At 41.1% G+C, this 120,354-nt stretch overlaps 8 non-coding genes and 30 pseudogenes across 8 annotated transcripts; all 38 read right to left on the bottom strand.

Moving 5' to 3' along the window:
• Positions 1 to 49,558: 49,558 nt before the first annotated feature.
• Positions 49,559 to 49,677, bottom strand: LOC149582584 (5S ribosomal RNA; annotated as a pseudogene).
• Positions 49,678 to 50,034: 357 nt separating this feature from the next.
• LOC149582583 (5S ribosomal RNA) lies at positions 50,035 to 50,153 on the bottom strand (annotated as a pseudogene).
• A 123-nt stretch (positions 50,154 to 50,276) lies between these two features.
• LOC149582582 (5S ribosomal RNA) lies at positions 50,277 to 50,395 on the bottom strand (annotated as a pseudogene).
• Positions 50,396 to 50,532: 137 nt separating this feature from the next.
• Positions 50,533 to 50,651, bottom strand: LOC149582581 (5S ribosomal RNA; annotated as a pseudogene).
• A 360-nt stretch (positions 50,652 to 51,011) lies between these two features.
• On the bottom strand, positions 51,012 to 51,130 carry LOC149582580 (5S ribosomal RNA). The gene has a single exon (XR_016380611.1). It is a non-coding gene; the product is annotated as a 5S ribosomal RNA (ribosomal RNA).
• A 582-nt stretch (positions 51,131 to 51,712) lies between these two features.
• Positions 51,713 to 51,831, bottom strand: LOC149582579 (5S ribosomal RNA; annotated as a pseudogene).
• Positions 51,832 to 52,429: 598 nt separating this feature from the next.
• On the bottom strand, positions 52,430 to 52,548 carry LOC149582578 (5S ribosomal RNA; annotated as a pseudogene).
• A 123-nt stretch (positions 52,549 to 52,671) lies between these two features.
• Positions 52,672 to 52,790, bottom strand: LOC149582577 (5S ribosomal RNA; annotated as a pseudogene).
• Positions 52,791 to 52,927: 137 nt separating this feature from the next.
• Positions 52,928 to 53,046, bottom strand: LOC149582576 (5S ribosomal RNA; annotated as a pseudogene).
• Positions 53,047 to 53,425: 379 nt separating this feature from the next.
• LOC149582575 (5S ribosomal RNA) lies at positions 53,426 to 53,544 on the bottom strand (annotated as a pseudogene).
• Positions 53,545 to 53,904: 360 nt separating this feature from the next.
• Positions 53,905 to 54,023, bottom strand: LOC149582574 (5S ribosomal RNA). Its single transcript, XR_016380616.1, has one exon. It is a non-coding gene; the product is annotated as a 5S ribosomal RNA (ribosomal RNA).
• Positions 54,024 to 54,605: 582 nt separating this feature from the next.
• Positions 54,606 to 54,724, bottom strand: LOC149582573 (5S ribosomal RNA; annotated as a pseudogene).
• A 598-nt stretch (positions 54,725 to 55,322) lies between these two features.
• On the bottom strand, positions 55,323 to 55,441 carry LOC149582572 (5S ribosomal RNA; annotated as a pseudogene).
• A 123-nt stretch (positions 55,442 to 55,564) lies between these two features.
• LOC149582571 (5S ribosomal RNA) lies at positions 55,565 to 55,683 on the bottom strand (annotated as a pseudogene).
• A 137-nt stretch (positions 55,684 to 55,820) lies between these two features.
• On the bottom strand, positions 55,821 to 55,939 carry LOC149582570 (5S ribosomal RNA; annotated as a pseudogene).
• Positions 55,940 to 56,318: 379 nt separating this feature from the next.
• Positions 56,319 to 56,437, bottom strand: LOC149582569 (5S ribosomal RNA; annotated as a pseudogene).
• Positions 56,438 to 56,797: 360 nt separating this feature from the next.
• On the bottom strand, positions 56,798 to 56,916 carry LOC149582568 (5S ribosomal RNA). The gene has a single exon (XR_016380615.1). It is a non-coding gene; the product is annotated as a 5S ribosomal RNA (ribosomal RNA).
• A 582-nt stretch (positions 56,917 to 57,498) lies between these two features.
• LOC149582567 (5S ribosomal RNA) lies at positions 57,499 to 57,617 on the bottom strand (annotated as a pseudogene).
• A 598-nt stretch (positions 57,618 to 58,215) lies between these two features.
• LOC149582566 (5S ribosomal RNA) lies at positions 58,216 to 58,334 on the bottom strand (annotated as a pseudogene).
• Positions 58,335 to 58,457: 123 nt separating this feature from the next.
• LOC149582565 (5S ribosomal RNA) lies at positions 58,458 to 58,576 on the bottom strand (annotated as a pseudogene).
• Positions 58,577 to 58,713: 137 nt separating this feature from the next.
• Positions 58,714 to 58,832, bottom strand: LOC149582564 (5S ribosomal RNA; annotated as a pseudogene).
• Positions 58,833 to 59,211: 379 nt separating this feature from the next.
• LOC149582563 (5S ribosomal RNA) lies at positions 59,212 to 59,330 on the bottom strand (annotated as a pseudogene).
• Positions 59,331 to 59,709: 379 nt separating this feature from the next.
• Positions 59,710 to 59,815, bottom strand: LOC149582562 (5S ribosomal RNA; annotated as a pseudogene).
• A 338-nt stretch (positions 59,816 to 60,153) lies between these two features.
• LOC149582561 (5S ribosomal RNA) lies at positions 60,154 to 60,272 on the bottom strand. The gene has a single exon (XR_016380614.1). It is a non-coding gene; the product is annotated as a 5S ribosomal RNA (ribosomal RNA).
• A 582-nt stretch (positions 60,273 to 60,854) lies between these two features.
• On the bottom strand, positions 60,855 to 60,973 carry LOC149582560 (5S ribosomal RNA; annotated as a pseudogene).
• A 598-nt stretch (positions 60,974 to 61,571) lies between these two features.
• On the bottom strand, positions 61,572 to 61,690 carry LOC149582559 (5S ribosomal RNA; annotated as a pseudogene).
• Positions 61,691 to 61,813: 123 nt separating this feature from the next.
• On the bottom strand, positions 61,814 to 61,932 carry LOC149582558 (5S ribosomal RNA; annotated as a pseudogene).
• A 598-nt stretch (positions 61,933 to 62,530) lies between these two features.
• LOC149582557 (5S ribosomal RNA) lies at positions 62,531 to 62,649 on the bottom strand (annotated as a pseudogene).
• Positions 62,650 to 62,772: 123 nt separating this feature from the next.
• LOC149582556 (5S ribosomal RNA) lies at positions 62,773 to 62,891 on the bottom strand (annotated as a pseudogene).
• Positions 62,892 to 63,028: 137 nt separating this feature from the next.
• On the bottom strand, positions 63,029 to 63,147 carry LOC149582555 (5S ribosomal RNA; annotated as a pseudogene).
• A 379-nt stretch (positions 63,148 to 63,526) lies between these two features.
• On the bottom strand, positions 63,527 to 63,645 carry LOC149582554 (5S ribosomal RNA; annotated as a pseudogene).
• Positions 63,646 to 64,005: 360 nt separating this feature from the next.
• Positions 64,006 to 64,124, bottom strand: LOC149582553 (5S ribosomal RNA). Its single transcript, XR_016380613.1, has one exon. It is a non-coding gene; the product is annotated as a 5S ribosomal RNA (ribosomal RNA).
• Positions 64,125 to 64,703: 579 nt separating this feature from the next.
• LOC149582552 (5S ribosomal RNA) lies at positions 64,704 to 64,822 on the bottom strand (annotated as a pseudogene).
• A 123-nt stretch (positions 64,823 to 64,945) lies between these two features.
• Positions 64,946 to 65,064, bottom strand: LOC149582551 (5S ribosomal RNA; annotated as a pseudogene).
• A 137-nt stretch (positions 65,065 to 65,201) lies between these two features.
• Positions 65,202 to 65,320, bottom strand: LOC149582550 (5S ribosomal RNA; annotated as a pseudogene).
• Positions 65,321 to 93,565: 28,245 nt separating this feature from the next.
• TRNAH-AUG (transfer RNA histidin (anticodon AUG)) lies at positions 93,566 to 93,638 on the bottom strand. Its single transcript has one exon. It is a non-coding gene; the product is annotated as a tRNA-His (tRNA).
• A 1,632-nt stretch (positions 93,639 to 95,270) lies between these two features.
• On the bottom strand, positions 95,271 to 95,343 carry TRNAH-AUG (transfer RNA histidin (anticodon AUG)). Its single transcript has one exon. It is a non-coding gene; the product is annotated as a tRNA-His (tRNA).
• A 661-nt stretch (positions 95,344 to 96,004) lies between these two features.
• TRNAH-AUG (transfer RNA histidin (anticodon AUG)) lies at positions 96,005 to 96,077 on the bottom strand. Its single transcript has one exon. It is a non-coding gene; the product is annotated as a tRNA-His (tRNA).
• Between the last annotated feature and the right edge of the window lie 24,277 nt (positions 96,078 to 120,354).

Genomic DNA, 120,354 nt, shown 5'->3' with positions numbered 1-120,354 from the left:
ACATATCCTAAGGACATCCCCGTATCTCTAGTAAACACAGAGTTATGGGCGTGCAAAGCGTAGTCTAATGCATTTCCTTTGGACGGGTTGTTTGTTTACGTTTAGCTTAATTACTCGGCCCCTGTTTGTCGTAGCTCAATGTTTTTAGTATGGTTAGATGGGGGACAAATTGGACTATAAAATACTCAAAGGACATCCCCGTATCTCCAGTAGAAACAGAGTTACGAGCCTGCAAAGTATAGTCTAACTCATTTCCTATGGAGGGGGTTTGTTTCTTTACGTTTTGCTTAAGTACTCGGCCCCTGTTTGTCGTAGCCCAAAGTTTTTAGTATATTTAGATGAAGGACAAATTGGACTATAACATATCCTAAGGACATCCCGGTATCTCTAGTAGACACAGAGTTATGGGCCTGCAAAGTATAGTCTAATGCATTTTCTATGGAGGGGTTTGTTTGTTCACGTATTGCTTAAATACTTGACCCTGTTCTTTCGATTAAAAATAATAACTTATCTTTAGTGTAGCGGTTATCGCATCCGTCTCACTCCCGGAAGGCCACAGGTTCGAAACCGCGAAGTTTTTTTTTTTTGCTTGGAACATGCAAAGACCTTTATAATTATCCGAACATTTGTGTCAAGGTCACATTATTTACATCCCCGTATCTCTGGTAGAACCAGAGTTACGAGCCTGCAAACTTTATTTTCAAAAATCAAAAGTAACCTTCTAACAATAAGTGAGACAAAAAATAAGTTGACGACGATATTGAGGTAGCCTCAAGTTTAAAGTATCCTTGTATGGGAAGCTAAGAGTACTATAACATATCCAAAGGAGATCCCAGTATCTCTTGTAGAACAAGAGTTATGAGCCTCCAAAGTTTAGTGCAAAAATCATAAGTAACATAACAAAAATAAGTGAGACGATACCAAAGTTGACGAACATTTTGCTTAATATCTCGGCCCCTGTTTGTCGTAGCTCAATGTTTTTAGTATGGTTAGATGGGGGACAATTTGGACTATAACATATCCTAAGGACATCCCCGTATCTCTAGTAAACACAGAGTTATGGGCCTGCAAAGCATAGTCTAATGCATTTCCTTTGGACGGGTTGTTTGTTTACGTTTAGCTTAATTACTCGGCCCCTGTTTTTCGTAGCTCAATGATTTTAGTATGGTTAGATGGGGGACAAATTGGACTATAACATACTCAAAGGACATTCCCGTATCTCCAGTGGAAACAGAGTTACGAGCCTGCAAAGTATAGTCTAACTCATTTCCTATGGAGGGGGTTTGTTTCTTTACGTTTCGCTTAAGTACTCGGCCCCTGTTTGTCGTAGCCCAAAGTTTTTAGTATGGTTAGATGAATGACAAATTGGACTATAACATATCCTAAGGACATCCCGGTATGTCTAGTAGACACAGAGTTATGGGCCTTGCAAAGTATAGTCTAATGCATTTTCTATGGAGGGGTTTGTTTGTTCACGTATTGCTTAATTACTTGACCCTGTTCTTTCGATTAAAAATAATAACATATCTTTAGTGTAGCGGTTATCGCATCCGCCTCACTCCCGGAAGGCCACAGGTTTGAAACCGCGAAGCTTTTTTTTTTTTGCTTGGAACATGCAAAGACCTTTATAATTATCCGAACATTTGTGTCAAGGTCACATTATTTACATCCCCGTATCTCTGGTAGAACCAGAGTTACGAGCCTCCAGAATTTAGTCTAATGTATTTCCTATGGAGGGGTTTGTTTGCTTACGATTAGCTTAATTACTCGACTACTGTTTGTCGTAGCACTAATTCTTAGTATGGCTAGATGGGGGACAAATTGGTCTATAACATACTCAAAGGACATTCCCGTATCTCCAGTAGAAACAGAGTTACGAGCCTGCAAAGTATATTTTCAAAAATCAAAAGTAACCTTCTAACAATAAGTGAGACAAAAAGTAAGTTGACGACGATATTGAGGTAGCCTCAAGTTTAAAGTATCCTTGTATGGGGAGCAAAGAGTACTATAACATATCCAAAGGAGATCCCAGTACCTCTTGTAGAACAAGAGTTATGAGCCTCCAAAGTTTAGTGCAAAAATCATAAGTAACATAATAAAAATAAGTGAGACGATACCAAAGTTGACGAACATTTTGCTTAATATCTCGGCCCCTGTTTGTCTTAGCTCAATGTTTTTAGTATGGTTAGATGGGGGACAATTTGGACTATATTATATCCTAAGGACATCCCCGTATCTCTAGTAGACACAGAGTTATGGGCCTGCAAAGTATAGTCTAATGCATTTCCTATGGACAGGTTGTTTGTTTACGTTTAGCTTAATTACTCGGCCCCTGTTTGTCGTAGCTCAATGTTTTTAGTATGGTTAGATGAAGGACAAATTGGACTAAAACATATCCTAAGGACATCCCGGTATCTCTAGTAGACACAGAGTTATGGGCCTGCAAAGTATAGTCTAATGCATTTCCTATGGACGGGTTGTTTGTTTACGTTTAGCTTAATTACTCGGCCCCTGTTTGTCGTAGCTCAATGTTTTTAACATGGTTAGATGGGAGACAAATTGGACTATAATATACTCAAAGGACATCCCCGTATCTCCAGTGGAAACAGAGTTACGAGCCTGCAAAATATAGTCTAACTCATTTCCTATGGAGGGGGTTTGTTTCTTTACGTTTTGCTTAAGTACTCGGCCGCTGTTTGTCGTAGCCCAAAGTTTTTAGTATGGTTAGCTGAAGGACAATTTGGACTATAACATATCCTAAGGACATCCCCGTATCTCTAGTAGACACAGAGTTATGGGCCTGCAAAGCATAGTCTAATGCATTTCCTTTGGACGGGTTGCTTGTTTTAGTGTAGCGGTTATCGCATCCGCCTCACTCCCGGAAGGCCACAGGTTCGAAACCGCGAAGTTTTTTTTTTGCTTGGAACATGCAAAGACCTTTATAATTATCCGAACATTTGTGTCAAGGTCACATTATTTACATCCCCGTATCTCTGGTAGAACCAGAGATACGAGCCTGCAAAGTTTATTTTCAAAAATCAAAAGTAACCTTCTAACAATAAGTGAGACAAAAAGTAAGTTGACGACGATATTGAGGTAGCCTCAAGTTTAAAGTATCCTTGTATGGGGAGCAAAGAGTACTATAACATATCCAAAGGAGATCCCAGTACCTCTTGTAGAACAAGAGTTATGAGCCTCCAAAGTTTAGTGCAAAAATCATAAGTAACATAATAAAAATAAGTGAGACGATACCAAAGTTGACGAACATTTTGCTTAATATCTCGGCCCCTGTTTGTCTTAGCTCAATGTTTTTAGTATGGTTAGATGGGGGACAATTTGGACTATATTATATCCTAAGGACATCCCCGTATCTCTAGTAGACACAGAGTTATGGGCCTGCAAAGTATAGTCTAATGCATTTCCTATGGACAGGTTGTTTGTTTACGTTTAGCTTAATTACTCGGCCCCTGTTTGTCGTAGCTCAATGTTTTTAGTATGGTTAGATGAAGGACAAATTGGACTAAAACATATCCTAAGGACATCCCGGTATCTCTAGTAGACACAGAGTTATGGGCCTGCAAAGTATAGTCTAATGCATTTCCTATGGACGGGTTGTTTGTTTACGTTTAGCTTAATTACTCGGCCCCTGTTTGTCGTAGCTCAATGTTTTTAACATGGTTAGATGGGAGACAAATTGGACTATAACATACTCAAAGGACATCCCCGTATCTCCAGTGGAAACAGAGTTACGAGCCTGCAAAATATAGTCTAACTCATTTCCTATGGAGGGGGTTTGTTTCTTTACGTTTTGCTTAAGTACTCGGCCGCTGTTTGTCGTAGCCCAAAGTTTTTAGTATGGTTAGCTGAAGGACAATTTGGACTATAACATATCCTAAGGACATCCCCGTATCTCTAGTAGACACAGAGTTATGGGCCTGCAAAGCATAGTCTAATGCATTTCCTTTGGACGGGTTGCTTGTTTTAGTGTAGCGGTTATCGCATCCGCCTCACTCCCGGAAGGCCACAGGTTCGAAACCGCGAAGTTTTTTTTTTGCTTGGAACATGCAAAGACCTTTATAATTATCCGAACATTTGTGTCAAGGTCACATTATTTACATCCCCGTATCTCTGGTAGAACCAGAGATACGAGCCTGCAAAGTTTATTTTCAAAAATCAAAAGTAACCTTCTAACAATAAGTGAGACAAAAAATAAGTTGACGACGATATTGAGGTAGCCTCAAGTTTAAAGTATCCTTGTATGGGGAGCAAAGAGTACTATAACATATCCAAAGGAGATCCCAGTATCTCTTGTAGAACAAGAGTTATGAGCCTCCAAAATTTAGTGCAAAAATCAAAACTAACATAATAAAAATAAGTGAGACGATACCAAAGTTGACGAACATTTTGCTTAATATCTCGGTTCCTGTTTGTCGTAGCTCAATGTTTTTAGTATGGTTAGATGGGGGACAATTTGGACTATAACATATCCTAAGGACATCCCCGTATCTCTAGTAAACACAGAGTTATGGGCGTGCAAAGCGTAGTCTAATGCATTTCCTTTGGACGGGTTGTTTGTTTACGTTTAGCTTAATTACTCGGCCCCTGTTTGTCGTAGCTCAATGTTTTTAGTATGGTTAGATGGGTGACAAATTGGACTATAAAATACTCAAAGGACATCCCCGTATCTCCAGTAGAAACAGAGTTACGAGCCTGCAAAGTATAGTCTAACTCATTTCCTATGGAGGGGGTTTGTTTCTTTACGTTTTGCTTAAGTACTCGGCCCCTGTTTGTCGTAGCCCAAAGTTTTTAGTATATTTAGATGAAGGACAAATTGGACTATAACATATCCTAAGGACATCCCGGTATCTCTAGTAGACACAGAGTTATGGGCCTGCAAAGTATAGTCTAATGCATTTTCTATGGAGGGGTTTGTTTGTTCACGTATTGCTTAATTACTTGACCCTGTTCTTTCGATTAAAAATAATAACTTATCTTTAGTGTAGCGGTTATCGCATCCGTCTCACTCCCGGAAGGCCACAGGTTCGAAACCGCGAAGTTTTTTTTTTTTTGCTTGGAACATGCAAAGACCTTTATAATTATCCGAACATTTGTGTCAAGGTCACATTATTTACATCCCCGTATCTCTGGTAGAACCAGAGTTACGAGCCTGCAAACTTTATTTTCAAAAATCAAAAGTAACCTTCTAACAATAAGTGAGACAAAAAATAAGTTGACGACGATATTGAGGTAGCCTCAAGTTTAAAGTATCCTTGTATGGGAAGCAAAGAGTACTATAACATATCCAAAGGAGATCCTAGTATCTCTTGTAGAACAAGAGTTATGAGCCTCCAAAGTTTAGTGCAAAAATCATAAGTAACATAATAAAAATAAGTGAGACGATACCAAAGTTGACGAACATTTTGCTTAATATCTCGGCCCCTGTTTGTCGTAGCTCAATGTTTTTAGTATGGTTAGATGGGGGACAATTTGGACTATAACATATCCTAAGGACATCCCCGTATCTCTAGTAGACACAGAGTTATGGGCCTGCAAAGTATAGTCTAATGCATTTCCTATGGACAGGTTGTTTGTTTACGTTTAGCTTAATTACTCGGCCCCTGTTTGTCGTAGCTCAATGTTTTTAGTATGGTTAGATGAAGGACAAATTGGACTAAAACATATCCTAAGGACATCCCGGTATCTCTAGTAGACACAGAGTTATGGGCCTGCAAAGTATAGTCTAATGCATTTCCTATGGACGGGTTGTTTTTTTACGTTTAGCTTAATTACTCGGCCCCTGTTTGTCGTAGCTCAATGTTTTTAACATGGTTAGATGGGAGACAAATTGGACTATAACATACTCAAAGGACATCCCCGTATCTCCAGTGGAAACAGAGTTACGAGCCTGCAAAATATAGTCTAACTCATTTCCTATGGAGGGGGTTTGTTTCTTTACGTTTTGCTTAAGTACTCGGCCGCTGTTTGTCGTAGCCCAAAGTTTTTAGTATGGTTAGCTGAAGGACAATTTGGACTATAACATATCCTAAGGACATCCCCGTATCTCTAGTAGACACAGAGTTATGGGCCTGCAAAGCATAGTCTAATGCATTTCCTTTGGACGGGTTGCTTGTTTTAGTGTAGCGGTTATCGCATCCGCCTCACTCCCGGAAGGCCACAGGTTCGAAACCGCGAAGTTTTTTTTTTGCTTGGAACATGCAAAGACCTTTATAATTATCCGAACATTTGTGTCAAGGTCACATTATTTACATCCCCGTATCTCTGGTAGAACCAGAGATACGAGCCTGCAAAGTTTATTTTCAAAAATCAAAAGTAACCTTCTAACAATAAGTGAGACAAAAAATAAGTTGACGACGATATTGAGGTAGCCTTAAGTTTAAAGTATCCTTGTATGGGGAGCAAAGAGTACTATAACATATCCAAAGGAGATCCCAGTATCTCTTGTAGAACAAGAGTTATGAGCCTCCAAAATTTAGTGCAAAAATCAAAACTAACATAATAAAAATAAGTGAGACGATACCAAAGTTGACGAACATTTTGCTTAATATCTCGGCCCCTGTTTGTCGTAGCTCAATGTTTTTAGTATGGTTAGATGGGTGACAAATTGGACTATAAAATACTCAAAGGACATCCCCTTATCTCCAGTAGAAACAGAGTTACGAGCCTGCAAAGTATAGTCTAACTCATTTCCTATGGAGGGGGTTTGTTTCTTTACGTTTTGCTTAAGTACTCGGCCCCTGTTTGTCGTAGCCCAAAGTTTTTAGTATATTTAGATGAAGGACAAATTGGACTATAACATATCCTAAGGACATCCCGGTATCTCTAGTAGACACAGAGTTATGGGCCTGCAAAGTATAGTCTAATGCATTTTCTATGGAGGGGTTTGTTTGTTCACGTATTGCTTAATTACTTGACCCTGTTCTTTCGATTAAAAATAATAACTTATCTTTAGTGTAGCGGTTATCGCATCCGTCTCACTCCCGGAAGGCCACAGGTTCGAAACCGCGAAGTTTTTTTTTTTTTGCTTGGAACATGCAAAGACCTTTATAATTATCCGAACATTTGTGTTAAGGTCACATTATTTACATCCCCGTATCTCTGGTAGAACCAGAGTTACGAGCCTGCAAACTTTATTTTCAAAAATCAAAAGTAACCTTCTAACAATAAGTGAGACAAAAAATAAGTTGACGACGATATTGAGGTAGCCTCAAGTTTAAAGTATCCTTGTATGGGAAGCAAAGATTACTATAACATATCCAAAGGAGATCCTAGTATCTCTTGTAGAACAAGAGTTATGAGCCTCCAAAGTTTAGTGCAAAAATCATAAGTAACATAATAAAAATAAGTGAGACGATACCAAAGTTGACGAACATTTTGCTTAATATCTCGGCCCCTGTTTGTCGTAGCTCAATGTTTTTAGTATGGTTAGATGGGGGACAATTTGGACTATAACATATCCTAAGGACATCCCCGTATCTCTAGTAAACACAGAGTTATGGGCCTGCAAAGCATAGTCTAATGCATTTCCTAAGGACGGGTTGTTTGTTTACGTTTAGCTTAATTACTCGGCCCCTGTTTGTCGTAGCTCAATGTTTTTAAAATAGTTAGATGGGGGACAAATTGGACTATAACATACTCAAAGGACATCCCCGTATCTCCAGTGGAAACAGAGTTACGAGCCTGCAAAGTATAGTCTAACTCATTTCCTATGGAGGGGGTTTGTTTCTTTACGTTTCGCTTAAGTACTCGGCCCCTGTTTGTCGTAGCCCAAAGTTTTTAGTATGGTTAGATGAATGACAAATTGGACTATAACATATCCTAAGGACATCCCCGTATCTCCAGTAGATACAGAGTTACGAGCCTGCAAAGTATAGTCTAATGCATTTTCTATGGAGGGGTTTGTTTGTTCACGTATTGCTTAATTACTTGACCCTGTTCTTTCGATTAAAAATAATAACATATCTTTAGTGTAGCGGTTATCGCATCCGCCTCACTCCCGTAAGGCCACAGGTTCGAAACCGCGAAGTTTTTTTTTATAATTATCCGAACATTTGTGTCAAGGTCACATTATTTACATCCCCGTATCTCTGGTAGAACCAGAGTTACCAGCCTCCAGAATTTAGTCTAATGTATTTCCTATGGAGGGGTTTGTTTGTTTACGATTAGCTTAATTACTCGACTACTGTTTGTCGAAGCCCTAATTCTTAGTATGGCTAGACGGGGGACAAATTGGTCTATAACATACTCAAAGGACATCCCCGTATCTCCAGTAGAAACAGAGTTACGAGCCTGCAAAGTTTATTTTCAAAAATCAAAAGCAACCATCTAACAATAAGTGAGACAAAAAATAAGTTGACGACGATATTGAGGTAGCCTCAAGTTTAAAGTATCCTTGTATGGGGAGCAAAGAGTACTATAACATATCCAAAGGAGATCCCAGTATCTCTTGTAGAACAAGAGTTATGAGCCTCCAAAGTTTAGTGCAAAAATCATAAGTAACATAATAAAAATAAGTGAGACGATACCAAAGTTGACGAACATTTTGCTTAATATCTCGGCCCTTGTTTGTCGTAGCTCAATGTTTTTAATATAATTAGATGGGGGACAATTTGGACTATAACATATCCTAAGGACATCCCCGTATCTCTAGTAGACACAGAGTTATGGGCCTGCAAAGTATAGTCTAATGCATTTCCTAAGGACGGGTGTTTGTTTACGTTTGGCTTAATTATTCGCCCCTGTTTGTCGTAGCTCAATGTTTTTAGTATGGTTAGATGGGTGACAAATTGCACTATAACATACTCAAAGGACATCCCCGTATCTTCAGTGGAAACAGAGTTACGAGCCTGCAAAGTATAGTCTAACTCATTTCCTATGGAGGGGTTTGTTTCTTTACGTTTTGCTTAAGTACTCGGCCCCTGTTTGTCGTAGCCCAAAGTTTTTAGTATGGTTAGATGAAGGACAAATTGGACCATAACATATCCTAAGGACATCCCGGTATCTCTAGTAGACACAGAGTTATGGGCCTTGCAAAGTATAGTCTAATGCATTTTCTAAGGAGGGGTTTGTTTATTCACGTATTGCTTAATTACTTGACCCTGTTCTTTCGATTAGAAATAATAACATATCTTTAGTGTAGCGGTTATCGCATCCGCCTCACTCCCGGAAGGCCACAGGTTCGAAACCGCGAAGTTTTTTTTTTGCTTGGAACATGCAAAGACCTTTATAATTATCCGAACGTTTGTGTCAAGGTCACATTATTTACATCCCCGTATCTCTGGTAGAACCAGAGTTACGAGCCTGCAAAGTTTATTTTCAAAAATCAAAAGTAACCTTCTAACAATAAGTGAGACAAAAAATAAGTTGACGACGATATTGAGGTAGCCTCAAGTTTAAAGTATCCTTGTATGGGGAGCAAAGAGTACTATAACATATCCAAAGGAGATCCCAGTACCTCTTGTAGAACAAGAGTTATGAGCCTCCAAAGTTTAGTGCAAAAATCATAAGTAACATAATAAAAATAAGTGAGACGATACCAAAGTTGACGAACATTTTGCTTAATATCTCGGCCCCTGTTTGTCGTAGCTCAATGTTTTTAGTATGGTTAGATGGGGGACAATTTGGACTATATCATATCCTAAGGACATCCCCGTATCTCTAGTAGACACAGAGTTATGGGCCTGCAAAATATAGTCTAATGCATTTCCTATGGACGGGTTGTTTGTTTACGTTTAGCTTAATTACTCGGCCCCTGTTTGTCGTAGCTCAATATTTTTAGTATGGTTAGATGGGGGACAAATTGGACTATAACATACTCAAAGGACATCCCCGTATCTCCAGTAGAAACAGAGTTGCGAGCCTGCAAAGTATAGTCTAATGCATTTTCTATGGAGGGGGTTTGTTTCTTTACGTTTTGCTTAAGTACTCGGCCCCTGTTTGTCGTAGCCCAAAGTTTTTAGTATATTTAGATGAAGGACAAATTGGACTATAACATATCCTAAGGACATCCCGGTATCTCTAGTAGACACAGAGTTATGGGCCTGCAAAGTATAGTCTAATGCATTTTCTATGGAGGGGTTTGTTTGTTCACGTATTGCTTAATTACTTGACCCTGTTCTTTCGATTAAAAATAATAACTTATCTTTAGTGTAGCGGTTATCGCATCCGTCTCACTCCCGGAAGGCCACAGGTTCGAAACCGCGAAGTTTTTTTTATAATTATCCGAACATTTGTGTCAAGGTCACATTATTTACATCCCCGTATCTCTGGTAGAACCAGAGTTACCAGCCTCCAGAATTTAGTCTAATGTATTTCCTATGGAGGGGTTTGTTTGATTACGATTAGCTTAATTACTCGACTACTGTTTGTCGAAGCCCTAATTCTTAGTATGGCTAGATGGGGGACAAATTGGTCTATAACATACTCAAAGGACATCCCCGTATCTCCAGTAGAAACAGAGTTACGAGCCTGCAAAGTTTATTTTCAAAAATCAAAAGCAACCATCTAACAATAAGTGAGACAAAAAATAAGTTGACGACGATATTGAGGTAGCCTCAAGTTTAAAGTATCCTTGTATGGGGAGCAAAGAGTACTATAACATATCCAAAGGAGATCCCAGTATCTCTTGTAGAACAAGAGTTATGAGCCTCCAAAGTTTAGTGCAAAAATCATAAGTAACATAATAAAAATAAGTGAGACGATACCAAAGTTGACGAACATTTTGCTTAATATCTCGGCCCTTGTTTGTCGTAGCTCAATGTTTTTAATATGGTTAGATGGGGGACAATTTGGACTATAACATATCCTAAGGACATCCCCGTATCTCTAGTAGACACAGAGTTATGGGCCTGCAAAGTATAGTCTAATGCATTTCCTATGGACAGGTTGTTTGTTTACGTTTAGCTTAATTACTCGGCCCCTGTTTGTCGTAGCTCAATGTTTTTAGTATGGTTAGATGAAGGACAAATTGGACTAAAACATATCCTAAGGACATCCCGGTATCTCTAGTAGACAAAGAGTTATGGGCCTGCAAAGTATAGTCTAATGCATTTCCTATGGACGGGTTGTTTGTTTACGTTTAGCTTAATTACTCGGCCCCTGTTTGTCGTAGCTCAATGTTTTTAGTATGGTTAGATGGGGGACAAATTGGACTATAACATACTCAAAGGACATCCCCGTATCTCCAGTGGAAACAGAGTTACGAGCCTGCAAAATATAGTCTAACTCATTTCCTATGGAGGGGGTTTGTTTCTTTACGTTTTGCTTAAGTACTCGGCCGCTGTTTGTCGTAGCCCAAAGTTTTTAGTATGGTTAGCTGAAGGACAATTTGGACTATAACATATCCTAAGGACATCCCCGTATCTCTAGTAGACACAGAGTTATGGGCCTGCAAAGTATAGTCTAATGCATTTTCTATGGAGGGGTTTGTTTGTTCACGTATTGCTTAATTACTTGACCCTGTTCTTTCGATTAAAAATAATAACATATCTTTAGTGTAGCGGTTATCGCATCCGTCTCACTCCCGGAAGGCCACAGGTTCGAAACCGCGAAGTTTTTTTTTTTTGCTTGGAACATGCAAAGACCTTTATAATTATCCGAACATTTGTGTCAAGGTCACATTATTTACATCCCCGTATCTCTGGTAGAACCAGAGTTACGAGCCTGCAAACTTTATTTTCAAAAATCAAAAGTAACCTTCTAACATTAAGTGAGACAAAAAATAAGTTGACGACGATATTGAGGTAGCCTCAAGTTTAAAGTATCCTTGTATGGGAAGCAAAGAGTACTATAACATATCCAAAGGAGATCCCAGTATCTCTTGTAGAACAAGAGTTATGAGCCTCCAAAGTTTAGTGCAAAAATCATAAGTAACATAACAAAAATAAGTGAGACGATACCAAAGTTGACGAACATTTTGCTTAATATCTCGGCCCCTGTTTGTCGTAGCTCAATGTTTTTAGTATGGTTAGATGGGGGACAATTTGGACTATAACATATCCTAAGGACATCCCCGTATCTCTAGTAAACACAGAGTTATGGGCCTGCAAAGCATAGTCTAATGCATTTCCTTTGGACGGGTTGTTTGTTTACGTTTAGCTTAATTACTCGGCCCCTGTTTTTCGTAGCTCAATGATTTTAGTATGGTTAGATGGGGGACAAATTGGACTATAACATACTCAAAGGACATCCCCGTATCTCCAGTGGAAACAGAGTTACGAGCCTGCAAAGTATAGTCTAACTCATTTCCTATGGAGGGGGTTTGTTTCTTTACGTTTCGCTTAAGTACTCGGCCCCTGTTTGTCGTAGCCCAAAGTTTTTAGTATGGTTAGATGAATGACAAATTGGACTATAACATATCCTAAGGACATCCCGGTATGTCTAGTAGACACAGAGTTATGGGCCTTGCAAAGTATAGTCTAATGCATTTTCTATGGAGGGGTTTGTTTGTTCACGTATTGCTTAATTACTTGACCCTGTTCTTTCGATTAAAAATAATAACATATCTTTAGTGTAGCGGTTATCGCATCCGCCTCACTCCCGGAAGGCCACAGGTTTGAAACCGCGAAGCTTTTTTTTTTCGCTTGGAACATGCAAAGACCTTTATAATTATCCGAACATTTGTGTCAAGGTCACATTATTTACATCCCCGTATCTCTGGTAGAACCAGAGTTACGAGCCTCCAGAATTTAGTCTAATGTATTTCCTATGGAGGGGTTTGTTTGTTTACGATTAGCTTAATTACTCGACTACTGTTTGTCGTAGCCCTAATTCTTAGTATGGCTAGATGGGGGACAAATTGGTCTATAACATACTCAAAGGACATCCCCGTATCTCCAGTAGAAACAGAGTTACGAGCCTGCAAAGTATATTTTCAAAAATCAAAAGTAACCTTCTAACAATAAGTGAGACAAAAAGTAAGTTGACGACGATATTGAGGTAGCCTCAAGTTTAAAGTATCCTTGTATGGGGAGCAAAGAGTACTATAACATATCCAAAGGAGATCCCAGTACCTCTTGTAGAACAAGAGTTATGAGCCTCCAAAGTTTAGTGCAAAAATCATAAGTAACATAATAAAAATAAGTGAGACGATACCAAAGTTGACGAACATTTTGCTTAATATCTCGGCCCCTGTTTGTCTTAGCTCAATGTTTTTAGTATGGTTAGATGGGGGACAATTTGGACTATATTATATCCTAAGGACATCCCCGTATCTCTAGTAGACACAGAGTTATGGGCCTGCAAAGTATAGTCTAATGCATTTCCTATGGACAGGTTGTTTGTTTACGTTTAGCTTAATTACTCGGCCCCTGTTTGTCGTAGCTCAATGTTTTTAGTATGGTTAGATGAAGGACAAATTGGACTAAAACGTATCCTAAGGACATCCCGGTATCTCTAGTAGACACAGAGTTATGGGCCTGCAAAGTATAGTCTAATGCATTTCCTATGGACGGGTTGTTTGTTTACGTTTAGCTTAATTACTCGGCCCCTGTTTGTCGTAACTCAATGTTTTTAACATGGTTAGATGGGAGACAAATTGGACTATAACATACTCAAAGGACATCCCCGTATCTCCAGTGGAAACAGAGTTACGAGCCTGCAAAGTATAGTCTAACTCATTTCCTATGGAGGGGGTTTGTTTCTTTACGTTTTGCTTAAGTACTCGGCCCCTGTTTGTCGTAGCCCAAAGTTTTTAGTATATTTAGATGAAGGACAAATTGGACTATAACATATCCTAAGGACATCCCGGTATCTCTAGTAGACACAGAGTTATGGGCCTGCAAAGTATAGTCTAATATATTTTCTATGGAGGGGTTTGTTTGTTCACGTATTGCTTAATTACTTGACCCTGTTCTTTCGATTAAAAATAATAACTTATCTTTAGTGTAGCGGTTATCGCATCCGTCTCACTCCCGGAAGGCCACAGGTTCGAAACCGCGAAGTTTTTTTTTTGTGCTTGGAACATGCAAAGACCTTTATAATTATCCGAACATTTGTGTCAAGGTCACATTATTTACATCCCCGTATCTCTGGTAGAACCAGAGTTACGAGCCTGCAAACTTTATTTTCAAAAATCAAAAGTAACCTTCTAACAATAAGTGAGACAAAAAATAAGTTGACGACGATATTGAGGTAGCCTCAAGTTTAAAGTATCCTTGTATGGGAAGCAAAGAGTACTATAACATATCCAAAGGAGATCCTAGTATCTCTTGTAGAACAAGAGTTATGAGCCTCCAAAGTTTAGTGCAAAAATCATAAGTAACATAATAAAAATAAGTGAGACGATACCAAAGTTGACGAACATTTTGCTTAATATCTCGGCCCTTGTTTGTCGTAGCTCAATGTTTTTAATATAATTAGATGGGGGACAATTTGGACTATAACATATCCTAAGGACATCCCCGTATCTCTAGTAGACACAGAGTTATGGGCCTGCAAAGTATAGTCTAATGCATTTCCTAAGGACGGGTGTTTGTTTACGTTTGGCTTAATTATTCGCCCCTGTTTGTCGTAGCTCAATGTTTTTAGTATGGTTAGATGAGTGACAAATTGCACTATAACATACTCAAAGGACATCCCCGTATCTTCAGTGGAAACAGAGTTACGAGCCTGCAAAGTATAGTCTAACTCATTTCCTATGGAGGGGTTTGTTTCTTTACGTTTTGCTTAAGTACTCGGCCCCTGTTTGTCGTAGCCCAAAGTTTTTAGTATGGTTAGATGAAGGACAAATTGGACCATAACATATCCTAAGGACATCCCGGTATCTCTAGTAAACACAGAGTTATGGGCCTTGCAAAGTATAGTCTAATGCATTTTCTATGGAGGGGTTGTTTGTTTACGTTTAGCTTAATTTTTCGGCCCCTGTTTGTCTTAGCTCAATGTTTTTAGTATGGTTAGATGGGGGACAATTTGGACTATAACATATCCTAAGGACATCCCCGTATCTCTAGTAGACACAGAGTTATGGGCCTGCAAAGTATAGTCTAATGCATTTCCTATGGACAGGTTGTTTGTTTACGTTTAGCTTAATTACTCGGCCCCTGTTTGTCGTAGCTCAATGTTTTTAGTATGGTTAGATGAAGGACAAATTGGACTAAAACATATCCTAAGGACATCCCGGTATCTCTAGTAGACACAGAGTTATGGGCCTGCAAAGTATAGTCTAATGCATTTCCTATGGACGGGTTGTTTGTTTACGTTTAGCTTAATTACTCGGCCCCTGTTTGTCGTAGCTCAATGTTTTTAGTATGGTTAGATGGGGGACAAATTGGACTATAACATACTCAAAGGACATCCCCGTATCTCCAGTGGAAACAGAGTTACGAGCCTGCAAAATATAGTCTAACTCATTTCCTATGGAGGGGGTTTGTTTCTTTACGTTTTGCTTAAGTACTCGGCCGCTGTTTGTCGTAGCCCAAAGTTTTTAGTATGGTTAGCTGAAGGACAATTTGGACTATAACATATCCTAAGGACATCCCCGTATCTCTAGTAGACACAGAGTTATGGGCCTGCAAAGCATAGTCTAATGCATTTCCTTTGGACGGGTTGCTTGTTTTAGTGTAGCGGTTATCGCATCCGCCTCACTCCCGGAAGGCCACAGGTTCGAAACCGCGAAGTTTTTTTTTTGCTTGGAACATGCAAAGACCTTTATAATTATCCGAACATTTGTGTCAAGGTCACATTATTTACATCCCCGTATCTCTGGTAGAACCAGAGATACGAGCCTGCAAAGTTTATTTTCAAAAATCAAAAGTAACCTTCTAACAATAAGTGAGACAAAAAATAAGTTGACGACGATATTGAGGTAGCCTTAAGTTTAAAGTATCCTTGTATGGGGAGCAAAGAGTACTATAACATATCCAAAGGAGATCCCAGTATCTCTTGTAGAACAAGAGTTATGAGCCTCCAAAATTTAGTGCAAAAATCAAAACTAACATAATAAAAATAAGTGAGACGATACCAAAGTTGACGAACATTTTGCTTAATATCTCGGCCCCTGTTTGTCGTAGCTCAATGTTTTTAGTATGGTTAGATGGGTGACAAATTGGACTATAACATACTCAAAGGACATCCCCGTATCTCCAGTGGAAACAGAGTTACGAGCCTGCAAAGTATAGTCTAACTCATTTCCTATGGAGGGGGTTTGTTTCTTTACGTTTCGCTTAAGTACTCGGCCCCTGTTTGTCGTAGCCCAAAGTTTTTAGTATGGTTAGATGAATGACAAATTGGACTATAACATATCCTAAGGACATCCCGGTATGTCTAGTAGACACAGAGTTATGGGCCTTGCAAAGTATAGTCTAATGCATTTTCTATGGAGGGGTTTGTTTGTTCACGTATTGCTTAATTACTTGACCCTGTTCTTTCGATTAAAAATAATAGCATATCTTTAGTGTAGCGGTTATCGCATCCGCCTCACTCCCGGAAGGCCACAGGTTTGAAACCGCGAAGCTTTTTTTTTTGCTTGGAACATGCAAAGACCTTTATAATTATCCGAACATTTGTGTCAAGGTCACATTATTTACATCCCCGTATCTCTGGTAGAACCAGAGTTACGAGCCTGCAAACTTTATTTTCAAAAATCAAAAGTAACCTTCTAACAATAAGTGAGACAAAAAATAAGTTGACGACGATATTGAGGTAGCCTCAAGTTTAAAGTATCCTTGTATGGGGAGCAAAGAGTACTATAACATATCCAAAGGAGATCCCAGTATCTCTTGTAGAACAAGAGTTATGAGCCTCCAAAGTTTAGTGCAAAAATCATATGTAACATAATAAAAATAAGTGAGACGATACCAAAGTTGATGAACATTTTGCTTAATATCTCGGCCCCTGTTTGTCGTAGCTCAATGTTTTTAGTATGGTTAGATGGGGGACAATTTGGACTATAACATATCCTAAAGACATCCCCGTATCTCTAGTAAACACAGAGTTATGGGCCTGCAAAACATAGTCTAATGCATTTCCTTTGGACGGGTTGTTTGTTTACGTTTAGCTTAATTACTCGGCCCCTGTTTTTCGTAGCTCAATGTTTTTAGTATGGTTAGATGGGGGACAAATTGGAATATAACATACTCAAAGGACCTCGCCGTATCTACAGTAGAAACAGAGTTACGAGCCTGCAAAGTATAGTCTAATGCATTTTCTATGGAGGGGTTTGATTGTTCATGTATTGTTTAATTACTTGAACCTGTTCTTTCGATTAAAAATAATAACATATCTTTAGTGTAGCGGTTATCGCATCCGCCTCACTCCCGGAAGGCCACAGGTTCGAAACCGCGAAGTTTTTTTTTTTTGCTTGGAACATGCAAAGACCTTTATAATTATCCGAACATTTGTGTCAAGGTCACATTATTTACATCCCCGTATCTCTGGTTGAACCAGAGTTACGAGCCTGCAAACTTTATTTTCAAAAATCAAAAGTAACCTTCTAACAATAAGTGAGACAAAAAATAAGTTGACGACGATATTGAGGTAGCCTCAAGTTTAAAGTATCCTTGTATGGGGAGCAAAGAGTACTATAACATATCCAAAGGAGATCCCAGTATCTCTTGTAGAACAAGAGTTATGAGCCTCCAAAGTTTAGTGCAAAAATCATAAGTAACATAATAAAAATAAGTGAGACGATACCAAAGTTGACGAACATTTTGCTTAATATCTCGGCCCCTGTTTGTCGTAGCTCAATGTTTTTACTATGGTTAGATGGGGGACAATTTGGACTATAACATATCCTAAGGACATCCCCGTATCTCTAGTAAACACAGAGTTATGGGCCTGCAAAGCATAGTCTAATGCATTTCCTTTGGACGGGTTGTTTGTTTACGTTTAGCTTAATTACTCGGCCCCTGTTTTTCGTAGCTCAATGTTTTTAGTATGGTTAGATGGGGGACAAATTGGACTATAACATACTCAAAGGACATCCCCGTATCTCCAGTGGAAACAGAGTTACGAGCCTGCAAAGTATAGTCTAACTCATTTCCTATGGAGGGGGTTTGTTTCTTTACGTTTCGCTTAAGTACTCGGCCCCTGTTTGTCGTAGCCCAAAGTTTTTAGTATGGTTAGATGAATGACAAATTGGACTATAACATATCCTAAGGACATCCCGGTATGTCTAGTAGACACAGAGTTATGGGCCTTGCAAAGTATAGTCTAATGCATTTTCTATGGAGGGGTTTGTTTGTTCACGTATTGCTTAATTACTTGACCCTGTTCTTTCGATTAAAAATAATAACATATCTTTAGTGTAGCGGTTATCGCATCCGCCTCACTCCCGGAAGGCCACAGGTTCGAAACCGCGAAGCTTTTTTCTTTTGCTTGGAACATGCAAAGACCTTTATAATTATCCGAACATTTGTGTCAAGGTCACATTATTTACATCCCCGTATCTCTGGTAGAACCAGAGTTACGAGCCTGCAAACTTTATTTTCAAAAATCAAAAGTAACCTTCTAACAATAAGTGAGACAAAAAATAAGTTGACGACGATATTGAGGTAGCCTCAAGTTTAAAGTATCCTTGTATGGGGAGCAAAGAGTACTATAACATATCCAAAGGAGATCCCAGTATCTCTTGTAGAACAAGAGTTATGAGCCTCCAAAGTTTAGTGCAAAAATCATAAGTAACATAATAAAAATAAGTGAGACGATACCAAAGTTGACGAACATTTTGCTTAATATCTCGGCCCCTGTTTGTCGTAGCTCAATGTTTTTAGTATGGTTAGATGGGGGACAATTTGGACTATAACATATCCTAAGGACATCCCCGTATCTCTAGTAAACACAGAGTTATGGGCCTGCAAAGCATAGTCTAATGCATTTCCTTTGGACGGGTTGTTTGTTTACGTTTAGCTTAATTACTCGGCCGCTGTTTTTCGTAGCTCAATGTTTTTAGTATGGTTAGATGGGGGACAAATTGGAATATAACATACTCAAAGGACCTCGCCGTATCTACAGTAGAAACAGAGTTACGAGCCTGCAAAGTATAGTCTAATGCATTTTCTATGGAGGGGTTTGTTTGTTCATGTATTGCTTAATTACTTGAACCTGTTCTTTCGATTAAAAATAATAACATATCTTTAGTGTAGCGGTTATCGCATCCGCCTCACTCCCGGAAGGCCACAGGTTCGAAACCGCGAAGTTTTTTTTTTTTGCTTGGAACATGCAAAGACCTTTATAATTATCCGAACATTTGTGTCAAGGTCACATTATTTACATCCCCGTATCTCTGGTTGAACCAGAGTTACGAGCCTGCAAACTTTATTTTCAAAAATCAAAAGTAACCTTCTAACAATAAGTGAGACAAAAAATAAGTTGACGACGATATTGAGGTAGCCTCAAGTTTAAAGTATCCTTGTATGGGGAGCAAAGAGTACTATAACATATCCAAAGGAGATCCCAGTATCTCTTGTAGAACAAGAGTTATGAGCCTCCAAAGTTTAGTGCAAAAATCATAAGTAACATAATAAAAATAAGTGAGACGATACCAAAGTTGACGAACATTTTGCTTAATATCTCGGCCCCTGTTTGTCGTAGCTCAATGTTTTTACTATGGTTAGATGGGGGACAATTTGGACTATAACATATCCTAAGGACATCCCCGTATCTCTAGTAAACACAGAGTTATGGGCCTGCAAAGCATAGTCTAATGCATTTCCTTTGGACGGGTTGTTTGTTTACGTTTAGCTTAATTACTCGGCCCCTGTTTTTCGTAGCTCAATGTTTTTAGTATGGTTAGATGGGGGACAAATTGGACTATAACATACTCAAAGGACATCCCCGTATCTCCAGTGGAAACAGAGTTACGAGCCTGCAAAGTATAGTCTAACTCATTTCCTATGGAGGGGGTTTGTTTCTTTACGTTTCGCTTAAGTACTCGGCCCCTGTTTGTCGTAGCCCAAAGTTTTTAGTATGGTTAGATGAATGACAAATTGGACTTTAACATATCCTAAGGACATCCCGGTATGTCTAGTAGACACAGAGTTATGGGCCTTGCAAAGTATAGTCTAATGCATTTTCTATGGAGGGGTTTGTTTGTTCACGTATTGCTTAATTACTTGACCCTGTTCTTTCGATTAAAAATAATAACATATCTTTAGTGTAGCGGTTATCGCATCCGCCTCACTCCCGGAAGGCCACAGGTTTGAAACCGCGAAGCTTTTTTTTTTTGCTTGGAACATGCAAAGACCTTTATAATTATCCGAACATTTGTGTCAAGGTCACATTATTTACATCCCCGTATCTCTGGTAGAACCAGAGTTACGAGCCTGCAAACTTTATTTTCAAAAATCAAAAGTAACCTTCTAACAATAAGTGAGACAAAAAATAAGTTGACGACGATATTGAGGTAGCCTCAAGTTTAAAGTATCCTTGTATGGGGAGCAAAGAGTACTATAACATATCCAAAGGAGATCCCAGTATCTCTTGTAGAACAAGAGTTATGAGCCTCCAAAGTTTAGTGCAAAAATCATATGTAACATAATAAAAATAAGTGAGACGATACCAAAGTTGATGAACATTTTGCTTAATATCTCGGCCCCTGTTTGTCGTAGCTCAATGTTTTTAGTATGGTTAGATGGGGGACAATTTGGACTATAACATATCCTAAAGACATCCCCGTATCTCTAGTAAACACAGAGTTATGGGCCTGCAAAACATAGTCTAATGCATTTCCTTTGGACGGGTTGTTTGTTTACGTTTAGCTTAATTACTCGGCCCCTGTTTTTCGTAGCTCAATGTTTTTAGTATGGTTAGATGGGGGACAAATTGGAATATAACATACTCAAAGGACCTCGCCGTATCTACAGTAGAAACAGAGTTACGAGCCTGCAAAGTATAGTCTAATGCATTTTCTATGGAGGGGTTTGATTGTTCATGTATTGTTTAATTACTTGAACCTGTTCTTTCGATTAAAAATAATAACATATCTTTAGTGTAGCGGTTATCGCATCCGCCTCACTCCCGGAAGGCCACAGGTTCGAAACCGCGAAGTTTTTTTTTTTTGCTTGGAACATGCAAAGACCTTTATAATTATCCGAACATTTGTGTCAAGGTCACATTATTTACATCCCCGTATCTCTGGTTGAACCAGAGTTACGAGCCTGCAAACTTTATTTTCAAAAATCAAAAGTAACCTTCTAACAATAAGTGAGACAAAAAATAAGTTGACGACGATATTGAGGTAGCCTCAAGTTTAAAGTATCCTTGTATGGGGAGCAAAGAGTACTATAACATATCCAAAGGAGATCCCAGTATCTCTTGTAGAACAAGAGTTATGAGCCTCCAAAGTTTAGTGCAAAAATCATAAGTAACATAATAAAAATAAGTGAGACGATACCAAAGTTGACGAACATTTTGCTTAATATCTCGGCCCCTGTTTGTCGTAGCTCAATGTTTTTACTATGGTTAGATGGGGGACAATTTGGACTATAACATATCCTAAGGACATCCCCGTATCTCTAGTAAACACAGAGTTATGGGCCTGCAAAGCATAGTCTAATGCATTTCCTTTGGACGGGTTGTTTGTTTACGTTTAGCTTAATTACTCGGCCCCTGTTTTTCGTAGCTCAATGTTTTTAGTATGGTTAGATGGGGGACAAATTGGACTATAACATACTCAAAGGACATCCCCGTATCTCCAGTGGAAACAGAGTTACGAGCCTGCAAAGTATAGTCTAACTCATTTCCTATGGAGGGGGTTTGTTTCTTTACGTTTCGCTTAAGTACTCGGCCCCTGTTTGTCGTAGCCCAAAGTTTTTAGTATGGTTAGATGAATGACAAATTGGACTATAACATATCCTAAGGACATCCCGGTATGTCTAGTAGACACAGAGTTATGGGCCTTGCAAAGTATAGTCTAATGCATTTTCTATGGAGGGGTTTGTTTGTTCACGTATTGCTTAATTACTTGACCCTGTTCTTTCGATTAAAAATAATAACATATCTTTAGTGTAGCGGTTATCGCATCCGCCTCACTCCCGGAAGGCCACAGGTTCGAAACCGCGAAGCTTTTTTCTTTTGCTTGGAACATGCAAAGACCTTTATAATTATCCGAACATTTGTGTCAAGGTCACATTATTTACATCCCCGTATCTCTGGTAGAACCAGAGTTACGAGCCTGCAAACTTTATTTTCAAAAATCAAAAGTAACCTTCTAACAATAAGTGAGACAAAAAATAAGTTGACGACGATATTGAGGTAGCCTCAAGTTTAAAGTATCCTTGTATGGGGAGCAAAGAGTACTATAACATATCCAAAGGAGATCCCAGTATCTCTTGTAGAACAAGAGTTATGAGCCTCCAAAGTTTAGTGCAAAAATCATAAGTAACATAATAAAAATAAGTGAGACGATACCAAAGTTGACGAACATTTTGCTTAATATCTCGGCCCCTGTTTGTCGTAGCTCAATGTTTTTAGTATGGTTAGATGGGGGACAATTTGGACTATAACATATCCTAAGGACATCCCCGTATCTCTAGTAAACACAGAGTTATGGGCCTGCAAAGCATAGTCTAATCCATTTCCTTTGGACGGGTTGTTTGTTTACGTTTAGCTTAATTACTCGGCCGCTGTTTTTCGTAGCTCAATGTTTTTAGTATGGTTAGATGGGGGACAAATTGGAATATAACATACTCAAAGGACCTCGCCGTATCTACAGTAGAAACAGAGTTACGAGCCTGCAAAGTATAGTCTAATGCATTTTCTATGGAGGGGTTTGTTTGTTCATGTATAGCTTAATTACTTGAACCTGTTCTTTCGATTAAAAATAATAACATATCTTTAGTGTAGCGGTTATCGCATCCGCCTCACTCCCGGAAGGCCACAGGTTCGAAACCGCGAAGTTTTTTTTTTTGCTTGGAACATGCAAAGACCTTTATAATTATCCGAACATTTGTGTCAAGGTCACATTATTTACATCCCCGTATCTCTGGTTGAACCAGAGTTACGAGCCTGCAAACTTTATTTTCTAAAATCAAAAGTAACCTTCTAACAATAAGTGAGACAAAAAATAAGTTGACGACGATATTGAGGTAGCCTCAAGTTTAAAGTATCCTTGTATGGGGAGCAAAGAGTACTATAACATATCCAAAGGAGATCCCAGTATCTCTTGTAGAACAAGAGTTATGAGCCTCCAAAATTTAGTGCAAAAATCAAAACTAACATAATAAAAATAAGTGAGACGATACCAAAGTTGACGAACATTTTGCTTAATATCTCGGTTCCTGTTTGTCGTAGCTCAATGTTTTTAGTATGGTTAGATGGGGGACAATTTGGACTATAACATATCCTAAGGACATCCCCGTATCTCTAGTAAACACAGAGTTATGGGCGTGCAAAGCGTAGTCTAATGCATTTCCTTTGGACGGGTTGTTTGTTTACGTTTAGCTTAATTACTCGGCCCCTGTTTGTCGTAGCTCAATGTTTTTAGTATGGTTAGATGGGGGACAAATTGGACTATAAAATACTCAAAGGACATCCCCGTATCTCCAGTAGAAACAGAGTTACGAGCCTGCAAAGTATAGTCTAACTCATTTCCTATGGAGGGGGTTTGTTTCTTTACGTTTTGCTTAAGTACTCGGCCCCTGTTTGTCGTAGCCCAAAGTTTTTAGTATATTTAGATGAAGGACAAATTGGACTATAACATATCCTAAGGACATCCCGGTATCTCTAGTAGACACAGAGTTATGGGCCTGCAAAGTGTAGTCTAATGCATTTTCTATGGAGGGGTTTGTTTGTTTAATTACTTGACCCTGTTCTTTCGATTAAAAATAATAACATATCTTTAGTGTAGCGGTTATCGCATCCGCCTCACTCCCGGAAGGCCACAGGTTCGAAACCGCGAAGTTTTTTTTTTTTGCTTGGAACATGCAAAGACCTTTATAATTATCCGAACATTTGTGTCAAGGTCACATTATTTACATCCCCGTATCTCTGGTTGAACCAGAGTTACGAGCCTGCAAACTTTATTTTCAAAAATCAAAAGTAACCTTCTAACAATAAGTGAGACAAAAAATAAGTTGACGACGATATTGAGGTAGCCTCAAGTTTAAAGTATCCTTGTATGGGGAGCAAAGAGTACTATAACATATCCAAAGGAGATCCCAGTATCTCTTGTAGAACAAGAGTTATGAGCCTCCAAAGTTTAGTGCAAAAATCATAAGTAACATAATAAAAATAAGTGAGACGATACCAAAGTTGACGAACATTTTGCTTAATATCTCGGCCCCTGTTTGTCGTAGCTCAATGTTTTTACTATGGTTAGATGGGGGACAATTTGGACTATAACATATCCTAAGGACATCCCCGTATCTCTAGTAAACACAGAGTTATGGGCCTGCAAAGCATAGTCTAATGCATTTCCTTTGGACGGGTTGTTTGTTTACGTTTAGCTTAATTACTCGGCCCCTGTTTTTCGTAGCTCAATGTTTTTAGTATGGTTAGATGGGGGACAAATTGGACTATAACATACTCAAAGGACATCCCCGTATCTCCAGTGGAAACAGAGTTACGAGCCTGCAAAGTATAGTCTAACTCATTTCCTATGGAGGGGGTTTGTTTCTTTACGTTTCGCTTAAGTACTCGGCCCCTGTTTGTCGTAGCCCAAAGTTTTTAGTATGGTTAGATGAATGACAAATTGGACTATAACATATCCTAAGGACATCCCGGTATGTCTAGTAGACACAGAGTTATGGGCCTTGCAAAGTATAGTCTAATGCATTTTCTATGGAGGGGTTTGTTTGTTCACGTATTGCTTAATTACTTGACCCTGTTCTTTCGATTAAAAATAATAACATATCTTTAGTGTAGCGGTTATCGCATCCGCCTCACTCCCGGAAGGCCACAGGTTCGAAACCGCGAAGCTTTTTTCTTTTGCTTGGAACATGCAAAGACCTTTATAATTATCCGAACATTTGTGTCAAGGTCACATTATTTACATCCCCGTATCTCTGGTAGAACCAGAGTTACGAGCCTGCAAACTTTATTTTCAAAAATCAAAAGTAACCTTCTAACAATAAGTGAGACAAAAAATAAGTTGACGACGATATTGAGGTAGCCTCAAGTTTAAAGTATCCTTGTATGGGGAGCAAAGAGTACTATAACATATCCAAAGGAGATCCCAGTATCTCTTGTAGAACAAGAGTTATGAGCCTCCAAAGTTTAGTGCAAAAATCATAAGTAACATAATAAAAATAAGTGAGACGATACCAAAGTTGACGAACATTTTGCTTAATATCTCGGCCCCTGTTTGTCGTAGCTCAATGTTTTTAGTATGGTTAGATGGGGGACAATTTGGACTATAACATATCCTAAGGACATCCCCGTATCTCTAGTAAACACAGAGTTATGGGCCTGCAAAGCATAGTCTAATGCATTTCCTTTGGACGGGTTGTTTGTTTACGTTTAGCTTAATTACTCGGCCGCTGTTTTTCGTAGCTCAATGTTTTTAGTATGGTTAGATGGGGGACAAATTGGAATATAACATACTCAAAGGACCTCGCCGTATCTACAGTAGAAACAGAGTTACGAGCCTGCAAAGTATAGTCTAATGCATTTTCTATGGAGGGGTTTGTTTGTTCATGTATTGCTTAATTACTTGAACCTGTTCTTTCGATTAAAAATAATAACATATCTTTAGTGTAGCGGTTATCGCATCCGCCTCACTCCCGGAAGGCCACAGGTTCGAAACCGCGAAGTTTTTTTTTTTTGCTTGGAACATGCAAAGACCTTTATAATTATCCGAACATTTGTGTCAAGGTCACATTATTTACATCCCCGTATCTCTGGTTGAACCAGAGTTACGAGCCTGCAAACTTTATTTTCAAAAATCAAAAGTAACCTTCTAACAATAAGTGAGACAAAAAATAAGTTGACGACGATATTGAGGTAGCCTCAAGTTTAAAGTATCCTTGTATGGGGAGCAAAGAGTACTATAACATATCCAAAGGAGATCCCAGTATCTCTTGTAGAACAAGAGTTATGAGCCTCCAAAGTTTAGTGCAAAAATCATAAGTAACATAATAAAAATAAGTGAGACGATACCAAAGTTGACGAACATTTTGCTTAATATCTCGGCCCCTGTTTGTCGTAGCTCAATGTTTTTACTATGGTTAGATGGGGGACAATTTGGACTATAACATATCCTAAGGACATCCCCGTATCTCTAGTAAACACAGAGTTATGGGCCTGCAAAGCATAGTCTAATGCATTTCCTTTGGACGGGTTGTTTGTTTACGTTTAGCTTAATTACTCGGCCCCTGTTTTTCGTAGCTCAATGTTTTTAGTATGGTTAGATGGGGGACAAATTGGACTATAACATACTCAAAGGACATCCCCGTATCTCCAGTGGAAACAGAGTTACGAGCCTGCAAAGTATAGTCTAACTCATTTCCTATGGAGGGGGTTTGTTTCTTTACGTTTCGCTTAAGTACTCGGCCCCTGTTTGTCGTAGCCCAAAGTTTTTAGTATGGTTAGATGAATGACAAATTGGACTATAACATATCCTAAGGACATCCCGGTATGTCTAGTAGACACAGAGTTATGGGCCTTGCAAAGTATAGTCTAATGCATTTTCTATGGAGGGGTTTGTTTGTTCACGTATTGCTTAATTACTTGACCCTGTTCTTTCGATTAAAAATAATAACATATCTTTAGTGTAGCGGTTATCGCATCCGCCTCACTCCCGGAAGGCCACAGGTTCGAAACCGCGAAGCTTTTTTCTTTTGCTTGGAACATGCAAAGACCTTTATAATTATCCGAACATTTGTGTCAAGGTCACATTATTTACATCCCCGTATCTCTGGTAGAACCAGAGTTACGAGCCTGCAAACTTTATTTTCAAAAATCAAAAGTAACCTTCTAACAATAAGTGAGACAAAAAATAAGTTGACGACGATATTGAGGTAGCCTCAAGTTTAAAGTATCCTTGTATGGGGAGCAAAGAGTACTATAACATATCCAAAGGAGATCCCAGTATCTCTTGTAGAACAAGAGTTATGAGCCTCCAAAGTTTAGTGCAAAAATCATAAGTAACATAATAAAAATAAGTGAGACGATACCAAAGTTGACGAACATTTTGCTTAATATCTCGGCCCCTGTTTGTCGTAGCTCAATGTTTTTAGTATGGTTTGATGGGGGACAATTTGGACTATAACATATCCTAAGGACATCCCCGTATCTCTAGTAAACACAGAGTTATGGGCCTGCAAAGCATAGTCTAATGCATTTCCTTTGGACGGGTTGTTTGTTTACGTTTAGCTTAATTACTCGGCCGCTGTTTTTCGTAGCTCAATGTTTTTAGTATGATTAGATGGGGGACAAATTGGAATATAACATACTCAAAGGACCTCGCCGTATCTACAGTAGAAACAGAGTTACGAGCCTGCAAAGTATAGTCTAATGCATTTTCTATGGAGGGGTTTGTTTGTTCATGTATTGCTTAATTACTTGAACCTGTTCTTTCGATTAAAAATAATAACATATCTTTAGTGTAGCGGTTATCGCATCCGCCTCACTCCCGGAAGGCCACAGGTTCGAAACCGCGAAGTTTTTTTTTTTTGCTTGGAACATGCAAAGACCTTTATAATTATCCGAACATTTGTGTCAAGGTCACATTATTTACATCCCCGTATCTCTGGTTGAACCAGAGTTACGAGCCTGCAAACTTTATTTTCTAAAATCAAAAGTAACCTTCTAACAATAAGTGAGACAAAAAATAAGTTGACGACGATATTGAGGTAGCCTCAAGTTTAAAGTATCCTTGTATGGGGAGCAAAGAGTACTATAACATATCCAAAGGAGATCCCAGTATCTCTTGTAGAACAAGAGTTATGAGCCTCCAAAATTTAGTGCAAAAATCAAAACTAACATAATAAAAATAAGTGAGACGATACCAAAGTTGACGAACATTTTGCTTAATATCTCGGTTCCTGTTTGTCGTAGCTCAATGTTTTTAGTATGGTTAGATGGGGGACAATTTGGACTATAACATATCCTAAGGACATCCCCGTATCTCTAGTAAACACAGAGTTATGGGCGTGCAAAGCGTAGTCTAATGCATTTCCTTTGGACGGGTTGTTTGTTTACGTTTAGCTTAATTACTCGGCCCCTGTTTGTCGTAGCTCAATGTTTTTAGTATGGTTAGATGGGGGACAAATTGGACTATAAAATACTCAAAGGACATCCCCGTATCTCCAGTAGAAACAGAGTTACGAGCCTGCAAAGTATAGTCTAACTCATTTCCTATGGAGGGGGTTTGTTTCTTTACGTTTTGCTTAAGTACTCGGCCCCTGTTTGTCGTAGCCCAAAGTTTTTAGTATATTTAGATGAAGGACAAATTGGACTATAACATATCCTAAGGACATCCCGGTATCTCTAGTAGACACAGAGTTATGGGCCTGCAAAGTATAGTCTAATGCATTTTCTATGGAGGGGTTTGTTTGTTTAATTACTTGACCCTGTTCTTTCGATTAAAAATAATAACTTATCTTTAGTGTAGCGGTTATCGCATCCGTCTCACTCCCGGAAGGCCACAGGTTCGAAACCGCGAAGTTTTTTTTTTTTGCTTGGAACATGCAAAGACCTTTATAATTATCCGAACATTTGTGTCAAGGTCACATTATTTACATCCCCGTATCTCTGGTAGAACCAGAGTTACGAGCCTGCAAACTTTATTTTCAAAAATCAAAAGTAACCTTCTAACAATAAGTGAGACAAAAAATAAGTTGACGACGATATTGAGGTAGCCTCAAGTTTAAAGTATCCTTGTATGGGAAGCAAAGAGTACTATAACATATCCAAAGGAGATCCCAGTATCTCTTGTAGAACAAGAGTTATGAGCCTCCAAAGTTTAGTGCAAAAATCATAAGTAACATAACAAAAATAAGTGAGACGATACCAAAGTTGACGAACATTTTGCTTAATATCTCGGCCCCTGTTTGTCGTAGCTCAATGTTTTTAGTATGGTTAGATGGGGGACAATTTGGACTATAACATATCCTAAGGACATCCTCGTATCTCTAGTAAACACAGAGTTATGGGCCTGCAAAACATAGTCTAATGCATTTCCTTTGGACGGGTTGTTTGTTTACGTTTAGCTTAATTACTCGGCCCCTCTTTTTCGTAGCTCAATGTTTTTAGTATGGTTAGATGGGGGACAAATTGGACTATAACATACTCAAAGGACATCCCCGTATCTCCAGTGGAAACAGAGTTACGAGCCTGCAAAGTATAGTCTAACTCATTTCCTATGGAGGGGGTTTGTTTCTTTACGTTTCGCTTAAGTACTCGGCCCCTGTTTGTCGTAGCCCAAAGTTTTTAGTATGGTTAGATGATTGACAAATTGGACTATAACATATCCTAAGGACATCCCGGTATGTCTAGTAGACACAGAGTTATGGGCCTTGCAAAGTATAGTCTAATGCATTTTCTATGGAGGGGTTTGTTTGTTCACGTATTGCTTAATTACTTGACCCTGTTCTTTCGATTAAAAATAATAACATATCTTTAGTGTAGCGGTTATCGCATCCGCCTCACTCCCGGAAGGCCACAGGTTCGAAACCGCGAAGCTTTTTTTTTTTGCTTGGAACATGCAAAGACCTTTATAATTATCCGAACATTTGTGTCAAGGTCACATTATTTACATCCCCGTATCTCTGGTAGAACCAGAGTTACGAGCCTGCAAAGTTTATTTTCAAAAATCAAAAGTAACCTTCTAACAATAAGTGAGACAAAAAATAAGTTGACGACGATATTGAAGTAGCCTCAAGTTTAAAGTATCCTTGTATGGGGAGCAAAGAGTACTATAACATATCCAAAGGAGATCCCAGTACCTCTTGTAGAACAAGAGTTATGAGCCTCCAAAGTTTAGTGCAAAAATCATAAGTAACATAATAAAAATAAGTGAGACGATACCAAAGTTGACGAACATTTTGCTTAATATCTCGGCCCCTGTTTGTCGTAGCTCAATGTTTTTAGTATGGTTAGATGGGGGACAATTTGGACTATAACATATCCTAAGGACATCCCCGTATCTCTAGTAAACACAGAGTTATGGGCCTGCAAAGCATAGTCTAATGCATTTCCTTTGGACGGGTTGTTTGTTTACGTTTAGCTTAATTACTCGGCCCCTCTTTTTCGTAGCTCAATGTTTTTAGTATGGTTAGATGGGGGACAAATTGGACTATAACATACTCAAAGGACATCCCCGTATCTCCAGTGGAAACAGAGTTACGAGCCTGCAAAGTATAGTCTAACTCATTTCCTATGGAGGGGGTTTGTTTCTTTACGTTTCGATTAAGTACTCGGCCCCTGTTTGTCGTAGCCCAAAGTTTTTAGTATGGTTAGATGAATGACAAATTGGACTATAACATATCCTAAGGACATCCCGGTATGTCTAGTAGACACAGAGTTATGGGCCTTGCAAAGTATAGTCTAATGCATTTTCTATGGAGGGGTTTGTTTGTTCACGTATTGCTTAATTACTTGACCCTGTTCTTTCGATTAAAAATAATAACATATCTTTAGTGTAGCGGTTATCGCATCCGCCTCACTCCCGGAAGGCCACAGGTTCGAAACCGCGAAGCTTTTTTTTTTTGCTTGGAACATGCAAAGACCTTTATAATTATCCGAACATTTGTGTCAAGGTCACATTATTTACATCCCCGTATCTCTGGTAGAACCAGAGTTACGAGCCTGCAAAGTTTATTTTCAAAAATCAAAAGTAACCTTCTAACAATAAGTGAGACAAAAAATAAGTTGACGACGATATTGAAGTAGCCTCAAGTTTAAAGTATCCTTGTATGGGGAGCAAAGAGTACTATAACATATCCAAAGGAGATCCCAGTACCTCTTGTAGAACAAGAGTTATGAGCCTCCAAAGTTTAGTGCAAAAATCATAAGTAACATAATAAAAATAAGTGAGACGATACCAAAGTTGACGAACATTTTGCTTAATATCTCGGCCCCTGTTTGTCGTAGCTCAATGTTTTTAGAATGGTTAGATGGGGGACAACTTGGACTATATCATATCCTAAGGACATCTCCGTATCTCTAGTAGACACAGAGTTATGGGCCTGCAAAATATAGTCTAATGCATTTCCTATGGACGGGTTGTTTGTTTACGTTTAGCTTAATTACTCGGCCCCTGTTTGTTGTAGCTCAATATTTTTAGTATGGTTAGATGGGGGACAAATTGGACTATAACATACTCAAAGGACATCCCCGTATCTCCAGTAGAAACAGAGTTACGAGCCTGCAAAGTATAGTCTAATGCATTTCCTAAGGAGGGGGTTTGTTTCGTTACGTTTTGCTTAAGTACTCGGCCCCTGTTTGTCGTAGCCCAAAGTTTTTAGTATGGTTAGATGGGGGACAATTTGGACTATAACATATCCTAACGACATCCCCGTATCTCTAGTAGACACAGAGTTATGGGCCTGCAAAGTATAGTCTAATGCATTTCCTATGGAGGGGTTTGTTTGTTTACGATTAGCTTAATTACTCGACTACTGTTTGTCGTAGCTCAATGTTTTTAGTATGGTTAGATGGGGGACAAATTGGACTATAACATACTCAAAGGACATCCCCGTATCTCCAGTAGAAACAGACTTACGAGCCTGCAAAGTATAGTCTAATGCATTTCCTATGGAGGGGTTGTTTGTTTACGTTTAGCTTAATTACTCGGCCCCTGTTTGTCGTAGCCCAAAGTTTTTAGTATGGTTAGATGGGGGACAATTTGTACTATATCATATCCTAAGGACATCCCCGTATCTCTAATAGACACAGAGTTATGGGCCTGCAAAGTATAGTCTAATGCATTTCCTATGGACGGGTTGTTTGTTTACGTTTAGCTTAATTACTTGGCCCCTGTTTGTCGTAGCTCAATGTTTTTAGTATGGTTAGATGGGGGACAAATTAGACTGTAACATACTCAAAGGACATCCCCGTATCTACAGTAGAAACAGAGTTACGAGCCTGCAAAGTATAGTCTAATGCATTTTCTATGGAGGGGTTTGTTTGTTCACGTATTGCTTAATTATTTGACCCTGTTCTTTCGATTAAAAATAATAACATATCTTTAGTGTGGCGGTTATCGCATCCGCCTCACTCCCGGAAGGCCACAGGTTCGAAACCGCGAAGTTTTTTTTATAATTATCCGAACATTTGTGTCAAGGTCACATTATTTACATCCCCGTATCTCTGGTAGAACCAGAGTTACCAGCCTCCAGAATTTAGTCTAATGTATTTCCTATGGAGGGGTTTGTTTGTTTACAATTAGCTTAATTACTCGACTACTGTTTGTCGAAGCCCTAATTCTTAGTATGGCTAGATGGGGGACAAATTGGTCTATAACAAACTCAAAGGACATCCCCGTATCTCCAGTAGAAACAGAGTTACGAGCCTGCAAAGTTTATTTTCAAAAATCAAAAGTAACCATCTAACAATGAGTGAGACAAAAAATAAGTTGACGACGATATTGAGGTAGCCTCAAGTTTAAAGTATCCTTGTATGGGGAGCAAAGAGTACTATAACATATCCAAAGGAGATCCCAGTATGTCTAGTAGACACAGAGTTATGGGCCTTGCAAAGTATAGTCTAATGCATTTTCTAAGGAGGGGTTTGTTTGTTCACGTATTGCTTAATTACTTGACCCTGTTCTTTCGATTAAAAATAATAACATATCTTTAGTGTAGCGGTTATCGCATCCGCCTCACTCCCGGAAGGCCACAGGTTCGAAACCGCGAAGCTTTTTTTTTTTTTGCTTGGAACATGCAAAGACCTTTATAATTATCCGAACATTTGTGTCAAGGTCACATTATTTACATCCCCGTATCTCTGGTAGAACCAGAGTTACGAGCCTGCAAAGCATAGTCTAATGCATTTCCTTTGGACGGGTTGTTTGTTTACGTTTAGCTTAATTACTCGGCCCCTGTTTTTCGTAGCTCAATGTTTTTAGTATGGTTAGATGGGGGACAAATTGGACTATAACATACTCAAAGGACATCCCCCTATCTCCAGTGGAAACAGAGTTACGAGCCTGCAAAGTATAGTCTAACTCATTTCCTATGGAGGGGGTTTGTTTCTTTACGTTTCGCTTAAGTACTCGGCCCCTGTTTGTCGTAGCCCAAAGTTTTTAGTATGGTTAGATGAATGACAAATTGGACTATAACATATCCTAAGGACATCCCGGTATGTCTAGTAGACACAGAGTTATGGGCCTTGCAAAGTATAGTCTAATGCATTTTCTATGGAGGGGTTTGTTTGTTCACGTATTGCTTAATTACTTGACCCTGTTCTTTCGATTAAAAATAATAACATATCTTTAGTGTAGCGGTTATCGCATCCGCCTCACTCCCGGAAGGCCACAGGTTCGAAACCCCGAAGTTTTTTTTTATAATTATCCGAACATTTGTGTCAAGGTCACATTATTTACATCCCCGTATCTCTGGTAGAACCAGAGTTACCAGCCTCCAGAATTTAGACTAATGTATTTCCTATGGAGGGGTTTGTTTGTTTATGATTAGCTTAATTACTCGACTACTGTTTGTCGAAGCCCTAATTCTTAGTATGGCTAGATGGGGGACAAATTGGTCTATAACAAACTCAAAGGACATCCCCGTATCTCCAGTAGAAACAGAGTTACGAGCCTGCAAAGTTTATTTTCAAAAATCAAAAGTAACCATCTAACAATAAGTGAGACAAAAAATAAGTTGACGACGATATTGAGGTAGCCTCAAGTTTAAAGTATGCTTGTATGGGGAGCAAAGAGTACTATAACATATCCAAAGGAGATCCCAGTATGTCTAGTAGACACAGAGTTATGGGCCTTGCAAAGTATAGTCTAATGCATTTTCTATGGAGGGGTTTGTTTGTTCACGTATTGCTTAATTACTTGACCCTGTTCTTTCGATTAAAAATAATAACATATCTTTAGTGTAGCGGTTATCGCATCCGCCTCACTCCCGGAAGGCCACAGGTTCGAAACCGCGAAGCTTTTTTTTTTTGCTTGGAACATGGAAAGACCTTTATAATTATCCGAACATTTTTGTCAAGGTCACATTATTTACATCCCCGTATCTCTGGTAGAACCAGAGTTACGAGCCTGCAAAGTTTATTTTCAAAAATCAAAAGTAACCTTCTAACAATAAGTAAGACAAAAAGTAAGTTGGCGACGATATTGAGGTAGCCTCAAGTTTAAAGTATCCTTGTATGGGGAGCAAAGAGTACTATAACATATCCAAAGGAGAACCCAGTACCTCTTGTAGAACAAGAGTTATGAGCCTCCAAAGTTTAGTGCAAAAATCATAAGTAACATAATAAAAATAAGTGAGACGATACCAAAGTTGACGAACATTTTGCTTAATTACTCGGCCCCTGTTTGTCGTAGCTCAATATTTTTAGTATGGTTAGATGGGGGACAAATTGGACTATAACATACTCAAAGGACATCCCCGTATCTCCAGTAGAAACAGAGTTACGAGCCTGCAAAGTATAGTCTAATGCATTTCCTATGGAGGGGGTTTGTTTCGTTACGTTTTGCTTAAGTACTCGGCCCCTGTTTGTCGTAGCCCAAAGTTTTTAGTATGGTTAGATGGGGGACAATTTGGACTATATCATATCCTAAGGACATCCCCGTATCTCTAATAGACACAGAGTTATGGGCCTGCAAAGTATAGTCTAATGCATTTCCTATGGACGGGTTGTTTGTTTACGTTTAGCTTAATTACTCGGCCCCTGTTTGTCGTAGCTCAATGTTTTTAGTATGGTTAGATGGGGGACAAATTGGACTGTAACATACTCAAAGGACATCCCCGTATCTACAGTAGAAACAGAGTTACGAGCCTGCAAAGTATAGTCTAATGCATTTTCTATGGAGGGGTTTGTTTGTTCACGTATTGCTTAATTACTTGACCCTGTTCTTTCGATTAAAAATAATAACATATCTTTAGTGTAGCGGTTATCGCATCCGCCTCACTCCCGGAAGGCCACAGGTTCGAAACCGCGAAGTTTTTTTTTATAATTATCCGAACATTTGTGTCAAGGTCACATTATTTACATCCCCGTATCTCTGGTAGAACCAGAGTTACGAGCCTCCAGAATTTAGTCTAATGTATTTCCTATGGAGGGGTTTGTTTGTTTACGATTAGCTTAATTACTCGACTACTGTTTGTCGTAGCCCTAATTCTTAGTATGGCTAGATGGGGGACAAATTGGTCTATAACATACTCAAAGGACATCCCCGTATCTCCAGTAGAAACAGAGTTACGAGCCTGCAAAGTTTATTTTCAAAAATCAAAAGTAACCTTCTAACAATAAGTGAGACAAAAAGTAAGTTGACGACGATATTGAGGTAGCCTCAAGTTTAAAGTATCCTTGTATGGGGAGCAAAGAGTACTATAACATATCCAAAGGAGATCCCAGCATCTCTTGTAGAACAAGAGTTATGAGCCTCCAAAGTTTAGTGCAAAAATCATAAGTAACATAATAAAATAAGTGAGACGATACCAAAGTTGACGAACATTTTGCTTAATATCTCGGCCCCTGTTTGTCGTAGCTCAATGTTTTCAGTATGGTTAGATGGGGGACAATTTGGACTATAACATATCCTAAGGACATCCCCGTATCTCTAGTAGACACAGAGTTATGGGCCTGCAAAATATAGTCTACTGCAATTCCTATGGACGGGTTGTTTGTTTACGTTTAGCTTAATTACTCGGCCCCTGTTTTTCGTAGCTCAATGTTTTTAGTATGGTTAGATGGGGGACAAATTGGAATATAACATACTCAAAGGACATCGCCGTATCTACAGTAGAAACAGAGTTACGAGCCTGCAAAGTATAGTCTAATGCATTTTCTATGGAGGGGTTTGTTTGTTCATGTATTGCTTAATTACTTGACCCTGTTCTTTCGATTAAAAATAATAACATATCTTTAGTGTAGCGGTTATCGCATCCGCCTCACTCCCGGAAGGCCACAGGTTCGAAACCGCGAGGTTTTTTTTTTTTTGCTTGGAACATGCAAAGACCTTTGTAATTATCCGAACATTTGTGTCAAGGTCACATTATTTACATCCCCGTATCTCTGGTAGAACCAGAGTTACGAGCCTCCAGAATTTAGTCTAATGTATTTCCTATGGAGGGGTTTGTTTGTTTACGATTAGCTTAATTACTCGACTACTGTTTGTCGTAGCCCTAATTCTTAGTATGGCTAGATGGGGGACAAATTGGTCTATAACATACTCAAAGGACATCCCCGTATCTCCAGTAGAAACAGAGTTACGAGCCTGCAAGTTTATTTTCAAAAATCAAAAGTAACCTTCTAACAATAAGTGAGACAAAAAGTAAGTTGACGACGATATTGAGGTAGCCTCAAGTTTAAAGTATCCTTGTATGGGGAGCAAAGAGTACTATAACATATCCAAAGGAGATCCCAGTATCTCTTGTAGAACAAGAGTTATGAGCCTCCAAAGTTTAGTGCAAAAATCATAAGTAACATAATAAAAATAAGTGAGACGATACCAAGTTGACGAACATTTTGCTTAATATCTCGGCCCCTGTTTGTCCTAGCTCAATGTTTTTAGTATGGTTAGATGGGGGACAATTTGGACTATAACATATCATAAGGACATCCCCGTATCTCTAGTAAACACAGAGTTATGGGCCTGCAAAGCATAGTCTAAGGCATTTCCTTTGGACGGGTTGTTTGTTTACGTTTAGCTTAATTACTCGGCCCTTTTTTTCGTAGCTCAATGTTTTTAGTATGGTTAGATGGGGGACAAATTGGAATATAACATACTCAAAGGACATCGCCGTATCTACAGTAGAAACAGAGTTACGAGCCTGCAAAGTATACTCTAATGCATTTTCTATGGAGGGGTTTGTTTGTTCATGTATTGCTTAATTACTTGACCCTGTTCTTTCGATTAAAAATAATAACATATCTTTAGTGTAGCGGTTATCGCATCCGCCTCACTCCCGGAAGGCCACAGGTTCGAAACCGCGAAGTTTTTTTTTATAATTATCCGAACATTTGTGTCAAGGTCACATTATTTACATCCCCGTATCTCTGGTAGAACCAGAGTTACGAGCCTCCAGAATTTAGTCTAATGTATTTCCTATGGACGGGTTGTTTGTTTACGTTTAGCTTAATTACTCGGCCCCTGCTGTTCGTAGCTCAATGTTTTTAGGATGGTTAGATGGGGGACAAATTGGAATATAACATACTCAAAGGACATCGCCGTATCTACAGTAGAAACAGTGTTACGAGCCTGCAAAGTATAGTCTAATGCATTTTCTATGGAGGGGTTTGTTTCTTCATGTATTGCTTAATTACTTGACCCTGTTCTTTCGATTAAAAATAATAACATATCTTTAGTGTAGCGGTTATCGCATCCGCCTCACTCCCGGAAGGCCACAGGTTCGAAACCGCGAAGTTTTTTTTTATAATTATCCGAACATTTGTGTCAAGGTCACATTATTTACATCCCCGTATCTCTGGTAGAACCAGAGTTACGAGCCTCCAGAATTTAGTCTAATGTATTTCCTATGGAGGGGTTTGTTTGTTTACGATTAGCTTAATTACTCGACTACTGTTTGTCGTAGCCCTAATTCTTAGTATGGCTAGATGGGGGACAAATTGGTCTATAACATACTCAAAGGACATCCCCGTATCTCCAGTAGAAACAGAGTTACGAGCCTGCAAAGTTTATTTTCAAAAATCAAAAGTAACCTTCTAACAATAAGTGAGACAAAAAGTAAGTTGACGACGATATTGAGGTAGCCTCAAGTTTAAAGTATCCTTGTATGGGGAGCAAAGAGTACTATAGCATATCCAAAGGAGATCCCAGTATCTCTTGTAGAACAAGAGTTATGAGCCTCCAAAGTTTAGTGCAAAAATCATAAGTAACATAATAAAAATAAGTGAGACGATACCAAGTTGACGAACATTTTGCTTAATATCTCGGCCCCTGTTTGTCGTAGCTCAATGTTTTTAGTATGGTTAGATGGGGGACAATTTGGACTATAACATATACTAAGGACATCCCCGTATCTCTAGTAAACACAGAGTTATGGGCCTGCAAAGCATAGTCTAATGCATTTCCTTTGGACGGGTTGTTTGTTTACGTTTAGCTTAATTACTCGGCCCCTGTTTTTCGTAGCTCAATGTTTTTAGTATGGTTAGATGGGGGACAAATTGGAATATAACATACTCAAGGACATCGCCGTATCTACAGTATAGAAACAGAGTTACGAGCCTGCAAAGTATAGTCTAATGCATTTTCTATGGAGGGGTTTGTTTGTACATGTATTGCTTAATTACTTGACCCTGTTCTTTCGATTAAAAATAATAACATATCTTTAGTGTAGCGGTTATCGCATCCGCCTCACTCCCGGAAGGCCACAGGTTCGAAACCGCGAGGTTTTTTTTGCTTGGAACATGCAAAGACCTTTATAATTATCCGAACATTTGTGTCAAGGTCACATTATTTACAGTATCTCTGGTAGAACCAGAGTTACGAGCCTCCAGAATTTAGTCTAATGTATTTCCTATGGAGGGGTTTGTTTGTTTACGATTAGCTTAATTACTCGACTACTGTTTGTCGTAGCCCTAATTCTGAGTATGGCTAGATGGGGGACAAATTGGTCTATAACATACTCAAAGGACATCCCCGTATCTCCAGTAGAAACAGAGTTACGAGCCTGCAAAGTTTATTTTCAAAAATCAAAAGTAACCTTCTAACAATAAGTGAGACAAAAAGTAAGTTGACGACGATATTGAGGTAGCCTCAAGTTTAAAGTATCCTTGTATGGGGAGCAAAGAGTACTATAACATATCCAAAGGAGATCCCAGTATCTCTTGTAGAACAAGAGTTATGAGCCTCCAAAGTTTAGTGCAAAAATCATAAGTAACATAATAAAAATAAGTGAGACGATACCAAGTTGACGAACATTTTGCTTAATATCTCGGCCCCTGTTTGTCGTAGCTCAATGTTTTTAGTATGGTTAGATGGGGGACAATTTGGACTATAACATATACTAAGGACATCCCCGTATCTCTAGTAAACACAGAGTTATGGGCCTGCAAAGCATAGTCTAATGCATTTCCTTTGGACGGGTTGTTTGTTTACGTTTAGCTTAATTACTCGGCCCCTGTTTTTCGTAGCTCAATGTTTTTAGTATGGTTAGATGGGGGACAAATTGGAATATAACATACTCAAGGACATCGCCGTATCTACAGTAGAAACAGAGTTACGAGCCTGCAAAGTATAGTCTAATGCATTTTCTATGGAGGGGTTTGTTTGTACATGTATTGCTTAATTACTTGACCCTGTTCTTTCGATTAAAAATAATAACATATCTTTAGTGTAGCGGTTATCGCATCCGCCTCACTCCCGGAAGGCCACAGGTTCGAAACCGCGAGGTTTTTTTTTGCTTGGAACATGCAAAGACCTTTATAATTATCCGAACATTTGTGTCAAGGTCACATTATTTACATCCCCGTATCTCTGGTAGAACCAGAGTTACGAGCCTCCAGAATTTAGTCTAATGTATTTCCTATGGAGGGGTTTGTTTGTTTACGATTAGCTTAATTACTCGACTACTGTTTGTCGTAGCCCTAATTCTGAGTATGGCTAGATGGGGGACAAATTGGTCTATAACATACTCAAAGGACATCCCCGTATCTCCAGTAGAAACAGAGTTACGAGCCTGCAAAGTTTATTTTCTAAAATCAAAAGTAACCTTCTAACAATAAGTGAGACAAAAAGTAAGTTGACGACGATATTGAGGTAGCCTCAAGTTTAAAGTATCCTTGTATGGGGAGCAAAGAGTACTATAACATATTCAAAGGAGATCCCAGTATCTCTTGTAGAACAAGAGTTATGAGCCTCCAAAGTTTAGTGCAAAAATCATAAGTAACATAATAAAAATAAGTGAGACGATACCAAGTTGACGAACATTTTGCTTAATATCTCGGCCCCTGTTTGTCGTAGCTCAATGTTTTTAGTATGGTTAGATGGGGGACAATTTGGACTATAACATATGCTAAGGACATCCCCGTATCTCTAGTAAACACAGAGTTATGGCCCTGCAAAGCATAGTCTAATGCATTTCCTTTGGACGGGTTGTTTGTTTACGTTTAGCTTAATTACTCGGCCCCTGTTTTTCGTAGCTCAATGTTTTTAGTATGGTTAGATGGGGGACAAATTGGAATATAACATACTCAAGGACATCGCTGTATCTACAGTAGAAACAGAGTTACGAGCCTGCAAAGTATAGTCTAATGCATTTTCTATGGAGGGGTTTGTTTGTACATGTATTGCTTAATTACTTGACCCTGTTCTTTCGATTAAAAATAATAACATATCTTTAGTGTAGCGGTTATCGCATCCGCCTCACTCCCGGAAGGCCACAGGTTCGAAACCGCGAGGTTTTTTTTTGCTTGGAACATGCAAAGACCTTTATAATTATCCGAACATTTGTGTCAAGGTCACATTATTTACATCCCCGTATCTCTGGTAGAACCAGAGTTACGAGCCTCCAGAATTTAGTCTAATGTATTTCCTATGGAGGGGTTTGTTTGTTTACGATTAGCTTAATTACTCGACTACTGTTTGTCGTAGCCCTAATTCTGAGTATGGCTAGATGGGGGACAAATTGGTCTATAACATACTCAAAGGACATCCCCGTATCTCCAGTAGAAACAGAGTTACGAGCCTGCAAAGTTTACTTTCAAAAATCAAAAGTAACCTTCTAACAATAAGTGAGACAAAAAGTAAGTTGACGACGATATTGAGGTAGCCTCAAGTTTAAAGTATCCTTGTATGGGGAGCAAAGAGTACTATAACATATCCAAAGAAGATCCCAGTATCTCTTGTAGAACAAGAGTTATGAGCCTCCAAAGTTTAGTGCAAAAATCATAAGTAACATAATAAAAATAAGTGAGACGATACCAAGTTGACGAACATTTTGCTTAATATCTCGGCCCCTGTTTGTCGTAGCTCAATGTTTTTAGTATGGTTAGATGGGGGACAATTTGGACTATAACATATGCTAAGGACATCCCCGTATCTCTAGTAAACACAGAGTTATGGCCCTGCAAAGCATAGTCTAATGCATTTCCTTTGGACGGGTTGTTTGTTTACGTTTAGCTTAATTACTCGGCCCCTGTTTTTCGTAGCTCAATGTTTTTAGTATGGTTAGATGGGGGACAAATTGGAATATAACATACTCAAGGACATCGCTGTATCTACAGTAGAAACAGAGTTACGAGCCTGCAAAGTATAGTCTAATGCATTTTCTATGGAGGGGTTTGTTTGTACATGTATTGCTTAATTACTTGACCCTGTTCTTTCGATTAAAAATAATAACATATCTTTAGTGTAGCGGTTATCGCATCCGCCTCACTCCCGGAAGGCCACAGGTTCGAAACCGCGAGGTTTTTTTTTGCTTGGAACATGCAAAGACCTTTATAATTATCCGAACATTTGTGTCAAGGTCACATTATTTACATCCCCGTATCTCTGGTAGAACCAGAGTTACGAGCCTCCAGAATTTAGTCTAATGTATTTCCTATGGAGGGGTTTGTTTGTTTACGATTAGCTTAATTACTCGACTACTGTTTGTCGTAGCCCTAATTCTGAGTATGGCTAGATGGGGGACAAATTGGTCTATAACATACTCAAAGGACATCCCCGTATCTCCAGTAGAAACAGAGTTACGAGCCTGCAAAGTTTATTTTCAAAAATCAAAAGTAACCTTCTAACAATAAGTGAGACAAAAAGTAAGTTGACGACGATATTGAGGTAGCCTCAAGTTTAAAGTATCCTTGTATGGGGAGCAAAGAGTACTATAACATATCCAAAGAAGATCCCAGTATCTCTTGTAGAACAAGAGTTATGAGCCTCCAAAGTTTAGTGCAAAAATCATAAGTAACATAATAAAAATAAGTGAGACGATACCAAGTTGACGAACATTTTGCTTAATATCTCGGCCCCTGTTTGTCGTAGCTCAATGTTTTTAGTATGGTTAGATGGGGGACAATTTGGACTATAACATATGCTAAGGACATCCCCGTATCTCTAGTAAACACAGAGTTATGGCCCTGCAAAGCATAGTCTAATGCATTTCCTTTGGACGGGTTGTTTGTTTACGTTTATCTTAATTACTCGGCCCCTGTTTTTCGTAGCTCAATGTTTTTAGTATGGTTAGATGGGGGACAAATTGGAATATAACATACTCAAGGACATCGCTGTATCTACAGTAGAAACAGAGTTACGAGCCTGCAAAGTATAGTCTAATGCATTTTCTATGGAGGGGTTTGTTTGTACATGTATTGCTTAATTACTTGACCCTGTTCTTTCGATTAAAAATAATAACATATCTTTAGTGTAGCGGTTATCGCATCCGCCTCACTCCCGGAAGGCCACAGGTTCGAAACCGCGAGGTTTTTTTTTGCTTGGAACATGCAAAGACCTTTATAATTATCCGAACATTTGTGTCAAGGTCACATTATTTACATCCCCGTATCTCTGGTAGAACCAGAGTTACGAGCCTCCAGAATTTAGTCTAATGTATTTCCTATGGAGGGGTTTGTTTGTTTACGATTAGCTTAATTACTCGACTACTGTTTGTCGTAGCCCTAATTCTGAGTATGGCTAGATGGGGGACAAATTGGTCTATAACATACTCAAAGGACATCCCCGTATCTCCAGTAGAAACAGAGTTACGAGCCTGCAAAGTTTACTTTCAAAAATCAAAAGTAACCTTCTAACAATAAGTGAGACAAAAAGTAAGTTGACGACGATATTGAGGTAGCCTCAAGTTTAAAGTATCCTTGTATGGGGAGCAAAGAGTACTATAACATATCCAAAGAAGATCCCAGTATCTCTTGTAGAACAAGAGTTATGAGCCTCCAAAGTTTAGTGCAAAAATCATAAGTAACATAATAAAAATAAGTGAGACGATACCAAGTTGACGAACATTTTGCTTAATATCTCGGCCCCTGTTTGTCGTAGCTCAATGTTTTTAGTATGGTTAGATGGGGGACAATTTGGACTATAACATATGCTAAGGACATCCCCGTATCTCTAGTAAACACAGAGTTATGGCCCTGCAAAGCATAGTCTAATGCATTTCCTTTGGACGGGTTGTTTGTTTACGTTTAGCTTAATTACTCGGCCCCTGTTTTTCGTAGCTCAATGTTTTTAGTATGGTTAGATGGGGGACAAATTGGAATATAACATACTCAAGGACATCGCTGTATCTACAGTAGAAACAGAGTTACGAGCCTGCAAAGTATAGTCTAATGCATTTTCTATGGAGGGGTTTGTTTGTACATGTATTGCTTAATTACTTGACCCTGTTCTTTCGATTAAAAATAATAACATATCTTTAGTGTAGCGGTTATCGCATCCGCCTCACTCCCGGAAGGCCACAGGTTCGAAACCGCGAGGTTTTTTTTTGCTTGGAACATGCAAAGACCTTTATAATTATCCGAACATTTGTGTCAAGGTCACATTATTTACATCCCCGTATCTCTGGTAGAACCAGAGTTACGAGCCTCCAGAATTTAGTCTAATGTATTTCCTATGGAGGGGTTTGTTTGTTTACGATTAGCTTAATTACTCGACTACTGTTTGTCGTAGCCCTAATTCTGAGTATGGCTAGATGGGGGACAAATTGGTCTATAACATACTCAAAGGACATCCCCGTATCTCCAGTAGAAACAGAGTTACGAGCCTGCAAAGTTTACTTTCAAAAATCAAAAGTAACCTTCTAACAATAAGTGAGACAAAAAGTAAGTTGACGACGATATTGAGGTAGCCTCAAGTTTAAAGTATCCTTGTATGGGGAGCAAAGAGTACTATAACATATCCAAAGAAGATCCCAGTATCTCTTGTAGAACAAGAGTTATGAGCCTCCAAAGTTTAGTGCAAAAATCATAAGTAACATAATAAAAATAAGTGAGACGATACCAAGTTGACGAACATTTTGCTTAATATCTCGGCCCCTGTTTGTCGTAGCTCAATGTTTTTAGTATGGTTAGATGGGGGACAATTTGGACTATAACATATGCTAAGGACATCCCCGTATCTCTAGTAAACACAGAGTTATGGCCCTGCAAAGCATAGTCTAATGCATTTCCTTTGGACGGGTTGTTTGTTTACGTTTAGCTTAATTACTCGGCCCCTGTTTTTCGTAGCTCAATGTTTTTAGTATGGTTAGATGGGGGACAAATTGGAATATAACATACTCAAGGACATCGCTGTATCTACAGTAGAAACAGAGTTACGAGCCTGCAAAGTATAGTCTAATGCATTTTCTATGGAGGGGTTTGTTTGTACATGTATTGCTTAATTACTTGACCCTGTTCTTTCGATTAAAAATAATAACATATCTTTAGTGTAGCGGTTATCGCATCCGCCTCACTCCCGGAAGGCCACAGGTTCGAAACCGCGAGGTTTTTTTTTGCTTGGAACATGCAAAGACCTTTATAATTATCCGAACATTTGTGTCAAGGTCACATTATTTACATCCCCGTATCTCTGGTAGAACCAGAGTTACGAGCCTCCAGAATTTAGTCTAATGTATTTCCTATGGAGGGGTTTGTTTGTTTACGATTAGCTTAATTACTCGACTACTGTTTGTCGTAGCCCTAATTCTGAGTATGGCTAGATGGGGGACAAATTGGTCTATAACATACTCAAAGGACATCCCCGTATCTCCAGTAGAAACAGAGTTACGAGCCTGCAAAGTTTATTTTCAAAAATCAAAAGTAACCTTCTAACAATAAGTGAGACAAAAAGTAAGTTGACGACGATATTGAGGTAGCCTCAAGTTTAAAGTATCCTTGTATGGGGAGCAAAGAGTACTATAACATATCCAAAGAAGATCCCAGTATCTCTTGTAGAACAAGAGTTATGAGCCTCCAAAGTTTAGTGCAAAAATCATAAGTAACATAATAAAAATAAGTGAGACGATACCAAGTTGACGAACATTTTGCTTAATATCTCGGCCCCTGTTTGTCGTAGCTCAATGTTTTTAGTATGGTTAGATGGGGGACAATTTGGACTATAACATATGCTAAGGACATCCCCGTATCTCTAGTAAACACAGAGTTATGGCCCTGCAAAGCATAGTCTAATGCATTTCCTTTGGACGGGTTGTTTGTTTACGTTTATCTTAATTACTCGGCCCCTGTTTTTCGTAGCTCAATGTTTTTAGTATGGTTAGATGGGGGACAAATTGGAATATAACATACTCAAGGACATCGCTGTATCTACAGTAGAAACAGAGTTACGAGCCTGCAAAGTATAGTCTAATGCATTTTCTATGGAGGGGTTTGTTTGTACATGTATTGCTTAATTACTTGACCCTGTTCTTTCGATTAAAAATAATAACATATCTTTAGTGTAGCGGTTATCGCATCCGCCTCACTCCCGGAAGGCCACAGGTTCGAAACCGCGAGGTTTTTTTTTGCTTGGAACATGCAAAGACCTTTATAATTATCCGAACATTTGTGTCAAGGTCACATTATTTACATCCCCGTATCTCTGGTAGAACCAGAGTTACGAGCCTCCAGAATTTAGTCTAATGTATTTCCTATGGAGGGGTTTGTTTGTTTACGATTAGCTTAATTACTCGACTACTGTTTGTCGTAGCCCTAATTCTGAGTATGGCTAGATGGGGGACAAATTGGTCTATAACATACTCAAAGGACATCCCCGTATCTCCAGTAGAAACAGAGTTACGAGCCTGCAAAGTTTACTTTCAAAAATCAAAAGTAACCTTCTAACAATAAGTGAGACAAAAAGTAAGTTGACGACGATATTGAGGTAGCCTCAAGTTTAAAGTATCCTTGTATGGGGAGCAAAGAGTACTATAACATATCCAAAGAAGATCCCAGTATCTCTTGTAGAACAAGAGTTATGAGCCTCCAAAGTTTAGTGCAAAAATCATAAGTAACATAATAAAAATAAGTGAGACGATACCAAGTTGACGAACATTTTGCTTAATATCTCGGCCCCTGTTTGTCGTAGCTCAATGTTTTTAGTATGGTTAGATGGGGGACAATTTGGACTATAACATATGCTAAGGACATCCCCGTATCTCTAGTAAACACAGAGTTATGGCCCTGCAAAGCATAGTCTAATGCATTTCCTTTGGACGGGTTGTTTGTTTACGTTTAGCTTAATTACTCGGCCCCTGTTTTTCGTAGCTCAATGTTTTTAGTATGGTTAGATGGGGGACAAATTGGAATATAACATACTCAAGGACATCGCTGTATCTACAGTAGAAACAGAGTTACGAGCCTGCAAAGTATAGTCTAATGCATTTTCTATGGAGGGGTTTGTTTGTACATGTATTGCTTAATTACTTGACCCTGTTCTTTCGATTAAAAATAATAACATATCTTTAGTGTAGCGGTTATCGCATCCGCCTCACTCCCGGAAAGCCCCAGGTTCGAAACCGCGAGGTTTTTTTTTGCTTGGAACATGCAAAGACCTTTATAATTATCCGAACATTTGTGTCAAGGTCACATTATTTACATCCCCGTATCTCTGGTAGAACCAGAGTTACGAGCCTCCAGAATTTAGTCTAATGTATTTCCTATGGAGGGGTTTGTTTGTTTACGATTAGCTTAATTACTCGACTACTGTTTGTCGTAGCCCTAATTCTGAGTATGGCTAGATGGGGGACAAATTGGTCTATAACATACTCAAAGGACATCCCCGTATCTCCAGTAGAAACAGAGTTACGAGCCTGCAAAGTTTACTTTCAAAAATCAAAAGTAACCTTCTAACAATAAGTGAGACAAAAAGTAAGTTGACGACGATATTGAGGTAGCCTCAAGTTTAAAGTATCCTTGTATGGGGAGCAAAGAGTACTATAACATATCCAAAGAAGATCCCAGTATCTCTTGTAGAACAAGAGTTATGAGCCTCCAAAGTTTAGTGCAAAAATCATAAGTAACATAATAAAAATAAGTGAGACGATACCAAGTTGACGAACATTTTGCTTAATATCTCGGCCCCTGTTTGTCCTAGCTCAATGTTTTTAGTATGGTTAGATGGGGGACAATTTGGACTATAACATATCCTAAGGACATCCCCGTATCTCTAGTAAACACAGAGTTATGGGCCTGCAAAGCATAGTCTAAGGCATTTCCTTTGGACGGGTTGTTTGTTTACGTTTAGCTTAATTACTCGGCCCCTGTTTTTCGTAGCTCAATGTTTTTAGTATGGTTAGATGGGGGACAAATTGGAATATAACATACTCAAAGGACATCGCCGTATCTACAGTAGAAACAGAGTTACGAGCCTGCAAAGTATACTCTAATGCATTTTCTATGGAGGGGTTTGTTTGTTCATGTATTGCTTAATTACTTGACCCTGTTCTTTCGATTAAAAATAATAACATATCTTTAGTGTAGCGGTTATCGCATCCGCCTCACTCCCGGAAGGCCACAGGTTCGAAACCGCGAAGCTTTTTTTTTTTTGCTTGGAACATGCAAAGACCTTTATAATTATCCGAACATTTGTGTCAAGGTCACATTATTTACATCCCCGTATCTCTGGTAGAACCAGAGTTACGAGCCTCCAGAATTTAGTCTAATGTATTTCCTATGGAGGGGTTTGTTTGTTTACGATTAGCTTAATTACTCGACTACTGTTTGTCGTAGCTCAATGTTTTTAGCATGGTTAGATGGGGGACAAATTGGACTATATCATACTCAAAGGACATCCCCGTATCTCCAGTAGAAACAGAGTTACGAGCCTGCAAAGTATAGTCTAATGCATTTTCTATGGAGGGGTTTGTTTGTTCACGTATTGCTTAATTACTTGACCCTGTTCTTTCGATTAAAAATAATAACATATCTTTAGTGTAGCGGTTATCGCATCCGCCTCACTCCCTGAAGGCCACAGGTTCGAAACCGCGAAGTTTTTTTTTATAATTATCCGAACATTTGTGTCAAGGTCACATTATTTACATCCCCGTATCTCTGGTAGAACCAGAGTTACGAGCCTCCAGAATTTAGTCTAATGGATTTAATATGAGGGGTTTGTTTGTTTACGATTAGCTTAATTACTCGACTACTGTTTGTCGTAGCTCAATGTTTTTAGTACGGTTAGATGGGGGACAAATTGGATTATAGGAAATGCATTAGACTAAATTCTGGAGGCTCGTAACTCTGTTTCTACTGTAGATACGGCGATGTCCTTTGAGTATGTTATATTCCAATTTGTCCCCCATCTAACCATACTAAAAACATTGAGCTACGAAAAACAGGGGCCGAGTAATTAAGCTAAACGTAAACAAACAACCCGTCCAAAGGAAATGCATTAGACTATGCTTTGCAGGCCCATAACTCTGTGTTTACTAGAGATACGGGGATGTCCTTAGGATATGTTATAGTCCAAATTGTCCCCCATCTAACCATACTAAAACATTGAGCTACGACAAACAGGAGCCGAGATATTAAGCAAAATGTTCGTCAACTTTGGTATCGTCTCACTTATTTTTATTATGTTACTTATGATTTTTGCACTAAACTTTGGAGGCTCATAACTCTTGTTCTACAAGAGATACTGGGATCTCCTTTGGATATGTTATAGTACTCTTTGCTCCCCATACAAGGATACTTTAAACTTGAGGCTACCTCAATATCGTCGTCAACTTACTTTTTGTCTCACTTATTGTTAGAAGGTTACTTTTGATTTTTGAAAATAAACTTTGCAGGCTCGTAACTCTGTTTCTACTGGAGATACGGGGATGTCCTTTGAGTATGTTATAGACCAATTTGTCCCCCATCTAGCCATACTAAGAATTAGGGCTACGACAAACAGTAGTCGAGTAATTAAGCTAATCGTAAACAAACAAACCCCTCCATAGGAAATACATTAGACTAAATTCTGGAGGCTCGTAACTCTGGTTCTACCAGAGATACGGGGATGTAAATAATGTGACCTTGACACAAATGTTCGGATAATTATAAAGGTCTTTGCATGTTCCAAGCAAAAAAAAAAACCTCGCGGTTTCGAACCTGTGGCCTTCCGGGAGTGAGGCGGATGCGATAACCGCTACACTAAAGATATGTTATTATTTTTAATCGAAAGAACAGGGTCAAGTAATTAAGCAATACGCGAACAAACAAACCCCTCCATAGAAAATGCATTAGACTATATTTTGCAGGCTCGTAAATCTGTTTCTACTGTAGATACGGGGATGTCCTTTGAGTATGTTATAGTCCAATTTGTCCCCCATCTAACCATACTAAAAACATTGAGCTACGACAAACAGTAGTCGAGTAATTAAGCTAATCGTAAACAAACAAACCCCTCCATAGGAAATCCATTAGACTAAATTCTACGGTGATCGGACGAGAACCGCTGTATTCAGCGTGATATGGTCGTTGCCGAGAGTGCTAGTTAATAATTCGAATATAAATTAAGTGAGACAAATTAACCTTCATCATTTTAAAACAATAACAAAATGAAAACATGTTTGCTTTTTTCATATCTATTAAAATTTAAAAGAGGAAAAAAAAGTGAAAAAGCCAACGGCACGCAGTGTTCCTAAGTGGTCTCCCTCCCAAGTAGTGACTGCGCTCGACGCTGCTTAACTTCAGTAATCGGACGAGAACCGGTGTATTCAGCGTGATATGGCCGTTGCCGAGAGTGCAAGTTAATAATTTTAATTTAATTAACTTTCATCTTTATAAAACAATAACAAAAAGAAGATATCTGTGATTTTCAAATCGGGTGGAATTTAAAAGAGGAAACAAAAGTGAAAAACCAACGGCACGCAGTATTCCCAAGTACTGACTGCGCTCGACGCTGCTAACGTCGGCGATCGGACGAGAACCGGTGTTCTCAGCGTGATATGGCCGTTGCCGAGAGTGCTAGATAATAATTCGAATTTAAATTAAGTGAGGCAAATTAACCTTCATCTTTTTAAAACAATAACAAAAAGAAAATATGTTTGATTTTTTCATATCTATTGGAATTTAAAAGAGGAAAAAAAGTGAAAAAGCTAACGGCACGCAGTGTTCCTAAGTGGTCGCCCTCCCAAGTACTGACTGCGCTCGACGCTGCTTAACTTCGGTGATCGGACGAGAACGGGTGTATTCAGCGTGATATGGCCGTTGCCGAGAGTGCTAGTTAATAATTTGAATTTAATTAACTTTCATCTTTATAAAACAATAACAAAAAAGAAGATATGTTTGCTTTTTTCATATCTATTAAAATTTAAAAGAGGAAAAAAAAGTGAAAAAGCCAACGGCACGCAGTGTTCCTAAGTGGTCTCCATCCCAAGTACTGACTGCCCTCGACGCTGCTTAACTACGGTGATCGGACGAGAACCGCTGTATTCAGCGTGATATGGTCGTTGCCGAGAGTGCTAGTTAATAATTCGAATATAAATTAAGTGAGACAAATTAACCTTCATCATTTTAAAACAATAACAAAATGAAAACATGTTTGCTTTTTTCATATCTATTAAAATTTAAAAGAGGAAAAAAAAGTGAAAAAGCCAACGGCACGCAGTGTTCCTAAGTGGTCTCCCTCCCAAGTAGTGACTGCGCTCGACGCAGCTTAACTTCAGTTATCGGACGAGAACCGGTGTATTCAGCGTGATATGGCCGTTGCCGAGAGTGCTAGTTAATAATTTTAATTTAATTAACTTTCATCTTTATAAAACAATAACAAAAAGATGATATGTGTGCTTTTTCAAATCGGGTGGAATTTAAAAGAGGAAACAAAAGTGAAAAACCAACGGCACGCAGTATTCCCAAGTACTGACTGCGCTCGACGCTGCTAACGTCGGCGATCGGACGAGAACCGGTGTTCTCAGCGTGATATGGCCGTTGCCGAGAGTGCTAGATAATAATTCGAATTTAAATTAAGTGAGACAAATTAACCTTCATCTTTTTAAAACAATAAAAAAAAGAAAATATGTTTGCTTTTTTCATATCTATTGGAATTTAAAAGAGGAAAAAAAAAGTGAAAAAGCTAACGGCACGCAGTGTTCCTAAGTGGTCGCCCTCCCAAGTACTGACTGCGCTCGACGCTGCTTAACTTCGGTGATCGGACGAGAACCGGTGTATTCAGCGTGATATGGCCGTTGCCGAGAGTGCTAGTTAATAATTTGAACTTAATTAACCTTCATCTTTATAAAAAATAACAATAAGAAGATATGTTTGTTTTTTCATATCTGGTGGAATTTAAGAGGAAACAAAAGTGAAAAAGCCATCGGCATGCAGTGTTCCCAAGTACTGACTGCGCTCGACGCTGCTTAACTTCGGTTATCGGACGAGAACCGGTGTATTCAGCGTGATACGGCCGTTTCCGAGAGTGCTAGTTAATAATTTGAATTTAATTAACTTTCATCTTTATAAAACAATAACAAAAAGAAGATATGTTTGCTTCTTTCATATCGGGTGGAATTTAAAAGAGGAAACAAAAGTGAAAAACCAACGGAACGCAGTATTCCCAAGTACTGTATGCGCTCGACGCTGCTTAACTTCGGTGATCGGACGAAAACCGGTGTTTTCAGCGTGATATGGCCGTTGCCGAGAGTGCTTGTTAATAATTCGAATTTAAATTAAGTGAGACAAATTAACCATCATCTTTTTAAAACAATAACAAAAAGAAAATAAGTTTGCTCTTTTCAAATATATTGGAATTTAAAAGAGCAAAAAAAAGTGAAAAAGCCAACGGCACGCAGTGTACCTAAGTGGTCTCCCTCCCAAGTAGTGACTACGCTCGACGCTGCTTAACTTCGGTTTTCGGACGAACACCGGTGTATTCAGCGTGATATGGCCGTTGCCGAGAGTGCTAGTTAATAATTTGAATTTAATTAACTTTCATCTTTATAAAACAATAACAAAAAGAAGATATCTGTGCTTTTTCAAATCGGGTGGAATTTAAAAGAGGAAACAAAAGTGAAAAACCAACGGCACGCAGTATTCCCAAGTACTGACTGCGCTCGACGCTGCTAACGTCGGCGATCGGACGAGAACCGGTGTTCTCAGCGTCATATGGCCGTTGCCGAGAGTGCTAGTTAAAAATTCGAATTTAAATTAAGTGAGACAAATTAACCTTCATCTTTATAAAACAATAACAAAAAGAAGATATGTTTGCTTTTTTCATATCGGGTGGAATTTAAAAGAGGAAACAAAAGTGAAAAAGCCAACGGCACGCAGTATTCCCAAGTACTGACTGCGCTCGACGCTGCTAACGTCGGCGATCGGACGAGAACCGGTGTTCTCAGCGTGATATGGCCGTTGCCGAGAGTGCTAGATAATAATTCGAATTTAAATTAAGTGAGGCAAATTAACCTTCATCTTTTTAAAACAATAACAAAAAGAAAATATGTTTGATTTTTTCATATCTATTGGAATTTAAAAGAGGAAAAAAAAGTGAAAAAGCTAACGGCACGCAGTGTTCCTAAGTGGTCGCCCTCCCAAGTACTGACTGCGCTCGACGCTGCTTAACTTCGGTGATTGGACGAGAACGGGTGTATTCAGCGTGATATGGCCGTTGCCGAGAGTGCTAGTTAATAATTTGAATTTAATTAACTTTCATCTTTATAAAACAATAACAAAAAAGAAGATATGTTTGCTTTTTTCATATCTATTAAAATTTAAAAGAGGAAAAAAAAGTGAAAAAGCCAACGGCACGCAGTGTTCCTAAGTGGTCTCCATCCCAAGTACTGACTGCCCTCGACGCTGCTTAACTACGGTGATCGGACGAGAACCGCTGTATTCAGCGTGATATGGTCGTTGCCGAGAGTGCTAGTTAATAATTCGAATATAAATTAAGTGAGACAAATTAACCTTCATCATTTTAAAACAATAACAAAATGAAAACATGTTTGCTTTTTTCATATCTATTAAAATTTAAAAGAGGAAAAAAAAGTGAAAAAGCCAACGGCACGCAGTGTTCCTAAGTGGTCTCCCTCCCAAGTAGTGACTGCGCTCGACGCTGCTTAACTTCAGTTATCGGACGAGAACCGGTGTATTCAGCGTGATATGGCCGTTGCCGAGAGTGCTAGTTAATAATTTTAATTTAATTAACTTTCATCTTTATAAAACAATAACAAAAAAGAAGATATGTTTGCTTTTTTCATATCTATTAAAATTTAAAAGAGGAAAAAAAAGTGAAAAAGCCAACGGCACGCAGTGTTCCTAAGTGGTCTCCATCCCAAGTTCTGACTGCCCTCGACGCTGCTTAACTACGGTGATCGGACGAGAACCGCTGTATTCAGCGTGATATGGTCGTTGCCGAGAGTGCTAGTTAATAATTCGAATATAAATTAAGTGAGACAAATTAACCTTCATCATTTTAAAACAATAACAAAATGAAAACATGTTTGCTTTTTTCATATCTATTAAAATTTAAAAGAGGAAAAAAAAGTGAAAAAGCCAACGGCACGCAGTGTTCCTAAGTGGTCTCCCTCCCAAGTAGTGACTGCGCTCGACGCTGCTTAACTTCAGTTATCGGACGAGAACCGGTGTATTCAGCGTGATATGGCCGTTGCCGAGAGTGCTAGTTAATAATTTTAATTTAATTAACTTTCATCTTTATAAAACAATAACAAAAAGAAGATATGTGTGCTTTTTCAAATCGGGTGGAATTTAAAAGAGGAAACAAAAGTGAAAAACCAACGGCACGCAGTATTCCCAAGTACTGACTGCGCTCGACGCTGCTAACGTCGGCGATCGGACGAGAACCGGTGTTCTCAGCGTGATATGGCCGTTGCCGAGAGTGCTAGATAATAATTCGAATTTAAATTAAGTGAGACAAATTAACCTTCATCTTTTTAAAACAATAAAAAAAAGAAAATATGTTTGCTTTTTTCATATCTATTGGAATTTAAAAGAGGAAAAAAAAAGTGAAAAAGCTAACGGCACGCAGTGTTCCTAAGTGGTCGCCCTCCCAAGTACTGACTGCGCTCGACGCTGCTTAACTTCGGTGATCGGACGAGAACCGGTGTATTCAGCGTGATATGGCCGTTGCCGAGAGTGCTAGTTAATAATTTGAACTTAATTAACCTTCATCTTTATAAAAAATAACAATAAGAAGATATGTTTGTTTTTTCATATCTGGTGGAATTTAAGAGGAAACAAAAGTGAAAAAGCCATCGGCATGCAGTGTTCCCAAGTACTGACTGCGCTCGACGCTGCTTAACTTCGGTTATCGGACGAGAACCGGTGTATTCAGCGTGATACGGCCGTTTCCGAGAGTGCTAGTTAATAATTTGAATTTAATTAACTTTCATCTTTATAAAACAATAACAAAAAGAAGATATGTTTGCTTCTTTCATATCGGGTGGAATTTAAAAGAGGAAACAAAAGTGAAAAACCAACGGAACGCAGTATTCCCAAGTACTGTATGCGCTCGACGCTGCTTAACTTCGGTGATCGGACGAAAACCGGTGTTTTCAGCGTGATATGGCCGTTGCCGAGAGTGCTTGTTAATAATTCGAATTTAAATTAAGTGAGACAAATTAACCATCATCTTTTTAAAACAATAACAAAAAGAAAATAAGTTTGCTCTTTTCAAATATATTGGAATTTAAAAGAGCAAAAAAAAGTGAAAAAGCCAACGGCACGCAGTGTACCTAAGTGGTCTCCCTCCCAAGTAGTGACTACGCTCGACGCTGCTTAACTTCGGTTTTCGGACGAACACCGGTGTATTCAGCGTGATATGGCCGTTGCCGAGAGTGCTAGTTAATAATTTGAATTTAATTAACTTTCATCTTTATAAAACAATAACAAAAAGAAGATATCTGTGCTTTTTCAAATCGGGTGGAATTTAAAAGAGGAAACAAAAGTGAAAAACCAACGGCACGCAGTATTCCCAAGTACTGACTGCGCTCGACGCTGCTAACGTCGGCGATCGGACGAGAACCGGTGTTCTCAGCGTCATATGGCCGTTGCCGAGAGTGCTAGTTAAAAATTCGAATTTAAATTAAGTGAGACAAATTAACCTTCATCTTTATAAAACAATAACAAAAAGAAGATATGTTTGCTTTTTTCATATCGGGTGGAATTTAAAAGAGGAAACAAAAGTGAAAAAGCCAACGGCACGCAGTATTCCCAAGTACTGACTGCGCTCGACGCTGCTAACGTCGGCGATCGGACGAGAACCGGTGTTCTCAGCGTGATATGGCCGTTGCCGAGAGTGCTAGATAATAATTCGAATTTAAATTAAGTGAGGCAAATTAACCTTCATCTTTTTAAAACAATAACAAAAAGAAAATATGTTTGATTTTTTCATATCTATTGGAATTTAAAAGAGGAAAAAAAAGTGAAAAAGCTAACGGCACGCAGTGTTCCTAAGTGGTCGCCCTCCCAAGTACTGACTGCGCTCGACGCTGCTTAACTTCGGTGATTGGACGAGAACGGGTGTATTCAGCGTGATATGGCCGTTGCCGAGAGTGCTAGTTAATAATTTGAATTTAATTAACTTTCATCTTTATAAAACAATAACAAAAAAGAAGATATGTTTGCTTTTTTCATATCTATTAAAATTTAAAAGAGGAAAAAAAAGTGAAAAAGCCAACGGCACGCAGTGTTCCTAAGTGGTCTCCATCCCAAGTACTGACTGCCCTCGACGCTGCTTAACTACGGTGATCGGACGAGAACCGCTGTATTCAGCGTGATATGGTCGTTGCCGAGAGTGCTAGTTAATAATTCGAATATAAATTAAGTGAGACAAATTAACCTTCATCATTTTAAAACAATAACAAAATGAAAACATGTTTGCTTTTTTCATATCTATTAAAATTTAAAAGAGGAAAAAAAAGTGAAAAAGCCAACGGCACGCAGTGTTCCTAAGTGGTCTCCCTCCCAAGTAGTGACTGCGCTCGACGCTGCTTAACTTCAGTTATCGGACGAGAACCGGTGTATTCAGCGTGATATGGCCGTTGCCGAGAGTGCTAGTTAATAATTTTAATTTAATTAACTTTCATCTTTATAAAACAATAACAAAAAAGAAGATATGTTTGCTTTTTTCATATCTATTAAAATTTAAAAGAGGAAAAAAAAGTGAAAAAGCCAACGGCACGCAGTGTTCCTAAGTGGTCTCCATCCCAAGTTCTGACTGCCCTCGACGCTGCTTAACTACGGTGATCGGACGAGAACCGCTGTATTCAGCGTGATATGGTCGTTGCCGAGAGTGCTAGTTAATAATTCGAATATAAATTAAGTGAGACAAATTAACCTTCATCATTTTAAAACAATAACAAAATGAAAACATGTTTGCTTTTTTCATATCTATTAAAATTTAAAAGAGGAAAAAAAAGTGAAAAAGCCAACGGCACGCAGTGTTCCTAAGTGGTCTCCCTCCCAAGTAGTGACTGCGCTCGACGCTGCTTAACTTCAGTTATCGGACGAGAACCGGTGTATTCAGCGTGATATGGCCGTTGCCGAGAGTGCTAGTTAATAATTTTAATTTAATTAACTTTCATCTTTATAAAACAATAACAAAAAGAAGATATGTGTGCTTTTTCAAATCGGGTGGAATTTAAAAGAGGAAACAAAAGTGAAAAACCAACGGCACGCAGTATTCCCAAGTACTGACTGCGCTCGACGCTGCTAACGTCGGCGATCGGACGAGAACCGGTGTTCTCAGCGTGATATGGCCGTTGCCGAGAGTGCTAGATAATAATTCGAATTTAAATTAAGTGAGACAAATTAACCTTCATCTTTTTAAAACAATAAAAAAAAGAAAATATGTTTGCTTTTTTCATATCTATTGGAATTTAAAAGAGGAAAAAAAAAGTGAAAAAGCTAACGGCACGCAGTGTTCCTAAGTGGTCGCCCTCCCAAGTACTGACTGCGCTCGACGCTGCTTAACTTCGGTGATCGGACGAGAACCGGTGTATTCAGCGTGATATGGCCGTTGCCGAGAGTGCTAGTTAATAATTTGAACTTAATTAACCTTCATCTTTATAAAAAATAACAATAAGAAGATATGTTTGTTTTTTCATATCTGGTGGAATTTAAGAGGAAACAAAAGTGAAAAAGCCATCGGCATGCAGTGTTCCCAAGTACTGACTGCGCTCGACGCTGCTTAACTTCGGTTATCGGACGAGAACCGGTGTATTCAGCGTGATACGGCCGTTTCCGAGAGTGCTAGTTAATAATTTGAATTTAATTAACTTTCATCTTTATAAAACAATAACAAAAAGAAGATATGTTTGCTTCTTTCATATCGGGTGGAATTTAAAAGAGGAAACAAAAGTGAAAAACCAACGGAACGCAGTATTCCCAAGTACTGTATGCGCTCGACGCTGCTTAACTTCGGTGATCGGACGAAAACCGGTGTTTTCAGCGTGATATGGCCGTTGCCGAGAGTGCTTGTTAATAATTCGAATTTAAATTAAGTGAGACAAATTAACCATCATCTTTTTAAAACAATAACAAAAAGAAAATAAGTTTGCTCTTTTCAAATATATTGGAATTTAAAAGAGCAAAAAAAAGTGAAAAAGCCAACGGCACGCAGTGTACCTAAGTGGTCTCCCTCCCAAGTAGTGACTACGCTCGACGCTGCTTAACTTCGGCTTTCGGACGAACACCGGTGTATTCAGCGTGATATGGCCGTTGCCGAGAGTGCTAGTTAATAATTTGAATTTAATTAACTTTCATCTTTATAAAACAATAACAAAAAGAAGATATCTGTGCTTTTTCAAATCGGGTGGAATTTAAAAGAGGAAACAAAAGTGAAAAACCAACGGCACGCAGTATTCCCAAGTACTGACTGCGCTCGACGCTGCTAACGTCGGCGATCGGACGAGAACCGGTGTTCTCAGCGTCATATGGCCGTTGCCGAGAGTGCTAGTTAAAAATTCGAATTTAAATTAAGTGAGACAAATTAACCTTCATCTTTATAAAACAATAACAAAAAGAAGATATGTTTGCTTTTTTCATATCGGGTGGAATTTAAAAGAGGAAACAAAAGTGAAAAAGCCAACGGCACGCAGTATTCCCAAGTACTGACTGCGCTCGACGCTGCTAACGTCGGCGATCGGACGAGAACCGGTGTTCTCAGCGTGATATGGCCGTTGCCGAGAGTGCTAGATAATAATTCGAATTTAAATTAAGTGAGGCAAATTAACCTTCATCTTTTTAAAACAATAACAAAAAGAAAATATGTTTGATTTTTTCATATCTATTGGAATTTAAAAGAGGAAAAAAAAGTGAAAAAGCTAACGGCACGCAGTGTTCCTAAGTGGTCGCCCTCCCAAGTACTGACTGCGCTCGACGCTGCTTAACTTCGGTGATCGGACGAGAACGGGTGTATTCAGCGTGATATGGCCGTTGCCGAGAGTGCTAGTTAATAATTTGAATTTAATTAACTTTCATCTTTATAAAACAATAACAAAAAAGAAGATATGTTTGCTTTTTTCATATCTATTAAAATTTAAAAGAGGAAAAAAAAGTGAAAAAGCCAACGGCACGCAGTGTTCCTAAGTGGTCTCCATCCCAAGTACTGACTGCCCTCGACGCTGCTTAACTACGGTGATCGGACGAGAACCGCTGTATTCAGCGTGATATGGTCGTTGCCGAGAGTGCTAGTTAATAATTCGAATATAAATTAAGTGAGACAAATTAACCTTCATCATTTTAAAACAATAACAAAATGAAAACATGTTTGCTTTTTTCATATCTATTAAAATTTAAAAGAGGAAAAAAAAGTGAAAAAGCCAACGGCACGCAGTGTTCCTAAGTGGTCTCCCTCCCAAGTAGTGACTGCGCTCGACGCTGCTTAACTTCAGTTATCGGACGAGAACCGGTGTATTCAGCGTGATATGGCCGTTGCCGAGAGTGCTAGTTAATAATTTTAATTTAATTAACTTTCATCTTTATAAAACAATAACAAAAAAGAAGATATGTTTGCTTTTTTCATATCTATTAAAATTTAAAAGAGGAAAAAAAAGTGAAAAAGCCAACGGCACGCAGTGTTCCTAAGTGGTCTCCATCCCAAGTTCTGACTGCCCTCGACGCTGCTTAACTACGGTGATCGGACGAGAACCGCTGTATTCAGCGTGATATGGTCGTTGCCGAGAGTGCTAGTTAATAATTCGAATATAAATTAAGTGAGACAAATTAACCTTCATCATTTTAAAACAATAACAAAATGAAAACATGTTTGCTTTTTTCATATCTATTAAAATTTAAAAGAGGAAAAAAAAGTGAAAAAGCCAACGGCACGCAGTGTTCCTAAGTGGTCTCCCTCCCAAGTAGTGACTGCGCTCGACGCTGCTTAACTTCAGTTATCGGACGAGAACCGGTGTATTCAGCGTGATATGGCCGTTGCCGAGAGTGCTAGTTAATAATTTTAATTTAATTAACTTTCATCTTTATAAAACAATAACAAAAAAGAAGATATGTTTGCTTTTTTCATATCTATTAAAATTTAAAAGAGGAAAAAAAAGTGAAAAAGCCAACGGCACGCAGTGTTCCTAAGTGGTCTCCATCCCAAGTTCTGACTGCCCTCGACGCTGCTTAACTACGGTGATCGGACGAGAACCGCTGTATTCAGCGTGATATGGTCGTTGCCGAGAGTGCTAGTTAATAATTCGAATATAAATTAAGTGAGACAAATTAACCTTCATCATTTTAAAACAATAACAAAATGAAAACATGTTTGCTTTTTTCATATCTATTAAAATTTAAAAGAGGAAAAAAAAGTGAAAAAGCCAACGGCACGCAGTGTTCCTCCCAAGTAGTGACTGCGCTCGACGCTGCTTAACTTCAGTTATCGGACGAGAACCGGTGTATTCAGCGTGATATGGCCGTTGCCGAGAGTGCTAGTTAATAATTTTAATTTAATTAACTTTCATCTTTATAAAACAATAACAAAAAGAAGATATGTGTGCTTTTTCAAATCGGGTGGAATTTAAAAGAGGAAACAAAAGTGAAAAACCAACGGCACGCAGTATTCCCAAGTACTGACTGCGCTCGACGCTGCTAACGTCGGCGATCGGACGAGAACCGGTGTTCTCAGCGTGCTAGATAATAATTCGAATTTAAATTAAGTGAGACAAATTAACCTTCATCTTTTTAAAACAATAAAAAAAGAAAATATGTTTGCTTTTTTCATATCTATTGGAATTTAAAAGAGGAAAAAAAAAGTGAAAAAGCTAACGGCACGCAGTGTTCCTAAGTGGTCGCCCTCCCAAGTACTGACTGCGCTCGACGCTGCTTAACTTCGGTGATCGGACGAGAACCGGTGTATTCAGCGTGATATGGCCGTTGCCGAGAGTGCTAGTTAATAATTTGAACTTAATTAACCTTCATCTTTATAAAAAATAACAATAAGAAGATATGTTTGTTTTTTCATATCTGGTGGAATTTAAGAGGAAACAAAAGTGAAAAAGCCATCGGCATGCAGTGTTCCCAAGTACTGACTGCGCTCGACGCTGCTTAACTTCGGTTATCGGACGAGAACCGGTGTATTCAGCGTGATACGGCCGTTTCCGAGAGTGCTAGTTAATAATTTGAATTTAATTAACTTTCATCTTTATAAAACAATAACAAAAAGAAGATATGTTTGCTTCTTTCATATCGGGTGGAATTTAAAAGAGGAAACAAAAGTGAAAAACCAACGGAACGCAGTATTCCCAAGTACTGTATGCGCTCGACGCTGCTTAACTTCGGTGATCGGACGAAAACCGGTGTTTTCAGCGTGATATGGCCGTTGCCGAGAGTGCTTGTTAATAATTCGAATTTAAATTAAGTGAGACAAATTAACCATCATCTTTTTAAAACAATAACAAAAAGAAAATAAGTTTGCTCTTTTCAAATATATTGGAATTTAAAAGAGCAAAAAAAAGTGAAAAAGCCAACGGCACGCAGTGTACCTAAGTGGTCTCCCTCCCAAGTAGTGACTACGCTCGACGCTGCTTAACTTCGGCTTTCGGACGAACACCGGTGTATTCAGCGTGATATGGCCGTTGCCGAGAGTGCTAGTTAATAATTTGAATTTAATTAACTTTCATCTTTATAAAACAATAACAAAAAGAAGATATCTGTGCTTTTTCAAATCGGGTGGAATTTAAAAGAGGAAACAAAAGTGAAAAACCAACGGCACGCAGTATTCCCAAGTACTGACTGCGCTCGACGCTGCTAACGTCGGCGATCGGACGAGAACCGGTGTTCTCAGCGTCATATGGCCGTTGCCGAGAGTGCTAGTTAAAAATTCGAATTTAAATTAAGTGAGACAAATTAACCTTCATCTTTATAAAACAATAACAAAAAGAAGATATGTTTGCTTTTTTCATATCGGGTGGAATTTAAAAGAGGAAACAAAAGTGAAAAAGCCAACGGCACGCAGTATTCCCAAGTACTGACTGCGCTCGACGCTGCTAACGTCGGCGATCGGACGAGAACCGGTGTTCTCAGCGTGATATGGCCGTTGCCGAGAGTGCTAGATAATAATTCGAATTTAAATTAAGTGAGGCAAATTAACCTTCATCTTTTTAAAACAATAACAAAAAGAAAATATGTTTGATTTTTTCATATCTATTGGAATTTAAAAGAGGAAAAAAAAGTGAAAAAGCTAACGGCACGCAGTGTTCCTAAGTGGTCGCCCTCCCAAGTACTGACTGCGCTCGACGCTGCTTAACTTCGGTGATCGGACGAGAACGGGTGTATTCAGCGTGATATGGCCGTTGCCGAGAGTGCTAGTTAATAATTTGAATTTAATTAACTTTCATCTTTATAAAACAATAACAAAAAAGAAGATATGTTTGCTTTTTTCATATCTATTAAAATTTAAAAGAGGAAAAAAAAGTGAAAAAGCCAACGGCACGCAGTGTTCCTAAGTGGTCTCCATCCCAAGTACTGACTGCCCTCGACGCTGCTTAACTACGGTGATCGGACGAGAACCGCTGTATTCAGCGTGATATGGCCGTTGCCGAGAGTGCTAGTTAATAATTTGAATTTAATTAACTTTCATCTTTATAAAACAATAACAAAAAGAAGATATCTGTGCTTTTTCAAATCGGGTGGAATTTAAAAGAGGAAACAAAAGTGAAAAACCAACGGCACGCAGTATTCCCAAGTACTGACTGCGCTCGACGCTGCTAACGTCGGCGATCGGACGAGAACCGGTGTTCTCAGCGTCATATGGCCGTTGCCGAGAGTGCTAGTTAAAAATTCGAATTTAAATTAAGTGAGACAAATTAACCTTCATCTTTATAAAACAATAACAAAAAGAAGATATGTTTGCTTTTTTCATATCGGGTGGAATTTAAAAGAGGAAACAAAAGTGAAAAAGCCAACGGCACGCAGTATTCCCAAGTACTGACTGCGCTCGACGCTGCTAACGTCGGCGATCGGACGAGAACCGGTGTTCTCAGCGTGATATGGCCGTTGCCGAGAGTGCTAGATAATAATTCGAATTTAAATTAAGTGAGGCAAATTAACCTTCATCTTTTTAAAACAATAACAAAAAGAAAATATGTTTGATTTTTTCATATCTTTTGGAATTTAAAAGAGGAAAAAAAAGTGAAAAAGCTAACGGCACGCAGTGTTCCTAAGTGGTCGCCCTCCCAAGTACTGACTGCGCTCGACGCTGCTTAACTTCGGTGATCGGACGAGAACGGGTGTATTCAGCGTGATATGGCCGTTGCCGAGAGTGCTAGTTAATAATTTGAATTTAATTAACTTTCATCTTTATAAAACAATAACAAAAAAGAAGATATGTTTGCTTTTTTCATATCTATTAAAATTTAAAAGAGGAAAAAAAAGTGAAAAAGCCAACGGCACGCAGTGTTCCTAAGTGGTCTCCATCCCAAGTACTGACTGCCCTCGACGCTGCTTAACTACGGTGATCGGACGAGAACCGCTGTATTCAGCGTGATATGGTCGTTGCCGAGAGTGCTAGTTAATAATTCGAATATAAATTAAGTGAGACAAATTAACCTTCATCATTTTAAAACAATAACAAAATGAAAACATGTTTGCTTTTTTCATATCTATTAAAATTTAAAAGAGGAAAAAAAAGTGAAAAAGCCAACGGCACGCAGTGTTCCTAAGTGGTCTCCCTCCCAAGTAGTGACTGCGCTCGACGCTGCTTAACTTCAGTTATCGGACGAGAACCGGTGTATTCAGCGTGATATGGCCGTTGCCGAGAGTGCTAGTTAATAATTTTAATTTAATTAACTTTCATCTTTATAAAACAATAACAAAAAAGAAGATATGTTTGCTTTTTTCATATCTATTAAAATTTAAAAGAGGAAAAAAAAGTGAAAAAGCCAACGGCACGCAGTGTTCCTAAGTGGTCTCCATCCCAAGTTCTGACTGCCCTCGACGCTGCTTAACTACGGTGATCGGACGAGAACCGCTGTATTCAGCGTGATATGGTCGTTGCCGAGAGTGCTAGTTAATAATTCGAATATAAATTAAGTGAGACAAATTAACCTTCATCATTTTAAAACAATAACAAAATGAAAACATGTTTGCTTTTTTCATATCTATTAAAATTTAAAAGAGGAAAAAAAAGTGAAAAAGCCAACGGCACGCAGTGTTCCTAAGTGGTCTCCCTCCCAAGTAGTGACTGCGCTCGACGCTGCTTAACTTCAGTTATCGGACGAGAACCGGTGTATTCAGCGTGATATGGCCGTTGCCGAGAGTGCTAGTTAATAATTTTAATTTAATTAACTTTCATCTTTATAAAACAATAACAAAAAGAAGATATGTGTGCTTTTTCAAATCGGGTGGAATTTAAAAGAGGAAACAAAAGTGAAAAACCAACGGCACGCAGTATTCCCAAGTACTGACTGCGCTCGACGCTGCTAACGTCGGCGATCGGACGAGAACCGGTGTTCTCAGCGTGATATGGCCGTTGCCGAGAGTGCTAGATAATAATTCGAATTTAAATTAAGTGAGACAAATTAACCTTCATCTTTTTAAAACAATAAAAAAAAGAAAATATGTTTGCTTTTTTCATATCTATTGGAATTTAAAAGAGGAAAAAAAAAGTGAAAAAGCTAACGGCACGCAGTGTTCCTAAGTGGTCGCCCTCCCAAGTACTGACTGCGCTCGACGCTGCTTAACTTCGGTGATCGGACGAGAACCGGTGTATTCAGCGTGATATGGCCGTTGCCGAGAGTGCTAGTTAATAATTTGAACTTAATTAACCTTCATCTTTATAAAAAATAACAATAAGAAGATATGTTTGTTTTTTCATATCTGGTGGAATTTAAGAGGAAACAAAAGTGAAAAAGCCATCGGCATGCAGTGTTCCCAAGTACTGACTGCGCTCGACGCTGCTTAACTTCGGTTATCGGACGAGAACCGGTGTATTCAGCGTGATACGGCCGTTTCCGAGAGTGCTAGTTAATAATTTGAATTTAATTAACTTTCATCTTTATAAAACAATAACAAAAAGAAGATATGTTTGCTTCTTTCATATCGGGTGGAATTTAAAAGAGGAAACAAAAGTGAAAAACCAACGGAACGCAGTATTCCCAAGTACTGTATGCGCTCGACGCTGCTTAACTTCGGTGATCGGACGAAAACCGGTGTTTTCAGCGTGATATGGCCGTTGCCGAGAGTGCTTGTTAATAATTCGAATTTAAATTAAGTGAGACAAATTAACCTTCATCATTTTAAAACAATAACAAAAAAACATGTTTGCTTTTTTCATATCTATTAAAATTTATAAGAGGAAAAAAAAGTGAAAAAATCAACGGCACGCAGTGTTCCTAAGTGGTCTCCCTCCCAAGTACTGACTGCGCTCGACGCTGCTTAACTTCGGTTATCGGACGAGAACCGGTGTATTCAGCGTGATATGACCGTTGCCGAGAGTGCTTGTTAATAATTTGAATTTAATTAACTTTCATCTTTATAAAACAATAACAAAAAAGAAGATATGTTTGCTTTTTTCATATCTATTAAAATTTAAAAGAGGAAAAAAAAGTGAAAAAGCCAACGGCTCGCAGTGTTCCTAAGTGGTCTCCATCCCAAGTACTGACTGCGCTCGACGCTGCTTAACTTCGGTGATCGGACGAGAACCGCTTTTTTCAGCGTGATATGGTCGTTGCCGAGAGTGCTAGTTAATAATTCGAATTTAAATTAAGTGAGACAAATTAACCATCATCTTTTTAAAACAATAACAAAAAGAAAATAAGTTTGCTCTTTTCAAATCTATTGGAATTTAAAAGAGCAAAAAAAAGTGAAAAAGCCAACGGCACGCAGTGTACCTAAGTGGTCTCCCTCCCAAGTAGTGACTACGCTCGACGCTGCTTAACTTCGGTTTTCGGACGAACACCGGTGTATTCAGCGTGATATGGCCGTTGCCGAGAGTGCTAGTTAATAATTTGAATTTAATTAACTTTCATCTTTATAAAACAATAACAAAAAGAAGATATGTGTGCTTTTTTCAAATCGGGTGGAATTTAATAGAGGAAACAAAAGTGAAAAACCAACAGCACGCAGTATTCCCAAGTACTGACTGCGCTCGACGCTGCTAACGTCGGCGATCGGACGAGAACCGGTGTTCTCAGCGTGATATGGCCGTTGCCGAGAGTGCTAGTTAAAAATTCGAATTTAAATTAAGTGAGACAAATTAACCTTCATCTTTATAACCTTGACTTTTTACGTCACATCTGAGACCTCACAACACCGCTCCCGGATGGGGTCGAACCACCAACCTATTGGTTAACAGCCGAACGCGCTAACCATTGCGCCACGGAAGCCCAAAAATTAAATGGTCGTCATTTATTGTGCAAAAACTTTGGCTTTCTACGTTACATTTCAGATCCCACAACACCGCTCCCGGGTGGGCTCGAACCACCAACCTATTGGTTAACAGCCGAACGCTCTAACCATTGCGCCAAGGAAGCCCAAAATTTAAGTGCTCGTCAGGTATTGTGTAAAAACCTTGACTTTTTACGTCACATCTGACACCTCACAACACCGCTCCCGGATGGGCTCGAACCACCAACCTATTGCTTAACAGCCGAACGCGCTAACCATTGGGCCACGGAAGCTCAGAAATTAAATGGTTGTCAGGTGTTGTGGAAAAACTTTGGCTTTCTACGTTACATTTGAGACCCCACAACACCTCTCCCGCGTGGGCTCGAACCACTAACCTTTCGATTAACAGCTGAACGCGCTAACCATTGCGCCACGGAATCCCAAAAATTAAATGCTCGTCAGGTATTGTGTAAAAACCTTGACTTTTTACGTCACATCTGAGACCTCACAACACCGCTCCCGGATGGGCTCGAACCACCAACCTATTGGTTAACAGCCGAACGCGCTAACCATTGCGACACGGAAGCCCAAAAGTTAAATGCTCGTCAGGTATTATGTAAAAACCTTGACTTTTTACGTCACATCTGAGACCTCACAACACCGCTCCCGGATGGGGTCGAACCACCAACCTATTGGTTAACAGCCGAACGCGCTAACCATTGCGCCACGGAAGCCCAAAAATTAAATGGTCGTCATTTATTGTGCAAAAACTTTGGCTTTCTACGTTACATTTCAGATCCCACAACACCGCTCCCGGGTGGGCTCGAACCACCAACCTATTGGTTAACAGCCGAACGCGCTAACCATTGCGACACGGAAGCCCAAAAGTTAAATGCTCGTCAGGTATTATGTAAAAACCTTGACTTTTTACGTCACATCTGAGACCTCACAACACCGCTCCCGGATGGGGTCGAACCACCAACCTATTGGTTAACAGCCGAACGCGCTAACCATTGAGCCACGGAAGCTCAGAAATTAAATTGTTGTCAGGTATTGTGTAAAAACATTGACTTTTTACGTCACATCTGAGACCTCACAACACCGCTCCCGGATGGGCTCGAACCACCAACCTATTGGTTAACAGCCGAACGCGCTAACCATTGCGACACGGAAGCCCAAAAGTTAAATGCTCGTCACGTATTATGTAAAAACCTTGACTTTTTACGTCACATCTGAGACCTCACAACACCGCTCCCGGATGGGGTCGAACCACCAACCTATTGGTTAACAGCCGAACGCGCTAACCATTGAGCCACGGAAGCTCAGAAATTAAATTGTTGTCAGGTATTGTGGAAAAACTTTGGCTTTCTTCGTTTCATTTGAGACCCCACAACACCTCTCCCGGGTGGGCTCGAACCACCAACCTTTCGATTAACAGCTGAACGCGCTAACCATTGTGCCACGGAAGCCCAAAAATTAAATGCTCGTCAGGTATTGTGTAAAAACCTTGACTTTTTACGTCACATCTGAGACCTCACAACACCGCTCCCGGATGGGCTCGAACCACCAACCAATTGGTTAACAGCCGAACGCGCTAACCATTGAGCCACGGAAGCTCAGAAATTAAACTGTTGTCAGGTATTGTGGAAAAACTTTGGCTTTCTACGTTACATTTGAGACCCCACAACACCTCTCCCGGGTGGGCTCGAACCACCAACCTTTCGATTAACAGCTGAACGCGCTAACCATTGTGCCACGGAATCCCAAAAATTAAATGCTCGTCAGGTATTGTGTAAAAACCTTGACTTTTTACGTCACATCTGAGACCTCACAACACCGCTCCCGGATGGGCTCGAACCACCAACCTATTGGTTAACAGCCGAACGCGCTAACCATTGCGACACGGAAGCCCAAAAGTTAAATGCTCGTCAGGTATTATGTAAAAACCTTGACTTTTTACGTCACATCTGAGACCTCACAACACCGCTCCCGGATGGGGTCGAACCACCAACCTATTGGTTAACAGCCGAACGCGCTAACCATTGCGCCACGGAAGCCCAAAAATTAAATGGTCGTCATTTATTGTGCAAAAACTTTGGCTTTCTACGTTACATTTCAGATCCCACAACACCGCTCCCGGGTGGGCTCGAACCACCAACCTATTGGTTAACAGCCGAACGCTCTAACCATTGCGCCAAGGAAGCCCAAAATTTAAGTGCTCGTCAGGTATTGTGTAAAAACCTTGACTTTTTACGTCACATCTGACACCTCACAACACCGCTCCCGGATGGGCTCGAACCACCAACCTATTGCTTAACAGCCGAACGCGCTAACCATTGGGCCACGGAAACTCAGAAATTAAATGGTTGTCAGGTGTTGTGGAAAAACTTTGGCTTTCTACGTTACATTTGAGACCCCACAACACCTCTCCCGCGTGGGCTCGAACCACTAACCTTTCGATTAACAGCTGAACGCGCTAACCATTGCGCCACGGAATCCCAAAAATTAAATGCTCGTCAGGTATTGTGTAAAAACCTTGACTTTTTACGTCACATCTGAGACCTCACAACACCGCTCCCGGATGGGCTCGAACCACCAACCTATTGGTTAACAGCCGAACGCGCTAACCATTGCGACACGGAAGCCCAAAAGTTAAATGCTCGTCAGGTATTATGTAAAAACCTTGACTTTTTACGTCACATCTGAGACCTCACAACACCGCTCCCGGATGGGGTCGAACCACCAACCTATTGGTTAACAGCCGAACGCGCTAACCATTGCGCCACGGAAGCCCAAAAATTAAATGGTCGTCATTTATTGTGCAAAAACTTTGGCTTTCTACGTTACATTTCAGATCCCACAACACCGCTCCCGGGTGGGCTCGAACCACCAACCTATTGGTTAACAGCCGAACGCGCTAACCATTGCGACACGGAAGCCCAAAAGTTAAATGCTCGTCAGGTATTATGTAAAAACCTTGACTTTTTACGTCACATCTGAGACCTCACAACACCGCTCCCGGATGGGGTCGAACCACCAACCTATTGGTTAACAGCCGAACGCGCTAACCATTGAGCCACGGAAGCTCAGAAATTAAATTGTTGTCAGGTGTTGTGGAAAAACTTTGGCTTTCTACGTTACATTTGAGACCCCACAACACCTCTCCCGCGTGGGCTCGAACCACTAACCTTTCGATTAACAGCTGAACGCGCTAACCATTGCGCCACGGAATCCCAAAAATTAAATGCTCGTCAGGTATTGTGTAAAAACCTTGACTTTTTACGTCACATCTGAGACCTCACAACACCGCTCCCGGATGGGCTCGAACCACCAACCTATTGGTTAACAGCCGAACGCGCTAACCATTGCGACACGGAAGCCCAAAAGTTAAATGCTCGTCACGTATTATGTAAAAACCTTGACTTTTTACGTCACATCTGAGACCTCACAACACCGCTCCCGGATGGGGTCGAACCACCAACCTATTGGTTAACAGCCGAACGCGCTAACCATTGAGCCACGGAAGCTCAGAAATTAAATTGTTGTCAGGTATTGTGGAAAAACTTTGGCTTTCTTCGTTTCATTTGAGACCCCACAACACCTCTCCCGGGTGGGCTCGAACCACCAACCTTTCGATTAACAGCTGAACGCGCTAACCATTGTGCCACGGAAGCCCAAAAATTAAATGCTCGTCAGGTATTGTGTAAAAACCTTGACTTTTTACGTCACATCTGAGACCTCACAACACCGCTCCCGGATGGGCTCGAACCACCAACCAATTGGTTAACAGCCGAACGCGCTAACCATTGAGCCACGGAAGCTCAGAAATTAAACTGTTGTCAGGTATTGTGGAAAAACTTTGGCTTTCTACGTTACATTTGAGACCCCACAACACCTCTCCCGGGTGGGCTCGAACCACCAACCTTTCGATTAACAGCTGAACGCGCTAACCATTGTGCCACGGAATCCCAAAAATTAAATGCTCGTCAGGTATTGTGTAAAAACCTTGACTTTTTACGTCACATCTGAGACCTCACAACACCGCTCCCGGATGGGCTCGAACCACCAACCTATTGGTTAACAGCCGAACGCGCTAACCATTGCGACACGGAAGCCCAAAAGTTAAATGCTCGTCAGGTATTATGTAAAAACCTTGACTTTTTACGTCACATCTGAGACCTCACAACACCGCTCCCGGATGGGGTCGAACCACCAACCTATTGGTTAACAGCCGAACGCGCTAACCATTGCGCCACGGAAGCCCAAAAATTAAATGGTCGTCATTTATTGTGCAAAAACTTTGGCTTTCTACGTTACATTTCAGATCCCACAACACCGCTCCCGGGTGGGCTCGAACCACCAACCTATTGGTTAACAGCCGAACGCGCTAACCATTGCGACACGGAAGCCCAAAAGTTAAATGCTCGTCAGGTATTATGTAAAAACCTTGACTTTTTACGTCACATCTGAGACCTCACAACACCGCTCCCGGATGGGGTCGAACCACCAACCTATTGGTTAACAGCCGAACGCGCTAACCATTGAGCCACGGAAGCTCAGAAATTAAATTGTTGTCAGGTGTTGTGGAAAAACTTTGGCTTTCTACGTTACATTTGAGACCCCACAACACCTCTCCCGCGTGGGCTCGAACCACTAACCTTTCGATTAACAGCTGAACGCGCTAACCATTGCGCCACGGAATCCCAAAAATTAAATGCTCGTCAGGTATTGTGTAAAAACCTTGACTTTTTACGTCACATCTGAGACCTCACAACACCGCTCCCGGATGGGCTCGAACCACCAACCTATTGGTTAACAGCCGAACGCGCTAACCATTGCGACACGGAAGCCCAAAAGTTAAATGCTCGTCACGTATTATGTAAAAACCTTGACTTTTTACGTCACATCTGAGACCTCACAACACCGCTCCCGGATGGGGTCGAACCACCAACCTATTGGTTAACAGCCGAACGCGCTAACCATTGAGCCACGGAAGCTCAGAAATTAAATTGTTGTCAGGTATTGTGGAAAAACTTTGGCTTTCTTCGTTTCATTTGAGACCCCACAACACCTCTCCCGGGTGGGCTCGAACCACCAACCTTTCGATTAACAGCTGAACGCGCTAACCATTGTGCCACGGAAGCCCAAAAATTAAATGCTCGTCAGGTATTGTGTAAAAACCTTGACTTTTTACGTCACATCTGAGACCTCACAACACCGCTCCCGGATGGGCTCGAACCACCAACCAATTGGTTAACAGCCGAACGCGCTAACCATTGAGCCACGGAAGCTCAGAAATTAAACTGTTGTCAGGTATTGTGGAAAAACTTTGGCTTTCTACGTTACATTTGAGACCCCACAACACCTCTCCCGGGTGGGCTCGAACCACCAACCTTTCGATTAACAGCTGAACGCGCTAACCATTGTGCCACGGAAGCCCAAAAGTTAAATGCTCGTTAGGTATTGTGTAAAAACCTTGACTTTTTACGTCACATCTGAGACCTCACAACACCGCTCCCGGATGGGCTCGAACCACCAACCTATTGGTTAACAGCCGAACGCGCTAACCATTGCGACACGGAAGCCCAAAAGTTAAATGCTCGTCAGGTATTATGTAAAAACCTTGACTTTTTACGTCACATCTGAGACCTCACAACACCGCTCCCGGATGGGGTCGAACCACCAACCTATTGGTTAACAGCCGAACGCGCTAACCATTGAGCCACGGAAGCTCAGAAATTAAATTGTTGTCAGGTATTGTGGAAAACCTTTGGCTTTCTACGTTACATTTGAGACCCCACAACACCTCTCCCGGGTGGGCTCGAACCACCAACCTTTCGATTAACAGCTGAATGCGCTAACCATTGTGCCACGGAAGCCCAAAAATTAAATGCTCGTCAGGTATTGTGTAAAAACCTTGACTTTTTACGTCACATCTGAGACCTCACAACACCGCTCCCGGATGGGCTCGAACCACCAACCTATTGGTTAACAGCCGAACGCGCTAACCATTGCGCCACGGAAGCCCAAAAATTAAATGGTCGTCAGGTATTGTGGAAAAACTTTGGCTTTCTACGTTACATTTGAGATCACACAACACCGCTCCCGGGTGGGCTCGAACCACCAACCTATTGGTTAACAGCTGAACGCGCTAACCATTGAGCCACGGAAGCTCAGAAATTAAACGGTTGTCAGGTATTGTGGAAAAACTTTGGCTTTCTACGTTACATTTGAGACCCCACAACACCTCTCCCGGGTGGGCTCGAACCACCAACCTTTCGATTAACAGCTGAACGCGCTAACCATTGCGCCACGGAAGCGCAAAAATTAGATGCTCGTCAGATATTGTGTAAAAACCTTGACTTTTTACGTCACATCTGAGACCTCACAACACCGCTCCCGGATGGGCTCGAACCACCAACCTATTGGTTAACAGCCGAACGCGCTAACCTTTGAGCCACGGAAACTCAGAAATTAAATGGTTGTCAGGTATTGTAGATAAGTTATGACTTTTTACGTTACATCTGAGACCCTACAACACCCCTCCCGGGTGGGCTCGAACCTTCAACCTTTCGATTAACAGCTGAACGCGCTAATCATTGCGCCACGGAAGCCCAAAAATTAAATGTTCGTCAGGTATTGTGGAAAAACTCTGACATTTTACGTTACATCTGAGACCTCACAACACCGCTACCGGATGGGCTCGAACCACCAACCTATTGGTTAACAGCCGAACGCGCTAACCATTGCGCCACGGAAGCCCAAAATTTAAATGGTCGTCAGGTGTTGTGGAAAAAGCCTTGACTTTTCACGTCAAATCTGAGACGTCACAACACCGCTCCCGGATGGGCTCGAACCACACACCTATTGGTTAACAGCCGAACGCGCTAACTTTTGAGCCACGGAAGCTCAGAAATTAAATGGTTGTCAGGTATTGTAGATAAGTTATGACTTTTTACGTTACATCTGAGACCCTACAACACCTCTTCCGGTTGGGCTCGAACCACCAACCTTTCGGTTAACAGCCGAACGCACTAACAATTGCGCCAAGAAGGCCCAAAAATTTAATGGTCGTCAGGTATTGTGGCAAAACTTTGGCTTTCTACGTTACATATGAGATCCCACACCACCGCTCCCGGGTGGGCTCGAACCACCAACCTATTGGTTAACAGCCGAACGCGCTAACCATTGAGCCACGGAAGCTCAGAAATTAAATGTTTGTCACGTATTGTGGATAAGTTTTGACTTTTTACGCTACATCTGAGACCCCACAACACCTCTTCCGGGTGGGCTTGAACCACCAGCCTTTCGATTAACAGTTGAACGCGCTAATAATTGCGCCAAGGAAGCCCAAAAATTAAATGTTCGTCAGGTATTGTGGAAAAACTCTGACATTTTACGTTACATCTGAGACGTCACAACACCGCTCCCGGATGGGCTCGAAGAACCAACCTTTAGGTTAACAGCCGAACGCGCTAACCATTGAGCCACGGAAGCCCAAAAATTAAATGCTCGTCAGGTATTGTGTAAAAACTTGACTTTTTGCGTCACATCTGAGACCTGACAACACCGCTCCCGGATGGGCTCGAACAACCCACCTATTGGTTAACAGCCGAACGCGCTAACCATTGCGCCACGGAAGCCCAAAAATTAAATGTTCGTCAGGTATTATGGAAAAACTCTGACATTTTACGTTACATCTGAGACCTCACAACACCGCTCCCGGATGGGCTCGAACCACCAACCTATTGGTTAACAGCTGAACGCGCTAAACATTGAGCCACGGAAGCTCAGAAATTAAATGGTTGTCAGGTATTGTGGATAAGTTATGACTTATTACGTTACATCTGAGACCCTACAACACCTCTCTCGGTTGGGCTCGAACCACCAACCTTTCGGTTAACAGCCGAACGCGCTACCCATTGAGCCACAGAAGCTCAGAAATTAAATGGTTGTTAGGTTTTGTGGATAAGTTATGACTTTTTACGTTACATCTGAGACCCTACAACACTTCTCCCAGGTGGGCTCGAACCACCATCCTTTCGGTTAACAGCCGAACGCGCTAACCATTGCGCCAAGGAAGCCCAAAAATTAAATGGTAGTCAGGTATTGTGGAAAAACTTTGGTTTTCTACGTTACATTTGAGATCCCACAACACCGCTCCCGGGTGGGCTCGAACCACCAACCTTTCGATTAACAGCTGGACGCGCTAATTATTGCGCCACGGAAGCCCAAAAATTAAATGTTCGTCAGGTATTGTGGAAAAACTCTGACATTTTACGTAACATCTGAGACGTCACAACACCGCTCCCGGATGGGCTCGAACCACCAACCTTTCGGTTAACAGCCGAACGCGCTAACCATTGCGCCACGGACGCCCAAAAAAAAAATGGTCGTCAGGTATTGTGGAAAAACTTTGGCTTTTTACGTTACATTAGCGATCCCACAACACCGCTCCCGGGTGGGCTCGAACCACCAACCTTTCGGTTAACAGCCGAACGCGCTAACCATTGCGCAACGGAGGCCAAATATTAAATGGTCGTCAGGTATTGAGGTAAAACTTTGACTTTTTACTTCACATCTGAGACCTCACAACACCGCTCCCGGATGGGTTCGAACCACCAACCTATTGGTTAACAGCCGAACGCGCTAACCATTGAGCCACGGAAACTCAGAAATTAAATGGTTGTCACGTATTGTGGAAAAGTTTTGACTTTTTACGCTACATCTGAGACCCCACAACACCTCTCCCGGGTGGGCTCGAACCTTCAAAATTTCGATTAACAGCTGAACGCGCTAATCATTGCGCCACGGAAGCCCAAAAATTAAATGTTCGTCAGGTATTGTGGAAAAACTCTGACATTTTACGTTACATCTGAGACCTCACAACACCGCTCCCGGATGGGCTCGAACCACCAACCTATTGGTTAACAGCCGAACGCGCTAACCATTGCGCCACGGAAGCCCAAAAATTAAATGGTCGTCAGGTGTTGTGGAAAAAACCTTGACTTTTTACGTCAAATCTGAGACCTCACAACACCGCTCCCGGATGGCTCGAACCACCAACCCGTTTGTTATCAGCCGAACGCGCTAACCTTTGAGCCACGGAAGCTCAGAAATTAAATGGTTGTCAGGTATTGTGGATAAGTTATGACTTTTTACGTTACATCTGAGACCCTACAACACCTCTTCCGGTTGGGCTCGAACCACCAACCTTTCGGTTAACAGCCGAACGCGCTAACCATTGCGCCAAGGAAGCCCAAAAATTTAATGGTCGTCAGGTATTGTGGCAAAACTTTGGCTTTCTACGTTACATTTGAGATCAAACACCACCGCTCCCGGATGGGCTCGAACCACACACCTATTGGTTAACAGCCGAACGCGCTAACCTTTGAGCCACGGAAGCTCAGAAATTAAATGGTTGTCAGGTATTGTAGATAAGTTATGACTTTTTACGTTACATCTGAGACCCTACAACACCTCTCCCGGGTGGGCTCGAACCTTCAACCTTTCGATTAACAGCTGAACGCGCTAATCATTGCGCCACGGAAGCCCAAAAATTAAATGTTCGTCAGGTATTGTGGAAAAACTATGACATTTTACGTTACATCTGAGACCTCACAACACCGCTACCGGATGGGCTCGAACCACCAACCTATTGGTTAACAGCCGAACGCGCTAACCATTGCGCCACGGAAGCCCAAAATTTAAATGGTCGTCAGGTGTTGTGGAAAAAGCCTTGACTTTTCACGTCAAATCTGAGACGTCACAACACCGCTCCCGGATGGGCTCGAACCACACACCTATTGGTTAACAGCCGAACGCGCTAACTTTTGAGCCACGGAAGCTCAGAAATTAAATGGTTGTCAGGTATTGTAGATAAGTTATGACTTTTTACGTTACATCTGAGACCCTACAACACCTCTTCCGGTTGGGCTCGAACCACCAACCTTTCGGTTAACAGCCGAACGCACTAACAATTGCGCCAAGAAGGCCCAAAAATTTAATGGTCGTCGGGTATTGTGGCAAAACTTTGGCTTTCTACGTTACATATGAGATCCCACACCACCGCTCCCGGGTGGGCTCGAACCACCAACCTATTGGTTAACAGCCGAACGCGCTAACCATTGAGCCACGGAAGCTCAGAAATTAAATGTTTGTCACGTATTGTGGATAAGTTTTGACTTTTTACGCTACATCTGAGACCCCACAACACCTCTTCCGGGTGGGCTTGAACCACCAGCCTTTCGATTAACAGTTGAACGCGCTAATAATTGCGCCAAGGAAGCCCAAAAATTAAATGTTCGTCAGGTATTGTGGAAAAACTCTGACATTTTACGTTACATCTGAGACGTCACAACACCGCTCCCGGATGGGCTCGAAGAACCAACCTTTAGGTTAACAGCCGAACGCGCTAACCATTGAGCCACGGAAGCCCAAAAATTAAATGCTCGTCAGGTATTGTGTAAAAACTTGACTTTTTGCGTCACATCTGAGACCTGACAACACCGCTCCCGGATGGGCTCGAACAACCCACCTATTGGTTAACAGCCGAACGCGCTAACCATTGCGCCACGGAAGCCCAAAAATTAAATGTTCGTCAGGTATTATGGAAAAACTCTGACATTTTACGTTACATCTGAGACCTCACAACACCGCTCCCGGATGGGCTCGAACCACCAACCTATTGGTTAACAGCTGAACGCGCTAAACATTGAGCCACGGAAGCTCAGAAATTAAATGGTTGTCAGGTATTGTGGATAAGTTATGACTTATTACGTTACATCTGAGACCCTACAACACCTCTCTCGGTTGGGCTCGAACCACCAACCTTTCGGTTAACAGCCGAACGCGCTACCCATTGAGCCACAGAAGCTCAGAAATTAAATGGTTGTTAGGTTTTGTGGATAAGTTATGACTTTTTACGTTACATCTGAGACCCTACAACACTTCTCCCAGGTGGGCTCGAACCACCATCCTTTCGGTTAACAGCCGAACGCGCTAACCATTGCGCCAAGGAAGCCCAAAAATTAAATGGTAGTCAGGTATTGTGGAAAAACTTTGGTTTTCTACGTTACATTTGAGATCCCACAACACCGCTCCCGGGTGGGCTCGAACCACCAACCTTTCGATTAACAGCTGGACGCGCTAATTATTGCGCCACGGAAGCCCAAAAATTAAATGTTCGTCAGGTATTGTGGAAAAACTCTGACATTTTACGTAACATCTGAGACGTCACAACACCGCTCCCGGATGGGGTCGAACCACCAACCTTTCGGTTAACAGCCGAACGCGCTAACCATTGCGCCACGGACGCCCAAAAAAAAAATGGTCGTCAGGTATTGTGGAAAAACTTTGGCTTTTTACGTTACATTAGCGATCCCACAACACCGCTCCCGGGTGGGCTCGAACCACCAACCTTTCGGTTAACAGCCGAACGCGCTAACCATTGCGCAACGGAGGCCAAATATTAAATGGTCGTCAGGTATTGAGGTAAAACTTTGACTTTTTACTTCACATCTGAGACCTCACAACACCGCTCCCGGATGGGTTCGAACCACCAACCTATTGGTTAACAGCCGAACGCGCTAACCATTGAGCCACGGAAACTCAGAAATTAAATGGTTGTCACGTATTGTGGAAAAGTTTTGACTTTTTACGCTACATCTGAGACCCCACAACACCTCTCCCGGGTGGGCTCGAACCTTCAAAATTTCGATTAACAGCTGAACGCGCTAATCATTGCGCCACGGAAGCCCAAAAATTAAATGTTCGTCAGGTATTGTGGAAAAACTCTGACATTTTACGTTACATCTGAGACCTCACAACACCGCTCCCGGATGGGCTCGAACCACCAACCTATTGGTTAACAGCCGAACGCGCTAACCATTGCGCCACGGAAGCCCAAAAATTAAATGGTCGTCAGGTGTTGTGGAAAAAACCTTGACTTTTTACGTCAAATCTGAGACCTCACAACACCGCTCCCGGATGGCTCGAACCACCAACCCGTTTGTTATCAGCCGAACGCGCTAACCTTTGAGCCACGGAAGCTCAGAAATTAAATGGTTGTCAGGTATTGTGGATAAGTTATGACTTTTTACGTTACATCTGAGACCCTACAACACCTCTTCCGGTTGGGCGCGAACCACCAACCTTTCGGTTAACAGCCGAACGCGCTAACCATTGCGCCAAGGAAGCCCAAAAATTTAATGGTCGTCAGGTATTGTGGCAAAACTTTGGCTTTCTACGTTACATTTGAGATCAAACACCACCGCTCCCGGATGGGCTCGAACCACACACCTATTGGTTAACAGCCGAACGCGCTAACCTTTGAGCCACGGAAGCTCAGAAATTAAATGGTTGTCAGGTATTGTAGATAAGTTATGACTTTTTACGTTACATCTGAGACCCTACAACACCTCTCCCGGGTGGGCTCGAACCTTCAACCTTTCGATTAACAGCTGAACGCGCTAATCATTGCGCCACGGAAGCCCAAAAATTAAATGTTCGTCAGGTATTGTGGAAAAACTATGACATTTTACGTTACATCTGAGACCTCACAACACCGCTACCGGATGGGCTCGAACCACCAACCTATTGGTTAACAGCCGAACGCGCTAACCATTGCGCCACGGAAGCCCAAAATTTAAATGGTCGTCAGGTGTTGTGGAAAAAACCTTGACTTTTTACGTCACATCTGAGACGTCACAACACCGCTCCCGGATGGGCTCGAACCACACACCTATTGGTTAACAGCCGAACGCGCTAACCTTTGAGCCACGGAAGCTCAGAAATTAAATGGTTGTCAGGTATTGTAGATAAGTTATGACTTTTTACGTTACATCTGAGACCCTACAACACCTCTTCCGGTTGGGCTCGAACCACCAACCTTTCGGTTAACAGCCGAACGCACTAACAATTGCGCCAAGAAGGCCCAAAAATTTAATGGTCGTCAGGTATTGTGGCAAAACTTTGGCTTTCTACGTTACATATGAGATCCCACACCACCGCTCCCGGGTGGGCTCGAACCACCAACCTATTGGTTAACAGCCGAACGCGCTAACCATTGAGCCACGGAAGCTCAGAAATTAAATGTTTGTCACGTATTGTGGATAAGTTTTGACTTTTTACGCTACATCTGAGACCCCACAACACCTCTTCCGGGTGGGCATGATCCACCAGCCTTTCGATTAACAGTTGAACGCGCTAATAATTGCGCCAAGGAAACCCAAAAATTAAATGTTCGTCAGGTATTGTGGAAAAACTCTGACATTTTACGTTACATCTGAGACGTCACAACACCGCTCCCGGATGGGCTCGAAGAACCAACCTTTAGGTTAACAGCCGACCGCGCTAACCATTGAGCCACGGAAGCCCAAAAATTAAATGCTCGTCAGGTATTTTGTAAAAACCTTGACTTTTTGCGTCACATCTGAGACCTGACAACACCGCTCCCGGATGGGCTCGAACAACCCACCTATTGGTTAACAGCCGAACGCGCTAACCATTGCGCCACGGAAGCCCAAAAATTAAATGTTCGTCAGGTATTGTGGAAAAACTCTGACATTTTACGTTACATCTGAGACCTCACAACACCGCTCCCGGATGGGCTCGAACCACCACCCTATTGGTTAACAGCCGAACGCGCTAACCATTGAGCCACGGAAGCTCAGAAATTAAATGGTTGTCAGGTATTGTGGATAAGTTATGACTTATTACGTTACATCTGAGACCCTACAACACCTCTCTCGGTTGGGCTCGAACCAACAACCTTTCGGTTAACAGCCGAACGCGCTAACCATTGCGCCAAGGAAGCCCAAAAAATAAATGGTCGTCAGGTATTGTGGAAAAACTTTGTCTTTCTACGTTACATTTGAGATCCCACAACACCGCTCCCGGGTGGGCTCGAACCACCACCCAATTGGTTAAAAGCTGAACGCGCTAACCATTGCGCCACGGAAGCCCAAAAATTAAATGCTCGTCAGGTATTGTGTAAAAACCTTGACTTTTTGCGTCACATCTGAGACCTCACAACACCGCTCCCGGATGGGCTCGAACCACCAACCTATTGGTTAACAGCCGAAAGCGCTAACCATTGAGCCACGGAAGCTCAGAAATTAAATGGTTGTCAGGTATTGTGGATAAGTTATGACTTATTACGTTACATCTGAGACCCTACAACACCTCTCCCGGTTGGGCTCGAACCACCAACCTTTCGGTTAACAGCCGAACGCGCTAACCGTTGCGCCAAGGAAGCCCAAAAATTAAATGTTCGTCAGGTATTGTGGAAAAACCTTGACTTTTTACGTCACTTCTGAGACCTCACAACACCGCTCCCGGATGGGCTCGAACCACCAACCTATTGGTTAACAGCCGAACGCGCTAACCATTGAGCCACGGAAGCTCAGAAATTAAATGGTCGTCACGTATTGTGGAAAAACTTTGGCTTTCTACGTTACATTTGAGATCCCACAACACCGCTCCCGGGTGGGCTCGAACCACCAACCTATTGGCTAACAGCCGAACGCGTTAACCATTGCGCCACGGAAGCCCAAAAATTAAATGGTCGTCAGGTATTGTGGAAAAACTTTGGCTTTCTACGTTACGTTTGAGATCCCACAACGCCGCTCCCGGGTGGGCTCGAACCACTAACCTATTTGTTAACTGCTGAACGCGCTAACCATTAAGCCAAGGAAGCCCAAAAATTAAATGTTCGTCAGGTATTGTGGAAAAACCTTGACTTTTTACGTCACTTCTGAGACCTCACAACACCGCTCCCGGATGGGCTCGAACCACCAACCTATTGGTTAACAGCCGAACGCGCTGACCATTGCGCCACTGAAGCCCAAAAATTAAATTTTCGTCAGGTATTGAGGTAAAACTTTGACTTTTTACTTCACATCTGAGGCCTCACAACACCGCTCCCGGATGAGCTCGAACCACCAACCTTTCGGTTAACAGCCGAATGCGCTAACCATTCGCCACGGATGCCCAAAAATTAAATGGTCGTCAGGTATTGTGGAAAAATTTTGGCTATTTACGTTACATTTGAGATCCAAAAACACCGCTCCCGGGTGGGCTCGAACCACCAACCTATTGGTTAACAGCCGAACGCGCTAACCATTGAGCCACGAAAGATCAGAAAATAAATGGTTATCACGTATTATGGAAAAAGTTTGACTTTTCACGCTACATCTGAGACCTCACAACACCTCTCCCGGGTGGGCTCGAACCACCAACCTTTCGATTAACAGCTGAACGCGCTAACCATTGCGCCACGGAAGCCCAAAAAATAAATGCTCGTCAGGTATTGAGGTAAAACTTTAACTTTTTACTTCACATCCGAGACCTCACAACACCGCTCCCGGATGGGCTCGAACCACCAACCTTTCGATTAACAGCCGAACGCGCTAACCATTGAGCCACGGAAGCTCAGAAATTGAATGGTTGTCACGTATTGTGGAAAAGTTTTGACTTTTTACGCTACATCTGAGACCCCACATCACCTCTTCCGGGTGGGCTCGAACCACCAACCTTTCGATTAACAGCTGAACGCGCTAACCATTGCGCCACGGAAGCCCAAAAATTAAATGTTCGTCAGGTATTGTGGAAAAACCTTGACTTTTTACGTCACTTCTGAGACCTCACAACACCGCTCCCGGATGGGCTCGAACCACCAACCTATTGGTTAACAGCCGAACGCGCTAACCATTGAGCCACGGAAGCTCAGAAATTAAATGGTTGTCAGGTATTGTGGATAAGTTATGACTTATTACGTTACATCTGAGACCCTACAACACCTCTCTCGGTTGGGCTCGAACCACCAACCTTTCGGTTAACAGCCGAACGCGCTAACCATTGCGCCAAGGAAGCCCAAAAAATAAATGGTCGTCAGGTATTGTGGAAAAACTTTGTCTTTCTACGTTACATTTGAGATCCCACAACACCGCTCCCGGGTGGGCTCGAACCACCACCCTATTGGTTAAAAGCTGAACGCGCTAACCATTGCGCCACGGAAGCCCAAAAATTAAATGCTCGTCAGGTATTGTGTAAAAACCTTGACTTTTTACGTCACATCTGAGACCTCACATTACCGCTCCCGGATGGGCTCGAACCACCAACCTATTGGTTAACAGCCGAAAGCGCTAACCATTGAGCCACGGAAGCTCAGAAATTAAATGGTTGTCAGGTATTGTGGATAAGTTATGACTTATTACGTTACATCTGAGACCCTACAACACCTCTCCCGGTTGGGCTCGAACCACCAACCTTTCGGTTAACAGCCGAACGCGCTAACCGTTGCGCCAAGGAAGCCCAAAAATTAAATGTTCGTCAGGTATTGTGGAAAAACCTTGACTTTTTACGTCACTTCTGAGACCTCACAACACCGCTCCCGGATGGGCTCGAACCACCAACCTATTGGTTAACAGCCGAACGCGCTAACCATTGAGCCACGGAAGCTCAGAAATTAAATGGTCGTCACGTATTGTGGAAAAACTTTGGCTTTCTACGTTACATTTGAGATCCCACAACACCGCTCCCGGGTGGGCTCGAACCACCAACCTATTGGTTAACAGCCGAACGCGCTAACCATTGAGCCACGGAAGCTCAGAAATTAAATGGTCGTCACGTATTGTGGAAAAACTTTGGCTTTCTACGTTACATTTGAGATCCCACAACACCGCTCCCGGGTGGGCTCGAACCACCAACCTATTGGTTAACAGCCGAACGCGTTAACCATTGCGCCACGGAAGCCCAAAAATTAAATGGTCGTCAGGTATTGTGGAAAAACTTTGGCTTTCTACGTTACGTTTGAGATCCCACAACGCCGCTCCCGGGTGGGCTCGAACCACTAACCTATTTGTTAACTGCTGAACGCGCTAACCATTGCGCCACGGAAGCCCAAGAATTAAATGCTCGTCAGGTATTGTGTAAAAACCTTGACTTTTTACGTCACATCTGAGACCTCACAACACCGCTCCCGGATGGGCTCGAACCACCAACCTATTGGTTAACAGCCGAAAGCGCTAACCATTGAGCCACGGAAGCTCAGAAATTAAATGGTTGTCACGTATTGTGGAAAAGTTTTGAATTTTTACGCTACATCTGAGACCCCACAACACCTCTCCCGGGTGGGCTCGAACCTTCAACCTTTCGATTAACAGCTGAACGCGCTAATCATTGCGCCACGGAAGCCCAAAAATTAAATGGTCGTCAGGTATTGTGGAAAAACTTTGGCTTTCTACGTTACGTTTGAGATCCCACAACACCGCGCCCGGGAGGGCTCGAACCACCAACCTATTGGTTAACAGCCGAACGCCCTAACCATTGCGCCACGGAAGCCCAAAAATTAAATGATCGTCAGGTATTGAGGTAAAACTTTGACTTTTTACTTCACATCTGAGGCCTCACAACACCGCTCCCGGATGGGCTCGAACCACCAACCTTTCGGTTAACAGCCGAATGCGCTAACCATTCGCCACGGATGGCCAAAAATTAAATGGTCGTCAGGTATTGTGGAAAAATTTTGGCTATTTACGTTACATTTGAGATCCAAAAACACCGCTCCCGGGTGGGCTCGAACCACCAACCTATTGGTTAACAGCCGAACGCGCTAACCATTGAGCCACGAAAGATCAGAAAATAAATGGTTATCACGTATTATGGAAAAAGTTTGACTTTTCACGCTACATCTGAGACCTCACAACACCTCTCCCGGGTGGGCTCGAACCACCAACCTTTCGATTAACAGCTGAACGCGCTAACCATTGCGCCACGGAAGCCCAAAAAATAAATGCTCGTCAGGTATTGAGGTAAAACTTTAACTTTTTACTTCACATCCGAGACCTCACAACACCGCTCCCGGATGGGCTCGAACCACCAACCTTTCGATTAACAGCCGAACGCGCTAACCATTGAGCCACGGAAGCTCAGAAATTGAATGGTTGTCACGTATTGTGGAAAAGTTTTGACTTTTTACGCTACATCTGAGACCCCACATCACCTCTTCCGGGTGGGCTCGAACCACCAACCTATTGGTTAACAGCCGAACGCGCTAACCATTGAGCCACGAAAGATCAGAAAATAAATGGTTATCACGTATTATGGAAAAAGTTTGACTTTTCACGCTACATCTGAGACCTCACAACACCTCTCCCGGGTGGGCTCGAACCACCAACCTTTCGATTAACAGCTGAACGCGCTAACCATTGCGCCACGGAAGCCCAAAAATTAAATGTTCGTCAGGTATTGTGGAAAAACCTTGACTTTTTACGTCACTTCTGAGACCTCACAACACCGCTCCCGAATGGGCTCGAACCACCAACCTATTGGTTAACAGCCGAACGCGCTAACCATTGAGCCACGGAAGCTCAGAAATTAAATGGTCGTCACGTATTGTGGAAAAACTTTGGCTTTCTACGTTACATTTGAGATCCCACAACACCGCTCCCGGGTGGGCTCGAACCACCAACCTATTGGCTAACAGCCGAACGCGTTAACCATTGCGCCACGGAAGCCCAAAAATTAAATGGTCGTCAGGTATTGTGGAAAAACTTTGGCTTTCTACGTTACGTTTGAGATCCCACAACGCCGCTCCCGGGTGGGCTCGAACCACTAACCTATTTGTTAACTGCTGAACGCGCTAACCATTGCGCCAAGGAAGCCCAAAAATTAAATGTTCGTCAGGTATTGTGGAAAAATCTTGACTTTTTACGTCACTTCTGAGACCTCACAACACCGCTCCCGGATGGGCTCGAACCACCAACCTATTGGTTAACAGCCGAACGCGCTAACCATTGAGCCACGGAAGCTCAGAAATTAAATGGTCGTCACGTATTGTGGAAAAACTTTGGCTTTCTACGTTACATTTGAGATCCCACAACACCGCTCCCGGGTGGGCTCGAACCACCAACCTATTGGTTAACAGCCGAACGCGTTAACCATTGCGCCACGGAAGCCCAAAAATTAAATGGTCGTCAGGTATTGTGGAAAAACTTTGGCTTTCTACGTTACGTTTGAGATCCCACAACGCCGCTCCCGGGTGGGCTCGAACCACTAACCTATTTGTTAACTGCTGAACGCGCTAACCATTGCGCCACGGAAGCCCAAAAATTAAATGCTCGTCAGGTATTGTGTAAAAACCTTGACTTTTTACGTCACATCTGAGACCTCACAACACCGCTCCCGGATGAACTCGAACCACCAACCTATTGGTTAACAGCCGAAAGCGCTAACCATTGAGCCACGGAAGCTCAGAAATTAAATGGTTGTCACGTATTGTGGAAAAGTTTTGAATTTTTACGCTACATCTGAGACCCCACAACACCTCTCCCGGGTGGGCTCGAACCTTCAACCTTTCGATTAACAGCTGAACGCGCTAATCATTGCGCCACGGAAGCCCAAAAATTAAATGGTCGTCAGGTATTGTGGAAAAACTTTGGCTTTCTACGTTACGTTTGAGATCCCACAACACCGCGCCCGGGAGGGCTCGAACCACCAACCTATTGGTTAACAGCCGAACGCCCTAACCATTGCGCCACGGAAGCCCAAAAATTAAATGATCGTCAGGTATTGTGGAAAAACTTTAGCTTTCTACGTTACATTTGAGATCCCACAACGCCGCTCCCGGGTGGGCTCGAACCACTAACCTATTGGTTAACAGCCTAACGCGCTAACCATTGAGCCACGGAAGCTCAGAAATTGAATGGTTGTCACGTATTGTGGAAAAGTTTTGACTTTTTACGCTACATCTGAGACCCCACATCACCTCTTCCGGGTGGGCTCGAACCACCAACCTTTCGATTAACAGCTGAACGCGCTAACCATTGCGCCATGGAAGCCCAAAAATTAAATGTTCGTCAGGTATTGTGGAAAAACTCTGACATTTTACGTTACATCTGAGACATCACAACACCGCTCCCGGATGGGCTAGAACCACCAACCTATTGGTTAACAGCCGAACGCGCTAACCATTGAGCCACGGAAGCTCAGAAATTAAATGGTCGTCACGTATTGTGGAAAAACTTTGGCTTTCTACGTTACATTTGAGATCCCACAACACCGCTCCCGGGTGGGCTCGAACCACCAACCTATTGGCTAACAGCCGAACGCGTTAACCATTGCGCCACGGAAGCCCAAAAATTAAATGGTCGTCAGGTATTGTGGAAAAACTTTGGCTTTCTACGTTACGTTTGAGATCCCACAACGCCGCTCCCGGGTGGGCTCGAACCACTAACCTATTTGTTAACTGCTGAACGCGCTAACCATTGCGCCACGGAAGCCCAAAAATTAAATGTTCGTCAGGTATTGTGGAAAAACTCTGACATTTTACGTTACATCTGAGACATCACAACACCGCTCCCGGATGGGCTAGAACCACCAACCTATTGGTTAACAGCCGAACGCGCTAACCATTGAGCCACGGAAGCTCAGAAATTAAATGGTTGTCAGGTATTGTTGAAAAGTTACGACTTTTCACGCTACATCTGAGACCCCACAAAACCTCTCTCGTTTGGGCTCGAACCACCAACCTTTCGGCTAACAGCTGAACGCGCTGACCATTGCGCCACTGAAGCCCAAAAATTAAATTTTCGTCAGGTATTGAGGTAAAACTTTGACTTTTTACTTCACATCTGAGGCCTCACAACACCGCTCCCGGATGGGCTCGAACCACCAACCTTTCGGTTAACAGCCGAATGCGCTAACCATTCGCCACGGACGCCCAAAAATTAAATGGTCGTCAGGTATTGTGGAAAAATTTTGGCTATTTACGTTACATTTGAGATCCAAAAACACCGCTTCCGGGTGGGCTCGAACCACCAACCTATTGGTTAACAGCCGAACGCGCTAACCATTGAGCCACGAAAGCTCAGAAAATAAATGGTTGTCACGTATTGTGGAAAAGTTTTGACTTTTCACGCTACATATGAGACCCAACAACACCTCTCCCGGGTGGGCTCGAACCACCAACCTTTCGATTAACAGCTGAACGCGCTAACCATTGCGCCACGCAAGCCCAAAAATTAAATGTTCGTCAGGTATTGTGGAAAAACTCGGACATTTTACGTTACATCTGAGACGTCACAACACTTCTCCCGGATAGGCTCGAACCACCAACCAATTGGTTAACAGCCGAACGCGCTAACCATTGAGCCACAGAAGCTCAGAAATTAAATGGTTGTTAGGTTTTGTGGATAAGTTATGACTTTTTACGTTACATCTTAGACCCTACAACACCTCTCCCAGGTGGGCTCGAACCACCAACCTTTCGGTTAACAGCTGAACGCGCTAATCATTGCGCCACGGAAGCCCAAAAATTAAATGTTCGTCAGGTATTGTGGAAAAACTCTGACATTTTACGTTACATCTGAGACCTCACAACACCGCTCCCGGATGGGCTCGAACCACCAACCTATTGGTTAACAGCCGAACGCGCTAACCATTGCGCCACGGAAGACCAAAAATTAAATGGTCGTCAGGTGTTGTGGAAAAAACCTTGACTTTTTACGTCACATCTGAGACGTCAAAAAACCGCTCCTGGATGGGCTCGAACCACACACCTATTGGTTAACAGCCGAACGCGCTAACCTTTGAGCCACGGAAGCTCAGAAATTAAATGGTTGTCAGGTATTGTGGATAAGTTATGACTTTTTACGTTACATGTGTGACAACACCTCTTTGGTTGGGCTCGAACCACCAACCTTTCGGTTAACAGCCGAACGCGCTAACCATTGCGCCAAGGAAGCCCAAAAATTTAATGGTCGTCAGGTATTGTGGCAAAACTTTGGCTTTCTACGTTACATTTGAGATCCCACACCACCGCTCCCGGGTGGGCTCGAACCACCAACCTATTGGTTAACAGCCGAACGCGCTAACCATTGAGCCACGGACGCTCAGAAATTAAACGGTTGTCACGTATTGTGGATAAGTTTTGACTTTTTACGCTACATCTGAGACCCCACAACACCTCTTCCGGGTGGGCCTGAACCACCAGCCTTTCGATTAACAGTTGAACGCGCTAATAATTGCGCCACGGAAGCCCAAAAATTAAATGTTCGTCAGGTATTGTGGAAAAACTCTGATATTTTACGTTACATCTGAGATCTCACAACACCGCTCCCGGATGGGCTCTAACCACCAACCTATTGGTTAACAGCCGAACGCGCTAACCATTCAGCCACGGAAGCTCAGAAATTAAATGGTTGTCACGTATTGTGGAAAAGTTTTGACTTTTTACGCTACATCTGAGACCCCACAACACCTCTCTCGGGTGGGCTCGAACCTTCAACCTTTCGATTAACAGCTGAACGCGCTAATCATTGCGCCACGGAAGCCCAAAAATTAAATGGTCGTCAGGTGCTGTGGAAAAAACCTTGACTTTTTACGTCACATCTGAGACGTCACAACAACTCTCCCGGATGGGCTCGAACCACACACCTATTCGTTAACAGCCGAACGCGCTAACCTTTGAGCCAAGGAAGCCCAAAAATTTAATGGTCGTCAGGTATTGTGGCAAAACTTTGGCTTTCTACGTTACATTTGAGATCCCACACCACCGGTCCCGGGTGGGCTCGAACCACCAACCTATTGGTTAACAGCCGAACGCGCTAACCATTGAGCCACGGAAGCTCAGAAATTAAATGGTTGTCACGTATTGTGGATAGGTTTTGACTTTTTACACTACATCTGAGACCCCACAACACCTCTTCCGGGTGGGCTTGAACCGCCAGCCTTTCGATTAACAGTTGAACGCGCTAATAATTGCGCCACGGAAGCCCAAAAATTAAATGGTCGTCAGGTATTGTGGAAAAATTTTGGCTTTCAACGTTACTTTTGAGATCCCAAAATACCGCTCCCGGGTGGGCTCGAACCACCAACCTGTTGGTTAACAGCCGAATTCGCTAACCATTGAGCCACGGAAGCTCAGAATTTAAGTGGTTGTCACATATTGTGGAAAAGTTTTGACATTTTACGTTACATCTGAGACGTCACAACACCGCTCCCGGATGGGCTCGAACCACCAACCTTTCGGTTAACAGCTGAAGGCGCTAATCATTGCGCCACGGAAGCCCAAAAATTAAATGTTCGTCAGGTATTATGGAAAAACTCTGACATTTTACGTTACATCTGAGACCTCACAACACCGCTCCCGGATGGGCTCGAACCACACACCTATTCGTTAACAGCCGAACGCGCTAACCTTTGAGCCAAGGAAGCCCAAAAATTTAATGGTCGTCAGGTATTGTGGCAAAACTTTGGCTTTCTACGTTACATTTGAGATCCCACACCACCGGTCCCGGGTGGGCTCGAACCACCAACCTATTGGTTAACAGCCGAACGCGCTAACCATTGAGCCACCGAAGCTCAGAAATTAAATGGTTGTCACGTATTGTGGATAGGTTTTGACTTTTTACACTACATCTGAGACCCCACAACACCTCTTCCGGGTGGGCTTGAACCGCCAGCCTTTCGATTAACAGTTGAACGCGCTAATAATTGCGCCACGGAAGCCCAAAAATTAAATGGTCGTCAGGTATTGTGGAAAAATTTTGGCTTTCAACGTTACTTTTGAGATCCCAAAATACCGCTCCCGGGTGGGCTCGAACCACCAACCTGTTGGTTAACAGCCGAATTCGCTAACCATTGAGCCACGGAAGCTCAGAATTTAAGTGGTTGTCACATATTGTGGAAAAGTTTTGACATTTTACGTTACATCTGAGACGTCACAACACCGCTCCCGGATGGGCTCGAACCACCAACCTTTCGGTTAACAGCTGAAGGCGCTAATCATTGCGCCACGGAAGCCCAAAAATTAAATGTTCGTCAGGTATTATGGAAAAACTCTGACATTTTACGTTACATCTGAGACCTCACAACACCGCTCCCGGATGGGCTCGAACCACCAACCTATTGGTTAACAGCCGAACGCGCTAACCATTGCGCCACGGAAGACCAAAAATTAAATGGTCGTCAGGTGTTGTGGAAAAAACCTTGAATTTTTACGTCACATCTGAGACGTCACAAAACCGCTCCCGGATGGGCTCGAACCACCAACCTTTCGGCTAACAGCTGAACGCGCTGACCATTGCGCCACTGAAGCCCAAAAATTAAATTTTCGTCAGGTATTGAGGTAAAACTTTGACTTTTTACTTCACATCTGAGGCCTCACAACACCGCTCCCGGATGGGCTCGAACCACCAACCTTTCGGTTAACAGCCGAATGCGCTAACCATTCGCCACGGACGCCCAAAAATTAAATGGTCGTCAGGTATTGTGGAAAAATTTTGGCTATTTACGTTACATTTGAGATCCAAAAACACCGCTCCCGGGTGGGCTCGAACCACCAACCTATTGGTTAACAGCCGAACGCGCTAACCATTGAGCCACGAAAGCTCAGAAAATAAATGGTTGTCACGTATTGTGGAAAAGTTTTGACTTTTTACGCTACATATGAGACCCTACAACACCTCTCCCAGGTGGGCTCGAACCACCAACCTTTCGGTTAACAGCTGAACGCGCTAATCATTGCGCCACGGAAGCCCAAAAATTAAATGTTCGTCAGGTATTGTGGAAAAACTCTGACATTTTACGTTACATCTGAGACCTCACAACACCGCTCCCGGATGGGCTCGAACCACCAACCTATTGGTTAACAGCCGAACGCGCTAACCATTGCGCCACGGAAGACCAAAAATTAAATGGTCGTCAGGTGTTGTGGAAAAAACCTTGACTTTTTACGTCACATCTGAGACGTCACAAAACCGCTCCTGGATGGGCTCGAACCACACACCTATTGGTTAACAGCCGAACGCGCTAACCTTTGAGCCACGGAAGCTCAGAAATTAAATGGTTGTCAGGTATTGTGGATAAGTTATGACTTTTTACGTTACATGTGTGACCCTACAACACCTCTTTGGTTGGGCTCGAACCACCAACCTTTCGGTTAACAGCCGAACGCGCTAACCATTGCGCCAAGGAAGCCCAAAAATTTAATGGTCGTCAGGTATTGTGGCAAAACTTTGGCTTTCTACGTTACATTTGAGATCCCACACCACCGCTCCCGGGTGGGCTCGAACCACCAACCTATTGGTTAACAGCCGAACGCGCTAACCATTGAGCCACGGAAGCTCAGAAATTAAATGGTTGTCACGTATTGTGGATAAGTTTTGACTTTTTACGCTACATCTGAGACCCCACAACACCTCTTCCGGGTGGGCCTGAACCACCAGCCTTTCGATTAACAGTTGAACGCGCTAATAATTGCGCCACGGAAGCCCAAAAATTAAATGTTCGTCAGGTATTGTGGAAAAACTCTGACATTTTACGTTACATCTGAGATCTCACAACACCGCTCCCGGATGGGCTCTAACCACCAACCTATTGGTTAACAGCCGAACGCGCTAACCATTCAGCCACGGAAGCTCAGAAATTAAATGGTTGTCACGTATTGTGGAAAAGTTTTGACTTTTTACGCTACATCTGAGACGTCACAACACCGCTCCCGGATGGGCTCGAACCACCAACCTATTGGTTAACAGGCGAACGCGCTAACCATTGAGCCACGGAAGCTCAGAATTTAAATGGTTGTCACGTATTGCGGAAAAGTTTTGACTTTTTACGCAACATCTGAGACCCCACAACACCTCTCTCGGGTGGGCTCGAACCTTCAACCTTTCGATTAACAGCTGAACGCGCTAATCATTGCGCCACGGAAGCCCAAAAATTAAATGGTCGTCAGGTGCTGTGGAAAAAACCTTGACTTTTTACGTCACATCTGAGACGTCACAACAACTCTCCCGGATGGGCTCGAACCACACACCTATTCGTTAACAGCCGAACGCGCTAACCTTTGAGCCAAGGAAGCCCAAAAATTTAATGGTCGTCAGGTATTGTGGCAAAACTTTGGCTTTCTACGTTACATTTGAGATCCCACACCACCGGTCCCGGGTGGGCTCGAACCACCAACCTATTGGTTAACAGCCGAACGCGCTAACCATTGAGCTACGGAAGCTCAGAAATTAAATGGTTGTCACGTATTGTGGATAGGTTTTGACTTTTTACACTACATCTGAGACCCCACAACACCTCTTCCGGGTGGGCTTGAACCGCCAGCCTTTCGATTAACAGTTGAACGCGCTAATAATTGCGCCACGGAAGCCCAAAAATTAAATGGTCGTCAGGTATTGTGGAAAAATTTTGGCTTTCAACGTTACTTTTGAGATCCCAAAATACCGCTCCCGGGTGGGCTCGAACCACCAACCTGTTGGTTAACAGCCGAATTCGCTAACCATTGAGCCACGGAAGCTCAGAATTTAAGTGGTTGTCACATATTGTGGAAAAGTTTTGACATTTTACGTTACATCTGAGACGTCACAACACCGCTCCCGGATGGGCTCGAACCACCAACCTTTCGGTTAACAGCTGAAGGCGCTAATCATTGCGCCACGGAAGCCCAAAAATTAAATGTTCGTCAGGTATTATGGAAAAACTCTGACATTTTACGTTACATCTGAGACCTCACAACACCGCTCCCGGATGGGCTCGAACCACCAACCTATTGGTTAACAGCCGAACGCGCTAACCATTGCGCCACGGAAGACCAAAAATTAAATGGTCGTCAGGTGTTGTGGAAAAAACCTTGAATTTTTACGTCACATCTGAGACGTCACAAAACCGCTCCCGGATGGGCTCGAAGCACACACCTATTGGTTAACAGCCGAACGCGCTAACCTTTGAGCCACGGAAGCTCAGAAATTAAATGGTTGTCAGGTATTGTGGAAAAACCTTGACTTTTTACGCCACATCTGAGACCTCACAACACCGATTTCGGGTGGGCTCGAACCACCAACTTACTGGTTAACAGCCGAACGCGCTAACCATTGAGCCACGGAAGTTCAGAAATTATATATTTGTCTCGTATTGTGGAAAAACTCTGACTTTCTACGTCACATCTGAGACCTCACAACACCGCTCCCGGGAGGGCTTAAACCACCAGCTTTTGAATAACAGCTGAACGCGCTAACCATTGCGCCACGGAAGCCCAAATATTAAACGGTCGTCAGGTATTGTGGAAAACTCTTGACTTTTACGTCACATCTGAGACCTCACAACACCGCTCCCGGATGGGCTCGAACCACCAACCTTTCGGTTAACAGCCGAACGCGCCAACCATTGAGCCACGGAAGCTCAGTAATTAAATGGTTGTCAGGTATTGTGGAGAAACCTTGACTTTTTACGCCACATCTGAGACCTCACAACACCGATTTCGGGTGGGCTCGAACCACCAACTTACTGGTTAACAGCCGAACGCGCTAACCATTGAGCCACGGAAGTTCAGAAATTATATGGTTGTCTCGTATTGTGGAAAAACTCTGACTTTTTACGTTACATCTGAGACCCCACAAAACGCTTTCGGGTGGGCTCGAACCACCAACCTTTCGGTTAACAGCCGAACGCGCTAACCATTGCGCCACGGAAGCCCAAATATTAAATGGTCGTCAGGTATTGTGGAAAAACTCTGACATTTTACGTTACATCTGAGACGTCACAACACCTCTCCCGGATGAGCTCGAACCACCAACCTATTGGTTAACAGCCGAACGCGCTAACCATTGCGCCACTGAAGCCCAAAAATTAAATTTTCGTCAGGTATTGAGGTAAAACTTTGACTTTTTACTTCACATCTGAGACCTCACAACACCGCTCCCGGATGGGCTCGAACCACCAACCTTTCGATTAACAGCTGAGCGCGCTAACCATTGCGCCACGGAAGCCCAAAAATTAAATGTTCGTCAGGTATTGTGGAAAAACTCTGACTTTTTACGTCACATCTGAGACCTCACAACACCGCTCCCGGATGGGCACGAACCACCAACCTTTCGGTTCATAGCCGAACGCGCTAACCAATGCGCTACGGAAACCCAAAAATTCAATGGTCGTCAGGTATTGTGGAAAAACCTTGACTTTTTACGCCACATCTGAGACCTCACAACACCGATTTCGGGTGGGCTCGAACCACCAACTTACTGGTTAACAGCCGAACGCGCTAACCATTGAGCCACGGAAGTTCAGAAATTATATATTTGTCTCGTATTGTGGAAAAACTCTGACTTTCTACGTCACATCTGAGACCTCACAACACCGCTCCCGGGAGGGCTTAAACCACCAGCTTTTGAATAACAGCTGAACGCGCTAACCATTGCGCCACGGAAGCCCAAATAATAAACGGTCGTCAGGTATTGTGGAAAACTCTTGACTTTTACGTCACATCTGAGACCTCACAACACCGCTCCCGGATGGGCTCGAACCACCAACCTTTCGGTTAACAGCCGAACGCGCCAACCATTGAGCCACGGAAGCTCAGTAATTAAATGGTTGTCAGGTATTGTGGAGAAACCTTGACTTTTTACGCCACATCTGAGACCTCACAACACCGGTTTCGGGTGGGCTCGAACCACCAACTTACTGGTTAACAGCCGAACGCGCTAACCATTGAGCCACGGAAGTTCAGAAATTATATGGTTGTCTCGTATTGTGGAAAAACTCTGACTTTTTACGTTACATCTGAGACCCCACAAAACGCTCCCGGAGGGGCTCGAACCACCAACCTTTAGAATAACAGCTGAGCGCACTAACCATTGCGCCACGGAAGCCCAAAAATTAAATGTTCGTCAGGTATTGTGGAAAAACTCTGACTTTTCACGTTGCATCTGAGACACCACAAAACGCTCCCGGAGGGGCTCGAACCACCAACCTTTAGAATAACAGCTGAGCGCACTAACCATTGCGCCACGGAAGCCCAAAAATTAAATGTTCGTCAGGTATTGTGGAAAAACTCTGACTTTTTACGTTACATCTGAGACCCCACAAAACGCTCCCGGAGGGGCTCGAACCACCAACCTTTAGAATAACAGCTGAGCGCACTAACCATTGCGCCACGGAAGCCCAAAAATTAAATGTTCGTCAGGTATTGTGGAAAAACTCTGACTTTTTACGTTACATCTGAGACCCCACAAAACGCTCCCGGAGGGGCTCGAACCACCAACCTTTAGAATAACAGCTGAGCGCACTAACCATTGCGCCACGGAAGCCCAAAAATTAAATGTTCGTCAGGTATTGTGGAAAAACTCTGACTTTTCACGTTACATCTGAGACACCACAAAACGCTCCCGGATGGGCTCGAACCACCAAACTTTCGGTTCGTCAGTTATTGTGGAAAACGTTTGACTTTTTACGTTACATCTGAGACCTCACAACACCGCTCCCAGATGGGCTCGAACCACCAACCTATTGGTTAACAGCCGAACGCGCTAACCATTGAGCCACGGAAGTTCAGAAATTAAATGTTCGTCAGGTATTGAGGTAAAACTTTGACTTTTTACTTCACATCTGAGACCTCACAACACCGCTCCCGGATGGGCTCGAACCACCAACCTTTCGATTAACAGCTGAGCGCGCTAACCATTGCGCCACGGAAGCCCAAAAATTAAATGTTCGTCAGGTATTGTGGAAAAACTCTGACTTTTTACGTCACATCTGAGACCTCACAACACCGCTCCCGGATGGGCACGAACCACCAACCTTTCGGTTCATAGCCGAACGCGCTAACCAATGCGCTACGGAAACCCAAAAATTCAATGGTCGTCAGGTATTGTGGAAAAACTTTGGTTTTTACGTTACATTTGAGATCCCACAACACCGGTCCCGGGTGGGCTCGAACCACCAACCTATTGGTTAACAGCCGAACGCGCTAACAATTAAGCCACGGAAGCTCAGAAATTAAATGGTTATCACGTATTGTGGAAAAGTTTTGAATTTTTATGCTACATCTGAGACCCCACAACACCGCTCCCGGGTGGGCTCGAACCACCAACCTATTGGTTAACAGCCGAACGCGCTAACCATTGAGCCACGGAAGCTCAGGAATTAAATGGTTGTCCCGTATTGTGGAAACGTTTTGACTTTTTACGCTACATCTGAGACCCCACAACACCTCTCCCGGGTGGGCTCGAACCACCAACCTTTCGGTTAACTGCTGAACGCACTAACCATTGCTCCACGGAAGCCCAAAAATAAAATGTTCGTCAGTTATTGTGGAAAAACTCTGACATTTTACGTTACATCTGAGACCTCACAGCACCGCTCCCGGGAGGGCTCAAACCACCACTCTTTTGAATAACAGCTGAACGCGCTAACCATTGCGCCACGGAAGCCCAAAAATTGAATGGTCGTCAGGTATTGTGGAAAAACTCTGACTTTTTACGTCACATCTGAGACCTCACAACACCGCTCCCGGATGGGCACGAACCACCAACCTTTCGGTTCATAGCCGAACGCGCTAACCAATGCGCTACGGAAACCCAAAAATTCAATGGTCGTCAGGTATTGTGGAAAAACTTTGGTTTTTACGTTACATTTGAGATCCCACAACACCGGTCCCGGGTGGGCTCGAACCACCAACCTATTGGTTAACAGCCGAACGCGCTAACAATTAAGCCACGGAAGCTCAGAAATTAAATGGTTATCACGTATTGTGGAAAAGTTTTGAATTTTTATGCTACATCTGAGACCCCACAACACCGCTCCCGGGTGGGCTCGAACCACCAACCTATTGGTTAACAGCCGAACGCGCTAACCATTGAGCCACGGAAGCTCAGGAATTAAATGGTTGTCCCGTATTGTGGAAACGTTTTGACTTTTTACGCTACATCTGAGACCCCACAACACCTCTCCCGGGTGGGCTCGAACCACCAACCTTTCGGTTAACTGCTGAACGCACTAACCATTGCTCCACGGAAGCCCAAAAATAAAATGTTCGTCAGTTATTGTGAAAAAACTCTGACATTTTACGTTACATCTGAGACCTCACAGCACCGCTCCCGGGAGGGCTCAAACCACCACTCTTTTGAATAACAGCTGAACGCGCTAACCATTGCGCCACGGAAGCCCAAAAATTGAATGGTCGTCAGGTATTGTGGAAAAACCTTGACTTTTTACGCCACATCTGAGACCTCACAACACCGGTTTCGGGTGGGCTAGAACCACCAACTTACTGGTTAAGAGCCGAACGCGCTAACCATTGAGCCACGGAAGTTCAGAAATTATATGGTTGTCTCGTATTGTGGAAAAACTCTGACTTTTTACGTCACATCTGAGACCTTACAACACCGCTCCCGGGAGGGCTTAAACCACCAGCTTTTGAATAACAGCTGAACGCGCTAACCATTGCGCCACGGAAGCCCAAATATTAAATGGTCGTCAGGAATTGTGGAAAACTCTTGACTTTTTACGTCACATCTGAGACCTCACAACACCGCTCCCGGATGGGCTCGAACCACCAACCTTTCGGTTAACAGCCGAACGCGCCAACCATTGCGCCATGGAAGCTAGAAACTTATATGGTCGTCAGGTATTGTGGAAAAACTTTGACTTTTTACGTCACATCTGAGACCTCACAACACCTCTCCCGGGTGGGCTCGAACCACCAAACTTTCGGTTAACAGCTGTACGAGCTAACCATTGAGCCACGGAAATTCAGAAATTAAATGTTTGTCCCGTATTGTGGAAAAGTTTTGACTTTTTACGCTACAACTGAGACCCCACAACGCCTCTCCTGGGTGGGCTCGAAACACCAACCTTTCGGTTAACTGCTGAACGCGCTAACCATTGCTCCACGGAAGCCCAAATGTTAAATGTTCGTCAGTTATTGTGGAAAAACTATGACATTTTACGTTACATCTGAGACCTCACAACACCGCTTTCGGGTGGGCTCGAACCACTAACCTTTCGGTGAACAGCCGAACGCGCTAACCATTGCGCCACGGTAGCCCAAATATTAAATGGTCGTCAGGTATTGTGAAAAAACCTCGACTTTTTACGTCACATCTGAGACATCACAACACCACTCCCGGGTACGCTCGAACCACCAACCTTTTGAATAACAGTTGAGCGCGCTAACCATTGCGCTTCGGAAGCCCAAATATTAAATGTTTGTCAGGTATTGTGGAAAAACTCTGACTTTTTACGTCACATCTGAGACCTCACAACACCGCTCCCGGATGGGCACGAACCACCAACCTTTCGGTTCATAGCCGAAAGCGCTAACCAATGCTGCACGGAAACCCAAAAATTAAATGGTTGTCAGGTATTGTGGAAAAACTTTGGTTTTTACGTTACATTTTAGATCCCACAACACCGGTCCCGGGTGGGCTCGAACCACCACTTTCAATGAGTGTTTTATAGGGAATTAAGCTGAATTCGGTCAAAAATTCCTCCAAAAAAAATGCATTCAAAAAAGTTCCGAAAAAATCGCAGGTTTTCCTTCTTCAAGACACAAAATCCGTGAATACGATTTCTTATTGAAAATTGAATTTTAAGTTTTTTGAATGAATATCGTTACATTGCTTGAATTAAAGCAAAAAGTATAAAAATAATGGTTTCAATGAATATATTTGAAAATAGTGAAGAAATACTCAAAGTATGATTCTTTGGCCGTGAAACGTCGATTTTGAAAATGTTATTAAAAATCGAGGTACATTTTTATTTATTGTTCAATCGAGATGAAATCACTTTTATTGAGTGTTTTATAGGGAATTAAGCTGAATTCGGTCAAACATTTCTCCAGAAAAAAATGCATTCAAAAGTGTACCGAAAAAATCGCATGTTTTTCTTCTTCAAGATACAAAATCCGTGACAACGATTTCTTATTGAAAAATTGAATTTTAACAGTTTTTTGAATGAATATCGTTATATTTGCTTGAATTAAAGCAAAAAGTATAAAAATAATGGTTTCAGTGGTTATATTTGAAAATAGTGAAGAAATACTCAAAATATGCTTCTTTGGCCGTGAAACGTCGATTTTGAAAATGTTATTAAAAATCGAGGTACATTTTTATTTATTGTTCAATCGAGATGAAATCACTTTTAATGAATGTTTTATAGGGAATTAAGCTGAATTGGGTCAAAAATTTCTCCAGAAAAAAATGCATTCAAAAAAGTACCGAAAAAATCGCATGTTTTTCTTCTTCAAGATACAAAATCCGTGACAACGATTTCTGATTGAAAAATTTAATTTTAACAGTTTTTTGATTGAATATCGTTACATTTGCTTGAATTAAAGCAAAAAGTATAAAAATAATGGTTTCAGTGAACATATTTGAAAATAGTGAAGAAATACTACAGTCACTGGTAACAAGATCTAACTGCATTCTCGACGCTCCCACTACCGTGATTATTGCTATTTTTCTGTTGTGCCCTACTTGTGAGAAGTCAGTTCGCTTTCGCTCGTGATCGATTAGTTTTGTTGCCAAATCCGGCCCCATCAAAAACGAGTAACTAGCAAACCGTGTTAAAAAATCTTCTGTTATTGCGTCGCAACCTAAAAAAACTGGCGTGTAAATTCAAGACCAACGTACTTTCGTGAAACATTCAACGCCCGCTATATAAAAAATAAAATCGAATATCTCTTATTTTATCAGCAACCGACGAAAAATTTGGAATCTCAATTTTTCACTCTTCAGAGCACCAGCCACTGTGAACAAGGACTAACTGTATTCTATCTTTCAGGTATGAATGATCACCTTTAACGTATTCAACGTCTCGCCTTCCACTGTGATCGCTACCGTCGGCTTAGCTACTTGCAAATCGTCGTAAGTCATCCCGCTTTTGCTGGTGGACAGCTTTCTCCAAGACCCGTATTTGCCTCGTGATAAGTACCATTAACGCATAACTTACAATCCGTGCTGAAACAAAAAACATCCGTTCTTGCGTCGCTTAAAAAAGACCTGGCGTGCAAAGCCAAGAGCATCGGTCTTCTTAAAAAAATCAACGCCCGCTTCTAAAAAAAAAGAAAGGAACTACTCTCGCTTATCTCATCTACAACCGAGGATTTAAATTGTGATCTCAACGCTTTGGAGCTTCAGTCACTGGTAACAAGATCTAACTGCATTCTCGACGCTCCCACTACCGTGATTATTGCTATCTTTCTGTTGTGCCCTACTTGTGAGAAGTCAGTTCGCTTTCGCTCGTGATCGATTAGTTTTGTTGCCAAATCCGGCCCCATCAAAAACGAGTAACTAGCAAACCGTGTTAAAAAATCTTCTGTTATTGCGTCGCAACCTAAAAAAACTGGCGTGTAAATTCAAGACCAACGTACTTTCGTGAAACATTCAACGCCCGCTATATAAAAAACAAAATCGAATATCTCTTATTTTATCAGCAACCGACGAAAAATTTGGAATCTCAATTTTTCACACTTCAGAGCACCAGCCACTGTGAACAAGGAGGGGTTTGTTTGTTCATGTATTGCTTAATTACTTGAACCTGTTCTTTCAATTAAAAATAATAACATATCTTTAGTGTAGCGGTTATCGCATCCGCCTCACTCCCGGAAGGCCACAGGTTCGAAACCGCAAAGTTTTTTTTTTTTGCTTGGAACATGCAAAGACCTTTATAATTATCCGAACATTTGTGTCAAGGTCACATTATTTACATCCCCGTATCTCTGGTAGAACCAGAGTTACGAGCCTGCAAACTTTATTTTCAAAAATCAAAAGTAACCTTCTAACAATAAGTGAGACAAAAAATAAGTTGACGACGAAATTGAGGTAGCCTTAGATGGGGGTCAATTTGGACTATAACATATCCTAAGGACATCCCCGTATCTCTAGTAGACACAGAGTTATGGGCCTGCAAAGTATAGTCTAATGCATTTCCTAAGGACGGGTTGTTTGTTTACGTTTAGCTTAATTACTCGGCCCCTGTTTGTCGTAGCTCAATGTTTTTAGTATGGTTAGATGGGGGACAAATTGGACTATAACATACTCAAAGGACATCCCCGTATCTCCAGTGGAAACAGAGTTACGAGCCTGCAAAGTATAGTCTAACTCATTTCCTATGGAGGGGGTTTGTTTCTTTACGTTTCGCTTAAGTACTCGGCCCCTGTTTGTCGTAGCCCAAAGTTTTTAGTATGGTTAGATGAATGACAAATTGGACTATAACATATCCTAAGGACATCCCGGTATCTCTAGTAGACACAGAGTTATGGGCCTTGCAAAGTATAGTCTAATGCATTTTCTATGGAGGGGTTTGTTTGTTCACGTATTGCTTAATTACTTGACCCTGTTCTTTCGATTAAAAATAATAACATATCTTTAGTGTAGCGGTTATCGCATCCGCCTCACTCTCGGAAGGCCACAGGTTCGAAACCGCGAAGTTTTTTTTTGCTTGGAACATGCAAAGACCTTTATAATTATCCGAACATTTGTGTCAAGGTCACATTATTTACATCCCCGTATCTCTGGTAGAACCAGAGTTACGAGCCTCCAGAATTTAGTCTAATGTATTTCCTATGGAGGGGTTTGTTTGTTTACGATTAGCTTAATTACTCGACTACTGTTTGTCGTAGCCCTAATTCTTAGTGTGGCTAGATGGGGGACAAATTGGTCTATAACATACTCTAAGGACATCCCCGTATCTCTGGTAGAACCAGAGTTACGAGCCTGCAAAATATATTTTCAAAAATCAAAAGTAACCTTCTAACAATAAGTGAGACAAAAAGTAAGTTGACGACGATATTGAGGTAGCCTCAAGTTTAAAGTATCCTTGTATGGGGAGCAAAGAGTACTATAACATATCCAAAGGAGATCCCAGTACCTCTTGTAGAACAAGAGTTATGAGCCTCCAAAGTTTAGTGCAAAAATCATAAGTAACATAATAAAAATAAGTGAGACGATACCAAAGTTGACGAACATTTTGCTTAATATCTCGGCCCCTGTTTGTCGTAGCTCAATGTTTTTAGTATGGTTAGATGGGGGACAAATTGGACTATAACATACTCAAAGGACATCCCCGTATCTCCAGTAGAAACAGAGTTACGAGCCTGCAAAGTATAGTCTAATGCATTTCCTATGGAGGGGGTTTGTTTCGTTACGTTTTGCCTAAGTACTCGGCCACTGTTTGTCGTAGCCCAAAGTTTTAAGTATGGTTAGATGGGGGACAATTTGGACTATAACATATCCTAAGGACATCCCCGTATCTCTAGTAGACACAGAGTTATGGGCCTGCAAAGTATAGTCTAATGCATTTCCTATGGAGGGGTTTGTTTGTTTACGATTAGCTTAATTACTCGACTACTGTTTGTCGTAGCTCAATGTTTTTAGTATGGTTAGATGATGGACAAATTGGACTATAACATACTCAAAGGACATCCCCGTATCTCCAGTAGAAACAGAGTTACGAGCCTGCAAAGTATAGTCTAATGCATTTCCTATGGAGGGGTTGTTTGTTTACGTTTAGCTTAATTACTCGGCCCCTGTTTGTCGTAGCCCAAAGTTTTTAGTATGGTTAGATGGGGGACAATTTGGACTATATCATATCCTAAGGACATCCCCGTATCTCTAATAGACACAGAGTTATGGGCCTGCAAAGTATAGTCTAATGCATTTCCTATGGACGGGTTGTTTGTTTACGTTTAGCTTAATTACTCGGCCCCTGTTTGTCGTAGCTCAATGTTTTTAGTATGGTTAGATGGGGGACAATTTGCACTATAACATATCCTAAGGACATCCCCGTATCTTTAGTAGACACAGAGTTATGGGCCTGCAAAGTATAGTCTAATGCATTTCCTAAGGACGGGTTGTTTGTTTACGTTTCGCTTAAGTACTCGGCCCCTGTTTGTCGTAGCCCAAAGTTTTTAGTATGGTTAGATGAATGACAAATTGGACTATAACATATCCTAAGGACATCCCGGTATCTCTAGTAGACACAGAGTTATGGGCCTTGCAAAGTATAGTCTAATGCATTTTCTATGGAGGGGTTTGTTTGTTCACGTATTGCTTAATTACTTGACCCTGTTCTTTCGATTAAAAATAATAACATATCTTTAGAGTAGCGGTTATCGCATCCGCCTCACTCTCGGAAGGCCACATGTTCGAAACCGCGAAGTTTTTTTTTGCTTGGAACATGCAAAGACCTTTATAATTATCCGAACATTTGTGTCAAGGTCACATTATTTACATCCCCGTATCTCTGGTAGAACCAGAGTTACGAGCCTGCAAAGTTTATTTTCAAAAATCAAAAGTAACCTTCTAACAATAAGTGAGACAAAAAATAAGTTGACGACGATATTGAGGTAGCCTCAAGTTTAAAGTATCCTTGTATGGGGAGCAAAGAGTACTATAACATATCCAAAGGAGATCCCAGTATCTCTTGTAGAACAAGAGTTATGAGCCTCCAAAGTTTAGTGCAAAAATCATAAGTAACATAATAAAAATAAGTGAGACGATACCAAAGTTGACGAACATTTTGCTTATTATCTCGGCCCTTGTTTGTCGTAGCTCAATGTTTTTAATATAATTAGATGAGGGACAATTTGGACTATAAGATATCCTAAGGACATCCCCGTATCTCTAGTAGACACAGAGTTATGGGCCTGCAAAATATAGTCTAATGCATTTCCTATGGACGGGTTGTTTGTTTACGTTTAGCTTAATTACTCGGCCCCTGTTTGTCGTAGCCCAAAGTTTTTAGTACGGTTAGATGGGGGACAATTTGGACTATAACATATCCTAAGGACATCCCCGTATCTTTAGTAGACACAGAGTTATGGGCCTGCAAAGTATAGTCTAATGCATTTCCTAGGACGGGTTGTTTGTTTACGTTTAGCTTAATTACTCGGCCCCTGTTTGTCGTAGCTCAATGTTTTTAGTATGGTAAGATGGGGGACAAATTGGACTATAACATACTCAAAGGACATCCCCGTATCTCCAGTAGATACAGAGTTACGAGCCTACAAATTATAGTCTAATGCATTTTCTATGGAGGGGTTTGTTTGTTCACGTATTGCTTAATTACTTGACCCTGTTCTTTCGATTAAAAATAATAACATATCTTTAGTGTAGCGGTTATCGCATCCGCCTCACTCTCGGAAGGCCACAGGTTCGAAACCGCGAAGTTTTTTTTTGCTTGGAACATGCAAAGACCTTTATAATTATCCGAACATTTGTGTCAAGGTCACATTATTTACATCCCCGTATCTCTGGTAGAACCAGAGTTACGAGCCTCCAGAATTTAGTCTAATGTATTTCCTATGGAGGGGTTTGTTTGTTTACGATTAGCTTAATTACTCGACTACTGTTTGTCGTAGCCCTAATTCTTAGTGTGGCTAGATGGGGGACAAATTGGTCTATAACATACTCTAAGGACATCCCCGTATCTCTGGTAGAACCAGAGTTACGAGCCTGCAAAATATATTTTCAAAAATCAAAAGTAACCTTCTAACAATAAGTGAGACAAAAAGTAAGTTGACGACGATATTGAGGTAGCCTCAAGTTTAAAGTATCCTTGTATGGGGAGCAAAGAGTACTATAACATATCCAAAGGAGATCCCAGTACCTCTTGTAGAACAAGAGTTATGAGCCTCCAAAGTTTAGTGCAAAAATCATAAGTAACATAATAAAAATAAGTGAGACGATACCAAAGTTGACGAACATTTTGCTTAATATCTCGGCCCCTGTTTGTCGTAGCTCAATGTTTTTAGTATGGTTAGATGGGGGACAATTTGGACTATATCGTATCCTAAGGACATCCCCGTATCTCTAGTAGACACAGAGTTATGGGCCTGCAAAATATAGTCTAATGCATTTCCTATGGACGGGTTGTTTGTTTACGTTTAGCTTAATTACTCGGCCCCTGTTTGTCGTAGCTCAATATTTTTAGTATGGTTAGATGGGGGACAAATTGGACTATAACATACTCAAAGGACATCCCCGTATCTCCAGTAGAAACAGAGTTACGAGCCTGCAAAGTATAGTCTAATGCATTTCCTATGGAGGGGGTTTGTTTCGTTACGTTTTGCCTAAGTACTCGGCCACTGTTTGTCGTAGCCCAAAGTTTTTAGTATGGTTAGATGGGGGACAATTTGGACTATAACATATCCTAAGGACATCCCCGTATCTCTAGTAGACACAGAGTTATGGGCCTGCAAAGTATAGTCTAATGCATTTCCTATGCAGGGGTTTGTTTGTTTACGATTAGCTTAATTACTCGACTACTGTTTGTCGTAGCTCAATGTTTTTAGTATGGTTAGATGGGGGACAAATTGGACTATAACATACTCAAAGGACATCCCGGTATCTCTAGTAGACACAGAGTTATGGGCCTTGCAAAGTATAGTCTAATGCATTTTCTATGGAGGGGTTTGTTTGTTCACGTATTGCTTAATTACTTGACCCTGTTCTTTCGATTAAAAATAATAACATATCTTTATTGTAGCGGTTATCGCATCCGCCTCACTCCCGGAAGGCCACAGGTTCGAAACCGCGAAGCTTTTTTTTTTTGCTTGGAACATGCAAAGACCTTTATAATTATCCGAACATTTGTGTCAAGGTAACATTATTTACATCCCCGTATCTCTGGTAGAACCAGAGTTACGAGCCTGCAAAGTTTATTTTCAAAAATCAAAAGTAACCTTCTAACAATAAGTGAGACAAAAAATAAGTTGACGACGATATTGAGGTAGCCTCAAGTTTAAAGTATCCTTGTATGGGGAGCAAAGAGTACTATAACATATCCAAAGGAGATCCCAGTATCTCTTGTAGAACAAGAGTTATGAGCCTCCAAAGTTTAGTGCAAAAATCATAAGTAACATAATAAAAATAAGTGAGACGATACCAAAGTTGACGAACATTTTGCTTAATATCTCGGCCCTTGTTTGTCGTAGCTCAATGTTTTTAGTATGGTTAGATGGGGGACAATTTGGACTATAACATATCCTAAGGACATCCCCGTATCTTTAGTAGACACAGAGTTATGGGCCTGCAAAATATAGTCTAATGCATTTCCTATGGACGGGTTGTTTGTTTACGTTTAGCTTAATTACTCGGCCCCTGTTTGTCGTAGCCCAAAGTTTTTAGTATGGTTAGATGGGGGACAATTTGGACTATAACATATCCTAAGGACATCCCCGTATCTCTAGTAGACACAGAGTTATGGGCCTGCAAAGTATAGTCTAATGCATTTCCTATGCAGGGGTTTGTTTGTTTACGATTAGCTTAATTACTCGACTACTGTTTGTCGTAGCTCAATGTTTTTAGTATGGTTAGATGGGGGACAAATTGGACTATAACATACTCAAAGGACATCCCCGTATCTCCAGTAGATACAGAGTTACGAGCCTGCAAAGTATAGTCTAATGCATTTTCTATGGAGGGGTTTGTTTGTTCACGTATTGCTTAATTACTTAACCCTGTTCTTTCGATTAAAAATAATAACATATCTTTAGAGTAGCGGTTATCGCATCCGCCTCACTCTCGGAAGGCCACATGTTCGAAACCGCGAAGTTTTTTTTTGCTTGGAACATGCAAAGACCTTTATAATTATCCGAACATTTGTGTCAAGGTCACATTATTTACATCCCCGTATCTCTGGTAGAACCAGAGTTACGAGCCTGCAAAGTTTATTTTCAAAAATCAAAAGTAACCTTCTAACAATAAGTGAGACAAAAAATAAGTTGACGACGATATTGAGGTAGCCTCAAGTTTAAAGTATCCTTGTATGGGGAGCAAAGAGTACTATAACATATCCAAAGGAGATCCCAGTATCTCTTGTAGAACAAGAGTTATGAGCCTCCAAAGTTTAGTGCAAAAATCATAAGTAACATAATAAAAATAAGTGAGACGATACCAAAGTTGACGAACATTTTGCTTATTATCTCGGCCCTTGTTTGTCGTAGCTCAATGTTTTTAATATGGTTAGATGGGGGACAATTTGGACTATAACATATCCTAAGGACATCCCCGTATCTCTAGTAGACACAGAGTTATGGGCCTGCAAAATATAGTCTAATGCATTTCCTATGGACGGGTTGTTTGTTTACGTTTAGCTTAATTACTCGGCCCCTTTTTAGTCGTAGCTCAATATTTTTAGTATGGTTAGATGGGGGACAAATTGGACTATAACATACTCAAAGGACATCCCCGTATCTCCAGTGGAAACAGAGTTACGAGCCTGCAAAGTATAGTCTAACTCATTTCCTATGGAGGGGGTTTGTTTCTTTACGTTTCGCTTAAGTACTCGGCCCCTGTTTGTCGTAGCCCAAAGTTTTTAGTATGGTTAGATGAATGACAAATTGGACTATAACATATCCTAAGGACATCCCGGTATGTCTAGTAGACACAGAGTTATGGGCCTTGCAAAGTATAGTCTAATGCATTTTCTATGGAGGGGTTTGTTTGTTCACGTATTGCTTAATTACTTGACCCTGTTCTTTCGATTAAAAATAATAACATATCTTTAGTGTAGCGGTTATCGCATCCGCCTCACTCTCGGAAGGCCACACGTTCGAAACCGCGAAGTTTTTTTTTGCTTGGAACATGCAAAGACCTTTATAATTATCCGAACATTTGTGTCAAGGTCACATTATTTACATCCCCGTATCTCTGGTAGAACCAGAGTTACGAGCCTCCAGAATTTAGTCTAATATATTTCCTATGGAGGGGTTTGTTTGTTTACGATTAGCTTAATTACTCGACTACTGTTTGTCGTAGCCCTAATTCTTAGTATGGCTAGATGGGGGACAAATTGGTCTATAACATACTCAAAGGACATCCCCGTATCTCCAGTAGAACCAGAGTTACGAGCCTGCAAAGTTTATTTTCAAAAATCAAAAGTAACCTTCTAACAATAAGTGAGACAAAAAATAAGTTGACGACGATATTGAGGTAGCCTCAAGTTTAAAGTATCCTTGTATGGGAAGCAAAGAGTACTATAACATATCCAAAGGAGATCCCAGTATCTCTTGTAGAACAAGAGTTATGAGCCTCCAAAGTTTAGTGCAAAAATCATAAGTAACATAATAAAAATAAGTGAGACGATACCAAAGTTGACGAACATTTTGCTTAATATCTCGGCCCCTGTTTGTCTTAGCTCAATGTTTTTAGTATGGTTAGATGGGGGACAATTTGGACTATAACATATCCTAAGGACATCCCCGTATCTCTAGTAAACACAGAGTTATGGGCCTGCAAAGCATAGTCTAATGCATTTCCTTTGGACGGGTTGTTTGTTTACGTTTAGCTTAATTACTCGGCCCCTGTTTTTCGTAGCTCAATGTTTTTAGTATGGTTAGATGGTGGACAAATTGGACTATAAAATACTCAAAGGACATCCCCGTAGTTCCAGTAGAAACAGAGTTACGAGCCTGCAAAGTATAGTCTAACTCATTTCCTATGGAGGGGGTTTGTTTCTTTACGTTTTGCTTAAGTACTCGGCCCCTGTTTGTCGTAGCCCAAAGTTTTTAGTATATTTAGATGAAGGACAAATTGGACTATAACATATCCTAAGGACATCCCGGTATCTCTAATAGACACAGAGTTATGGGCCTGCAAAATATAGTCTAATGCATTTTCTATGGAGGGGTTTGTTTGTTCACGTATTGCTTAATTACTTGACCCTGTTCTTTCGATTAAAAATAATAACATATCTTTAGTGTAACGGTTATCGCATCCGTCACACTCCCGGAAGGCCACAGGTTCGAAACCGCGAAGTTTTTTTTTTTGCTTGGAACATGCAAAGACCTTTATAATTATCCGAACATTTGTGTCAAGGTCACATTATTTACATCCCCGTATCTCTGGTAGAGCCAGAGTTACGAGCCTGCAAACTTTATTTTCAAAAATCAAAAGTAACCTTCTAACAATAAGTGAGACAAAAAATAAGTTGACGACGATATTGAGGTAGCCTCAAGTTTAAAGTATCCTTGTATGGGAAGCAAAGAGTACTATAACATATCCAAAGGAGATCCCAGTATCTCTTGTAGAACAATAGTTATGAGCCTCCAAAATTTAGTGCAAAAATCATAAGTAACATAATAAAAATAAGTGAGACGATACCAAAGTTGACGAACATTTTGCTTAATATCTCGGCCCTTGTTTGTCGTAGCTCAATGTTTTTAGTATGGTTAGATGGGGGACAATTTGGACTATAACATATCCTAAGGACATCCCCGTATCTTTAGTAGACACAGAGTTATGGGCCTGCAAAATATAGTCTAATGCATTTCCTATGGACGGGTTGTTTGTTTACGTTTAGCTTAATTACTCGGCCCCTGTTTGTCGTAGCCCAAAGTTTTTAGTATGGTTAGATGGGGGACAATTTGGACTATAACATATCCTAAGGACATCCCCGTATCTCTAGTAGACACAGAGTTATGGGCCTGCAAAGTATAGTCTAATGCATTTCCTATGCAGGGGTTTGTTTGTTTACGATTAGCTTAATTACTCGACTACTGTTTGTCGTAGCTCAATGTTTTTAGTATGGTTAGATGGGGGACAAATTGGACTATAACATACTCAAAGGACATCCCCGTATCTCCAGTAGATACAGAGTTACGAGCCTGCAAAGTATAGTCTAATGCATTTTCTATGGAGGGGTTTGTTTGTTCACGTATTGCTTAATTACTTAACCCTGTTCTTTCGATTAAAAATAATAACATATCTTTAGAGTAGCGGTTATCGCATCCGCCTCACTCTCGGAAGGCCACATGTTCGAAACCGCGAAGTTTTTTTTTGCTTGGAACATGCAAAGACCTTTATAATTATCCGAACATTTGTGTCAAGGTCACATTATTTACATCCCCGTATCTCTGGTAGAACCAGAGTTACGAGCCTGCAAAGTTTATTTTCAAAAATCAAAAGTAACCTTCTAACAATAAGTGAGACAAAAAATAAGTTGACGACGATATTGAGGTAGCCTCAAGTTTAAAGTATCCTTGTATGGGGAGCAAAGAGTACTATAACATATCCAAAGGAGATCCCAGTATCTCTTGTAGAACAAGAGTTATGAGCCTCCAAAGTTTAGTGCAAAAATCATAAGTAACATAATAAAAATAAGTGAGACGATACCAAAGTTGACGAACATTTTGCTTATTATCTCGGCCCTTGTTTGTCGTAGCTCAATGTTTTTAATATGGTTAGATGGGGGACAATTTGGACTATAACATATCCTAAGGACATCCCCGTATCTCTAGTAGACACAGAGTTATGGGCCTGCAAAATATAGTCTAATGCATTTCCTATGGACGGGTTGTTTGTTTACGTTTAGCTTAATTACTCGGCCCCTTTTTAGTCGTAGCTCAATATTTTTAGTATGGTTAGATGGGGGACAAATTGGACTATAACATACTCAAAGGACATCCCCGTATCTCCAGTGGAAACAGAGTTACGAGCCTGCAAAGTATAGTCTAACTCATTTCCTATGGAGGGGGTTTGTTTCTTTACGTTTCGCTTAAGTACTCGGCCCCTGTTTGTCGTAGCCCAAAGTTTTTAGTATGGTTAGATGAATGACAAATTGGACTATAACATATCCTAAGGACATCCCGGTATGTCTAGTAGACACAGAGTTATGGGCCTTGCAAAGTATAGTCTAATGCATTTTCTATGGAGGGGTTTGTTTGTTCACGTATTGCTTAATTACTTGACCCTGTTCTTTCGATTAAAAATAATAACATATCTTTAGTGTAGCGGTTATCGCATCCGCCTCACTCTCGGAAGGCCACACGTTCGAAACCGCGAAGTTTTTTTTTGCTTGGAACATGCAAAGACCTTTATAATTATCCGAACATTTGTGTCAAGGTCACATTATTTACATCCCCGTATCTCTGGTAGAACCAGAGTTACGAGCCTCCAGAATTTAGTCTAATATATTTCCTATGGAGGGGTTTGTTTGTTTACGATTAGCTTAATTACTCGACTACTGTTTGTCGTAGCCCTAATTCTTAGTATGGCTAGATGGGGGACAAATTGGTCTATAACATACTCAAAGGACATCCCCGTATCTCCAGTAGAACCAGAGTTACGAGCCTGCAAAGTTTATTTTCAAAAATCAAAAGTAACCTTCTAACAATAAGTGAGACAAAAAATAAGTTGACGACGATATTGAGGTAGCCTCAAGTTTAAAGTATCCTTGTATGGGAAGCAAAGAGTACTATAACATATCCAAAGGAGATCCCAGTATCTCTTGTAGAACAAGAGTTATGAGCCTCCAAAGTTTAGTGCAAAAATCATAAGTAACATAATAAAAATAAGTGAGACGATACCAAAGTTGACGAACATTTTGCTTAATATCTCGGCCCCTGTTTGTCTTAGCTCAATGTTTTTAGTATGGTTAGATGGGGGACAATTTGGACTATAACATATCCTAAGGACATCCCCGTATCTCTAGTAAACACAGAGTTATGGGCCTGCAAAGCATAGTCTAATGCATTTCCTTTGGACGGGTTGTTTGTTTACGTTTAGCTTAATTACTCGGCCCCTGTTTGTCGTAGCTCAATGTTTTAGTATGGTTAGATGGTGGACAAATTTGACTATAAAATACTCAAAGGACATCCCCGTATCTCCAGTAGAAACAGAGTTACGAGCCTGCAAAGTATAGTCTAACTCATTTCCTATGGAGGGGGTTTGTTTCTTTACGTTTCGCTTAAGTACTCGGCCCCTGTTTGTCGTAGCCCAAAGTTTTTAGTATGGTTAGATGAATGACAAATTGGACTATAACATATCCTAAGGACATCCCGGTATGTCTAGTAGACACAGAGTTATGGGCCTTGCAAAGTATAGTCTAATGCATTTTCTATGGAGGGGTTTGTTTGTTCACGTATTGCTTAATTACTTGACCCTGTTCTTTCGATTAAAAATAATAACATATCTTTAGTGTAGCGGTTATCGCATCCGCCTCACTCCCGGAAGGCCACAGGTTCGAAACCGCGAAGCTTTTTTTTTTTGCTTGGAACATGCAAAGACCTTTATAATTATCCGAAAATTTGTGTCAAGGTCACATTATTTACATCCCCGTATCTCTGGTAGAACCAGAGTTACGAGCCTGCAAACTTTATTTTCAAAAATCAAAAGTAACCTTCTAACAATAAGTGAGACAAAAAATAAGTTGACGACGATATTGAGGTAGCCTCAAGTTTAAAGTATCCTTGTATGGGGAGCAAAGAGTACTATAACATATCCAAACGAGATCCCAGTATCTCTTGTAGAACAAGAGTTATGAGCCTCCAAAGTTTAGTGCAAAAATCATAAGTAACATAATAAAAATAAGTGAGACGATACCAAAGTTGACGAACATTTTGCTTAATATCTAGGCCCCTGTTTGTCGTAGCTCAATGTTTTTAGTATCTTTAGATGGGGGACACTTTGGACTATAACATATCCTAAGGACATCCCCGTATCTCTAGTAAACACAGAGTTATGGGCCTGCAAAGCATAGTCTAATGCATTTCCTTTGGACGGGTTGTTTGTTTACGTTTAGCTTAATTACTCGGCCCCTGTTTTTCGTAGCTCAATGTTTTTAGTATGGTTAGATGGTGGACAAATTGGACTATAAAATACTCAAAGGACATCCCCGTAGTTCCAGTAGAAACAGAGTTACGAGCCTGCAAAGTATAGTCTAACTCATTTCCTATGGAGGGGGTTTGTTTCTTTACGTTTTGCTTAAGTACTCGGCCCCTGTTTGTCGTAGCCCAAAGTTTTTAGTATATTTAGATGAAGGACAAATTGGACTATAACATATCCTAAGGACATCCCGGTATCTCTAATAGACACAGAGTTATGGGCCTGCAAAATATAGTCTAATGCATTTTCTATGGAGGGGTTTGTTTGTTCACGTATTGCTTAATTACTTGACCCTGTTCTTTCGATTAAAAATAATAACATATCTTTAGTGTAACGGTTATCGCATCCGTCACACTCCCGGAAGGCCACAGGTTCGAAACCGCGAAGTTTTTTTTTTTGCTTGGAACATGCAAAGACCTTTATAATTATCCGAACATTTGTGTCAAGGTCACATTATTTACATCCCCGTATCTCTGGTAGAGCCAGAGTTACGAGCCTGCAAACTTTATTTTCAAAAATCAAAAGTAACCTTCTAACAATAAGTGAGACAAAAAATAAGTTGACGACGATATTGAGGTAGCCTCAAGTTTAAAGTATCCTTGTATGGGAAGCAAAGAGTACTATAACATATCCAAAGGAGATCCCAGTATCTCTTGTAGAACAATAGTTATGAGCCTCCAAAATTTAGTGCAAAAATCATAAGTAACATAATAAAAATAAGTGAGACGATACCAAAGTTGACGAACATTGTGCTTAATATCTCGGCCCCTGTTTGTCGTAGCTCAATGTTTTTAGTATGGTTAGATGGGGGACAATTTGGACTATAACATATCCTAAGGACATCCCCGTATCTCTAGTAAACACAGAGTTATGGGCCTGCAAAGCATAGTCTAATGCATTTCCTTTGGACGGGTTGTTTGTTTACGTTTAGCTTAATTACTCGGCCCTTGTTTTTCGTAGCTCAATGATTTTAGTATGGTTAGATGGGGGACAAATTGGACTATAACATACTCAAAGGACATCCCCGTATCTCCAGTGGAAACAGAGTTACGAGCCTGCAAAGTATAGTCTAACTCATTTCCTATGGAGGGGGTTTGTTTCTTTACGTTTCGCTTAAGTACTCGGCCCCTGTTTGTCGTAGCCCAAAGTTTTTAGTATGGTTAGATGAATGACAAATTGGACTATAACATATCCTAAGGACATCCCGGTATGTCTGGTAGACACAGAGTTATGGGCCTTGCAAAGTATAGTCTAATGCATTTTCTATGGAGGGGTTTGTTTGTTCACGTATTGCTTAATTACTTGACCCTGTTCTTTCGATTAAAAATAATAACATATCTTTAGTGTAGCGGTTATCGCATCCGCCTCACTCCCGGAAGGCCACAGGTTCGAAACCGCGAAGCTTTTTTTTTTTGCTTGGAACATGCAAAGACCTTTATAATTATCCGAACATTTGTGTCAAGGTCACATTATTTACATCCCCGTATCTCTGGTAGAGCCAGAGTTAAGAGCCTGCAAACTTTATTTTCAAAAATCAAAAGTAACCTTCTAACAATAAGTGAGACAAAAAATAAGTTGACGACGATATTGAGGTAGCCTCAAGTTTAAAGTATCCTTGTATGGGGAGCAAAGAGTACTATAACATATCCAAAGGAGATCCCAGTATCTCTTGTAGAACAAGAGTTATGAGCCTCCAAAGTTTAGTGCAAAAATCAAAACTAACATAATAAAAATAAGTGAGACGATACCAAAGTTGACGAACATTTTGCTTAATATCTAGGCCCCTGTTTGTCGTAGCTCAATGTTTTTAGTATGGTTAGATGGGGGACAATTTGGACTATAACATATCCTAAGGACATCCCCGTATCTCTAGTAAACACAGAGTTATGGGCCTGCAAAGCATAGTCTAATGCATTTCCTTTGGACAGGTTGTTTGTTTACGTTTAGCTTAATTACTCGGCCCCTGTTTTTCGTAGCTCAATGTTTTTAGTATGGTTAGATGGGGGACAAATTGGAATATAACATACTCAAAGGACCTCGCCGTATCTACAGTAGAAACAGAGTTACGAGCCTGCAAAGTATAGTCTAATGCATTTTCTATGGAGGGGTTTGTTTGTTCATGTATTGCTTAATTACTTGAACCTGTTCTTTCGATGAAAAATAATAACATATCTTTAGTGTAGCGGTTATCGCATCCGCCTCACTCCCGGAAGGCCACAGGTTCGAAACCGCGAAGCTTTTTTTTTTGCTTGGAACATGCAAAGACCTTTATAATTATCCGAACATTTGTGTCAAGGTCACATTATTTACATCCCCGTATCTCTGGTAGAACCAGAGTTACGAGCCTGCAAAGTATAGTCTAATGCATTTCCTATGGAGGGGGTTTGTTTCGTTACGTTTTGCTTAAGTACTCGGCCCCTGTTTGTCGTAGCCCAAAGTTTTTAGTATGGTTAGATGGGGGACAATTTGGACTATAACATATCCTAACGACATCCCCGTATCTCTAGTAGACACAGAGTTATGGGCCTGCAAAGTATAGTCTAATGCATTTCCTATGGAGGGGTTTGTTTGTTTACGATTAGCTTAATTACTCGACTACTGTTTGTCGTAGCTCAATGTTTTTAGTATGGTTAGATGCGGGACAAATTGGACTATAACATACTCAAAGGACATCCCCGTATCTCCAGTAGAAACAGAGTTATGGGCCTGCAAAGTATAGTCTAACTCATTTCCTATGGAGGGGGTTTGTTTCTTTACGTTTCGCTTAAGTACTCGGCCCCTGTTTGTCGTAGCCCAAAGTTTTTAGTATGGTTAGATGAATGACAAATTGGACTATAACATATCCTAAGGACATCCCGGTATGTCTAGTAGACACAGAGTTATGGGCCTTGCAAAGTACAGTCTAATCATTCATCTAACCATACTAAAAACTTTGGGCTACGACAAACAGGGGCCGAGTACTTAAGCGAAACGTAAAGAAACAAACCCCCTCCATAGGAAATGAGTTAGACTATACTTTGCAGGCCCATAACTCTGTGTCTATTAGAGATACGGGGATGTCCTTTGAGTATGTTATAGTCCAATTTGTCCCCCATCTAACCATACTAAAAACATTGAGCTACGAAAAACAGGGGCCGAGTAATTAAGCTAAACGTAAACAAACAACCCGTCCAAAGGAAATGCATTAGACTATGCTTTGCAGGCCCATAACTCTGTGTTTACTAGAGATACGGGGATGTCCTTAGGATATGTTATAGGTCAAATTGTCCCCCATCTAACCATTCTAAAAACATTGAGCTACGACAAACAGGGGCCGAGATATTAAGCAAAATGTTCGTCAACTTTGGTATCGTCTCACTTATTTTTATTATGTTACTTATGATTTTTGCACTAAACTTTGGAGGCTCATAACTCTTGTTCTACAAGAGATACTGGGATCTCCTTTGGATATGTTATAGTACTCTTTGCTCCCCATACAAGGATACTTTAAACTTGAGGCTACCTCAATATCGTCGTCAACTTATTTTTTGTCTCACTTATTGTTAGAAGGTTACTTTTGATTTTTGAAAATAAAGTTTGCAGGCTCGTAACTCTGGTTCTACCAGAGATACGGGGATGTAAATAATGTGACCTTGACACAAATGTTCGGATAATTATAAAGGTCTTTGCATGTTCCAAGCAAAAAGAAAAAGCTTCGCGGTTTCGAACTTGTGGCCTTCCGGGAGTGAGGCGGATGCGATAACCGCTACACTAAAGATATGTTATTATTTTTAATCGAAAGAACAGGGTCAAGTAATTAAGCAATACGTGAACAAACAAACCCCTCCATAGAAAATGCATTACACTATACTTTGCAAGGCCCATAACTCTGTGTCTACTAGACATACCGGGATGTCCTTAGGATATGTTATAGTCCAATTTGTCATTCATCTAACCATACTAAAAACTTTGGGCTACGACAAACAGGGGCCGAGTACTTAAGCGAAAAGTAAAGAAACAAACCCCCTCCATAGGAAATGAGTTAGACTATACTTTGCAGGCCCATAACTCTGTGTCTATTAGAGATACGGGGATGTCCTTTGAGTATGTTACAGTCCAATTTGTCCCCCATCTAACCATACTAAAAACATTGAGCTACGAAAAACAGGGGCCGAGTAATTAAGCTAAACGTAAACAAACAACCCGTCCATAGGAAATGCATTAGACTATATTTTGCAGGCCCATAACTCTGTGTCTACTAAAGATACGGGGATGTCCTTAGGATATGTTATAGTCCAAATTGTCCCCCATCTAACCATACTAAAAACATTGAGCTACGACAAACAAGGGCCGAGATATTAAGCAAAATGTTCGTCAACTTTGGTATCGTCTCACTTATTTTTATTATGTTACTTATGATTTTTGCACTAAACTTTGGAGGCTCATAACTCTTGTTCTACAAGAGATACTGGGATCTCCTTTGGATATGTTATAGTACTCTTTGCTCCCCATACAAGGATACTTTAAACTTGAGGCTACCTCAATATCGTCGTCAACTTATTTTTTGTCTCACTTATTGTTAGAAGGTTACTTTTGATTTTTGAAAATAAAGTTTGCAGGCTCGTAACTCTGGTTCAACCAGAGATACGGGGATGTAAATAATGTGACCTTGACACAAATGTTCGGATAATTATAAAGGTCTTTGCATGTTCCAAGCAAAAAAAAAACTTCGCGGTTTCGAACCTGTGGCCTTCCGGGAGTGAGGCGGATGCGATAACCGCTACACTAAAGATATGTTATTATTTTTTATCGAAAGAACAGGGTCAAGTAATTAAGCAATACGTGAACAAACAAACCCCTCCATAGAAAATGCATTAGACTATACTTTGCAGGCTCGTAACTCTGTTTCTACTGTAGATACGGGGATGTCCTTTGAGTATGTTACAGTCCAATTTGTCCCCCATCTAACCATTCTAAAAACATTGAGCTACGACAAACAGTAGTCGAGTAATTAAGCTAATCGTAAACAAACAACCCGTCCATAGGAAATGCATTAGACTATACTTTGCAGGCCCATAACTCTGTGTCTATTAGAGATACGGGGATGTCCTTAGGATATGATATAGTCCAAATTGTCCCCCATCTAACCATACTAAAAACTTTGGGCTACGACAAACAGGGGCCGAGTAATTAAGCTAAACGTAAACAAACAACCCCTCCATAGGAAATGCATTAGATTATACTTTGCAGGCCCATAACTCTGTGTCTACTAGAGATACGGAGATGTCGTTAGGATATGTTATAGTCCAAATTGTCCCCCATCTAACCATACTAAAAACTTTGGGCTACGACAAACAGGGGCCGAGTACTAAAGCAAAACGTAACGAAACAAACCCCCTCCATAGGAAATGCATTAGACTATACTTTGCAGGCTCGTAACTCTGTTTCTACTGGAGATACGGGGATGTCCTTTGAGTATGTTATAGTCCAATTTGTCCCGCATCTAACCATACTAAAAACATTGAGCTACGACAAACAGGGGCCGAGTAATTAAGCTAAACGTAAACAAACAACCCGTCCATAGGAAATGCATTAGACTATATTTTGCAGTCCCATAACTCTGTGTCTACTAGAGATACGGAGATGTCCTTAGGATATGATATAGTCCAAATTGTGCCCCATCTAACCATACTAAAAACATTGAGCTACGACAAACAGTAGTCGAGTAATTAAGCTAATCGTAAACAAACAAACCCCTCCATAGGAAATGCATTAGACTATACTTTGCAGGCCCATAACTCTGTGTCTACTAGAGATACGGGGATGTCGTTAGGATATGTTATAGTCCAAATTGTCCCCCATCTAACCATACTAAAAACTTTGGGCTACGACAAACAGGGGCCGAGTACTAAAGCAAAACGTAACGAAACAAACCCCCTCCATAGGAAATGCATTAGACTATACTTTGCAGGCTCGTAACTCTGTTTCTACTGGAGATACGGGGATGTCCTTTGAGTATGTTATAGTCCAATTTGTCCCCCATCTAACCATACTAAAAATATTGAGCTACGACAAACAGGGGCCGAGTAATTAAGCTAAACGTAAACAAACAACCCCTCCATAGGAAATGCATTAGATTATACTTTGCAGGCCCATAACTCTGTGTCTACTAGAGATACGGAGATGTCGTTAGGATATGTTATAGTCCAAATTGTCCCCCATCTAACCATACTAAAAACTTTGGGCTACGACAAACAGGGGCCGAGTACTAAAGCAAAACGTAACGAAACAAACCCCCTCCTTAGGAAATGCATTAGACTATACTTTGCAGGCTCGTAACTCTGTTTCTACTGGAGATACGGGGATGTCCTTTGAGTATGTTATAGTCCAATTTGTCCCGCATCTAACCATACTAAAAACATTGAGCTACGACAAACAGGGGCCGAGTAATTAAGCTAAACGTAAACAAACAACCCGTCCATAGGAGATGCATTAGACTATATTTTGCAGGCCCATAACTCTGTGTCTACTAGAGATACGGAGATGTCCTTAGGATATGATATAGTCCAAATTGTGCCCCATCTAACCATACTAAAAACATTGAGCTACGACAAACAGTAGTCGAGTAATTAAGCTAATCGTAAACAAACAAACCCCTCCATAGGAAATGCATTAGACTATACTTTGCAGGCTCGTAACTCTGTTTCTACTGGCGATACGGGGATGTCCTTTGAGTATGTTATAGTCCAATTTGTCCCCCATCTAACCATACTAAAAACATTGAGCTACGACAAACAGGGGCCGAGATATTAAGCAAAATGTTCGTCAACTTTGGTATCGTCTCACTTATTTTTATTATGTTACTTATGATTTTTGCACTAAACTTTGGAGGCTCATAACTCTTGTTCTACAAGAGGTACTGGGATCTCCTTTGGATATGTTATAGTACTCTTTGCTCCCCATACAAGGATACTTTAAACTTGAGGCTACCTCAATATCGTCGTCAACTTATTTTTTGTCTCACTTATTGTTAGAAGGTTACTTTTGATTTTTGAAAATAAACTTTGCAGGCTCGTAACTCTGGTTCTACCAGAGATACGGGGATGTAAATAATGTGACCTTGACACAAATGTTCGGATAATTATAAAGGTCTTTGCATGTTCCATGCAAAAAAAAAAAGCTGCGCGGTTTCGAACCTGTGGCCTTCCGGGAGTGAGGCGGATGCGATAACCGCTACACTAAAGATATGTTATTATTTTTAATCGAAAGAACAGGGTCAAGTAATTAAGCAATACGTGAACAAACAAACCCCTCCATAGAAAATGCATTAGACTATACTTTGCAAGGCCCATAACTCTGTGTCTACTAGACATACCGGGATGTCCTTAGGATATGTTATAGTCCAATTTGTCATTCATTTAACCATACTAAAAACTTTGGGCTACGACAAACAGGGGCCGAGTACTTAAGCGAAACGTAAAGAAACAAACCCCCTCCATAGGAAATGAGTTAGACTATACTTTGCAGGCTCGTAACTCTGTTTCTACTGGAGATACGGGGATGTCCTTTGAGTATGTTATAGTCCAATTTGTCCCGCATCTAACCATACTAAAAACATTGAGCTACGACAAACAGGGGCCGAGTAATTAAGCTAAACGTAAACAAACAACCCGTCCATAGGAAATGCATTAGACTATATTTTGCAGGCCCATAACTCTGTGTCTACTAGAGATACGGAGATGTCCTTAGGATATGATATAGTCCAAATTGTGCCCCATCTAACCATACTAAAAACATTGAGCTACGACAAACAGTAGTCGAGTAATTAAGCTAATCGTAAACAAACAAACCCCTCCATAGGAAATGCATTAGACTATACTTTGCAGGCCCATAACTCTGTGTCTACTAGAGATACGGGGATGTCGTTAGGATATGTTATAGTCCAAATTGTCCCCCATCTAACCATACTAAAAACTTTGGGCTACGACAAACAGGGGCCGAGTACTAAAGCAAAACGTAACGAAACAAACCCCCTCCATAGGAAATGCATTAGACTATACTTTGCAGGCTCGTAACTCTGTTTCTACTGGAGATACGGGGATGTCCTTTGAGTATGTTATAGTCCAATTTGTCCCCCATCTAACCATACTAAAAATATTGAGCTACGACAAACAGGGGCCGAGTAATTAAGCTAAACGTAAACAAACAACCCCTCCATAGGAAATGCATTAGATTATACTTTGCAGGCCCATAACTCTGTGTCTACTAG

Source organism: Phalangium opilio, unplaced genomic scaffold (genome assembly GCF_054372755.1).
Source record: "Phalangium opilio isolate 3A_F unplaced genomic scaffold, DU_Popi_V2 ptg001675l_1, whole genome shotgun sequence".
Taxonomy (NCBI): Eukaryota; Metazoa; Arthropoda; class Arachnida; order Opiliones; family Phalangiidae; genus Phalangium; species Phalangium opilio.
The sequence above is the reverse complement of the archived record's forward strand: the minus strand, read 5'-3'. Positions and strand labels throughout refer to the sequence as shown.